Here is a 144,179-nt window from a genome sequence, read left to right as displayed (position 1 = left end):
CAAAACACTTACATTCACACCAACAAAATAATCTTCAGTTTTGAAATTACAGCAGTTCTGATGCCAGTGTAATACTAGTGACTAGTAAAATGCCTTTTCGAGTCCTCCAACAGTTTTGGAGTTAGTTAACTGTATTGTAAACAATAATAAGGAGCAGCTATACAGAAAATAAACAGCGGTTTTGTCCACGATCCTACATATAATATTGTTATGGGAGCCCTACTGATTGTTTTGTCCGGGGCCTACCAAAGTTGTCTACACAGCCCTGCATGTAGACCAAGATATATTACAAGGATCGGACATCCACAGACACCTTCAGATACCAGCTGCCTCTACACCACAGACCGGAAGATGCACAACGAACTTCCAAAGAAAATCCAAAGCAAAAGCGGGAAACGTTTGGAGAGAATGGCTATAGATAATGTAGCTATGGTGGGATGGGTTGTTTAAACGCGAATGTTGAGTTCAACTCCATTTCATCTTCTGCTTCGTGCAGCGTCTGAAATCCGACGTTGTCACAGATGTGTTTACTGGAATCTGGAGGCAAATTCCGTCTGAAGAGATTTAAGTATCGGTGAAATTCAAAACGAACACTCCATCGTTTTTTGACATCAGAGATATAATCTAGATGAATAGGTATTCTTATTGTCTCACCAGGAGCACAATTGAGTGCTCTACAATAGTAATCTATTGTACTCACTGGATGAATTGTACCAATGGAGTTATTCTTGAAGACTGCAAACCTTACAAAGTTTTCATTGTATTATCCTTTTTGATTGTATTGACACTATTAAGATTCTTTAAGTTTCTGCAAATAAAGAATGTTTGGACTTTGACAATACAATATCATGTGCAAAACTGGGTATCTCACCTGTTTCAGAGGGCTGCCAAGCTTGCTTTTGGCTGGAGTTGGTAGAACGGCCAAGGAGCCGTGCCAAGACTCTCCACCCACTCTTTCACGAGATTTTGAAATCTCTATGGACTGCTCGAGGAGTTGTGATTTGCCTGTCTCCTCGACCAATGATTTCAGCTCTGCCAAGTCAACAGCATCAGTCCCCTTGTTTGTTCTGCAAATCAGACTGATATCTTGAATCTGTGACTGGACTTTGACGTAACATTTCAGAGCGACTCCTTGCGCATCCCGTGTACCTGAACAGATCTAAGTGAACATTACTGGGTTTCGTATTAAAATTGGGTTTTTAATGTTTTAATATGATTTACAGTTCCCATATGAGCTGTTTACTTGAAGTAAACTTATTCACGTTGGAGGAGAAAGGTTTTCACCCTCTTAACGACTATTAGGGTCAAATTCATCCTAAGGTATAGATTCTAAACAGCTTAGTTAAAGAGGAATCCGAAGTATAGAGTATATGAATTTAGAGTTTCCCTTCAGCTCACATTTCTCTTTGTGCAGCGTCTGGAATCTGACGCTGTCATAGACTTACTCCTGGCATCTGGACTCAAGTTGGACTGAAGATTTCCAAAACAAGTCGGTGACGAAAAAGCTCAAAACGAATCCTTTACATAGTTTGACTTCAAAATATTGTGTAATCTAGATGACAGTTATCCTCTTTGTCTCATCAGGTGCACAATTGAGCGCACTACGGTGTTTTTGAGACGATCCCAAAGGACGGTGGGGCAACCGAGATTTCTACATGTACGTAGCTATGGTGGGAAAGATTGATTTGATGTTTCTTAGATTATACTACATTCTGCAGTCTAGGAGTATCTGATGTCGAAACTATGCAGAGTTTGTTTTTAGTTTCTTAGTCACCGATTTTTTCGAACTCTCGAAGGAAATGTAAGACAGCGAAAAATTCCAGACGCTGCACGAAGAAGAAGTTGAACTGGAGCTAAACTCAAAATCCACATTTATTTATTAATACATACGGCAATCGCCATTTTACAAAAATGTTTACAACATAGTGTTTGAAATATTGATAATACACTTTTCATGCATAGCCACTTACATGCGATATTAGTACTGCTGGACTATCCATGGCTACAGAACAATTGAATATGGTATACATTTAAAGTTAATAAAGTAGAACATCAAAGACAAGATATAAAAAGAGATAAGAATGGTCAACAAGATGATTACGTAATAATGTACATGCTAAGTATATGCAACTTGTGCATCAAAGACAAATATTGAAAACAAGGTAACAAGATAATAACTACATGCTTCATGCATTCACTCTAGTGCATGGGTCAAGCAATATACAACAAGACAAAAATCAACAAAACAACCACATGCTAATAATTATACTATAAGTGCTATAATTACATGCTATAGGTGTGTGCTGACGGTATAAACTATGAAGATTTAACAATGAAATTACAAAACAATATAGAACAAAAATAAACAATATAACAAAATACTAGCAGGGATGAGCAACCAAAGGTAGACTCTTGCTTTCAATGTTCACCATGCTCAGACACCCAAGAGAAGACCCCCCTCCGAAACACCAGCATGGATACGCCAAAGAATTCCAACTGGTGGGCAGCATTTCCCAAACGCAGCAGACGTGGAATTACACTCTGGTAGGCGTAGACAGTCCGGTGTGAGTGCCTGGAGAAAGGCTGCAGAAGGCGGGTTGCGGCAGGTACATGGAGGTCTATGTGACGCAGGAGCTCAGGGCAATCAACCAAACCATTGACAATCTTGAATAGAAATATAAGGTCAAGAGCTACTCTTCTAGATGAAAGCGAAAGGATCTGGTGCTGGCTTGCAATAACCTGTATATCAACATCAGGATAACGGATGCCACTTCTAACTCCTACCAATCGCAGAAAACGTCTCTGAACTTTATTTAGATTGTCGCAATGTCCAATCTGGTGGGGAGCCCAGACAGTAGAACCATATTCAACAATAGGACGAACAAGAGTCACGTAGAGCGTCTTCAATGTTGCAGGAGATAGGGCGTTTCTTGATGTTCGGGAAATGAACCCCAGAATACGATTGGCTTTAGCACAAGTCTTGGTGATATGTATACCTGGATCCAAGGATGGTGTCATGTACAACTCCAAGTCCTTTATAACTGTCACTCTATCCAGTAACAAGCCATACAAAGAGAAGTCAAAGTGCAGCGAAGCTTTTGATCTTCCAAATGACATTACTTGACATTTATGAGCATTCAGTTGCATAGCATTCCTATCACACCACTGTTCCATCCTAAGCAGATCCTCCTGGAGCTCATGTTGTTGATGGATTGAAGTCACCTCCTTGTAGATTTTAACATCATCGGCAAATAGAAGAAAGTTACCGCTAGTGACTCCCCGATATCGTTTATGAACAGGCCAAATAGAAAAGGACCGAGGAGGGACCCTTGAGGCACACCCGATGTTACGCTCACAACATTCTTGGAGAGTGATGACGCAAATTTGACTTGAAGGGTTCTGCCACTGAGATAGCTTTGCATCCACAAAAGAAGAGGCCCAATAATTCCGTATGCCCTCAATTTAGCTATCAGATGGCTATGGCTGACCCTGTCGAATGCCTTAGCGAAATCCAAATACAAGCAGTCAACTTGGTGGAAACGAGAGAAGGAGGAAACAACATAGTCACTGAAGACACAAAGATTGGTGGTCGTTGATCAAGCCTTCCCACTATAAAGTAAAGTAAAAATGTCTTATTTTACCAGGTGAAGTTAGGGCTAAGAAGCCCTCCCTAACAGTTAACCTGAGGACCAACGGCTTACAGGTGACTTCCGAACCACCACCAATGGCCGGGCAGGCCGACTGCTTGCAAGGACAGGATCACTCAGCGGCCACCCATCCAAGCAGCAGCCACGCTCGACGTTGCTTGACTTGGTTACCTCGCGATAACCGCTGTACCCGCTATACTACGCCATTAGCTAAGTACGTTATCTATAGAGAATGTGTTTTATCGATCAAATAAATTATTCCATATCTGAGTGGATCTAATGTTTTAAAACCAAGGTTTGTTTACCCGTTTTGTACTGCTTTAACTTGGAAATGGCAGCAGATGTGGGAATATGCATCCCAGGATCGATGGACTTGCAAGGACATATCGTTCCTGCAGGTTCAACCTTGGCGCCAAATTCAAATATATAAATACCATATTGATACCGTAGCTATGGTACCCAGCAGGGATCACTTCTGGCTGGTTTATACCTTTCAGTTGAACCTACCACTGGGCACAGAAAAAAACCGATGTGTCACATAATCTGGGTAAACCTTATGGATTTCTAAGAGCGGCACATCAATAACCTCAAATGTCAAGATTCTAGGGTGAAAGGGTAATTGGATAGGTCTAGTATACTGCTGGAGATGACTGTTGGAGTTGGTGGTGTTTGTTCCCTAAGTATCAGAGTTTCTTGCTAGCCTCAGCAAGGGTTTGCCCACTCCCTGCCTGCTTTAACTGGAGAGCGCTGGGAGCTGATCTCACCTTCTTCCGGGAGACATGACTTTGAGATTAGTGTCCTAATATTTCCTCGAGGATCTCAATAGGAGGCGACCCCTATCCCTTAACATTACCCATCCTGAATATCCTGTCACTCCGGAAGCAGTGCTAAGGTCCTTTTAGAACTAAGTGCAATTTATAAGCTTCTTGTTCTTAGAGAACAAAAACACCTTGTTATGGGGAATGCTTGATTCAATGCAAATACTCCTTTTGATATTCCGTAGATCGCAGGATCTGAAATCTGACGCTGTCACAGAATTGACTCCTGGAATCCAGAGTCATGTTCTTCTAAAGAGATTAAACAAACTGACGATGAATAAGCTCAAGACGAATTCTTTGTATAGTTTTGACATCAGTGACACTTACACTAGACAATCAAGTGCAATCTTGATAAATAGGTGTTCTCATTGTCTCATGTGTACAATTGAGTGCATACGATGTTATAGACACGATATGTAAGCACGGTGGAGCAACCAAGTATTCTACACATAGCGTAGCTACGGTAGGAAGGGTTGATTCAATGTGAATAGTGAGTTCAGCCATTTCACCTTCCTCTTACTGCAGCGTCTAAAACATTGAAAAACTAAAAGGTTATTTGATGCGTATTAATTGTACCTTTAACATGAGACAAGGGGGCCACAACGCTAGAGTGAGTGATCATCTTGTGTATTTTTCGCATCGCCTTTTGCCCCAAAACTTTCCATTCAGATTTTGTCATTCTTTGCTCTCTAAAGAAACAGCTGTTAACCAACAACTGTGCTTAACCTCCAACGACCCATTGAAAATTTATTAACAATCTTATTCAAATAGTTTTGGATAAGTTCTGTATAGAACATCCGTAAATAATTAACTAAAATTATCTAGTTAAATATCTCTCATAAATGTCACAAATAGCATTACTGATATTTATGACATGCGTTTTGAGTGCAACCTCGTGCATTTTGATGATGGCGGTTTGCAAAATGCTACAAAATAAACTGACACGATTGTTAACTCACCTGACCATGTTGTGAAAGTAAAAATAAATAAAAGTTCAGTCCACACTAACACTGAAACACGAATACAGCTTGTGTTCTATTTGAAAGTCTTCTTGAAAGCTTCTAGAATCTGCTAGTAAGGTAGTAATACTAACAATAACGTTAGTAGGTAATAATAAACAGTTTCGTCCAGAACAATACACAAAGCCTAAAGGTAATGGTCTCTTATCTATAATCACACTTGTCATTGTGTTATCACATATGTTGTGAACTTCAGGCACTCGTACTGTATCAGTTGCTATGTGGTAACTATTATTACAATGATATTTTTAACTTTTGCTCGCCACAAAAAATACAACAAATACATTTTTAAAACAGTTTATTAAACATTTTTACTACAAAAAGTAAGTATTCGCTTTCCAAGTTGGTACTGACGAAATAGTTGTATATTTTTTCTAAATTATTATAGTACTAATTTATGAACTGAACTTATTTTTATAGTGGAATAGAATTTTGTTATGTTACACATGTTGTATTTAAAATAAACTAAACGATCTACAGATCACCAGTAATCCTGTAGGCAAATCATATTTACGTAGTATTGATTTGTGATTAATCGACCGTCACCTTGTGTTCGATTACTAACAGAATTTCTTAGTAAGGTGACCAATTATATATGTAATAAGTTGGTTTATGGCAACCCCTCAGGAAGAACGAAACAGACGGACGTAAGAGTAAATCTGAATTGTTACTATCAGAGTTATAACAACGAATCTGAAGAGTTGTCATTAAACCTTTGAGATAGCAGGAAAAATCTGAGTTGTCACTATCAGAGTATTGCCAAATAACCTAAAGAGTTCACACAACATATTTGAGTTACAAGGACAAGTCAAAGTTGTCACTATCAGAGTTATAACAACGAATCTGAAGAGTTCATACTAAATCTTTGAGTTAGCAGGACAAGTATGAATCGTCACTATCAGAGCTCGTCACATGGTTCACGGATTGGCGTTCACGAATCTGAATTTTCACACTTAAACTTTGAGTTAGCAGGACAAGTATGATTCTTCACTATCAGAGTTGTGATAACGAATCTGAAGAGTTCACACTAAAACTTTGAGTTAGCAGGACAAGTATGATTCGTCACTATCAGAGTTGTGATAACGAATCTGAAGAGTTCACACTAAAACTTTCTGTTAGCAGGACAAGTATGATTCGTCACTATCAGAGCTGTGACAACGAATCTGAAGAGTTCACACTAAAACTTTGAGTTAGCAGGACAAGTATGATTCGTCACTATCAGAGTTGTGATAACGAATCTGAAGAGTTCACACTAAAACTTTCTGTTAGCAGGACAAGTATGATTCTTCACTATCAGAGCTGTGACAACGAATCTGAAGAGTTTACACTTAAACTTTGAGTTAGCAGGACAAGTATGATTCTTCACTATCAGAGTTGTGATAACGAATCTGAAGAGTTCACACTAAAACTTTGAGTTAGCAGGACAAGTATGATTCGTCACTATCAGAGTTGTGATAACGAATCTGAAGAGTTCACACTAAAACTTTCTGTTAGCAGGACAAGTATGATTCGTCACTATCAGAGCTGTGACAACGAACCTGAAGAGTTCACACTAAAACTTTGAGTTAGCAGGACAAGTATGATTCGTCACTATCAGAGTTATGACAACGAACCTGAAGAGTTCACACTAAAACTTTGAGTTAGCAGGACAAGTATGATTCGTCACTATCAGAGTTGTGATAACGAATCTGAAGAGTTCACACTAAAACTTTCTGTTAGCAGGACAAGTATGATTCGTCACTATCAGAGTTATGACAACGAACCTGAAGAGTTCACACTAAAACTTTGAGTTAGCAGGACAAGTATGATTCGTCACTATCAGAGCTGTGACAACGATTCTGAAGAGTTCACACTAAAACTTTGAGTTAGCAGGACAAGTATGATTCGTCACTATCAGAGTTATGACAACGAACCTGAAGAGTTCACACTAAAACTTTGAGTTAGCAGGACAAGTATGATTCGTCACTATCAGAGTTGTGATAACGAATCTGAAGAGTTCACACTAAAACTTTCTGTTAGCAGGACAAGTATGATTCGTCACTATCAAAGTTATGACAACGAACCTGAAGAGTTCACACTAAAACTTTGAGTTAGCAGGACAAGTATGATTCGTCACTATCAGAGGTGTGATAACGAATCTGAAGAGTTCACACTAAAACTTTGAGTTAGCAGGACAAGTATGATTCGTCACTATCAGAGTTATGACAACGAACCTGAAGATTTCACACTAAAACTTTGAGTTAGCAGGATAAGTATGATTCGTCACTATCAGAGTTGTGACAACGAATCTGAAGAGTTCACACTAAAACTTTGAGTTAGCAGGGCAAATCTGAGTTGTTATTATCAGAATTATTTTAACTAATCTAAAGAGTCGTCACGAAAAGACTGTGTGATAGTAAAACGTAAATCAGTTAATTCAATAAAATTTTTGAATTGTTTCGCCCTTATTGCGGATCGTGACTTTTAGTCAACAGATATCAAACCAAACGGTCTTCTTACACAGGTGGTTTGAATGAGACGGAATTTTAACGTGATTGGCAATATTTAACTTTCAGAAATTTCACTTTTGAAGTCTTTTTAAGGATAGTAAGAGAAATCAAAGGAATGTAAAAAAGCAAATAACTACAACAAAGATAATAGCGTGAAATTATCAAAAAGTTGGCAGCCTGTTACAAAGAATCCATTCTGATCAGTATTTGTTGACAGTTTCTGTGTAAAATCTGTTCACTGAAGGTAGATCTCCATAACAAGGCATATAAACTTTAAGGATTTAACTACATACGTCACCTTTAGAGGAGTTAAGGAACGTCTTCGGATCTTACTCCACAGCCTAAGAAGACATACCGAATCCACCGTAGATTGTAAAGGCTAATGCAATCATGATGAATCCCTCAAGAGGGTTCACTTCTGGCTGGTTTACACCTTCTAGTTGAACCAACTCTTGGTGCAGCCAAAACCGATTTGTCATTTGAATATGGACGGCCTCATGGATGTCCAGGAGCACTAACCGAAATGGTAGTTACTGGAGAAACTGGTACAGAGCTCACTTTACCTTCTTCCGAGGAGAAATGACAGATTAATACCCAAAATCCTTTCTCATGGATCGCTATCCCAAAACTTACCCATCCAGAATACCCTGTCACTCCGGAAGCAGCGCAAACGTCTTTAAAAGCCAAGTGTAATGTCTTAGCTTTTTGTCCTAAGAGAACAAAAACCACCATGGATTTCACTTATAATTTTTCTAAATAAAACGTTTTCAAAAACATTTTTAAGTTGGCACAATTAAATTTCACCCAACATCTTTTCTCATACCTTTGGCTCTTTAAAATTTTCAAAGCTAATCAAGCTAGACAAAGTGAGGTACTAAAGATTAGTAGTAATAGTTAGTTACCCCATCTTGACTGGATGTCCTTCCCACACTATACAAAGATCACAAATCTGAACGTTAGGCAACCTCACGTGATTGTGTATCCTAGATGTGTTGCCGCCGCACCATCTCTAGTGATACCAGTGAGACCACTAAGCGGAGAGCTGTGTTCTTGTCTCTATCGCATATTAGCACACCGCTTATCTCAGATCTGCCCACTTGTGAGGATCACTGTTGTCGGCCATGAGTGATCGATATAGGAGCGTAGCAATTTTCTGACAGGTTGTTGACCTTTTAAGCCACTTTATTGATACTGCACCTATTATATTAACATAGTCTCTTGATCTTTTTACGGCGATTTGATATGTACACAATTGTTATCTTTTATATACATATTTGATATCAATAAAAAACAATATAGACATGTGCTTTTGAATTTTAAATGCACCCGAATATAGATAGGGACCTGATCTACGATAAATAGTTCCAGTGCTAATATTGTTTAACACCAACACATAACTTCGTCAAACGTTTTAAATAGTAGTTGTAACTTCACTTTAGTCTGTCAATAAGTATAAAAAGCGAGGATTATCCATCTGAGGTCATCATAGTTTACGAGCACAGCATAAAAACACAATAAATACATAAAATAATGAAACATACAACATTTTTTACGAATTGTACCAAATTTCTTTAAATCAGTTGAGAAATAAAATAACTACATCAATGTTAGTTGATCAGTGTTTATCTAATATTACTGGAATTCTCAGAACCAGTCAAACACTGACCAACTAAAATTGGTGTAGTTTTTTATTTCTAAACCGATTTAAAAAAATGTTATATCGTTAGTTTTTTAATTAAATTTACAACAAATAGTTGTTCTTGCAATTTTTACGTAGGATTAAAAATGTTTTTAATATTAAAGTCTGAACAGTTTAAAATGCCGCCATTTTAAAATGGAAAGTGACAATATGTATTTAATTTGTTGTGCCTTTTATGAGCTAAACGTATAGGCTATGCCAAATTTCATGTTCTGCAATGAGTTACTAGATATAAATATTTTAATAAAAACACATATGAACAGAAACAAAAACATTAAACTAAGCAAAATAGCACATTTCTTTATTCGAACTGTTTTACTTGTTTTAGTTCCAGAAGTTGTACCAATCACTCACGAAACACTCTGTTTGTAGTTTGTTTCTTATAACTTTAGCTAAGTGTAAAACTTTTTTTTAAATTTTTTATTAACACTGTTTTTGAAGAAAAGTGTCTAACATAAAAGAAAAGTTAAGAAAAAACTTGTTTATTAATAAAGTTTTAAAACAATGGTTCTGTTTACAAAAAAGATAAGACAAAGAAACAATTATTAGCATTAAAGTTGTAATCTATTACAACAAACGTTACGTAAATATCTTTGAGGGTAAGTTATAATATGACATTACAAAGGTTTATAATCTTGATCCATATGATCAAATCCAATGATTAAATTATGTCGTTTGTTTTCATCAAATCTGGTCAGGAAGGTTCAATAAGTGAAACCTTTGAAGTCTAGTCGTTGTCAGGCTATTGCGTAATAAATTCACTGCCATTTGAATAGTATGATTACCCGACATCATAATTTATCGACACATTTCTTACTGTAACTAGTGATTTCTTGTCTTACAGTTTGAATTTTTAAATCACCATGCAAAGTTTTATTTGAAACTAACAGTTACCCGCGGCTTCGCACGCAATTTCGAAGGTTTTTGCACATGTATGAGCACTTCTAGTTGCAATGAATTGTATTGTTATTATATTTTATAGTTGTATTGTACGAGTTGATTGTTGCCACGATCAAAACAAATACGCTAAAAGTGTATATTTATGGCAATTGTAATTTACTCTGGTCTTTGCTTTCTTTGTTTCATTGTTCTTCGTTGATTTGCCTTGTTTTCCGATCAAAAATATATATACACACACAGATCTGAGAAGCCCACTTCGGTTAAAAGGCAACTAAGATGGGTTTTATACAGTCTTCAAATGTATAGTAAAATTTAGATAGTAACTTTGTCTTTTATATCTCATTATTTATATTTGCTAAAAGATTGCATTTCAAAGTACATTAACAATGACATTATTTACGTGTTTTTTTTCTTTATAATACTATTAATATTTTAGAACATTTAGAGCTGGAATTAGTATATTACTTCATCTAGCACAGTTCTAGCCAACTTCTTTAAAGGGAGTCTTCGGAGTCATATTTTGACCATTTTATGTTTTAGGACATTTTATGAGGTAGAGAGTAGAAACTAACGGTTACTCCTTAGAAACTTTACCTTCTATAAATGTAAAAATATTTTAAATAATGGCTCATTAACGGTTTTTTACATTTGATAGGATCTTACAATTAACAACTAGGATCGTTTAGGATATTTCACAACTTTGGAGATAAAGATGGAATGGGAGCGCCAAATATGTCCAGTTAAATTGTACCAAAGTACCGTTGGAATTGTTATAGAAATTTACAACTAGTTGGTATCTTTAAATTTGTTGTATTACAGATGTAATACAGCTGATGCCTATCAAGAGACAAAATGCTTTATAAAACTTCAAATAAGATTTTCGGAATAGATAAACAATGTTAAGTAGCTGTTTGCCACTTTCGTACGCATATATGACAATGAAGATGTGACAAAAGAAGATTTATATTTATTATTAGCATATTATTTTGATAAAACAGACTTGTGGAAATAATTTACTTGATTCATTATAAGTAGATAGGTACTATTGGTTGCATGGCCATTTTTATTAAGAGATAATCGTACATTTTAAGCTTTTATTAGCATTGAGACACTAAAATCTAATTTTTTGAAGATTTTCTAAAATCTCTATTTATAACACAGTTTATAACAAGCTTCGCTCGTGTTATAAGCGATAGGCAAGTAACCTCTTTGTTATAACAAGTTATACCACTCAATTCACTCAAGTCTACAGCTCGTTTCATTCTTGAGATGTCCTTCAGGCAGACAGGCAATCAGACAGAGATAAACTTTTACAGCCTCCAGGTAGACATAGAGACAATCTACAAGCCTATTGAGAGGTACACTTTAACGACAATCGGTCAAATTCCATGGTTATAAATGCGCCTTCATCGAAATAATGCTCGTCTACGTGGATATTAAGTTTCCTACAAAGTTTTAATTCCTCGAGACGTCCTGCAGATAGTTAGGCTATTTAAAGGTTAGGCGATATGCCCGTGTCTAACACAAAGATGCCTATGTAGAAATGATGTTATGTGCAAATATCAAGGCCAAATCTCAATTCGTTTTTAGATATCCAACAGAAAACATACACACAGGCAGACACACAGATATAAGAAGAAATTTTGAAGAACCGTTGGTAATAGCTAAGCAAAATATTAAGATATCAATTTTATTGATTTCCCGAGACGTTATGCAGATATTTAGGCTATGTAATGGTTAGGCGATATACCCGTGTATAACACAAAGATGCCTATGTAGAAATGACGTTATGTGCAAATATCAAGGCCAAATCTCAATTCGTTTTTAGATATCCAACAGAAAACATACACACAGATATACGAAGCATTTTTTAAGAACCGTTGGTGATAGCTAAGCAAAATATTAAGATATCAATTTTATTGATTTCCCGAGACGTTATGCAGATATTTAGGCTATGTAATGGTTAGGCGATATGCCCGTGTATAACACAAAGATGCCTATGTAGAAATGACGTTATGTGCAAATATCAAGGCCAAATCTCAATTCGTTTTTAGATATCCAACAGAAAACATACACACAGATATACGAAGCATTTTTTAAGAACCGTTGGTGATAGCTAAGCAAAATATTAAGATATCAATTTTATTGAATTTCGAGACGTCCTGCAGATAGTTAGGCTATTTAAAGGTTAGGCGATATGCTCGTGTCTAACACAAAGATGCCTATGTAGAAATGACGTTACGTGTTGTATATCAAGACCAAATCCCAATTCGTTTTAGAGATGACCAACGGAAAACACACACACACAGGCAGTCAAATCAGGCAGGAGAAGAACTTTGGAAGAACCGTTTGTGAGCAGAGGCGGATTTGAAGATTTTCCGCCCCTGGCTATCCACAATTTGCCCAATGACCAACAATTTTATATATAATATAGGATTTTTATTTTATTTTTTTTTAGAAACCAACCAAAAATAAAATCATTCATTTAAAAAAGAGTCATGTTAGTGATTTAATTATAGTTTGAAATCTTAGCATTCGGTTAATTGCTTTGGGTACACCAATTTGTTAAATATTAAACACGAGCGTACTCTTTCTACAATTTATACAATGTTTAATTTACGTACGTTATTGTTTAAACATAACGTATCCTAAACTTAATATTTGTTGCGAATGTTCGTAAGCGAATGAGAGGTCTCGCTTGAATAGGATGAGAGGATAGGAGGAACGTAAAGGAATAAGACGATAAAATGTGATTAATTATCGAAAGGACATTGCCCGATTTGATTGAATGATCAGGAAATATTTTAATCGATTTTATGGCTGGCCATCTTATTAAGGCATTGTTCACTCATAACGTAAGGTTTACTGCACTGGGTGGCTTAGCATGCAATTATGGAAGACTGCCAGACATACCAACTTAACGGAATGATGCAATAGAGTCAGATGACGTCACGATTCTTCTGTATCTCAAGCACATAGCTAGATTTAGCACCTAGTAATATTATAGAAAGCATATTTCTTATGTTATTGGTTGAGTGTTAGCGAAGCCAATCACTCGAGGGCTGGAAAATTTCATTTCTGTCTGTCTGTCCGCACGGCACTCGAACAGAACAGGCCTGTAGACTTTCAACTTTTAATAATTCTATATTACTGGCCAACAATATAATATGTTATATATATATATATACATATTATTATACATAATATGTATAATACATATACATTATATATACGTATTTTATATATATATATATATGTGTGTGTGTGTGTGTGTGTGTGTGTGTGTGTTGTTATTATACATACGTATAATAACAATACAATAATAATAATAATAATAATATATATATATATGTATATGTATATATATATATATATATATAAATAATAATAATAATATAATATTTAATTTTTATTTACTTTTTTCAGAGACCAAAACAAAATAAAAATTGAGTCATGTTAGTAATTAAATTATAGTTTGAAAACTTTGCATTCGATTAATTAATTTTAGGAACACACACACACACACACACACACACACACACACACACACACACACACACACACATATATATATATATATAATAACACATATATATATATATATATATATAATTCAAAAGTTTAAAGAGACTATTAACAGCTTCACAATTGCATTAAGATTATATAGTGTCTGGAATACGGCCTTAAACTAAATTCACGTTCTTATCTTTTTTGTTTTCTGTCATGTTTAGTCTCATGTTGTGTGTGTGTTTAAATGTTTTATCAGTTCTGTACATATCGTTATTTAATCTGGATTGTACAGTCATTGATCGTGTGTGCCTATTAATGTTTGGTAAAGCTTTGTAAAATCTACTAACTTTTCACCTGCATTTTTAAAAAGTAACTGCTCACAGTTTGATTTATCACTTTCTACATCTTCGTCTTTTTTAATATCTTCTATCACAGACATTCCTTCCTTAGTTGAAGAAGAAATAAATTTTTTTAGACCCTTTTATTGTCGGGACCAATATTTCTTTCATACAATATATATTTTGGATATGACCTAAATCTGTATTAAATTCATAATCAAAAGCTAAAAGTGCTGTATAAATAGAAAATTTTCAAAATATCTAAACCCCAAAAAAACTTGTTAGCAAATACTGCACTACTTACTAAAATGCTAATTACTTATTACGAAAACGTAAATAGATTGATCTCATGATATATAAAAATGAAATATGAACTTTTAGACACTTTATATAATCGTAATCCCGACTTTCGTGTCTAGTTTCAATATGTTATGTTCCTAATTTGTCTTTTTTTATAATGTCATTACCTCAAAAAAGTGGTAAACATTGTGTAAGGGTCTTTTAATAGAACTTCAATTCTATATCCAGCAACAAGAAGCAAAGACACATATTTTCAGCTATTTTATGTATATTTAATATACATTTTTTGGGATTTTTTCCATTTATGACTCCTGAGCCCGACAACATAATCTGAAATTTGTTATATATTATGTATAATTTTTCTGTCTGCAGTAATTTTTAAAATATCCTGACAACTACAAAGGCAGTATTTGGACATTTTCGTTACTAAGTCTTAACCAATGAAAAGTGACAACATGGTGGCCACTCATATTCGAGCAAAACTTTTATCTCAAATAATTCCCAACATAGACCCAGATTGATTCATTTTTGACGTGACAACGTCTTAAATTAGGTTGCGGCTCGGAGTCACTCATGAAAAAGTGTAACGCCCGGTAACGTTACGATGCCCGTCCAGTGGGTCCGCCGCACGGGATCCGCACGGGATAAAGCAGATAACTGTGGGTCCGCCGCACGGGATAAAGCAGATAACTATGTTTATTCGTGAAAATGTGGAGTGCTTAGATTCGTCATTTACAACAACTACAACAATAAAGGTAAATAATTGTACACTGATATTTCATTATCGTAAACTATGATTGATTGATTAATTGTTAGATTGACACAAAAGTTGAGAAACTGAGTTTATAGGTTATGTCATACTATTGACAAATGTTGATAGTGTTAAGTAAATTATTAGTTTAAATCACTCTGCAATCAATCGTAATTCAGTCGATTGAGAAGAAACAGCGCGTATTGCTAGTCAAACATTTAAAATAACAAATTATAACCTCTAACCTGTCATAACAGTGCGACCAAACAAACGAACTAAACCGACCAATCACCACGCGCGGAGTTAGAATTTAACTGTGTTTAGCAAGAATTTCAAATTCCAATTTTAGTAAATGTTTTATTCAACTTTACCATTTACAATAACAAATTTTAATTAATTTCAAATTATGTACAATGTTTTAGTAAACAAAATATATTTCTATAGTTAAAATTTGTGCAATTCTTATTTTCATTCAATTCCTTGTTTTTACATATAATAATTATATAATTATAAACACATTTTATTCTTTAATCTTTTTCAACATCTGAGGTTTCAAGATGGCTGCCATTCAAAGTTTGGAAGAAGTTTTATCTTCAGTATTTCAAAAGTAAAATCAAAATTGAAAATTTTCATAAAAACAGAAAATCTTCATAAACTTCATAAAAATTGTCAATTTATTCTAACAATATTCCTTCTTATTTTTAGATGATTTTTAATATGGTGACCGATCAAAGCTAAAGAAGTACACAATTAAACGGTTATAAAAATTAATACGTTTCCAAACTAAATCAAGTCTGCATTTTTACAAATTAATTAATTTTGTTATACGAATTTTTCTTAACATTTCACGATTATAGCCTTTTTAAACGTTGCAAGTGTTACGATTACGCTACATTGAGTGTTAGCGTATTGTCCCATCAGTGTTGTACGAGTCAAATAAATAAAGCAATCATGCATCTTCAGTTTACATTTCGAAATGATGGCCACATGTGAATTCTAACTTTCTTCCGACTGTGCTGGCAGGGATATTTAATATTATATTGTTTTTCATCAAACATTTTTGTTTGTTAACAGCTGTATAACAAACATGTTGACAAAGTAAGCATACAAGATATTTACTCACACAACAATGAAATGAAAGCTACACTTTGCCTAAGTTATAAACAAGTTAGATACTCTATCAGTCGGTAAGGCTTTGACTAGTGACAGATATGTGTTCATTGAGTCATTTTCCAAGAAGTGTTCTGTTAGGTTGCGAATGCCCGTACTAGAGCGTGGGACCATAGTGGATAAGCAAGCGACCTTCGACCTTATTGGTAATTCATCCGTTGCTAAAACACACAGATCTGATATTTTTGGATAGAGAGCCTTTGGTGGGCTAGTAATGTTTAAACATGTCTTGTTTTACCAGGTGAAGTTAAGGCTTTGAAGCCCTCCCTAATATTTATCCTGGGGAGCAACGGTTTAAAGATAGTTTCACTACGGTCGGACTGGGTAGGGATGTATATAACTCTCAGTTTGACATATATTTCTAATGACGTACATAATATACATTTTTGTTCGTAAAAGGTTTGACGATTGACAGCACAACAGCAAGATTGTATAAAAACACATTTCGAGGATTGGAATCTATCTTCTTTAGATAAGTATATAATTAATTAGTACATGAAAAAAGCAAAAGGTAGAAAAGACGGATGGATATAAAAAGGATCAAACACACCAAACACACCTGAAAACCGCTTGGAGTACAGATGGGAGAAAAAGAATTCAGACGTTGTCACTGCACAGGATGCAAAGTCATACTCTCCAGTATCTCAATTTCACCTGTAATGGTATAACGTGTAATAGAGCTCTTACCTTCTCGTGCTCATGCATTGTGCTCGGGACTTGCATCCTATGCTGTGATAACGCTTGGATTAGACTCCAATTAGCTTTCGGATATAATTTAACCCTTTTCTTTCCTCTCTTTTCTTCTTTCTGTACTTTATTTTTGTAAATACTAATACTTCCCACCTGACGAAGAGGATGGATTCCAACTGTCGAAACGATGTGTTATTACCTTTTGTAACGTATCATGATGGCAAATTTTCGAAGTCCTGTTATCCCTTCAAACCTTCCGTCAATAACAAACTTTAAAGAAAGAATATTTGGATGTTCCATCGTTGAAACTTGTGTGCTCGAATGAGTTAAGTGAAGTTAATGTCTTTGGAGGCGGTAAATCAGTGATATCCATAAGGTTTAAATTAAGTAAAGGCTTTCTATAATCACTAAAAAACGAAAATATTCGCAACATTCTATTTCTAGAAATTGGGCCACGACGTGTACTTCAAAGACATCGTGTATGAAGTCACGCTCTGTATTTTAACTCTGCAGTAAACCAGATGTGGACCGTGTTGTTAGACATTATACAACCAGCTTATATCTGACTCGACGCTGAACTGTCACAGGATATTTTGTCATTTTGCCAATAAATAATCTAACAATTTCCTTTAGACCAGATTATCCGTGAGCTGCCAATCTACATTCCGTCATAGTAGGAAACGTTTCTTCCTTAGATAACCAAATTAATATAAAATATCACAGTAAATATTTTGATAACTTAATATTGTTGCTGTGGTACAATGACAAAATTTAATTGTTCGAAAAGGAGGAGTATTAACAGTTACGTAGCATAACCCACCAGCTTCTTATAACTCAAATTTCCTCTTACATCTAAATTTCTGAAGACGGTACAACACTTCTAAGGGGGACTTGCATCCTCTGCAGTGACAACGCCTGGGTCAATTTTCTCCTGTGCATACTCCAAGCAGGTTTCGGGTATAATTGACCCCTTTACTTTCTCTCCTTGTTTTAGTTAATTAAATCGTTACCTGACAAAGAGGATAGATTCCAACTCTCGAAACGTTGTGAAATATTTTGTAACATATCACGGTAGCAAAAGTCCGAAATCCTGGTATCCTTCCAAACCGTTCATCGTCAATAACCAGCTTTAAACAAATAACAACTCCAAAGTTCCACCAACCTTTTGCAACTGGCCGTTAGTGTTATTGGCACTCAAAAGGTGTCAGCAAGGAACGGCTGTAGGACGTTGCACGCTATGAAGGTCATCAAGTGTCAAGACAGCCAGTCAGTTAGCCTGGCTCTGTCCCAAAAGTACTCTAGTGTTGACAATAATACCGTCAACTTTTAGCCATGCCTATAAACTTAGTCAGGGGCTCTTCTCAGACTTCCTACACCATCTTTCAACTTTCTACCATGACAGTTTTACAGTTTACTTAAAAAAAAAAAAATGTAATTTCACTGTGTTTATCTGCAGTTAGTTGTGGCTCACTTTTCAAAGAACACATTAGGTACTCAAAACACCGAAATACAAAAACATTAGCCATAGAGAATACTGTCATAAAAACGAACAATTAGACAAGGTAAAGTGCTTGCAAACATTTTATACATTTAAGGATTAGATGTATGTTTGAAATAATCAAGAGTGGAATTATAAACAAAGAGAAAGGATAAACAAGAGATTATATATACTTCTAAATCAATCATCTAATAAAAACTGTAATACTGGTCAGGACACCTGACACACATTCTATCCATAAAAAAGCTATTTCCACCATATATGTGGATTATTTTTGTGACCAGCTGAAATTTAACTGAGGACCACCGATGGTTCTCGTGGACTCACAAAGAACGAGAGGTGAGGATAATTGGTGGTTCCCATTGCCTTACAAAGAACGAGAGGTGAGGACCATTAATCTTCCTCGTGGCCTCAAAAGAACGAGAAGTGAGGATCATTGGTGGCCTCATGGCCTCACAAAGAACGAGATGTGAGGACAATTGGTGGTCCCCATGACCTCACAGAGAACGGGAGGTGAGGACCATTGGTCTTTCTCGTGGCCTCACAAAGAACGTGATGTAATGACAATTAGTGGTTCTCATGGCCTCACAAAGAACGAGATCTGAGGATCATTAGTGGTTCTCATGACCTTACAAAGAACGAGAGGTGAGGACCATTGGTCTTTCCCGTGGCCTAACAATGAACGAGAGGTGAGGACCACTTGTGGCCCTCATGACCTCAAAAAGAACGAGAGGTGAGGACAATTGGTGGTCCTCATGGCCTCACAAAGAAAGATATGTAATGACAATTGGTGGCCCTCATAGCCTCACAAAGAACGGGATGTGAGGATCATTAGTGGTTCTCATGACCTTACAAAGAACGAGAGGTAAGGAGCATTGGTGGCTCTCATGGCCTTACAAAGAACGAGAGGTGAGGACTACTTGTAGCCCTCATGACCTCTAAAAGAACGAGAGGTGAGGACCATTGGTCTTTCTCGTGGCCTAACAAAGAACGAGAGGTGAGGACCATTGGTCTTTCTCGTGGCCTAAAAAAGAACGAGAGGTGAGGACCACTTGTGGCCCTCATGACCTCAAAAAGAACGAGAGGTGAGGACAATTGGTGGTTCTCATGGCCTCACAAACAATGATATGTAATGACAATTGGTGGTCCTCATGGCCTCACAAAGAACGGGAGGTGAGGACCATTGGTGGTTCTCATGGCCTCACAAAGAACGAGAGGTGAGGACCATTGGTCTTTCTCGTGGCCTAACAAAGAACGAGAGGTGAGGACCACTTGTGGCCCTCATGACCTCGAAAAGAACGAGTGGTGAGGACAATTGGTGGTCCTCATGGCCTCACAGAGAACGGGAGGTAAGGACCTTTGGTGCTCCTCATGGCCTCACAAAGAACGAGAGGTGAGGACCACTGGTTGTCGTCATGGCCTTATAAAGAACAAGAGGTGAGGACCATAGGTGGTTCTCATGGAAGGCCTTCCTGATCTGTGATCCATATTTTCTTAATCGGCCTTCAAGACAAACTCTACACTGGCGTCTGAAATATAATTAACTTGAACCAGAAGCACATACACTTAAACCTTTGATATTGTGTGCGAAGCCGGTGGTAACTGCTTGTATTTTATATATATATATCCATTGCCTCACATCGTTCTTGTCAGGCTTCCATGGTAGCCTCAGCAAGGATGAGCTTTTCACAAATCAGCTTTATCTCTTTGAAGTTGTTCGCATTGAAAACTTCGAGCGTTTTGGGGTATTGTGTTCGGGTATTTATCAAAGCCAGTGTTGGATACATCACAATACCTATCCAAGGTCTTCGAGAACCGGCATTGACCTTGGACAGAAGAGAGATAAGTAAAAATGTGGTCCTACCTCTTAACTCCTACATTGCAACATGTAGGATCTGGTTGCCTTGAGTATTCTTTGTTTTGTCTGAATTTCGAAAACAAAAACTTTGTTATTGTCCCTAATTACCGCTTGTGTTTAATAGCCTACTCCATATCACTTAATGAAAGGTTTGGGAGATTTAGTATGAAATAGTTTAAAGCATAGCTATTACAATTTTGTCCCTCTGTGTATATTTTCTTTTCTTTTACTTTTTTTAACTCACTTAAAACGGTATAAGTTGTTTCCTTATAATAAAATTGTATTATTATAAATATATTGTATACAGGGTGTCCCGTATTTCTCTGGCCAAAGGTATATCACATTATTGGTAAGGTCAAGACAAATACACTTCACCATATGAACATAAGTCTCCCAATGCTTAGTTTCTGTATGCGTTTTTCATAAAAAAATCTTGATAACTAGTAAATTGAATCCTACCAAACTCGGGTCAAATTTGTATAGTAACAAGGCCAGTTACTACAAATATATTATACTATCTTTAATAGTTTCAAAATGGTGACCATTAAAGATTGTTTAATTTGAATACCTTAGACACTAGCGAATTTACTAATTAATCACAAGAATAATATTGTTTTGCGAATTTTGTCACAAATACAATGACGCAAAAATTATTGAAATCGAGTAATAAATAACTGTTTTAGAGCAGATTTACTACAAATATGTGGCCCACATTGAGGTTTTCGGCACGTAGCCAACAATACAAACATTGTATAAAATAGCAGCTGCAGAACATCTTATGCCTATTGTCTCTTTTTGTGTTTTATGATGTAAAATTGCTTAAATCAATGTTGTAGGCCTACCCAAGGATAATGGGGAGTCAAATATTTGATGTGTAATGAATTTATTTTAGGATCTGTTGTTTTAGGAATTATTTATTTGCTAAAATCATATGACAATAATTAGATCTATTTACAAAAAAAAAAAAAAAAAAAAAAAAAAAAAAAAAAAAAAAAAAAAAAACAGCTTTTGCCAATCATACAAACATTGTTATCTGAAGATTACTGTAAGATTGGCTAGTTGTTTATTATTCTTAATAAGCGACAGTTAACCTAGTTAAAATCACTTTGTTGTTGTTAAACAGTTGTGGATAAAGGAAGCCGTATTGTTTAACTACAGTTCCATATTCAAATTGTAGTAAGACAAATAATCACGAGAAAAAACAGTTTTAATAATCACTGTATAAAATTGTGTGATGTTTTGATCAAGGCAGGATTTAACTCAATGTTAAAAAAACAAATGTTCAATTCATATGAATATCAAACGCACGTCACGTCATTTATAAAATTAGCGCATAAACAATTGGCCATTTATATGATGCAAGGAATTGTTTACAAGACACAAGAAACATATTGACCTTTTAAGATTGCTTTTTATCCTCAAAGTGTAATAAATTACATCCAGTGGCTGCAGAGAAATTATATTTCCACTTGATGAATAGTCTATTCTTAATTTATGACTTTTATCACGCAATGGAGTTGTAATTCACACTGTGTGCAGTTTGAATTATTATTGAGACTTAATACGAGAGCTTATTGGTTGAGCGTTAGTGAAGCATCCGCACGATATCTCTAGAACGCACTAACCTACAGGTTTGGAATTTGGCATATAGCTTCATTTATATATAAGCAACATCAAGTTAAATTGTGGTGCATGGGAATTGGCTGAGCGTTAGTGAAGCATCCGCACGATATCTCTAGAACGCACTAACCTACAGGTTTGGAATTTGGCATATAGCTTCATTTATATATAAGCAACATCGAGTTAAATTGTGGTGCATGTCACTCCATGGGATTGGCTGAGCGTTAGTGAAGCATCCGCACGATATCTCTAGAACGCACTAACCTACAGGTTTGAAATTTGGCATATAGCTTCATTTATATATAAGCAACATCGAGTTCAATTGTGGTGCATGTCACTCCATGGGAATTGGCTGAGCGTTAGTGAAGCATCCGCACGATATCTCTAGAACGCACTAACCTACAGGTTTGGAATTTGGCATATAGCTTCATTTATATATAAGCAACATCGAGTTCAATTGTGGTGCATGTCACTCCATGGGAATTGGCTGAGCGTTAGTGAAGCATCCGCACGATATCTCTAGAACGCACTAACCTACAGGTTTGAAATTTGGCATATAGCTTCATTTATATATAAGCAACATCGAGTTCAATTGTGGTGCATGTCACTCCATGGGATTGGCTGAGCGTTAGTGAAGCATCCGCACGATATCTCTAGAACGCACTAACCTACAGGTTTGGAATTTGGCATATAGCTTCATTTATATATAAGCAACATCGAGTTCAATTGTGGTGCATGTCACTCCATGGGAATTGGCTGAGCGTTAGTGAAGCATCCGCACGATATCTCTAGAACGCACTAACCTACAGGTTTGAAATTTGGCATATAGCTTCATTTATATATAAGCAACATCGAGTTCAATTGTGGTGCATGGGAATTGGCTGAGCGTTAGCGAAAATTTTTACATTGGATTTATTACTTTAGAGAATTTGGAAACAAACCGAGTACAGTTGTATGACATGGTAACCCGTATAGTCAGTCTATCAGAAGAAAAGATCTGTAGATTGGAAATTTTGTATACAATCTTAACGAATCTTATTACTTGTATTGGTGTACTCCTACTTTTTTTTATCAAATTGTGACTTTATGGTTTTTTTCTATATTTACGTTTGAACACGGGGTATCAAGCATAGACATTGTTACATTTAAAGTTATATATGACTGGTTTCGATTTTTACAAAGAAACACAATTAAACTCAGAAATATCTTTTTTCAAACAAGGTGGAAAATTAAAATTTTAATTTTAATTCGGTAGGAAACGAAAACTCCATATGCCTAGTAAGGGAGGATTTTACAGTTTATAAGAAATTAAATTAGGATAGAAAAAGTTGTTACACGGATGAAATAAGAGTTTTAGATGTCACACGTGCACCTCTGTGGGGCCTCTTTCACGTACTCATGAATGATGTAGTCTGTGAATGAATAATGAATCTTTCATGAGTGAAAATTAATAAGTTCCATGCCCCTTGTATTTGCACGCCGTGGCCTACTGAAGAATGGTAAATTATTTTGAAATACGTATTCAAAGAGTCTAATATGAAATTATAATGAGTCTGACAATTCACCACTCTATGTGTGTTATGGATTTCTTACAGACTATTTCGCATGTAATTATTTTGTATTTTTAATGCGAAAAATTTAACACAAGCTGTACGCAATATAATTATTTTATATTATTTTTTTAAGTAGGTTCATATTCGTTAATGTGGTTGTATCATATCGTGAATTTTTCACGATAATATGATACGTTTCTGTTTGTTTTAATTGATTTTACCATATTTTTTAACAGGTTTATTTTTTATACCAAGTGACTCGCGTCTAAATATGGCCGCTGTTTTTTAAAGTACGATTAACCCTTTCAAGAAATGACTCATCGTATCCCGCGTACTACACAGTGCATCCACACTCATTCTATGTACGCGCTGAAATGAGATGCATTTATCATGTCACACCAAACACGTTCACAATACACGCCTGTCAGTTTGCTATATCATGTCTGAACAAACCGTCGATCGATCGTGCCGTGCGCCTGGTGACAGTGATGGCTTGTAAACAGCGAACAGCTGATCAGCTGGAGCAAGGCGGGCGGATCGAAGGTCAGTATGATAAGGCGCTTGTTCGGCGCATGCGCACTGGCCAGGTATATAAGCTCCTGCACTCGCGCGTCTCCCAGTGCACGTGCGAACATGGTGTGGGGGCGGTGTTTCTGGAGGACACAATAGTGGTCGACATTGTATTCACTGTGTATTTATTACTGTGTAGTTTATAAGCGGTTAGTTTTCATAGGTTAATTTGTTACACACCGTTTACTAAGGCTTCGTATTTTTCACAAGATGAGGTGAGTTCTGTTTTGGTTCTAAGCTTTGTACTCTTTGTGTTTTTTGTTCTGGATCCACCATTGTTACAACTTGTATTCTGCTAGCAACAGTGCAGATTTCGGAATTTAAATATACCACCTACTATACAAGCTGCGTTTTGTTGGTTAAGTTTAACGTATCTTTTTGTTTTATATGAATCAGTTACTTCATAATTACGCCTGATACATATTCAAAATGTATTCATAAGCTTGATCGTTTTAGAAGCAGTGATCGAAACTTCTAGTTTAAAAATCTTTCCACGTGTTAAACAAACTGCTCGTATAAAAATGCTTTTTAATCGACGATTTTTAAATTATCAATTTGCATAAAAATAAAGTAATGTACACAATAAGGCATTCGTTCTTAAATATTCCTGAATAGATAACCATGTAACTCATAATGATCACAGTTAAATAAATCTTTTCAATTTCTGCAACTACTAGAGAACTAATAAATTATCTAGACTTTGGCAGTTTTTAACATTTTGTAATCACTGAACATTTTGAATTTTTACCTCTAAAATTGTACTTTTTATTGCACTTACATTTATACAGTTATAATTTAATTTATCTTGCAATTTGTACAATTTTAATATTGATACCTGTTTATATTGTAACTATTATTATTGGTTTAAATTATATTACATAGTCTATGCAGTGCGTTGGATAACTAGGGAGATTATATAAGTTAAGTTTTAGTAGCCAGAAATGGCAGCCAGAATTACATATGCAGCATTAATATTTTCTCAGGTTTTAAATTTGAAGTTTTTGGACTTTTATGTTAATTCAGGTGCCGATATCACGTTACACAATTTACACAAGTTTTAAAAGTAAATACCCTTCATTAAATTTATAAACAAAAATTGCTATAAAATAATGTTATAGTTTACGTTGTACCTAATAACACTAAAATATCCATCTATTAAAAATAACAGACATTCACAATGTTCATTAACTACAGACTGTACTGGAACTTGAAACAATAAACCATATTTTCTCCCTTACTTCGGATCATTGGAATATTTCTCATACTCGAAGTACAGCTCATTCAGATGTCTTTGGGAATTTGTAAATATGCAGTGTTTTATTGGTAAGCGATACAATATAAGTATAAAGCGTTGAAACAACTTTTAATTTAACAGTAATAACATTTAGAGGATACTAGTAACATCTAAGACATAAAGATAGCCTTGACTACTTTTAAAACGAGACTTTCCCAAAACTCGTCGACCAAAAATAAGTGGAAAACTGTTTGTAATTTAACACTATTCTTACGAATCTACTGTAAATTGTGACACACAATAATATAAAACGGTTTTATCTTTTTGAAGTAATTTGTATTGTGTCCATTTGAGATGGTTATATTAATGGCAAACTTTGATGTGAAATAGATAGTACTGTTTGCATCACATGAATTTACGCTACAAATAAATCAGTACTATTATATGTCAAACAGATATTGTCTGTCTTTGCTGACGGACATTCATATGAATCAGTCATCATTCATTTGAACGTAAATTATATTTCATAATTTCATTGTGAAACTCTAATCCATGTTTTTATAGAATTTTCTTAATTAAGTATATACGAATGCACAATCATTATTTAGCCTCAACTCTAGTTTAATAATTTCTAAATTATTCAGATATATGGGATTCTTTTAAAGGGATATTTATTTACCACGATCAAATTACAATTCTGTATTACCTTAGTTTTAGTTTCAGGCTAACAATAATATAACCTCTTCTTGCTTGCTTAAAAGATACGAATAGTTTGGTGACATTGAATAAAAATAAATAATAGGCAATTTTTAAACTTTATTTCACATTGTAATTTTCAGGGATTTTTAAATTTCGACACCGTTATTTGAATTGGTTTAATGGCTAACATATCAGTAATGGGTTTTTCTTATCTACATTTTAAGGACTTTATGGATGTTGTAAACCTGTCGTGATCGCCATTAAAGTATCTTAAGACACTTATCTAAAGACTGCCACGAATGCAGTAACCCAATTTGCAATCCAGAGCTATTAATACTATCAGATAACCGAGTATTATTGGTTCCGGATTAACCGATTGCGAGGAATTAATTACCTGCACCTGATTATTCGATGATCGCCGGCACTCTAATGATGATCTGTGATCTCAAGGTCAAACGCCGCGCTGATCAAATAGAGATCCGACCTTGGCGACAGTTGTCTACGATAGAACGTTAGTTTTCTCCTCGGGTTTCTCTAGCGAAAACGTAGGCGAATCGCGAAGAACAGAGTTCAAAACGGGTTTGCCGTGCATGCATGACGTAACGCTTCTGTAATATTACGGCAAAAGTGTCAAGAAGGCGGAATTTATTATAAAGGTCTAGCCTCGTTCCGCGGAAACTTGGCAAGGCGTGAAGAAACTGTGCCAAGAAAACGGACACTTGACTTGTACAGAATATTGTATGCTAAAATATCTAAGTATAGAAATGGTAATGAGGTTAAAGCTGTTGACACAAAAGTTAGTATGAAGAATTATCGCCCTGATTGATGTAATATAAAATCGAAGATAAATACGCAGATAAATAAATCCTAAAAATCCTTTAATATTGATTAATAACCATATCTAAGCAAATACATATCAGGACTCCCATCTTATCGTTTCAATTAGTTGAATCCCTTTGTCTATTATCCATCCTGATTTGGGGGGGGGAGTGGAATCTTTTATGTCAGTATATGCATGGATTATTGAGTCAGAATGTTACATAGCTACTATTCTTATAATATGTGACTGAAGTAAGTTAGTGAATGTTGGTGAAGTAACAACTGACACTAAGTAAAGATATTTTACAGTTTGTTAAAAAAACATTACTTTTCGAGGATTGGGAACTAGCCGCTTCTTCAAGTGTCATAGAAATCAAAAAGGCGTACAGTTAAACAAAGACACAAAACTAAAAACTGAACAAGTTATGGCGACGAACTCGCCAAAATATAACTGAAAGAAAATATTGTACAACGAAAAGGTTTTCATAATTTGTTATAGTTCCCTAGTCGAGATATTCGTTTTGGTTTATTTAGTTTTTAATTTGCTGTGCTTGTATAACCGTCTGCCTGAATGTTTCTATGGCACCTGATGAAGATGATAGAACACAATAATCGAAACGTTGTGTTTTATTGTTGTAACAACGATGGTAAATGTCCCAAATCCCGTCACTCTTTCAAATCACACAACGCCATTAACAATGAAAAAAAATAACTTTAATATTTATTAAGTTATTTTAAGGTTCATGTATTTGTACCTCCTGATTCGGAGGAGGTACTTGCCAACTAGGAATATGAAAGATTAAATTGATTACAAGGGTTAGTTAAAAATCAAAGTCTGTACCAAAAGGTAAAACTAGACGTTTTTTGGCAGATATATTGGATTATCTTAGCGGTCGATAACTGGTGTCCTTGCCTACTATATAAGCTTGGTTGAAGACTCACGGCTGGTTTCGCAGTTGTTGATGGAAAGTGTATTGGGGTATGAATATTTCATAAGCCACTCGGTTGGTCGCTTTGAGCAGTGTCTTTCACTCCACTAGCCAGCTGAGAGCTAAGCGTGTGGTTTTTATCAATACAGATTTTATGCTTCGCTTAATAACAACAATACAGCTTCACAAGTTTATCGCCTTCTCGACTTTGGAATCTGATCTGAACACACCCAAAATAACATGGAATAACACATACATTTAACGTGGCTTTTCTTGGAAGGGTTGGATGTTGGGTTCAACTCTAGCTCTTTCCAATTGTGCACCTGATGAGACAATAAGAATTCATCTTCACCTAGATTACACTAAGTTCATGCTGAGCTTCGTCGTTGACATTTTCGGATCTTTTTTGTCAAACATGAGTCCAGATTCCAGGAGTCAAGTCTGTGACAGCGTCAGATTCCAGATGCTGCACTAAGAGGAATGTGAACTGGAATTAAACTCAACATTAATTATTACCCTATGTAGAGATAGTAAAATAATATAATTGATTCAGTAAGTAAGTAATAAGGAAATATTTAAGTACGTATGGCATATCTCGATACATTGATTACTATCGCACTAATGTTGGGTTCAGTGCAGCCTTTATTTTTAATAGTTGGATTTTTGTGTTTTTAGTGGGTTATAAGGGCGAAATATATGGGTAGTTCTACAATTCTATCTTAAACGTGATTTTCCACTGTCTGTTATATTGTCGAAATCGAATTTTTGTTGTGATAAGCATTCAACGTTTTCTAAAAACTCAAAAATATTTGTATATTTATCAACACGAATAGTCAACTTTTGCATTTTTGAAGCAGCTATTTCAACCGTAGTTGTAAATGAGGGCATCTGCGTAGAAATACGTTCACTGGATCACATTTAACAATATAACTAAAGATTTTCCACTTTGTGTAATAATGTGTCACAATTATTTATAAGTTATTTTATTCTATAAATCTATATATATAAAAATGAATGTTTGTATGTTTGTCCTTTATGGAATCGTGAACTATTGGACCGATCATGATGAAAATTTGTACGTATATGTATTTTTCCACGGAGAAGGTTTATAAGCTATGCCCATCCCTTTCCCGATTCAGGATTCCGCCCCACTGGTTACAGAAATACCCATAAGAAATGCATTGCAGCAAACATATGTTAACGTCTTTTCAAATTTTTAATCAGCTGTTCTTTGTAAACATATATTACACTTATAGTTTTAAAGCATAGAGTAAGCTTAAGAGAAACGACAAATTTTGTTTAAACTGTTTTTGCAATCACTGTTAAACATAGACTTTACTATCCAGATAATACAATTCAAATTTGACGTAAAAATTCACCTTTAACTGCAATATTTATTTAATATAAACCATGCTCATGCTTGATCAGAAGAGTAATGCAGATATCATAATTACTATCTTACGTTGGCTACAAATATAAAGAATGTTATAAAATCAACCTTAGTTGTTTTTTTTGACAGAAGTATGGTTCTCAAAACTCCGTGTGTACATATTCTCTCGATCGAGACAACAAAGCAAGCTCAATCGTGGCATCGGAGATATAACTAATTTAATCTAAAATTTATTATAGTAAAAAAAAAATTTACTAAGTAATATAAGGACTTCGGTTCTTAAGATTTGCGTGCGAAGCCGTGGGTAACAGCTAGATAGAGGCAGGAATATGGTACATACCTTCATAATACGCCCAAGAGGCTCACGATGGAACGACTATCAATTATCTCAGCAATGTTTAGAATGTGATAGAAAAAGAATAAGTGAATATAGTGTACTGTTTTCAACGGGAAATTGCGTGCGAAGCCGCGGGCAACTTTTGCAAAAAATTATTGAAATGCGCAGCAAAGCGCGCCGGGCCCGCTAGTTACTTTATAAAATGTTACGTCCCATGATGTGAAGAGCTTGAACGTATAAATTAGTCACTCCTCGATGAAACCTAATGGAGTAAAGGCAATCAATTCTAAGCTAGAAAATATTTTAATCTATTAAATATTATTATGGAGGATTAAATATGTTAAATCCATACTCTCATTTCCCTGAATACCGAAAATGTAGAAGATTTGTGTATTACTCCACGAAAAATTACAGATTTTTAAAGTAGAAAATTTGGGCAATTTTGTAATTAAATCCAAGTAAAAACAGCTGTTCAATTGCTACAGTATGTTATAACACACAATAACATAACATACTAACAGCATGTTCTTTTACAACAAATAAAATATAATTTCGTTAAGAGTTAAATATTAAAAATTATATAATTCTCTTAAATTTTACTTAATAATACAAATTCAATTTTCTTTACTCATATTTGAATAAAACTGTCACTGCCTGAAGTATGTCGCATGAACATACTTTAAAAATTTAACATTTTTATCTTCAGACGTTTTTATTTGCAACTGGTTACAAGAATTGTCAAAAACTTCTCAGTTTCAATGCCCTTAATTTCACTCGTAGTGATAAAAATTTATGTTTTCTATCTTAAAGGGATTTGAATTTATCACATTACCTAATTTCCAAGTCAAAATTTGAGTGCAACATCCTCATTAATGTTATGGTCCAATAATAAGTAGTATCATATGTGGTTCCAAACCATGGACATGTTTGTCTAGTTATATTTTATGTCATTATTCCCATACTATTATTATCACCCATACTAACAAGTTCAATAGAAATACTATTACACTTTTAATTGCACGTTTTCTGTTAAAAGTTTGTTAAGGTTATGTACTCTATAATTATAGCGCGCCAGTCATCTGAGACATTTAACGTATTAAATAAAAGAAAAACTACAAAATTTGAATCACTAGTAGTGGAGAGCTTTGAATGAAGAAGCATTGCATACCTGTATTGCGTTTGCAAATTATATGTCCCTTAAAACACCATAGGAAAGCAAATCAAATTCCTCAACCCGCCTGATAAGACATTAAATCACTATTCTCAATTATAATGCGAGAGTGTGTTAGAAAAATGTGCAAACTACAGTTAAGGTCCAGACTGATAATCATTCACAAATTTACGTGAAATTTCTATCGATACAAACAATTTTATTCGTAAGAATAACCAACACTAATTGAAGAAAACTGCATTTATTATGTATATTTTACCTAACCTCAAACTAAACGTATCATAGCTATAAGTTATTATAAAGTAGATTAAATTGTGCTGCGAATTTTAGAACCACTATTTTCAAACTTAAAAGTCCATAATTTGGTGTTTGATGAAAAATTGCAACTACTAACGGGACTAAGCATTTTTTCTGTTTCCTTTGTTAAATTGTCTTCTATTTAGTCAGCTGGCAACCATACCACCGAAATACTATTCGCACAAAGACTTTGAGGTTATGTCAGATCACTCGCGCTATCTGGAGACAGGTATTGGTAAACAAGTACGTTCTCGCGCGTGAGATACTGTGTGAGTGATAACTTATTGGTCTTTGTTTTGTTGTTTTGTCCACCTCTATGTCGAGGCATTAATCGTTCTGCGGAATTGTTTACGCAACATTGCAATGATAGAGAATAGAGCTATTGTTCTGTATTACGTAATTTAGATTGTGGATTCTGGACAGTCTGAATTAATCAAGCAGGCGGATCTTTGTTGATTCATTGATTGGAACAAATAAAGGGCTTATTAAAGTTTATGGTGTTTTCTAGATTGGATTGTCTGGTCTATTAATCATTTTATCGGACGTGATATCTTAATGTATGTCTATTGGAATGTATTTTACAATTAATTGTTATAATTTTCGTTGAAAATCCTCTCTATTTGTAGTATTAATAGTCGGTATGTTCAACATTAAAAATATTCATAAAATATAATAATGGGGTTTCTATCTATATGAACTGTTATTTTAGTGTTTAAAAACTATGAAAACAGCCGGAGTAACATACATGCGAAATTCATTATTATTTTCTCTCGAATTATAAGTATACACGGTTCATCTTGTTGTGGACTGTTTCTAAAATTTTCATTTCAATAATAATTTTTAAATTTTTGTTAATTTTTAGTAATATTATGGATACAACCCCTATTTTAAAATGCTTTCTTAAGCCCATTGTAGCTCTTTTGGCAACATTTCGCCATCAGTTTGTCAATAATCATCGGGAATTTTCTGATAATATTTTTTCACGCCTTTTAGTGTACTTTTAAAGTATAAAAAGCTAAATACTGGAGAGAAAATTTAGTGGTACATATATTTTCATACTTGTTTTTCATTTAATTCTCTTACAATCATCACTATTCCTTAAATGCCTAATTTGAGCTCAAAAGTGAGATGTAACTCGTTAATTGTTAATAAGTGCGATGGTAGGAAAACACTAAACTATGCCTCATTATAAAGGGACATTATAAAGGGTTAGACAGAAATAGTGTGGACTGAATTATGTTACTTTTATTTAAATCATACATAAAAAGTTTTAGCAGGATACACGTTTTCAGATTCTGTACTAATGTTGATAAAACAGTTTAGGAATTGGTTTTGAAATTCCTCTAGGGGTAGCAGCTTAACCACTTCTTGCATTTTCATAATATATGACAAGGTTTTATTTGCGCTCACAAAAGTTGCAACAAATAAGTGAAGGAGTTGTTGTAGGGTGAATAATTAAGACATACTGTGAAGAAAGTCAGTGAAAATTAGTGCGAGATTGTGGTACTTCCGGTGCGTTCCGGATGTGTTTATCAGAGCGTTGATAATAAACATTACGACTTGTAAATCACTAGAAGCATTTGAAGTTTTAAATTCGTGATTTAACTATGATAGCCTATCATGACACTCTCACTCACTACTATTACTGCGTAGGTGGGCTGTAGTAATATTTATCGGTGCAGTTAATTACTGACCTCAGACGCGCTTTATAGTACAAGTCGGGAATACGTCTCACTACTGTACAGTAAAAGTCAGTCGGGAATTCGTTTCACTACTGTACAGTAAAAGTCAGTCGGGAATTCGTTTCACTACTGTACAGTAAAAGTCAGTCGGGAATTCGTTTGACTACTGTACAGTAAAAGTCAGTCGGGAATACGTTTCACTACTGTACAGTAAAAGTCAGTCGGGAATTCGTTTGACTACTGTACAGTAAAAGTCAGTCGGCAATTCGTTCGACTACTGTACAGTAAAAGTCAGTCGGGAATTCGTTTGACTACTGTACAGTAAAAGTCAGTCGGGAATACGTTTCACTACTGTACAGTAAAAGTCAGTCGGGAATTCGTTTGACTACTGTACAGTAAAAGTCAGTCGGGAATTCGTTTGACTACTGTACAGTAAAAGTCAGTCGGCAATTCGTTTGACTACTGTACAGTAAAAGTCAGTCGGGAATTCGTTTGACTACTGTACAGTAAAAGTCAAATGTAATATTGATATATCCGCCATTGTTGGACCATGTATTGCTATACCATGTGCCTTCACAAATGAAATTAATAAAATACTAAACAAAACAAATCAAGTTTAAGTACATTTTGTTAAATATCATAATGAGAATTGTAAAACGATGGGGAACATGCAGTTTGCAATTCCGGATGCACGTACAACTGCGCTTATTGTTGGGTTCTTACCAGAAAGCGTGTTTTAGCCGAGTTAGTAAAACTGTAGTAACAAAGAAATCTGGTTGCTTTAACAAATACCACCCTCTTGCTACTAATCGTGTGAGAGCAGAAACATTTGCGCCCTGTGACGAATTTCGTTAAGAAATCATCGCGAGGATTTTTGCGTGATTTGATACACAATTTACTAGTGCAGAATTTCTTGGTTTAATCTGAATGCTGAGTTAAGCTTCAGTTCACCTTCCTCTTAGTACAGCGTCTGGACTCTCAACTGGAATTAATAGTGGAAAAGGAAGATGATCTGGAGCAAAACTCAGCATTCACATTGAATCCACCCTTCGCACCATTTCTGGTACATAATACTACAATAATAAAGAATTTGGTTTTTAATTTAGTATAAATTTAACGAGCATTATTTTAAATTAGTAGAACAAATTTCACCTACTTTATTTCAAATTGTAATCAAGTTCAAATTTCAACTTTGTTAAGCTTACTTATCAGTGAATGGCATATTTGACAGCCATTCACGTCTTCATCACATGTACGGCCGAAAACTGACTGATCAACTAAAGAAATAACATCTGATAAAACACGATTATAGTTTCTTATCATTTCTCCCAAACTGGTTCAAATAGGTTCAGTAGTTGTTGGAGAAGCGTGTCCATACCGGTAGAAGGTGGCTGAATGTACAACTGAACGTACAACAATTGAACGTTAAACAACTTAATGTACAACTGAACGTACAACTGAATGTACAACAATTGAATGTTTAACAACTGAATTTACAACTGAACGTACAACTGAATGTACAACAATTGAACGTTTAACAACTGAACGTACAACAACTGAACGTACAACAACTGAACGTACAACAACTGAATGTACAACAATTGAACGTTTAACAACTGAACGTACAACAACTGAACGTACAACAACTGAACGTACAACAACTGAACGTACAACAACTGAACGTACAACAACTGAACGTACAACTGAATGTACAACAATTGAACGTACAAAAACTGAACGTACAACAACTGAATGTATAACAACTGAACATACAACTGAATGTACAACAATTGAACGTTTAACAACTGAATGTACAAAAACTGAACGTACAACAACTGTACGTTTAACACCTGAACGTACAAACACTTAACGTACAACAACTGAACGTACAAAAACTGAATGTACAACAATTGAACGTACAACGACTGTACGTTTAACAAATGAACGTACAACAACTGAACATACAACTGAATGTACAACAATTGAACGTACAACAACTGAACGTTTAACAACTGAAGGTACAAAAACTGAACGTACAACAACTTAACGTACAACTGAACGTACAGCAACTTAACGTACAACTGAACGTACAACAATTGAACGTTTAGATGAAATAAAAACAGATTGAAACATAACTAACTGGAGATATCGTGCGAACAGATAGACAGACAGACAGAAGAGAAATTTTGCTAGTCCCGTGAGTGATAAACTTCTCTAACGCTCAGCCAAGTCTAATCAATGGTAGGAAAAACACCATCAACGAATTAGGATTTTGTCTATGCTTATACAGAACTGAGCTTCATGCTACATTTCATGTCTGCAGCTCACTTCATTCTCGAGCTATGGGCTTTGCTAACGCTCAGACAAATTTCATGGTAATCAATTTTCCATCAACGAACTAAATGTAGCCTACATATAGAAATGTAGTTTGGTGTAACTTGCCAGGAAATAAATTTTGCATGCCCCCTGAATGATAAACTTTGCTAACGCTCAGCTAATTATTCCGTCCCTAATAAAGGGAAACAATAATAACTTTATGTTATTAACTCCACATTACAGGGTTATCTTTATATTTGTATAATGAATGGTCAACTAAAACTCTTTTTTAATTATTTTATTTCCAGACACGTGTTTCGGTATTCAATCATCATCAATGTGTATTTAGAGGTTAATGTACACACTGATGGTGGTTGAATACCGAAACACGTGTCTGGAAATAAAATAATGTAAAAAATGGTTTTAGTTGACCATTCATTATACTCATATTTTTTTTGGTGCTGCTTTAACTTAATTAATTTCCCTAAGTACTTTAATATTCAACATATACCTCGGGTTTTAAAATTTGTGTGAAAACGAACACAAATACAATAATTAATTATCATTATGAAACAAGACGACATGTTTTAGACTATTTGGAAACGAATGAAAAGATTTAATGTAGAAATCCACAATTACAGTAAGATGTTCACGTAAATTAAGGCTGAATTGTGCTACCAACAATATTTGCATCATTCTAAAAAAACAATATTAAAAGTGGCTACCTGATATTTTAAATTTAACTTTATTCAACTTATTGGATATTCATGTAGGATAGTAATTAAATACCCCATTACTTTCCCATTACTTCGTTTGTAATGTCAGTAAGATCCAAGGTAATGAGGGATGTTTATTATATTATTTACACCGAAGTGGAAGAACCTTGTCGCAAATAAACGTGATGTTGTTATCTGCAGCGTGTTTATCTCGAATGACTCATTGTTTACTTCGGTAATGTGCGACGAACATAACTGTTAAGTTGCTTTTCATACCTTTAATAAAACAAATGGCTATAAAACCGTAGCGAAAGTGTCACGGTGATAGCTACACACTGGTTTATAGCCTATTGTTGTGTCGGGTTAATCAGGATTGTGTTGTGGTTCAAACAAAATCGCAGCCTCTGAAGATAAAATCGTGAAACCACTTAATTCTGTACTATCTTCCGTAGTTATGAGGAATCATACTAGGTCAAATATATATCGGAGGGAATTTTCGTCCCGAGGTCTTGGTCATCCTGAATGTGGATTCCTGCCAGCGGAACTGTTCATTGCAGCATTTGGTTCCACTTGATTTTGACGACAGCCCTGAATTCTATTTATAGCAGTTGTATTTATAAAGACAAAAATAGGTAAAAGTCTAAATCCAAAGAGTGTACACCGGGTGGTATTATAAAGAACTTAGATTATTGCAAATAAATGTAGGTTACACATTAAAATATTAAATTATCAAATCGTTAACTGTGATTTTTAATATTAATTTGGTTATATAATCAATGAAAGTTTCTCACTTCGACGGAATGTGGATTGACAGCTCACGGATAATCTGTACTGAAGGAAACTGTTAGCCTATTTATAGGCAAGTTGACAAAATATCCTGTGACAGTTCAGTGTCGAGGCAGATATAAGCTGGTTGTATAATGTCTGACAATTTTTGTCCTCAAGGTCCACATCTGGTTTATTGCAGAGTAAAAATACTGAGTTTTCGTGCACGCGCCGTGACCCATTTTCTAGAATTAGAATTAGAATTTAGGGAATGCTTTCGTTTTTCAGTAATTATACTGCAGAAAGCACTCACACCAGTTAAACTTTTTGGATATGACTGATTACCACCTTCAGACTTGACGTCATTGACTTAACGTATCACGTTGAAACACTCAAGTTTCAACGATGGAACACCCAAGTGTTCTTTGTTTAAAGTTTGTTATGCACAATGGAAGGTTTAAAAGGATAACAGGATTTCGGACATTGCCACCGTGATATGTAACAAAAGGTATAACACAGCGTTTCGAGAATTGGAATCTACCCTCTTTGTCAGGTGCGGGTATTAATATATACAAATATAAAGAACAGAAAGAAGACACGTATACATACATACACTTACAACTCTTTGGGGACGTAGCCCCACCTTTCCACCAACAGTAAGAATAATAAAGCTCTTTCTATGCAATTGGAAAAAAATTGAAGTCAATAAAGAAAATGTCGAATTAATAAATACACAAATTTGTTGATTCAGTAAACTTAATACTAGTCTTAAATAGTCTATTGCAATTTTCAAAAGGTTGCAACTGTAGACTCTCCCTAGAATCTACATTTTGGAAACAGCATTGTATTGTATGTCAAAACGTGCCTTGAATACGGGCCGAGGCATTCATTGTCATTCATACGAGACTAGAGGCAGAGATTACTACCGAACTGGGAGACACAGGACGGTGGTTTATGAACACTTCACAGGCAGGGGTTTATTTTTTAAACAAATTGCCTAATGAATTGAGAAATGTATCAAGGCGTTGAAACTCGTTTGAAACGCTGTTTAGCGTTAAATGAATTTTATAATGTTAACGAGTTTCTAACGTATGACTTAGTAACAACACTGACTCCCAAATTCAGTGACAATGGATAAATGCGGAATGAGTGGTCAAAAAGTATGTATAAATGACTCAATGTGGTTTTTACGTATGTCCACATTTTAGCATGTTTTGTTTCCGCAATAAATAATGGACTATTGACTAGTAGTTTATCCATTGTTATTAAAGCACAATACCTATTTTACAAAAAGTTTTATTAGATTGTAAATATTATTTACAGTTTGTGAATCAAGCATTTAGTTTTCATGAAAAACAGGTAGTTAACCTAAAAATACAACACAGATTCACTCAAGCCGAAACTACGGAGCAGTTCCCTTTTGTTTCGCGCGCATTTATAGGTTATGTACGTTGAGCCAAATCATTTGTTAACATGTAAGTTGTGGCTACGTGCAGACATCCATCTTCGATTCTTTGAACTATGTTTATGCCGATAATACCTGAAAATAGTGGAACTTTGTGGTGTAAACAAAACTTACTACACTACTACTGCAGCTAGGCTATGCGCTGCGGTAAAGACAGAACAGTGTTGCCATATCGTGCTGATAACAACAGGCAAGAGCAGGCTTCGACAAATACCAAACAAACCACAGCAGTATATTTATATTTAGTTCGGTTTATCTACAACTTGATATCATTGGCTCTGTATAAAGTCGGTCAACCTACAATATCTCACGCACCACAACAATGAGATTAACGAAAATACCGTGTCAAGAATGGGATTGATGTTCACAGTATCTTTCGCTTGATGAACAACGAAACAACATTAGTTCCTTTGTATGAAAAACTGAAATTTTAAATTATACAACGAAATAAATAAACGTTTTCCTACATGAAAATGTGTTTTCTTCAGTTAAAAATACGAAGTTATAATCTGCTCGTAATACTGAAATAAATAACGATTTTATCATCTATCTGGTAATTTTGTCACTCATAATAACAATATTGAACTTGGGGTAACACATTTGCGTCCTTATTTTTGACCGTAGAATAATGAGATATACCGTATTTTAAATATTTTATTAATATGCAAAAGCATCGCTTTTTAGTTTTTCTTGTAAAATGTTTACTTTTTTTATTATATCCAAACGATGAAATACAAAATATTTTAATTTTAAGTAACCATTTAAAATGTTGAAGTGAACTAAACTCGGTTGTAGACGTGACTCCCGAAATCTGGAGTCATATTTGTCTAAAAAACAAAATGTCGACGACGAAGAAGCTCAAAATGAACTTCTTACATCGCTTCGACATCAGATACACCTAGATCACAAAATATAGTGTAATCTATGTGAAGAGGTATTCTCATTGATTACACTATACTTGGTGGTCTAGGTTGTCTCTGATGTCGAAGCGATTAACAAGTTAATTTTGAGCTTCTTCTTGATTCCAGACGCTACACTATATAAGAGGAAGGTGAACTGGAGCTTAACTCAACTTTCACATAAAGAATAAGATCTTAAAGGTGTTTGAAGGTTAACGTTGTTCTCATGGAGATAAAATTAAGATGGCCGCCAATTAACTCGGCTCTAAAAAAACACACAGAACAAAACTGCGTAACGGATTTATATATTTGTGTACAATTATGTATATAATAAGTATTCCTTATATGGTTTAAGTTATTGTGCATAGATGATAAAATTCTTGGTGAAAACGATTCTAGTACCATAAACTATTTTGATTTCATTCTAAAACTAGTTCACTGATAGTTACGGACTGAAAATGTGTTTAAGTGTTTGATTTTTATTTTTTAATTTGTTTTTTTTACACTTGTACTAAATAGGTGTACGTTATTTATTATTGTTAGTTCCGTTTTAATAATAAAAGCAACCATTGAAAGTACTACGCAGTATGATGACTTTTGACTAATACTACAACACTGAAATTGTCTTATTGTTGCATAGAGGCTGAAATTATTACACAGGAGTTAAACGAATTATTAAGGATTTAAAATTGTGCCACAAAGATCCCAGCAGCCAGCTGTGACCTGATTGTCAGGCAGGAGTACGCTTCTGCAAATTCTAACTAAAAATAGAAAGAGATTAATTCGAGTAATCCCGCAGAGCAGTGGCAACATTATTGTTGTTATCTTATCGCAAGGTTAATTAATTATTCACTGTCACGTAATCGTGTCGTGGAATATTCCTGGCTGACAGGTGTTCCCTGCGGAATACCGTAATTACCACATAAAACACATAACACACAAAAATTACCTGTTACCACCAGGAAGTTCAAGTTACATTAAATGTGGAGTCGGTTTTCGGATGCAATCGTTCTTTTATTTTTAAAACAAATCCGATCACGCTGCCTTTTAAAATATCATTTTTGAAGGCAAGAAAAATATAATTTGTTCTATTGTTATACGAGGGGTGGTAGGCGTTTTCAGGAAATCTTATTATTATGCCCAATCTTGGAGGTATGACTCTGGTTGGAAATCCAAAATGTGCGTGATAATGAATAAAGTAGGCTAAGGATTGTACATTTTGTTGCCTTTAACAGTGTTTTTTGGCGTCATTTACGGACCCTGTAAGTTTATTTTGTATTATTTTGAAGATATCTTTTTATAGAGCAGATGGGAATTATTTGGTGTATACGCGTGTGTGTACCCCATCACACTCCCAGTTCAGCAAATGGTCCAATACCTGCAGGTCAAACTTGCTTTATTTGTGGTGTTTAAACATGGTTTTTCCTAAGCGTTCCTAATTTTAAATACACTTCTGAAGTAGGCTATGCGTTCTACAGGCGACATATTTTTAAAATGTCACTAAAATATTTAAAATCCAAAGGTTAAAAAATCTCCTAACCTAAAAGTATACATGCAGTTTTTGAGTACGTCCAAAACTCCAAAAAATTCATTTAAATTTTAAAATAAGTCAGTTTTGAGGACAAAATAAAGAGATGTAGGGAAGATTTGATTTTGTAACTCATTATCCGTATGAGGAATAATTGCGTGACACTGACTTTGTCTGATGAAAGAAAGATTTAAGAAGAAATCTTGAATTAGATGGATTTGATAACAGAATTGATTTGACCAGTAGAGTTATTCAATGATAAAGACGTGGAACATAACTTTCGGAAGTTATACTAGTTGTCAGCTTTTGCAGTAAGAATGTTGAAATTCGTGCTGTCTAGCCAAACGATAGTGGTATTCTATTGTCATATCGTCTTTAATGTGTCCCAGCTGTTAATGCCATCAATGTTGTTACAATCAATGAGTTCCATCAACGATGCATCTGGTTCCATCTCACTGGTTACGTCACTTCAAATTAAAGACCGGAAATCGATTGATTGAATTGATCTGAGTATTCAATTTCTTCATTGGCTGAGCTTCAGCGAAACCTGTCACTCGAGAGGCTGGAGAATTTTCAATTCTGTCTGTATTTATGTCCACATTTCGAAAACTATATGCTCTATAGACTTCGAAATTTTTCATGAGACTTCATTACTTTTTATATTGGTCTTTATTGGTTGTAATACTCTTGCGTTGTAATACTCTCAGAAACGCTCCAAACCTTTTGATATATGAACATTGCAATGAAACCAAACTTAATGAACAATGATATGAATGTATGATGCGGTAAGGTATCTCAAGAAATATTTCACCCGCAAACTTTTAATTTTGCATGAAATTTCATTTCTATATTGGTAGGAATGCTTTTTATGATGGTGCATGTCCCAGCCTTGGAATTTGGCTGCGCATAACACATTCCAACATATCTCAAGAATTAAAGAAGCTAAAGATTTAAAATTTTGCAAGCAACTTCAGCGAGGCCCTTTTACTTAATAAAACACTTAATTCATTAACCCCAGTAACTCGTTTTTACCAGTGATAATAAAATGCTTTAAAAGAAAAATACTGATTTTTCGGTTCCAGTTGCGAATTAACGATTAAAACCGATTAAACATGTAAACGCAACAATAGTGCTAATATAGTAAAAACACAAATATCTGCACGGCTTCTGATGTTTAAAACTCTTAAATTTTAAATGTATTTAACAATGAAATTAAATTGAATATAAAATAAAAAGGTTATGATAAAAATATAAGCGTGTTAATTTTGAATTATTGTTTTATATTGTACTTATCTTTTGTTTTTATTTGGTGGTTTTATATAAATCTGTAAAAAAGGTAATAAATAAATAAAAGAGTATGATATTGAGTAAAGGAAGCTGATTTTCATAGTTAAGATAAAGAACGTAGCCAGGAAGAAATTTGGGGGGGGGGGTCCAGACAACTGATATTTTACCGTAGTGGACAGAGAGTATGGCCCCACTTTGTTCCTTAAAAAGTTCTTTGTTGAGAACGATCTTTCAGCAGTACATGTCAGTAATATTGAATTATTTAAATAATAATAATCGTTTACAAAAAAAAATAATTGAGAAAACTTAATATTTGGGGGGAGGGTGAACCTCCCCCAACCCCTTGAACCTCCTCGCTGGCTACGTCCTTTGTATTGATTAATGTTTGTCCAAATCGTGGTTTTGGATAGATTGTGTTTTTAACGCAGAAGGAAGTGTGTAGATTGATAGTTGTTCCAGAATGCTTACTATAAACAAGTTAATCTAACATGTAATTAAAGAATAAAAATTCATTTAATCAAACACCTATTCGCTTTCTGTGTGCTTTATTTACACCGTTTTGTTCGGAATGAAATTCTCTTTATGATTTTGATCTGTTTTTGGTGAACAGAGTTATTGTTGTCCAAAGATGAAAAGGTGTGTTTTTCAGTCAATTTTCTTGCATTTGAACTGTTAAAAAATTTCTTAACTTACAATTCGGGGCCTGTTTTATTTCATTTATCAGGTCAAAAACCTCAAGAAGGAGTGAATTCATCCCTTAATCTACCTTGCAATAATTTCAGGAAGACCTCGTTTTATATGGTGAACTGAAATCCTGGCGAAATATTTCGCTATACGTACCTCGCTAACAAAGCATTTCCGGACCCATGTTTATGGGAACTTTTTCATTATTTCTACATATATAATGAGCTAGCACAGTTTATGCATACCTTCGTGAACTGTATAGCTAATTATTATCGTGGAGTAAATTCAAGGTCGTTTAACTACTTAACATTGTTGATTTCCGGATCCGATTTAGTAATTGCCCCTATTATTTGTGAAATACCTTTACAATGCTGGTCAGCATTTACTAGCTTTCATGTTCTGTAGGTGCCCTCTTTAAATAACTCTATGTGTATATGGGAACCTCTCAGATGGTCAAACAGATTGTGTTCATTTATATCTTGAGAATAGGTTAGAAAAGAGTTGTTAATCTGGCAGTCTTGTGTGTCTTTAACATTGTAACACAAAACACGCATTGTTTGGAAGTAGACTTGCCCATCTAAAGCTATTGTCAGAAGTAAATGGAAAAATAATTCGAGTTGTAAACAAATTACCTATAGTTTTTCATAATAAAAAAGTTTTACTTATCCTATCAAAACATTTCATATATTAAAAGTTTTGCTACCTATTTTTATTACAGTTTGACAATTCCTGATACTTGAGAGATAGGCTTTTAATTCATAGATAGCTTACCATCCATGTAAAATATCAATTTAGACCTACATAGGGTCAAATCGTTACCTCAGTTAGCTATATAACACTTAGGGAATAAAAACCAGAAGCTCCAAAACAGATCATTGTGGGACACCTGATTGAATTAAGAAATAAATTTGGACAAGATTAATGTAAATGGCCACTATTCAATCGTTTTAACCTAGGAGATGTGAGAGAAAAGCTAAAACAAAATCATGAACTCGATAACCTATTGAATTCATTTATTTATGAGCTATTTAGAAATTATAGTGTCAAAAAAAATTCCATACAGTGATTAAACTTGGATTATAGCCCACTTTCCTAATGTTTAAATTTATGTAAATGTTCTTATGTGATATATGATGCTGGATACTTAGAATATAATCAATGGCAGTGACTTAAATGTTGTGCCTTTAAATATAACTGTTGAAATTTAATCTGTCAGCATCAATGTGTAATTGGTTCTAGAAGTAGCTTTTCTTGGATGGATTATCGCCTAGGAAAATATTGCCAACTAAAATATATAATAAAATGCTGATGACATACCTAATCCACAACCTCCCACTAAACTACATCGAGACATCATAATCAGTGGTCACAGCAGGGCTGGCACTAGCTATTTACAATTACATTACAATTTTTTATCACCCCCCCCCCCTCAAATGTTGTAGGATGAAGTTTAATTATTATAGACCTTTAAATAATCACAAGTGAGAGCAAAAGTTATAATCAATATCCAGAACAGGCTAGGTTTCTTGTAACTTCTGTGCTGTGTATGTATGCAACGACAAACATGCTCTCTTTATTTGAATTTCATTGTTAATGATTAAAAAAGATAAGTGGATTATGGACATTCACAATTTGTATGTGATCTAATAACTGAAAAACAATTTATCGAAAACTTGTGTCTCCTCTCTTCTTCAAGTATAAAATCTTATAACATAGGATTAAATGTGCAAAAAGACAAAAAATTTAAAACAAGTTGATTGTACTATTCTAAAAATTATCATATGGACTGGGATGAAGCCAACACGTCACACCAAAAGAACATTTTCTTGAAGTGATTAGAGTGCTCGAAGTGGTGCACTCTACTCTACGATATCACTTCACATATTGCAGTGGTGTAACTAGAGCAGGGGATGGGGGTGATAGAACCACCTCCCCCACCCTCAAAAGGCTGAAACAGTTTTTAAATATGTACGACAGTAATCCAACTATTGTGAAATTAAAAAAAAACTCAATCTACTTGCATATTCAAACCACAAGATTCATTTTAAATTTCATTTTTATAGAAAAGTGTGCCATTTATGACAATAAGACTTAAAATTGTCCTAATATTAAGTAAAATTGACTTTCATTATAGTAAATTTATAAAAAATTTGCTTCCTAAATGAGAGTTGTCGAGTTTGATTCACAATACGTTAAATCTACATATGCAAAGGGTTCGGACCATTTTCTCTTAAAAGTATTTGTCTGTGAAATAAAATGGGTTGTGTAGAAAATCTGTATAAAACATAACAAGTTTTCAGACTGACATTTTATACGATGCTACTCAAGTTAATGGAAAGATCGACTATTTGATGAAAAATGAGTTGATAATTACACTAATTTTAATTAATGTTGCCAATGGATCATATACATGATTGGCAGCTGTTGGCCTTACTTATCACTAGCCATAGGATATCCCAGCACCTATCAATATGATGATGAATCATCCTCTGATAACAGTGAGACTGATTTATCATGTACTTCACCGATAACAGTATAACAGTATACACCTAATGGGTCCTGTATATCTTCATTAGGACCTCTATCAAGTAATGGAAAATGCATTTTAACACATACTTGCAACCAATTACTTTACACCTTGACATAAATAGTGCATTTTACGAGAAGTTCAAGATGGAAAAAGTTCAGCATTTTCCGTAGTCACACATCTCAATGAATGGTTTATTTCTTTTAAATTTTTAACATGTGCGTATAAAAGAACTATTAAGAAAAAGATTTAATGTACATCCAATGTAGGTACTCATATTTCTAATTATATACCAAGAATATATGAAGAAGTTAATTAACAATATTTTATAAGATCAGTAAGTCATTACAAGAAGTTGGATTAATTCTTTTTCAATTCTCTAACAACTTTTGGTTACAACCCTTTAGATATCGTTTCTAAAAACATAAAAAAGAAAAGTCTTTTATCATTTCAACAGACCCAAAAAAGATTGAATATAGGGATTTAAATTGTTATAGTATGTAAATGTTAGATGGTGGGTAGTAATGACATGTTTTATTTTTAATCTTAAGAAAGATTTTGTACATATATGTAATTTTATGAACGTATCTTTCAGTAAAATAATATAGTTTCTTTAAGTCGCTAAATTTTACACTTTAAATGTCTGTTATACCTTGTGAAGTGATAAAAATTTTTATACTTTTTTCTGTCTTCAGAGACTTAACCTAAGAGCTGTGGCTTTAAAATGAAAACAAATAGCCCAACCAAGAATCAGTTGTACCATCTTAACAGATAAAGCCACCTGGTTTGTACATGTTTGTACAGACAAATCATACTGAAAAATGTTTCTTTTAAAAATTGTCTGTACAGTATGTGTTAGTAAATAGTTTGAAAACATTCTTTGTTAGTTAAATGATTACGTAGGCTTAAAGGGAACTTATAAACAAATTATTTTAAGATACAAAATGTTTATACACAGTTTCATCCCAGTGGTGTATATAGGAAACATTTTGAGGGAGCTATTTTTGGGGGGGACTCACTGAGTCATTTTTTCCTCAGATGTCAGCCATTTTTTAGTGTGTTGTACTTGTACTTAAACATTTTGTGAAAATGTGTTTTTACTGTAAATCTATATGCGTAATACGTTATCTTTTAGGAAAATACGGAAATAATTATGTTATAAAACATCATGCATAAATCATAAAAATGACTACACTAAAATTTGTTTTAAGTGGTGGGACTGTCCCTGGTAAAGTGTGATAATATAAATATTAGAATCTGATGTAGCCAATTTATTCTTCCTTTTATCTAGTTTCAGAAAATAGAATAATTGAATTGCATCCAGGTTCTCTTCAGGAAAAATTATGTATATTGTAAAAACAATAAACAGTTCATGAAAGGCTCAATTTGTTACTATGGTTACGATTATTTTCACAAATTTACAACAAATATAATTCTTACACTAAACGTTCCAAAATATACCAAACTTTAAAGAACTATATGCACTAAAAAAAATTAATTAATTAATAACCAATTTTTATATTTCTGAAAAGTGGTAGGGCGTACTTAAATTTCTTACTACAAAATTACGATTTCTTATTGGTGGGTACGATTATTTCAAAAATTAACAAAAAAATATAATTTTTACACTAAATCTTTCCAAAATATACCATAATTTAGCATAGTTTACCCTATCACAAACTATAAACTGACATAATAAACCATAGCCATGATATATCACTAATTTTCAAAATGGCTAGATGAAGACGATCTTTCTGGCAAGTTTCATGACGTCACTGTAACATCACTGTTGCCAAAAAAAACAAAACAAATTTCACTATTGATATCAGCAATTCTTTCTGTTTGAAATAGTATATAAATAGTGGTAGTAGTGTTGATTTATAATGAACAGGCAAAACACATGCTTGTCAGATTGACATTATAATGTCAATTGTCAGTTCTAGGGTTAAAGACGTGTCACATCTCAATTTTTTATGTTGTAAAAAAATTTTAGTTACTCAGTGAGTTTGCTCATTACACTGGACAACTTATATTTTGAAGAGTTGCTTATTAATATATTTTTGTCTGTATTATTGTTAGTAGTAATTAATAATTTATTTGTATTAAACAATTTTTTTTTGTTTTGAAGTCTCTGTACCTGTACGGTAACGTTCTGATTCTTGTTTGTTTAGTTTTAAGTTTGTGACCCTTAAAATTGTCATCTTTATAGCATTTTTGTTCAAAATTACAATAAGAAAGTTATTTGTACAAAATAATCATTAAATAACAATACAAACATATTCAATCATTACAATTATTGTTATTTAACAATTTTGTTTTTTATTAATAATTTCTATTTAAAAATTGCAATGTTAAATTATAAATTACTCATCCAGTTAATAAGTTTCATTAACTCCATTAACTCTTCATAAAATAACTCTTTTTTTGTAACATCCAGGTATTTACTTTGATTTCTATTGTGCAAAAAAATCGTTCTATAGCTAAATATTAGAAAAACCAATTGGGAATACAATATAAATTTTAGAATGTTTAAATTTAATAGTGTAGTGAATACTGTATAAAAATGAGTTAACGTAAATCAAAATTCCTTCAGTTTACAATTTTATAATAAAAGATAGATTGTAAAATAAACAAAAAAATGCTCTTAAAAACCTCTCAAAAATATTAATGCCATATTGTGTTAACCAACAAACAAATAGTCTGAATTTGTTTTGACATAGATAATCCTGTAATAAACATAAGTATCAGTTTATAGATCTGTTTGTATGTTTTCATATAAAAACATATAAACAGATCAGCTGTATTCAATGGAAATGCAGAACTATTTTATTTGTTTTTACATTATATATTTTATTTCATTTTGTACAATTCTTTATAATTTCTTTGTTGTATCTCTACCAAGATTGAAATATGGTTAGTAATATGGTATTCTATTCTGTAGATATTTTCCTTTGTGTATAGAATCAAAGTAGATGTGTATAAAATGCTGTTGGAAACTATACCTTTAAAGTTCAGGTTTCCTTACTGGAATTGGTTGAATCAGTAGATATATTAGAGAAGCAGAGAGAAGAGTGGCAGAGATTGCTTTTGGTATTGTCAGATCTGGAAAAAATAGAACATTAAAATTAGCTCAGCTGTTCAGGTCTGGAGTAGTTCCAGCAGTTCCAGGCACTGAAATATCCTGGCCATCCCTGCTGGAATTGTTGGTCAAATAGTCTCACTGTTTGTGCATAGAACAGATTTTCACTTTAAAATAATTTAGCAATGAAGTAATGAATTATGTTTTGATGGTGAAACTGTAGTTGGTTCTTCAAGTTTATGTTCCAATTTGTTGTTGAAGCAAATAAAAACCCTATTTATCTGCTCTCTACACACAAATTTTTTTAAATTTTATTTATTTATCTCATTTACATAATTATATGCAAATATAGTGATAATAAAATACACGAGAAGGTACCCACATGAGCAAAAGCCTATGTGTGAGAACCGAGTCCATCTTCACTCGAGTTTGCAATCACAAATAGTACTGATATACAATGTAAAGTTTAGAACAAAATTAAAAATTATATGATTGATAGATAACTAAAAATAACTAATAGTAACATACTCTGTTTGGATGCATATTAACTAAATTCAAGCAGTGTAAATAGTAATCATTTAATCAGTTATGATAATGAAACTACATGACAAAGATGAAAAATTTCTATTATATGAAGTTATACGGCTATAAGATGTAAGACAACATACGGGATGAGCTTAAAGAGTGCGCAAGAAACATTATTTTAAGAGGTATAAAAAAAGGAAAAGAATAGAAAAAGAATTATTTAATTCATTAACGAAGTAATTGTTTAAATAATTAATTAATTAGTCCATCTGGATGCTATATAATTGCATTTATTTGAACTAAAACTGACATGCACATTCTGTTGCACAATTGTAGTTTGAGAACTTTGCCCCCTAACTATCCAAGGGACCAAAACCATTTTCTACACTGCTACCCCAGAGATCTTATGGTCCCACAGAATTATCAAAATTGGATTTCTCATTCTATAGCAGTTTGAAATGTACGGCAAATCTCTGAGTCCAACATCTTCGTGCAAATGTTAACTTTAAATATCTTGAATATCCCTTGAGCGAAGGGAATGAAGCTCCTGGGCCTAAACCATTTCCACAAATAGATCTTGGACGTCATAGCGATCTATGAATTTTAACCGAAGTTGGCATCACGTTGGCTGAAGAGGAGTTCTTCTACTCCTGGAAGGAGACAAATTTGGGAAAATAGGATTTAGTACAACCCTTTAGAGATCTGCAGTATTGCCTATGTGAGTTGTTAAACAATTACAACAGTACTATATTCACCAATTTCTTATTAGAATCAAGTTTTAAAATGAGATTGTGAACATATCCATCGCTATAACACGAGTTTATATACTATCTTCATATTAGCTTGAGCTTGCCTCTAGAAAGATCTTTAGCCTCTCTGAAAAATCTATTCACAGTGCGGTCTGATGACCAGTGAGGAGGGAGGAAGGGAGAGGGAGAGGGGTAGAGGGCGAGAGGGAGACTTATTAAAAAAATCATTAAGATTTAAAAGGTGTCAAAAAACTTCAACTCATCTGGGAGAAGGTTGTAAAACTTGGTACCGGCGTATGCTGGTTTCTTTGCGTACAATGCTGTGCAGGCAAATGGAAGATTGTAGTTGTTTGCAAGTCTGGTATTGTGTTGATGAATAGCAGCAAGTCTTTGAAGTCCATTTGTACAAGCAGACGAAATCACTGCCAGGACGTAGTGAGAAACCACTGTTAGAATGTCCATATCTTGAAAAGTTTTCCTGCAACTATCACATATTCCCAATCCAGCCAATGTTTTTATTGCCCTCCTTTTGAGAAGCAAGACCCTTTCTGAGTTGCCACAGGATGAGCCTCCCCCCCCCCATAAGGTGATTCCATAGGTCATACAGCTCTCAAAAAAGGTGTGGTAAGTAACTCTTGCAGTCTCTGCTGCACCCGTAGCAAGTTATCCTCATAGCATACAATGAACTGCTGAGTTTTTTTACAGAGGATGTCAACATGGTTCTTCTAAGAGATGTCAACATCCACAATAACTTCCAGATATTTGGTCAGTGGTTTCAAGATTAGGTATACCAGCTTCTTCTTCTGTGGGGCGGCCTACTGCCATGCACTTAAGCCTCTAGGGTCTTTTGCGCACCCCGGAAGCACACCACGAGGCCTACCAGTGTATGATTTCAGCAGTTCCACAAACCCCCGAAAACAACCTATCAGGTCCTCCTGAGGAAATTCACCACCCTTGTCCAAACTACCGAAGATGGCATACCGCTCCCTTATTGAAGGACAATCAAAGAGCAGGTGTTCGGCAGTTTCATTTTGCTCATCACACATTCTACAGAGCGGATCCTTCTGAAGGATGCTGACTCTGTGAAGATGCTTCCTCAGGTAACCATGTCCCGTGATTAGACCTATAACCCGAGAAGACATTGATCTATTTAGTGAGAGAAGGTCAGACGCCTCTCTGGAGGAAGGTGACTATAGTACCATTCTGCTCATTCTCATGCCCGGATGCAACCTCCACCTTCTCTCATGTTCAGCGCGAATTCATTTCGAGACAGCCCCAAAGGATTCACACCTTGGAATACCGCAGAACGGTTGAGGGCCCGTTATAATATTGACGCTGAGCCCCGGTTGGCCAGGGCATCAGCTCTTTCATTCCCCGGGTTCCTTATGACCAGGAACCAGTATACCAGCTACTTCATTTTTAGTAACCTTTAAGATTTTGATTCTCAGGACTAGCCTATTAGAAATGGCTCCTAAGATCTAACCTAACTAAAAATTTTAAGAAGCTGCAACAGCAACTGATCAGTCACTCTCTGAATTTTGCAGTTCCGACAAGAACGGCACAATGGCGGTGGTGGACTTGGAGGTGCTGAAAGCACTGGTGGAGGAGACGCCAGGTGTCAAGATTGTGACTCCGCAAGTGGGGATGGGGGTGTCGCGTGAGAGAGTGGGTGGCGAGGCGTGGCATGGCTCCATGGCAGTCATCGCCCACCCCTCCGGCAAGCAGAGGCGGGGCAGCTCCTTCAGGCAGGTAAGTTGACCCGAGTTTGGCATTTTTTCTTATATTTTTATTCTAACGAAAGGTTTTCAATGTTAGAAGAAGTTCTATAATAAAATTGTCAGTTCAGTGAGTTGTTATACTTTTTCCATTGACCCTAGAATATCAATATTACTGACAATAATTTATACTGATTGTGACTATGACCAATACCAAAACATTCAACATTACTTTAGACATTTGTTATGAAAAATGTTAAGCGCAAGAATTGGTGATTAGATCGGTTTGGTATAGAATTATTACAGAGATGTGCCAGTGGTGGTGTTCCTCTTAACTTAATGGAAATATGTATTTTGTAAAGTACTACTTTTGAAAAGTACAGTACTTTAAAATACAACAAAAACTTTCCCTACAGGTTTTCGATATTTCTTCTATTTAACTGAGTGGTGAGAAATAGTTTGACTCATTAATTTGTGTTTATAGTGTAAAGTATGAGGTTCAATATCTAAACATATAAATATATCCTAAATATATGTGTTTTTGGGTTGCGACAAAATTCGTACACTGAATTTGGAACGACTGGGTCCTAAATATTAAACGAGGTCGTGAAACGTTGATTGGAAGGTAGGCATACAATATTAACACCAAAAACACCGTGCCGGTTCGTCGAGGGAGCGGGCAGCCAGCTTTGATTTTAGAACTCCGACCACAGAAACTCTAAGACGTCCTCGCCCTACGGAAGCCAGAAGAGAAGAGAGCAAGAAACCTAATTCCAGATATCTAGAAGCCTGAACACATGAACCAAACAAAACAGGCAGAGTTCCACAGAAGCATCTAGAAGTAGAGGTTAAACATCTGGAAAAGCAGACGACTCGACCAGCTGTAGGGAAACTGCTCCCGGCTGCTGCCGGCCCGTCCAACGGCCAACAAAATAAAGTGGCAAATGCCACAGGGTTTTTAACATTTAATCCTTATCACTCTATAACCCCATCTTATCATCATGACTGACATGTAATCCATGGTAAAAATAATGATGAATTGACATAAATTTCTGTCTCTTTGTGTATTAATAATATATTGCAGTGACTGTGATTACTTCAATATTTTTTTCAATATTCCTCAACAATGGCATATTTGAGGCTAGATTTATTTAGTTATTATTTATCATTATTACATCTCAGTAATTATACAGGTATATCCTCAAGTGTGTTCCACTAGGTTTCTAAAATTAGGCACCATTATCAATAAAAGTAATCTCTTTTTTGTAATCAGTGGTTTCTAGGAACCAAGAGAACTAAAAACTCAAGTTAAGCTCCTTTTCCTGTTCCAGTTTCATTAAAAATGTATCGTCTATCGTCTTTCCAGATTTAATTTCTTTAAAACATGTTTAATTTTAAAATATATATTGTATAAAATAATATTTTGTAGAAAGAACTATTTGATCAAAGGTGGGTATAAACCGATGATGTTGTAAATTTGGTGAACTACTTTGTATGGTACTACAACCAATTCTGTAAGAATAACATACCAAATTATAACTTATTTTTTCAGGTTGTGGCAGCACTGTTTGCCAATCTAGGTACCATCAACACTGGAATGATGTTTGGATTCTCAGCTGTTACAATCCCACAGTTGAAGCAACCGGACAGTCTCATACCAATTGATGAAAATGAAGCTTCTTGGATTGGTAAGACTGCTAAATTTAATTAATAACAGAATATTTTCGTACTAGTGGCTATCCTGATTGTAACCCTGTAAGAACAAAGTTAAACCCCATACACTGTCACAGCCTTATTTTCAATTGTAAAATAAATTATGAGATATGACTCAATTTAATGGGATGTCTCGTTATCAATACACATCTGAACGCTTTTGAGTATTTTTGTAGTATTATGGGCTATTTAGAAAACGTTTTAACTTTTTTGAACTTCCATTGTTTTAATATTAAAAAGCATACGTTTTACAACAAAAGTCTAAAAAGCGTTTGGATGTGTAATAATTATATCTTTAAAGAAACATCTCCAATAATAGCCTACTATAATACAAAAATAAGAGCAAAAACCTGCATAAAGTTTAACATTGTTTGTTGTGGATAAAAATTCAAGGTTGTTTCACTAAAGCCGGCTCTTAAGCTTCATCATAAGAAAGCCAAGAATGAAAAAAAAATACTGATGCTCATGACGGGATTACTGAGTTACTTATTATCTTTATTCTATATGTCCTCAAAAGCTTCACCGTTTTGTGTAATAAACCTATCAGGAGAATGGGAAAAGAGTAAATATTAATATATCAATGAGAGAGAACTGATAGAGTTCTTTGCTATCAGTAACATTGGTTTTGCTTACCTTTCTGGATGCTCGCTTTCTGTTAAAGAGCTTTGAACATGAGTATAATGTTTGTATATAGTAAAAGAAGGTTCACTAGAATTATTGTTGGTCAGAAGGTAGCCAATCTGTCTTTATCTTATCTACAAGTGCTTTTAAAAATCTAATCACCCTTAGTAGATGTTACAGTAGATAAGGTAGATTCAGTTTTGCTGTGAGACTATCATTTTCCATCAGGTGGTGTTAGGTATTATCTTTGTTGATGATATACAACAGTAGATTATTAGTAGATAAGGCAGATTGGGTTTTAGACAGACAATAGACAATAGACAAACTTCTTTATTTACATATTCATTAAGAACAGTTATAGAGTCACATAATATTATTACATAAATATGGATGATGAATGTTTATACATTTGTGTTTCAGTTTCAAGGTACATTTTGAAATCTCCATGTTTCATTGCAGGCGTTGAAGAACTCGTCCAGTGAATAAAATGGTTGATTTACTAGGATGTCATGCAGTTTTCCTTGTAGGGCACTCCTCTTCAATCTTCTCATTGTTTCTGGGAGAGCGTTCCACAACTTCCGGCCGATATAAGATGGTTTTTCTCCATAAATTGCTGTGCGATGTGGAGGCAGAACGTAGTTGGCTGCATGGCGAGTGTTGTATGAATGGATATCTTTCCCTGTTTGAAGACCCAGGCTGTGCACATGTAGAATTACTTCTTGGATGTATAGAGCAGTGACGGTCATTATGCCGAGGGTTTGGAAGGCTTGTCTGCAGCTTTGTTGATGTTCAAGGTCAGCGAGGATTCTAATGGCTTTTTTCTGCAGGACAAGCACCTTGTTGAGGTTTCCGACAGAGGATCCGCCCCATACAGCAATCCCATACCTCATATGGGTTTCTACTAATGAATAGTAGGCTGTTTTGGCATTTTCTAGGTTTCCAATCCATTTTATGCGCCGAACAGCATAAATACCTATGCTGATTTTTTTGCAAAGGCCATCCACATGCTCTGTCCAGCCGAGATTTCCATCCAGAATGATTCCAAGGAATTTAACATGGTTTTCAATTTCTACGTCAGGTATTTTTGGAATGTAGTCTTTTCTTTTACTAAAGTTAATCTGTATGGTTTTTGATGGATTTACAGCCAGGTCATTTTTCCTGCAGTATGTCAGTGCTTTGCAGAGGGAGTTGCAGGCGGTTGTATGTACTCCTTCTGCAGTGTCATCCTTTATTAAGAGTGTTGTGTCATCAGCATACATTACACAGTTGGTATTGTGATCTTGGATGTATGCTGGGAAGTCATTGACAAATAAGACAAAGATGACTGGGCCCAGGACTGATCCTTGTGGCACTCCACGTGTGACTGGTTGTGGGTTTGACTGGTAGGTGTTTTTATGGCCAAGTGTAATGTTCTGTATTTCAACTACCTGTGTTCGCCCTGACAGATAGCTCATAAACCAGTTGTTTGCTATGCCAGTAATGCCAAGAGATTTAAGTTTTTCTGATATGAGGTCATGTCCTAAACAGTCAAAAGCTTTGCTATAGTCAAGGAGGAGAGCAGAGATGTACTTTCCTTTGTCTATTTGAGATTATGTTTTGCTGTGAGATTATGAATTGTCCATCTGGTGGTGTCAGGTATTATCTTTGTTGATTATATGCAACAGTATATTGTTAGTAGATGTAACAGTAGATAAGGCAGATTCCGTTTTGCTGTGAGACTATCATTTTCCATCAGGTGGTGTTAGGTATTATCTTTTTTGATTATATACAACAGTATATTGTTAGTAGATGTAACAGTAGATAAGGTAGATTCAGTTTTGCTGTGAGACTATCATTTTCCATCAGGTGGTGTTAGGTATTATCTTTTTTGATGATATGCAAACATGTAATGGATGTCTTCAACATGTTTATTGTAAAAATGAGAAAAATATAATATACTATGTCTATCAAAGCTATTGTAAACCTCAAACTTTGCTCACTCACCACTTTGCTTTGATTCATGAATCTTTTGATGAAGACAGGTTGCACCTTAGATGGTAGACAAATATGAATGTCGGAGTGTCAAAATGTTTCAAACATTGATATTTCTTTCTCTACGAATGATTAGTACCATCAAGAACCAAAACTCAAGAGATTAGTGGCTTTCTAAGTTCTTCACCAAATTTTCATCTAATTTTATTGCTTCTTGTTTGTTTTCATTGTCATTGTTCACAAGCCCTTACTGACATGGTTTTCTTCCACATAGAATACTGCATGGGGTACCTAAAGGGGAGCTCAAGCTCCCAAAATTTTGAAAGCCAAACATAAAAATGTACCAGGTAGTTTATTTTAGGCTAGACCACATTTAGTTCGTAAAGTACAACATTTTTCCATGAGAAGATTCCTGAGCCCCCTTTTTTGGAGAGCATTACTCCTCAGTAAGTCAGCCCCCTATGAAGTAGCCCTTCTAAACATGCCACTGCAATACTGTCATATAACCAATTCTATACAAAATTAACTATTGACCAACATGTGTTGTGAGTATCATGCCTAAGATATTCAAAATGGTTGTTTGAAAGTAGTTTTAGAAGAGTTTGCCATCTTATACCTACATGATGAAGCATTTTGAGAAGTTGCTTGGCTACAGCAAGTTACAATTTTTAGCAGTAGCTGATCCTGAGAAAAGTTTAGGTTTGTACTATCTATCTTGAGGTTTTGGACTTTGAGTTTTCCATTTGTTAAATTTCATTAACCATAGGAATGGGGAAATTAACTGTACTTTACTAAAAGGTTAATTCAACCCTGCAGTGCTTAAAAATTGTCAACCAAAATGGTAAGCAGGAAAAGTGAGTTTTTTATATATATATGTATATATTATAATATTGTAAATTAATGCTAATTTGAACGTATATGATTTATTTTTAGCAAATTCCACTAAAGAAAATTAGTTGCATTTCTAAATTCTCATGGATGAGTAATATCGGACTATGATAAGTTAGTTTTGGAAAGACTATTTTTAAAAGAGGCAGTCTTGAGAAATTTTGAAATTTGGTCAATTTGTTTCTGGTTTCTGTCAAAGAGGACACAATTATAAGAAACCCTCAAATGTTTTATAGCTTAGGCCTAAATAACTTTTTGAACAAAAAACTATACTGAATTTGAAATGATAAAACAGTTCATTCTATAGGCCATTGGGATCAGTTTGAAGCAGAAATTCAAATTCAATTTTGAACAACTGCTTCCATTCCACATTTAACCAGAATTGAAAAGCTCATATGCTTCATCACTACCTACTTTGTGGAAATTTATTTGTTATATCAGAGCTAAAAGAGGAATTATTTAAAAAGAATATAAAGAAATAAGAGTATTTACAGAATAAGTTGTTTCATCAAAGGGTGCATACAAAACCACTTATTGTTTTATAATGTTGGCAGCCAGCTTATCATCGGTGTCTACGCCGTTTGGGTGCCTCCTGAGTGGTTATCTGCTGGACACGTTTGGCCGCAAGCGTACTATCATCATGTGTTTGATGCCGATGATTGTCGGCTGGTACTTGATCTGTGCTGCGACTGGGGTATACATGATCTACGCTGGGCGCCTTCTGGTGGGGCTGGGAGCAGGGATGATGGGTTCTCCCGCCAGAGTCTATACGGGAGAAGTGACCCAACCTCATCTGAGAGGCATGCTGGCTGCCGTGGCTTCAGTGGGAGTGTCTTTAGGTTTGTGCTCCAGTTATCATAAAATCATTTTTAGAACCTTTTCTCCTAGTGGGTTGAAAAAATAAGAATTAACTAAAAATGTAAACTCAATTTAATTGTGTTCCAGCAATAAACAAAGAATAATTTGTTTCCTATTTATAAACTTTATAGGTTACATACGAATAAGTTGCAAATTATTCTTATAGACAACAAATACATTATGGTCTTTGGACCAGTATAAACTGCGTGCATTGTTGAATAGAAATAGTACGAGTATTATCTAGTATATATTATCTAGCACTACAGACAGTTTACTAAATGTGTTTTTAATTTTTGTTGATTATTTTCTACAAAAAAAGTATAATTTGGGTGGTAAACTTGAACTTTGGACAATGGCTTATATAGGAAGAGTCTAGCAGCTTGGACGCCCTCCTCTATACACTGAATATTAAAATTGTAATAAACAAACAAAACTCAAAATTGAATGAAAATGAATGGAAGCCATGCACATTATGAAACATAACTTCTCTTCATCATCTTGTAAAAAGTAATAGAAAACTTTTGCACTAAATACCAGAGGTAAAATTTACTTGGATGCCTCGTTCCCCTCCCCACCCCTCCCACCAAAAGTAACTCGTATTATACCTGTGACTATGTGTAAAAGCACACATACAAACATAACGTTAATCTCTTGGATTACGTTTATAGTTAGTCAATTGGTTATTTATCCATCCTTCAGTATAATACACGTTTTACAATATATTTCCTCATGAAAAGGCTGTAAAGAGTCACTATACATTGGCTAAAGATGATAGTTGGCATTGTCCGATTGAAGACAGGCATGCCAGAACGGTGTTCCGGTACCTCTTTTTAAGAAACGTAAGCACTTTTGATTTGTGCGGAAAACATTTCCCTGCACCTATGATGCAAAACAAACAACACTGTTTTGAGATCTCGTATTTTCAAAATTTCCCAGGGAAGATCTCCGAACCCCTTTCTTCGAGTATGTATTCCACATTTTCACAGGAAAAAACCGATGTGTCACTGAAATCTGGGCAGCCATATGGAAGTCAGGAGTGGCATATCAAGATAATGAAGTAAAAATGGCCACTCAAGAGGTCTAGTTAAGTGTGGAGGATGACTGTTGGAGTGAGTGAGGGTTATGACCCCTTAATTCTAGAGGGTTTTAACGTCTCAACATGAGCGATGAGACTTCCCTTGCATTTCTTCCAAAGTGACATGACTGAGATAGGCCTCTACTGCTCTTTATCCCTCCTCATGAGACCTTGAAAGGAAGTGCTTCACTCCCAGTCTTACCCATCCTGAATATCCTGTCACTCCGAAAGCAGCGCAAATGTCCTTTCAGGAATAAGTGCAATAGGGGTTTCCTCATCTTCTTTTCGTAAAACTTTTAGCTCCAAGAATCTGTTACTCTACAATAAGTGTAAAAGAATAATTACCACAAATCTTCACGTGGGACTGGAAATGTTAAGTAAACAGGACTATTTTACTTTACACTATTTAAATAGTTAATTTCAAAGAACATTTTGTCCTAAATTGTGGCTGTTCTGTGAAAGAAATCATTCACAAAGTGGGATCAAGAATCAAGAATCTTTATTAGCCATTAAATAATTTTTACAAATTACAATAGGCTTTGTCAGAATAAATTTCCAAAATCTATATTATGTACAAGAACAATGTCAATAATTTAAAATTTAAAAATAAAATCTAAAATTATAAAATTGCACAAGACATGAACTCTTCAATTGTATAAAATACATTACATTTAAGCCACTTAGATACAACTTTGTCAAACTCATTATTTGGTAACAATCTAATTGAAACTGGTAACGTATTAAATAATTTCAATTGTTGGTATTGGTAACTTTTCATTGTTTTACTTAATCTAATACTTAGTGCAACTAGGTCTTGTTTGTTTCTTGTTTTATATTTACGTAATAAACTGTTAGTATTAAAATTATTGATATTTCGTTTAACAAAGATTAAATTACTATGAATGTATGTACATGTTGGTAAATGTCATAATTTTAAATGTGCGAAAACTTGCTCTGCAGGATTCTTGATTAGATAATCCAGACAATACCTTTACTGCCTTCTTCTGCCAAGTAAAAGACTTTTTTGCAGCACTAAATTTGCCCCAGAGACATACACCAAAATTGAAGTGGCTGTGAAAGAGACCAAAATAAACCCTCAATAAAACATCAGGGCTCACAAAATCCTTCAGTTCCCTTTATAAGAATAATACTCTTGACAATTTCCTACAAAGGCCATGGACATGTTCATCCCAGCAGAGTGTACTATCTAGAGAAACGCCAAGCAGTTTAATTGATTTTAAAAAGTTGTCATAAATTGTATCTAATTATTTTTTAATGAAAAATTATACTCTCATTCTTAGTATCATTTATAATCAGATTTTTGGCAGAATACCAAGTCATCAAGTCATCAAATGTGTCAGTGAAAAGTCCAGTTGTGTTTCGCTGAGGAACAGTTGTACCTTAGTTAATTAAAGGAACAAAGTCATATGATACAAGCAGAACTACAATTAAGTGTGTTTGAGACAATACTTATTGGTAAGCTTGAACAAATAGTTGGTCATCAGCCTAATCGTAACCCTTATCTTTCCCATTTTCAGAGGACAAAATTCATCCTTCTACCAATTTCCTCCTGGTAGTTCTCTGCAAATGGTAGTATTTTTACGAAAAATCTCGTCTGTTTGTAATGGAATAACTCAGTAAGAGCTGTAGAACTTTAAAATTTGTGTTTGCCTTTGATAAATTATCACTTATTCCTCAAAGTAGGCTATGAAGGAAATTTTAAAATGAAAACATACATTTTTTGTTACAGGAGTGTCTATCCAGTACATAGTCGGCTCTTTCTTTGCTTGGAACTGGCTGGCGTTTGTCAACGGCTGTGTTCCTACTATTGGCTTCATTTCTGCATTCTTCTTGCCCGAGTCACCGACCTATCTACTCAACAGAGGTCGTATCGAGTCAGCACGGTCCGCACTTACCAAGCTTAGAGGTTCGTCTCGAGTCAGTGTTTCATAGATATTATATGGAGGCCATTCTGTCCCTAACTACTACTCGTTATGCGTATAATATAATATAAAATATTCAAAGTCAAAGTCAAAGTGTTTATTTGTCAATTAACAATTAACATTGCATGACAATGGTCAATAATTTACAATAATAATAAAAACAAAAGATAAAATAACTAAACATCTTATTTGTACATTAGATAATCTCTTACAGAGTAAAACTCTCCATCAATCAAAAAACACTTAAGTCTTTTTCTAAATTTGCTAACAACAGTTTCTGCTTTTATTTCCAGTGGGAGACTATTAAATAATTTGATTGCTGAAAAATATAACTGGTTTTCAAAAAATGAGGTACGGTGTTTTGGTACAGGTATACAGATGGAGTTTCTTAAGTTGTAATGAGTAGGAAAATCAGAGGTAAAAATGTGCATATTTTTCTTAAAGAAGGTTAAGGTTTCAAGTATGTATAGGCTTGGGAATGTAAGAATTTTGTTTGAACGGAAAAAAACCCCTGCATGATTGACTTCTTGCCAGCCCTAATACAATCCTTAGAGATTTCTTCTGCAAACGAAAGATGTATAGGGTCTTTGTGTTTTCAGAGCCCCATATTGGAAGTCCATAAGCAAGATGTGGGTAAATGCACCCATAATAGCCAGCCAGAAGAATTTCAGTACTAGAAAAACTGGAGAGTCTACGTAATAAAAATATGCCGCTGCATAATTTCCCACACACCTTGTCCATGTGAAGGTGAAAGTTCAGGCTTGAGTCCAAAATCACACCCAAGAAGTTTGTAAATTGTGACGAGTTAATAACGGAATCGCCTAAAATAATGGATGAACTTCCACTATCACCATTCATGGGTGCTCTAATATTAAAATCCAGGAATGTCGTCTTTGCAGTGTTCACAGTAAGGTGATTTTCTTCCATCCATTGAAGAAGACAGCTGCCTTGTACAAAAATATCATATTCCAGGTTTTCCCTATTTTTATGTGACATATTGAAAGATGTGTCGTCAGCAAATAAGCACAGATTTCCTCCGCCCACACTAGATGAGATGTCATTAACAAATAATAGGAATAAGACTGGGCCAAGGACAGAGCCTTGGGGTACCCCTGACTTCACCGTTTTCACAGAGGATACTCGATGACTCAAGCAACCAGAGTGGTCAACAAAGGGAATTTCAACTACCTGGCTACGCCCCATCAAATATGAAGACACCCAGTCAAATGCGGCACCCCTAATTCCAAGGTTTTGTAGTTTGCATAACAAGAGCCCATGATTGACAACATCGAACGCTTTTCGGAGATCCAAGAAAACACCAAACGAATGCTGACGTTCATCCAAGGCAATAGAAACATGATTGATGAAATCAAAAACGGCATCAAGTGTCGAGAAGCCACGTCTGAAGCCAAATTGCTTTTCAAAAATGACATTATTATGCGATAAAAACGACAATAAACGAACAAGATACAGTTTTTCCAAGACTTTTGAAAACGTTGATAGGATAGATATGGGCCTATAGTTTTCGATGTCATATGGGCTTCCCTTTTTCAGTAGTGGTTTAACTATTGCTTGCTTTAGAATACATGGAAATACACCACTTTCGAAGGTAGCATTCGCAATGTGGGCCAAAGGCCAAGCCAGCTGCTCAGCAACATCCTTCAGAAGGCTAGAAGACATCCCATCAGCTCCTGAGGTGTGGCCGGGCTTTAAGGATTTTACCACTGCGATTACTTCCCGAACATCTGTTGGCCACAGGAAAAGTGAAGGTACAACTGTCCGCATCGCATGACACACTCGTTGTGGGTCGTCAACATTCCAAGAACCGCCTCCAAGACGTTCGCCCATCTGGGTGAAGAAAGAATTAAACTGACATGAGATAACAGTCGGATCGACCACTAAGGAACCACTTTCATTCTTAATGGAGTAACAGGTAAAATCCTTGGACTTTTTGTTGGGCTGAATGTCCTTAATGATGTTCCAAACGGCCCTGTTTTTGTTCTTGGCCTTTGTGATGTGTTTATAAACCAACCCAGCCTTAGCAGAGCGAACTCTAGTCCGAAACTGTTTCTTAAGATCACGGTAAGATTTTCGCAAGGGATGTCCAGAACCAAGGTGTTTCGTCAGAGAATACATAGTGATCACCTTCTCTTGGAGCTGAAGCAAATCTTTATTGAACACCACCTTCGTAAAAGATTTGGTTTTCTGGTATTTTACCTTCTTTATAGGAGCAATTAAATTAAAATAATATGAAAAAGTAGATAGGAAAAGTGAGAACTTGGAGTTCACATCTTGAGCACTAAGAACATTAGCCCACATTTCATTTGCCAACAAGTGTCTTAAAACATGGATGCTGTTATCTGAAATTTGACGTTTGAGTTTGAACTTAGGAGTATTTATCATAGGAGACACATTAACCTTGAGATCACCAACCTGAGCATGGTGGTCCGATACTGCCGTTATGACAACTTGAGTGACCAGCTCACTTGGATTGATGTTCGTAAAGATGTTGTCAATTAGTGACGTAGACCCATTAAACTCCCTGGTATACGATTTTACTGTATCTCTAAGCCCAAAAGAAGTAATGAGATGAGACAGTTGTCTGGCAGTTTCATTATCAGAACACATGTCAATATTAAAATCACCAGCAATAAGGACCCTTACGCCAGATTTCAAAATAGAATTAAGACAATCAGTTAAAGAATTAAAGAACAATTCAATGTTACTGAAATCTGAATGTGGAGGTCTGTAAACAGAGATAACTAAATATTGAGAACCGCTTAAATCCACTGAAACACAGGCCAGCTCACAAGAGCCCTCCTTGCAAAATCTCGAAACGTCAACAGCATGACAATGCCTCAGACCCTCGTGAACCAAGATGCACACGCCACCTCGCCCCTTAACGGACCGACAATAACTGGACACGACCCTAAACCCAGACAAAACAAAAATATTCATCTCTGATTCTCTCAGAAAGTGTTCTGAGAAACATAGGATTTGAGGCGAGAGCAAATCCACCATAACCTCAATCTGGGCCAGTTTAGGCATAATACCCTGGACATTTTGATGTACCAGCCTAAGAGTGTCTAGGTGATCGCCTTCATCACCCCGTACGACCCGTTTCCCGAAGAAGCTATTGAACGCACAGGAGAGGGCTCACGGGAAATCTCTGGTGAAGGATCACGGGGAAACCCAGTAGTGGGCCCACAGGAAGGCACAAAAGGATTAGGAGCGACAGGGACGGGCTGCAGGGCATTGCTAGAGAGGATGGGAGCCACCGAATCGGAAAGTGAGCGTTTAGAAGTAGATTTTAGTAACGTGGAGAGCATAATATGGCCCAATTCAAAGTTGCCACTCCTATTTAGGTGCCTTCCGTCTATAGCAAGGTGGTGCCTACGAATACAATTGTACAGATCAATAAATTCAACATTAAAGTTGTTACACATCAAAAACAACTGCTCGTTAAGATAATCTAGAGCTATGTCATTGATATCCCGACGCCTTAAGATGCTATTTAAAATTATCTTAGCATTAGGAAATTCAGTCTTACAAGTATACAACAGCTCAGCCATCCTGTGCAAAACCTCTTTCTTGCCACAACCACCATCATATCCAGCCCCACCATTATAACCCATAGCCACATCATTTGTGCCGACATGAATATAAATAACCGGTGGCTGGACTTGAACATAATCTTTAAGTTTTCTCTTTATGTTTAAAATTTTTGCACCAGGATTTACATCAACAGTAGCTCCCCTATATACACATTGGTTACTTGAAAATCTTAGTAACGAATCCCCAATAACCAGGCAACTTTTCAAGGTAGACGTATACATATTATTATTATTTACAACATTGGGACTACTCTTATTATGTATAGAATCTCTACTACTATTTAAACTATTTACATTTTTTCTTAGGCTAAGGTGGCTGTCCGTGAGTTCAGGGTCCTTACTTGACTTACAATTACGACACCGTTGTCGTTTGCTACTATTAGATTCCCTAATGACAGACATCCGTTTCACGTCGCTCTCCACATTCCCTGACTTCTTACATCTCTTAGACTTAATACATTGAGTCATGGCATCCTCTTGCTGGCTCGTCCTCCACACTCCAGAGACACTTTTCACTCGCCCAGTGTCATGGACATCCTCCGACTCAAACGACGCTAGTTCTCCGTATTTGTTCTTTGTCTCAACGATGGGGACGGCTGACACCCTGTTAAGTTTATTTTTTGCCTTCCTTGTCCGATTGTGTTTTACAATTGACCATTTATCGCTATCATCAATGGCTTGAGGAATTCCCTTAATGTTAGACTCGATCACAACCGGTTCAGCTGTTTCTCCGATTGACAGATTACTTGTGTTCTCCGTAAACAGCTTGTACCACTCATGGAAACGAATGCCACCGGTCGTAGTTTTTTTGCAGAAACCATCATGAATGAACTTTGTGTTTACTAGTACACTCAAGCCACACTCAAAAGAGTTATTTTGTTGACAGCAGTTCAACTCGCACAAGTTACTCTCACTGAACCCAAGATTGCCTGTTACTAGTTTTGCGGCAGGCATGTTACTGCCGTGGAGTGAGTCCAAGTGATACAGCTTCTGGCCAGTAATGTCGACAAACAACAGGGTCCAATGCGAACCAGTATCCGACCTGAAAACTGGAGGATTGTCACTAATGCATAGAAATGCATAATCCGAGTTAAAGAAATTTAACTCCTTTAGGTGGGCATTCACATCAGCAGAGCTGCCATGCTTTATTAGTTGAGTCAGTGTTGGACCCAAAAAGACAACTTTAGATAAGCTGTCCTTGTTGTTTTGCTCAAAAGACAGAAAGTAGGAATCAAGAATTGAGTCATCAATCCATCTACTATTCAGCCAGGATTTTTGTTCTAACTCAGCAATAGAAGATCTCAGCTCCGTCACAATACCTGTCAGCTCTGAGTTTTGCAGATTGGAAGCAATTAGATCTGATTTTAGCTTATCAAGAACACTATTCCTGTCAGTGACCAAAGATTTCAATGACAAGCAGTCATGTGTCAGATTCTCTAACTTGGTTTTGGCATTAGTTAAGCTGGAAGACAAGGTGCTATTTTCTCTTAAAATACGGTCCTTTTCTTCTCGGATAACGTCTAGCTCATTAAATGATTCATTTAAGTCAGATCGCCTCCGTTGTTTTTCTTTTTCAAGTCTGGACTCAAGAGTTAAAATATTACCTTGAAGTTCCTTAATTACAACTTCAGAATGTGATGTAGTACTCAGTGATTCATCCAATCGCTTAAGTAAGTTGGATATATTTAGCACAAGATCAGATAAAGTAATGTGAGGATGATTCGCTTCTAACTTTTTTAAATTCGTATACAGGCTCGTGACAAGGGACTCGGTATCATCGTTAAGATTGTTTGTATCTGTAAATATTTCTTCTATTACAGGCATTGCGACATTTGACATGCCACGAGTAATCACCATTTTAAAGAATATGGTACAAGAACAAGTGGCAAAAGAAATTTAGTAAGTTATGAAATAATAATACATGCTTAATTGGTAAAATAATAATTTACAAAGATAAAAACAAACATGCAACAATAAAACTTAGAACAAGAAACATAAAAGGCACTCCAATTTTTGTGGACAGACAGTTCAAGTCCAAACTGATGGAACAGCAACAGTCACAGAACTTCTCAGCCGGCGTTTGAAGAACAGCAAACCGCAGTACAGGTGAGCAGCAGTGTAGTGGTGAGGGAATTGAAGGCGCAATCAGCAACACTCGCAGCGGGTAGGTAGGCCAGGACCGCTCGTGACAGTGATTAGTGACAGAGCAGGGATATTTCGGCGGCGGGCAGCGACTGGCTGTGTTGGCAGCGGCGCACGGTGGCTGCGTCGAGACTCGAACTGCTCACGGTCGTGTAGTCCCGCTGCTGCACGTGTCCTTGAGTTTGGTTAGCCACGACAACCACATTCAGCTACTTACAATTGTCCGTCAAACCACAGCATGCAAATGTTCTACCGAAGCACAATTAAGCCTTCCGACATATTAAAAACTATGTAACATGCAAATAATTATGTAATTAGAATAAAAATAACAGAGCTTTAAAACACCCGTCAATCTTCTGCAGACCAGGTCTGCCAACCCTGGCATTATTTTTATTATAATATAATATAATAAAAATATAAGTAGCTGTCATATTTTAAATTCATTCAATTCAAATTCTTCATTGTCACAGTTTACATAACATATATTCTTTTAATCCAGCACAGCTGTAAGAACGGGTAACATTTAAGGATATAAAATAGAACTTAACATTACTATCAGTTATGAAACATCATCAAAGTCAAAAGTTTAATTAATTAAGTATAATGTTATACAATTAAATATGTACAATATTATTATAGTTATAAAAGTAAAAAATAACATTTTTAAATGTATGTGTTATATTAATAATGTTATTAAATTATTGTATCACATAGACACTTCAATAGTCATATTTTTTTCTTTTAACATATCTAAAACTTTTATTTTAAATTCAGTGTATTGTATTGATTTAAATCTAGTAGGAAACTTATTGTATAATTTTCTTTCAAAATATTGTGGTGAATGCTGAAACAAACAAAGTTTACGAAGTGGAAAATGCAACAGATCTCTATTTCTTGTATTGCAATTATGGTTATAGTGATTTACAAAAAAGAGCTCGAAATTATGTCTTACAAACATTAAACATCTCAGCACATAAAGCAATGGACAGGTTAACAGACTTAAGCCTTTAAATATTCCTTTGCATGAAGTTCTTTTTTGAAAAATGTCATAATCCTTAAATATTTCTTTTGGATTTTGAAAATGTCTGCCAGCCTACCAGAACTTCCCCAAACTTCAGTGCCATATTGTATATTTCAAATTCTAACAAGAATAAAAATGTTTTTCCTTCTATTACCTATATTTTTATATACAAAGCAAGAAAGTAAACCAGTGTAGAGTACCTCAAAAATAGTGTTATTCATAGCCCAAAAATTTGTTCTGAGAGCAATGGGTGCCAACTTTAGAGGGAGCTGCCGACCGCTATTCAAAAAATCTAAAGTACTCACACTACCAGGTTTGTATATTTTTGAATTGTTAAACTTCCATAAAAGTCCAAACACCTTTGACCAATACAAAAATCAGCATAATCACTAATACTAGACACAAAAATCTTCTTGCCTTTCCAATTCATAAAACTTCTTTATTTGAAAAAAGTCCACTATATATTGGAATACGCTTATATAATTCTTTACCTTTATCACAAATTGAAAAAGTGAAAATTAGACAGTAATAGATTCGTCATTACACTATCGATCAAGCACTATATATTTAATACTTTCAAAATTTTAAATGTAAAAATATTTTTTTTACCTCTGACAAACTGTAACTGAGAGTGTGAACAGCTGTTTACTTACAGTTCAATTCGGATTGTGTTTCATAAAAACTTTTTAAATAATTGTGTTTTAAAGAAAGGTACTCAAAATAATTGATCCAATACAAATTTGTATTATTGTTTTATGTAGTGTGTATTTGTATATACAAAATTATTCTGTTTCAAATACTTTTAAACCAGGTTATTCATTAAAACATTGTTTTTTACTGTCTTTATTTTAATAATAAAACATTGTTTATTATTAACCATTTCAAACTAACAGTAATAAATTCAAGTGAATTGTTTTTACCAAATATGATTTGTTTGGTTGCTTAGTTACATAATACAGATCAAAATTGGACCAAAAATAAAAATATAAAATTGTGACATTTACTTGGTTTTAAATTTCAGGAAAAATCACTGAGGTTTTTGTCTATTTAATTTCTTGAGAATCATCATTATATAACAAGAATAAAATAAATAGGAACTAAACTGAGGATCATAATATTATTGGAAAAAACAGCTAAAGGATGTTTATAGCTTACTACAAAAACAGCTTTGATGTAAGACCACGTCAACACCAGCGGACAGCTGTTTAGTCTGACGTTTACTGAACAACTACAATAACAAAACCTTTCAGTTTCTAAGATTTACTCAACCCTACTAATGTTACTGGACTTTTATCTGACCATCAAACGTCGTCGTCGTCCCTGTAGTTTTAACCGACTTATTTCTGTCCAACAAACATGCACTTGCGTAATGATAACTTACAATAAACTCTTTCAACATATCGGTGTGATTTAGGCACCATTGGATCAGAAAGATCTGAGGCATTAAAAGCTATGTGCAATTAAACGTTCATGTACAATTTATTTCTAAAACTGTTATTCCAAATCTTTTGTGTATACGCTTATTTTTAATCATTACTCCACATAGCTGTTTTTTGGTTTCTAGCTTTAATACGGTTGCATACATGTACAATAAAGTTTATGTTTGCTGAAAGTGGATGAAATTTTAAATGAAATGGCTACCTCACGTTTTGAATTTCTGTACAATTTTATTTCACATAAAACTGCCATATACTCGTATTATTCTCCAATTCATCCCAAAAATATATGTAACATCATATACATTGTTCTTTATTTGTACTTTTAATATTGTACTAAAATAGGCTGACACTACAGGATACAATCAAGAAAGAAGCCCGCAAGGGGGTTCAAGGGGCCCGGATCCCCCCAAATTTTAAATTTTTTCAATTACTTTGTTAGTAAACGATTATTACTATTTAAATAAGTTAGTTACTGACATGTACTGCTGAAAGATCGTTCTCAACAAAGAAACGGATTAAAAAACTTTTAATAAACAAAATGAGGCTTTGCTCTCTGTCCACTACGGGAAAATTTCAGTTGTCTGGACCCCTCCCAAAATGTTTTCCTCACTACGTTCTTGGATACAATGACTACTACCAGTAGGGTTAACAATGAAACAATGTTTACATGGGTATGAAATTATGTAGACCCTAGCAACACATATTGTAGACGCACAAACAGGAACTACCTCTATCTAAATACAATTAAAATGCACTGAAACAGTAGGATTGTGGTTAAAATAGGAGCTTGCATATTCTGTGGTGTGGTAGGGTTTCCCTAATATGGGTGAAAAGAATTTTTGATTTCCAGTAAGGCCGTAGCTAGGAAAAAATTGCAGGGGCTCAAGTCAAAATTGGGGGGCCTTCACCAGAAACATTCCAATTTTCGAAACTTTCAAATTAAAGAAGCAAAATAGTGAATTAAGGCATAAAGTTTTTACTTCTTGAATAGGTTGTATTGACGATCGATATTCATAATAAATTGTGGAGGCACTGCTTAGCGGGCTGTATAAGATTAATAATTGAAATTGATTAGATTTATTTAGTAATCTAGTTACAAAAACCATGCTTTTATATTGTCCAAAAAATACAATACATAGCAACAAGGTAGTTTGGGGACCAAACAACTGGTATTTTCCCGTAATGGACAGAGAGTAAGGCACTATTTTGTTCCTTAAAAAATTTTGACCCGTTTCTTTGTTGAGAACAATCTTTTAGCAGTACGTGTTGGTAATACTGAATTATTTAAATAATAACAATCGTTTACTTAAAAAAGTATAATTGAAAAAATTTAAAATTTGGGTGGGTCCGAACCCCGCACTGACTACATCCTTGGTACATAGTAACAAATCCACATCGAGTAATGATAATATGTAAAAGAGTTTTTACAAAAGTAAAGTTCTTCTTGACTTCTAAGCCATCGTATCTAGTACTTGCTCTGGAGAAACTGATACTTTCCTGTAATAGACAGAGAGTAAGACAAGTGTCTCTCATTCCCCATTTTGTTCCTTAAAATTTTCTTGACCCTTTTCAATTCTGAGAACCATATTTCAACAGTACGTCAGTAATAAAAAAATTCCTAGATTACTTTTAGCAGATTTTATAAATTAAGGACAAATCAAATTTGAAAAACATGCCACCTTATTGCACATAAATGAAAATAATATTGCATGGTTGTCTGTGTTTAAGACTGGAAATAACGTTTGTTATAAAGCTATCACCATAATGTTTTGTAGTTTTTTTAGTTTTAGCATCGTCGTTTGTCTTGCAAATGATTGACAGAAAATTATTATATTGCAATTATTTATTTTATTTCCCACTAAAAATATTTTCTTCCCAGGACGGACTTGCGATGTGGAAGGAGAGTTGCAGGACCTAATAAACTTTGCTAACAAGACCAACACTGCAACCAACAAGGAGCCAACGAAGGGTGACACCCTGAGGGCCATCCTGCATCCCTCGGCACTCAAGCCCTTCGCCATCCTGGCACTCTACTTCCTCTTCTACCAGTTCTCGGGAGTCAACCCTGTCACTTTCTATGCTGTCGAAATCATACAGGTATGGTAAAAATATTCTTGGTTGTGGACTTTTCTTGAAATGTTCTTCATATTAGTAAATACCAAAACTAAACGTCTCAGTGAAGTTATTACTAGAACTTGTGAACAGAATCTTCTAGTATTGGATTAGTCCTGTCTAGACATGGGAAATACCGTTATTTGTCAATAACCTATTACCAAAATAACGTGGTTAGTTGGTATTACGTTCCAGTAACCTGTTACCGTGGTAACATGTGACCAGCCGACCAACGCTCATTATAGCATCATGCTGTTATTGAACTGACATTATTAAGTTGCAGGAATGAGTCAGACTAAATCTACGTGTGTAATTATAAAAAATTAAACTTACTGAATAAAATGTAATCGTACACTACTTTGACATATACTACTTAAAAACTGGTTATTTAAAATTTTCACTGCCAATACAATTATTGTTTAGTATACAAAACTTAACTAACTCACTACAATGTATTATTTAGATTAGTAGACTACTTTTAAATTGACTACTTATAATTAATGATAAATGAGAACAAACAATTAAATGAGAATAGGTTAGGTTTGTTTTATTTTTTTCCAGAAACAAGTCTACGTTTCTATTTTGATAAATATTTTTCATTTATCATTATCATTATTTTAAATCTGATATTTTATTCCCTTCCTCTCCCCTCACCTCGTACCATCCAGCCCAGCTCACTCCACTACGTTATTAGTTTCTCATTAACCTAGTACCAGAAAGACGTTACGAGAACATCAAATCAATGAGTCCATCTGTTACTGAAATAACAGGGTGTTACTAGTAACACGTTATCGTGGTAATAGGTTACCACTGAATAACGATGTTACTGACACTAATGCGTTATATCGCTCGTCTCTAGTCCTGTCCTGTCAGTGGTAGAGTACTCAGTGGTGTAGCTAAAGGGGACAAGGGGGCCTTTCCTCGAGAGGCCTAACAAATTTTTTAAATATACAAATACCAGTAATCCATCTTGTTTAAAATACAGCAATAAAATGTTTTACTTTTAATTAGGCTTTTTAAATTTAGATTTATTTCATGCCACCTTGTATGGTGTGCTTTTCAATCAGTTTCATCCCCCCAAAAGCTGTCCTAGATACGCCACTGAGTGCTCTAGCATTAAATTGCTGTTTTATTACTACATATGCTTGCACCTCAATTTACTGAATGTCTTGAGCAAAAAGTCTGCGTTAAGTTTTACCAGAAACATGGCTTCTGAGACTCTACCCTACATAAAGCTTTCGGTGGTGAGTCTATTGGTGATTCTGAATCAAAAGAATGAGTTTAGGCAATTCAAATGCTGCACCAAGGTGAAGGTGAAAGAGAGCTAAACTCACTATTCATATTAAATCATTGAGATGAGAAGAGGTAGAGGTGAGGCTATATCATGATTGGCAGAAGCAGAACCAATAAGAATCATTGGTCAATATGGCCAGTTAGCTTCTTTATCACAAGCTGCTAGCTTTTCCATAATCTGATAGTATTTCTTCAGCAGCATTAGGAGTTCTTCCTACACCACCAGATCCTAATACAAGTAGAAATTCACCAGTCTTGACTCTTTTTTAGACAAGATCAACACAACCAATCACTATTTGTAGTAAACCCAGTGGTTAATTTCAGTGGGAACGCAAGGGAACGGCGTTCCCTTACCTCCCAAGAGTGCCGGAACGCAAGGGAACGCTTTTAAAACTACGAGTACAAGTTTTAGTTAAAAAAAATTGTAGGTAGGATCAATATTATGCTATGCTTTGTTTGCGAGTGACTCGTAAGCAGATAGTAAGCGCCCGTACAAGCAGTTGTGAGCTGTGCTGTGATGAGTCTTGCACGGAATCAGGCAGGAGGAAGGTGACGGGCGAGTCATCCTAGTTCGCGCATGCGCGGCTGCGCCTCTCAATAACAAAGCAATACCCACCCCACCCCTTCCTTTCCCCCTCTATTCCTTCACCGCGCCACCGCCCCAGTGATCACAAGTGTGTTGACTAGTTGACTTGACCTTGGTGTGTTTCGCGTTTAAGTTACAAGTTGCATCGCATCCCATCACGCTTAAGTTCGTTTTTGAGGTGCAGGTCGTTGATTGTGTTCGTGTTTATGTTTATTAGTGCTGGTGCAGCTAAATAGTTTCCTAATTGACTATGACTACCAGAAAAATTGTTGATTTCTTTAAACCTAACCCTAAAAAACAAAAAGGTTATGCGAATAATGAGAACTGCAGTTCGGAAGCATTGACTACAACTTCAATTGTTGATCAAGATAAAAAAGAAGACGCAATCGGGATCAATGAGGATAATTGCGATTACCATTCCCCTTCGACTTCCTCGTCGGTCAAAATAGTATCCAGGTTGGTGGGTTTGGGATCTGATGCAGACGAAGCTAAGGTTAGTAATGAAAATAATGATTTTGTTAATAGGGGTGAACAGCCAGTTTGTTGGTCTGAAGAACAAATTGTTGAATTTAAAGCTAAAAATCCATGGTTAATTGTGAACAGAGAACTAGGTTGCAACGTTTGCCGTAGTGTGAGTACTCTAGGTGCAGAGAAAACGAAGGGCCTAAAGATTAGCGAAGAGTGGGTTTTAGGAACTGTTACCGCTTATGGAAACAATAAAAAAGACCAGCAATCCTCTCTTAGGAAAAAGATATTTTTACACCGTGGGTCTCGAGCTCATTCTTTAGCTGAAAAAATACTCATTGAAGCTAAGAAAGATACAATGAAAAAAGCTGTTGCTTCTATGCATAAAGAGCAGCAGATTGTAACTGAGCGCATTTTCCGCACGGCTTATAAGCAAGCTAAACTAAATAGGCCATTTTTTGAGTTTGAAACTGAAATTGATCTTCAAATAATGAATGGCTTAGATATGGGGCGAATCCTACATTCAAATGTTGCTTGCTCCAATATAATTCATCATATTTCTGATGAAATGAAATCAGACTTGATAAATGGCCTAATCAAGTCAGACTCTAAATTTTCCCTGCTTTTGGATGAAGCCACTTCAGTTTCAAACAAAAATGCTTTGGTGGTTTATATCAGAACTGTTCTAAAGGGAATGCAATACCCTATGACAGTGTTCTTAACACTTTTTGAGCTAAATAGCACAACATCAGCTGGTATATTACAAGAACTTTTAAATCAGTTACAAGCATTAGGTCTAAGCTTTGAATTCATGAAAGACCATATGATTGCTCTAACTTGTGATGGTGCTTCAGTGCTACTAGGCAAGAAATCTGGCCTTGCTATACAGCTTACTGAAACGTTCCCCAACTTGTTCATTTGGCATTGTTTGAACCATCGTTTAGAGCTTGCCGTGCACGATTCCATAGAAGAAGTAGCTGGAATCAATCATTTTAAGATATTCATGGATAAAATTAGAAACATGTTTAGTTGTTCACCGAAAAACAGCAGGGAGTTGGCAGAAGTTGCTAAAGGACTAGAGGAGCAAATGTTGAAAATCGGCCGTGTTTTAGATACTCGTTGGGTAGCCTCCAGCTTAATGGCGGTGAAAGCAGTTTGGACAGATTTTAAAGCTTTGTACAATCATTTCATTGAAGCATCTGAAGTCAAACAAAGGGACTCGAAGCAACGTTCAACTTACAAAGGGCTTTGTAGTACATTATCTTCTACAACTTTTGTACACAACCTGGCATTGATGTTCGATGCTCTAGAAGAGTTATCGGATTTGTCCTTACAGCTTCAAAAATCAAGCCTCAACCTTATCCAAGCCCACAGTGATGTAACACTGTTAATCAAAGTGTTTGAAAACCGAGTTGAAAACATGGGTAGACGTTCAGTGGAAGCTAAAATTGCTATTGACGATTTGATGTTTCAAGATGTTAAACTTTGTGTAAGATCCAAGATACCCAGTATTCCAGAAAAACAGTTCTATCGGAGCCTCGCTAACAACTTGACTTCAAGGTTGCTATCATCATCTTCAAATGCGGCTGAACACTACACCAAAATCATGAATGACATCAAAGTGATCCACCCCATGTATTGGCCAAAAGACTTATCCATCACCTACGGAGAATGTGAGATCCAGCGAATCTGCGATAGATTTAAGATTAGCAGCTCTCAGGATATAATTAGAGACTTCAGACACTTCAAGCAGGGACTGAAGCCTATGTTAAGTGGAGAGAAACCTACTATTCTAGAGCAACCGCCGTCGTTTAAGAAACTGATTTCTATCATAAATAGTATTGCAGTGTCTAGTGCTGAATGTGAACGTGGGTTTTCTGCAATGAATCTAATTATGTCTCCTCTTAGATCTTCACTCTACATTAGCACTGTTTGCGATTTATTGCGGATCAGGCTCCTAGGACCTCCTGTGGCTAGATACAATCCCGAGCGACACGTCAAAACCTGGCTGGCGAAGGGACACCATTCTGCACTTGACACCAAGTCAAAACAACGAGGGCAGAAAACTTACCATGAAGACAGCATTGCATTGTGGGAACTTTTTTCCTAAATCTGTTTTTTAAATATCTTTTAGAATTTCAGAACATTAAGTTTTCATTAAAATAACTAGCCTATGCCTAACTTATAGTTGTGTTCTGAACTCAAGTTTCTGAGTTCTTTTTTGTACTTACAGTTAGTTTTGTGTATTGTTGTTTTGTTTATTTTGTAGTTTTCACTTTAAAATATTAACAAACAACTAAAACTAAGTTTACCAACAGTCTTGGCATTGCCTTACAATATTATATTACAAATCCGTACATATTTGTTATAATAACTAATAAGCAAATAAAATAATCAACCTTAACTTTTTAAAACTACACTAAATTTAAAAAAATGAAACCGTGTTACTCCACTCTGTGTGTCATTTATTTTGTGTGTAATTAAACGCTTCCTTTTCCTTTCCAAGAAGTTGGTTTATTTTGAATGTATTAATATTGTTTTGTACCCATAAGGTATGCATTTTTTTTTGTAAAATATGCAAACTTGTAAAAAAGCTGTTATATTAACAAACATCCATTTACATATTAATATGTATTATTATTACTACTGTAATGTGTATAAATAAAACTGTGAATAAGGCTCAATTTGTTTTTATTTTACCATTCATTAAAAAATTAATATTGGCGAGCTTCATTGATTCAAACAAAATGGTCAATGAAATCAAACCAAATATTTCTGGGAAATTTAAAGTAGGTAACAAGGTGTTAATGGAGTAGAGTAGAGTAGAGAGTAAACTCAATAATTTAAATTCATGTTTTTATTTTCTTACATCCTAATCAAGCACCTTAAAGAAAATAAACAGCATTAAAATATCACTTGGTATTTTATAAAAATGAATGTATTATTATGTCTGGGTGGCCTAAAAACAAAGGTTTACAGTTATAATTTTCAAAAGTGGGTGAGGGCCCCCCTCCTTCCTGGGGTATATTCCATACCCACCGGTCTGAGCTTCCCGCTTTAAGAGTTCCCACACCTAAAATTTTAGAAATTAAGCACTGAGTAAACCCACCAAAAAATACTGATCAAATTACAATCTTCACCAGAATATGGACCGGTTGGCACACAGAATTGAAAGACTGGAACATCAACTGAATATTACAAATACAGTGATTTGATAAACTGATCAATCAAATTGTGTGAACTAAAGCACTAAATCTAAAAATTAAAAATTTAAGCATTATAAAACCTCAATCAATCATCTTTATTCATATTTGCACAGTAAAAACAAGAATAGTGTCATATTTTATCTATTTTTATATATTATTATTTTTTCTTAGTAGTACATTATTACTACAAAACAGAATTTTAAACAATTTAAAGACAGAACAATGCAGTTACACACTCATTTGTACTTAATTAAAAATTTGTTATTACCACCAAACTAACATATTTGATTGCTGACATTTTAATTGTTGTGAGCAATAAACTCTTCTATAGAGTAAAAAGCGGCGTGTGCTAAGAATTTTTTCATCTAGTTTAAAAAGGTATTAGGGTTTTTCTCTTTTTTTATGGTTTGGGGTAAATATTAAAAAAAATTTTCCTTTAAAAGTGGGTTTTTTTTCAAAAAAATAATAATTTATGAGGTTCAACCAATCTATGTGAACTAGTGTTATATCTAAGGGATGTATAACCTATTGCAATTCTTTTATTGAGAAATACAAATTTAACTGACTCGTAAATGTACAAACTGTAAACTGTAAATATATTAAGTTCTGAAAATAAATGTTTAACAGAGTCTGTTTGCTTCAAATTAAACATGATTCTCAGTGCCCTTTTTTGTTGCATTAAAAGTTAGTCCATATTTCTTTTTGTTGTTGATCCATAAATGCAAATTCCGTAGGAAATATGTGAATGGATTAAAGCATAATATAAATTTTTAAAGTTTCAATATTACATGAATGGGCTAGTACATGTAAGCGTACAGACTACTAGACGTTTTACGAATTACAAGATTAACATGTTCATCCCAGGCTAAGTTTTCCTAACCTGTATTTATTATTTAGAACTAATGTTGTATTTTACAATATTACCAATAACATTTTCAGAATCATTTATTTATTAATTCAATTATATTTCCTTACAAATTTAAATCATAAAACCTATATTGCGAATAGGATATGAAGATATTTTAATTGCTTCTCATTCAATTAGCATATGATAAACCACTTTTAATTACAGGAATCTGGAGCCGAGATGAACAAATATGCAGCTACAATTATACTAGGATTGGTGCGTCTTGGCTTCACAGTTGTATCGTGCATCATGATGCGGAGGTTCGGACGCCGACCTCTCACCTTCATCTCGAGTGAGTAGACCTTAACTTAACAGGCTTCTGCAACATAATGTGAAGACCAACAGTTCGGTCAGAACCACCACCAATAATAACTGAAGGTGATAAGTTCAAAACTTTTAACTTTTTTTTCTTAGGACAAGAAGCTTATAAATTGTGCTTAGTCCTGTAAGAACCTTAGCGCTGCTTCAGGAGTGACAGGATATTCAGGATGGGTAAGGTTGGGGGTAGGGGCCGCCTCCTGTCGAGATCCATGAGGAAGAATTAGGGCACTAAACTCAAAGTCATATACCCCTGGAATAAGGGGAGGCCAGCTCTGGACCAGCCTCTTCAGTTAAAGCAGGCAGCGGTGGCACACCCTTACTTCTAGGCTAGGAAGAACCTTTGACTCTTAGGAAACCCCACAAACTCCAACAGTCATCTCCCGCAGTAGACTAGACCTGTCGAATTACCCTTGCACCTCAGAATCTCGACATATGCGGTTAGTGATGTGACACTCCTGGATATCCAAAGGGTTGCCCAGATTTAAGTGACACATCGGTTTTTGCTGTGCCCAGTGGTAGGTTCAACTGGAAGGTGTAAACCAGCCAGAAGTGATCCCTGCTGGGTTCACTTGTAACTTAATAGTGTTGTGAATGTTGACCTTTCCTCCACTTCACCTTCCGCTTAGTGCAGTGTCTGAAATCTGTGACTGTCTCAGACTTTTGTGAGTCTGTTGGGTAACCAGGCAGAGCTCTTTGTAGTCTGCATGTCTGTGATGCCGAAACGATGCAGAGTTCATTATGAACACCTTTGTCTTCGACTTTTTTGGATCTTTTCAGCAGGATGGATTCCAAAGGTTAAGTCTGTGACAGTGTCACATCTCCGACACTGCTCTAAGAGGTAGATGAGATGAAGCTAAACTCAACATTCACATTAAATCGAACCCTCCCACCATAGCTACATTAACAGTACATTTAGTTAGTGTTGTTATTTGTATGTGGTTTTGTAACATATTGAATGAAGAAAAAACTAAAATCATGGTTTTCTCACCAACTTTTCGTGATATAGTGGGTTTCAGCGTAAATGGTATCAATCCATCAGAGTCTGCCTCTCTTCTTGGTGCTGTCATTGATTACAAGCTCAACTGGTCTAAACATATAGATACGCTATGCTCAAAGCTGTCTTCAATTACCTTTGCTTTTCCAGTTTTAATGCCTGCAGTTGGTAAAGAAACTATCGTTCAAATTTACCATGCTTATGTATACAGTAGACTGAAATACGCTATTGGATTCTGGGGATCTTCTAGTGAAATTTTAAGGGTATTTAGATTCCAAAAAAGAATTGTTCGCATTATGTCTGCAGCGGGTAATCGTGCTCACTGTAAGCCTTTTTTTCAGCAACTCAATCTCCTCACTCTTCCACGTATCTATATACTTGAAGTTTTGACTTTCTTTAAAAATAACCCAGATCTTTTTGCAGAGAACACTTTTAATCATCAGTACGATACCCGCCACAGGGGTAATATGGTCTACCCGATCCATAGATTGACAATTTTTGAAAGGGGCATGCACTATTCAGCTCTACGGCTCTATAACGCGCTGCCTCGGCACCTGAAAAATATAACCAGCTCACAAAGTTTTCTAAAAAACGTTAAAACTATTTTGCTTGAAAAATGTCCGTATTCTGTTCAAGAATTCCTGTCAGATTGCACAAACATGTGAAATAACCTATGTTGACTATTTGATTGTTGATTTTATTTAATTATTATTATATTTATCTACTATTTTATCTATGACTTATTTCATGTAACTTTATGTTATTAACGAAATAAATTATTTCTGATTCTGATATTCTCTGTAGTTTAGTTGTAACACAACCTTGCCCAACTTTATAGAGTAATTAAATTTTGTAAATTATAAAACTTTTATATAAATCAATAAACAATATATCCAGTTGATATACTTTTTCTAGAAAGTTGGCTAGGTTATAGTTCTTTAGAGTTATAATAACTACTACCAATAACTGAGTATAAAGGTATACTCAGTAATGAACAAAAACAATAATGGTTCAAATGGTAAAATGTAAACCTTTGCACACCAAAAAAGTCTTAAAAACTGTTTTTTAAGCCAATAGTAATGGCTTACAACCTATAATAGTCATTCATGTTTCTTGTTATAAGTCGGAACAAAAGAAAAAGAACTGAGTGTAAGTTAACAATTTTGCATTTACATTTTTTTATGGTAAAATAACCTTTCTTTGTGTCTTCATAAAACAAAACAAAGTACAAACATTCTCCTACAAAACCTCAATATTGATAAATCCTTTTCTACTTTAAAATCTGTTTTTGAGAAAACTTTTGGTGAAAAATGTTCAAAAATAATATAACTTTTATAATACCCAAAAAATTCTTAAATGGCATTCTTTTCCTTTTCTATCAAGTTTACTTGTGGCATTATTTTTGTCTGTCACCAATATTTCATGATTATCTGTATGTTAGTACTCTAAATTCTTCACTGATATCCAGATCCTCCACTAAAACCAATTCTCTACATTACTAATGCGGAATTGACCTTTAATGTATGAAATTATCACTGTTGGTCTATGAAATGATATATTGGATACTGAATAACAATGGTATTTCAATTCTTATAATATAGTTGTGAGTCGTGAATAATGTTACGATTGTTTTGAATGAAGTTCTCTGTGTTCATCAGAAAAATAAAGATCTATTGTCTACAATGCAGAGTTGTTATTCCTGTACAATGAGAGGCAAATGGATTGGTATGAGTTTCTAACACTTCTCACTATTTGAGAGTTCACTATAATAATTTAATTGCTGTAGATCTATGGAATAACTTGGGATTTGCTTCATGGTTTAAGGTGTCAAACTGAGTTTTTTGTTTTAGAGATAGTGTGCATGGAGTTCAAACTCTCATGTTTGTTGTTATTCCTGACTTATACGTGTAACAATGCTCTGGCATAATTTGTTCATTTTAACCTAGATTTTAGTTATGTGTTAGTTAGTTATCTACCTCATGAAGAGATCAGATTGCAGATATAATTAGTTATCTACCTCATGAAGAGATCAGATTGCAGATATAATTAGTTATCTACCTCAGGAAGAGATCAGATTGCAGATCTCGAGATGTAGTGTTACTAATTTTTTTATTTTTTGTCACTGAACAATGGCAAATATCCATAATTTTTCTTCACAATCCTTCCATCGTAAAAAACAAACCTTAAACAAAGAATTTTTCTTGGTTGGAGATGGAACAGGTTCAATGCTGCCTACACTGGAGCAGATATTATCAATAATGACTTCATGTTATTGCTAAACTAGTTGTTCATCAAGCATTTTTCAGCAAGTACAAGGCAATTTTGCCCTTGATGCCAGAAAACATGTAATGCTAACGTAAGCCACTCATGGTTCGTAATATATCATAATTCACTACTCCTTTAGCAGTATTTAAAGCAAGTTAAGTTAAAATAAAGCTGATATTTGAATTTTTTAAAGTTTGCTTGAAATTCATGCAGTGTGCCTTTCCGTACTAGTTCCTACTGAAATTTTTTAGATTTGTTGAAGTTTAAAGATGTAAAACAAACTGAAGAGCCTATGTTCATTGCTCTACACCGGTATAGAGATTAAGCTAGGCCTATCTCAAAAGTACAATATTGAGTTCTGAAACATCTCATATGTGGGATCTCCCTATCTCAAAGTGTAGATTTCTGATGCATTTGGGCTTGACATTGGACTATGCTGTGCCACGATTATTGTTCTATGAAGCAGTTACACTAGACAAGAACGTAGCCAGGAAAAGATTTCAGGAGGGGGGTCCAGACAACTGGTATTTTCCCGCAGTGGACAGAGATTAAGACCCCACTTTGTTCCTTAAAAAGTTCAAAACCCGTTAATTTTTTTTGAGAACGGTATTTCAGCAGTAAATGTCAGTAATACTGAATTATTTAAATAATGATAACCATTTCCTGAATAAGCAATTGATAAAATTTCATGTATCATTCAATCTGTTTCACGTTAGCATCCGGCAGGGATTCCAATTCTGCATTCTCCCAATGATGTCCAATGAACTCGGCTTTAGTATAACTTGCTTTCGCAATTAACACAGTTTTCAGATGAGTTGTAGTACCTTCTTTTGGGGCACTTTAATTAAATTAGGCAATCTGTTGACAAATGCCTCGACACTTTGTGACATGGACCTTTTCAGGTATTCCCTTTTTAATTGTGCAATAGGGATATTTACTACCACAACGTAGTTATCTAGTCCCAACTACAAGCAGTGGTTAAGTGATTCATCTGTCTGTGCAGGCGTAGGCTGTGGAGTGTCCATGTTTGGTTTTGGGTTCTACATGTACATGTCAGACCAGTGGACAGCGCAAGGTGTGGAGAAGATAGCCACCTGGTTCCCAGTGGTCAACCTGTTTGTCTTTATGGCAGCCTCAACTATCGGATACCTGGTTGTGCCCTGGGTCATGATCGGGGAACTTTACCCTTCCAAGGTATGTTCTTTTTATTTTTACTACTACAAAATTGTAACCTTGCTGACATACTTTAAGCTAGTAGAATGTGCAGAGGTTGTTTTGATTTTTTTACATAACTGAACTGTGCTCATGTCAGTTTATGTTGCACTGTTGCCAACTTGAAAGCAAATAAAGTACAACAAACTACACTTTCCTGAATACCTATTTTCAAAAATTCATGGCTATGATATTATTGATACTACAGATTTCCTAACGGAAATTGGATGTAGAGAAGCATCATCATGCAAATTTTAGTCACGGTGAGTGATTCTAATCATTTACATGTACTAGTACCTATTTTTCCACAAATTTTAGTCAAATATGTAATAGCTTATTCTTTCCAGAATATTTAGCCACTTGCAAAATCAATATCTTTCAGTATTTTGACTATCAGTATATTATTTCAATTCACTTAATCAAATAAAAGAACTGAAAAATCTAAAAAACCATTAAGTAAGAAATGTAAAATGTTTTCGACTGTACTGGACAGTCATGTGGGTTTCATTGTTGTGAAAATCTTACAATATATATGATTTGTAAGATTGTTTTATATACAGTTCAACTTACAATTAATAATTGAAAATGATCTAATATTATTTAATATTATAATTGACCGTGTTAACACATAACCGAATTCCATGTTTTACAATATAAATGTGTTCCTGAGTTGTATATTATATTTTTATCTTGATAAATTCTTTATTCCAGGTCCGAGGTATTATGGGCGGACTGACCACTTTTGTTGGACACTTTTGCGTGTTCATCGTTGTGAAAACCTTCCCATTCTTCAAATCAGTAAGCACGTTTGGAACTTTCCTGATGTACGGTACTGTGTCCCTTCTGGGTACTATCTTCTTCTTCCTGTACCTCCCAGAGACGCAGGGTCGCACCCTGCAAGAGATCGAGGACTATTTCTGCGGAAGAACCAAGACTCTGGGACCACAGAAGGACACGGTCAACAACAACACTGTAAAACCTCCCATCGTTAAGGCAAACAAAGACGGGTCCTTGCCTTAAGTCTAAAAACATTTTTGGAATGTTACATTTCATAAATGTAACATTTCAAAGTGCTACCATGATGACAAGTTATTATTAGTGTATTATTTTAGTGTTTGTGTACAATTTGTGATATATGTAAGGCATTCTGTGAATATTTTTTATAATACCATTGACAGTGCACGCATGCAAGTATTTGTTACTGATTTAAATGTAGAGAACATTTTTCAATCCTAAAGGTACTTGTACTTAAACCATAATTAATTGATCAATATAAAATTATTAATTAATATAATTTATTGTCTTGTCTGGATTTTTAAAAAATGTAGAATTGTGTTAAATCTTAAATTTGTGTACAGTATTTTAACAAGAATCGTATTAACTTTATTTATTGAGTTCTCAATATTAAATCTGTCAAGCTAAAAAATTTTTAGATTTTAGAATAATCGTAGTCATGATATGTATGAAGAAAAGAGCATTTATATGCATGAAATAGAAAAGCAATATAAAAATTAGTTTTAACTATATATATTTCCGGAACTGAGTTTTAATGCTTTAATATTTTAAAAATAATATTTTACAATTTGTTTTAGATAGAAAAATATCAATTTTACAGTGTAATATGAGACGAGAGAACTTACAGAATCATGGAGTACTAAACAGATGTGGGCAGTATTACATTAAACAATATTATCAAAGTGTATTTTCAATTTGTACATATTTCCATTTAAATAGTATTAAAAAGACTGATATTGTTATGATACAATAAAGAACTGTGTTTAATTTAGTGTGATAATAGTGTTAGCTTTAATATTTAAATAAAATATTTTTGTCTTGTAAAGGAAGTATTTTTATACATGTATTAATTTGATAGAGAGGAAGTTCTTTTACATTGTCAAAAGCTTAACAATTCCAGTCAGTGTGATCGTAAGCATCCCACTAATCTGGATCTAACTCTTAAGAACAATTTAACCAATTAATGTGCAGATTTAAAAAGTATGTTTTCTTGGAACCAACATTATACTCACGTGTATTTTTTATTTATAATTTTAAGTGTGGTATAATTAGTGAATTACTTAAATCATCACCTAAGAATGTAAAATCTTTGATGGTAACAAATAAATTGTAAAACATGCATTGATGTAATAAAAGATTTCAAGGCAAATTGATGTAAATTGTATTTATTTATCACACACTACAGTATTTATACTCTATTATTTACAATTACTTAGGAAGTTTGTCCAAGTAATCTTTCACATAAGGACTCATACTTGCTCTTCTCCTCTCATCGGCTTCTTTCTCCTTCTGTTTCCTTTCCTGCTCCTCCAGCAGCTGTTTGATGATGAAGTCAGGGTATCTGACGCCGTGCCACACCTGTGGAAGTTCCACTTCCTTCGCCTTGGCAATTTTCTCTGCGGCAAATTTTGCGGGGTCAAAACTCTGCGCCAGTCTAATCTTCTCAAGGAGACCGGCTTGGAACAGTTTCTCCTTCTTCAGTTCTCTTTTCTGTCTGACTTTTGCCCACTCGAACTTCATCTTCTTCCGCAACTTCTTCAACTTGTGTCTCTTCATCTTCTTTCTCCTGATGACGATCAGTCTGGCGGCCTGTTTCTCTTGTACGACAGAAGGGTTAGGCTCCTCCACAGGAGTAACCGGTACCCGGTCCTCGTACATAACATTAGTCCTGATGTGTGGAAGTTGTATGACCCGAGAGAGTGGCTGAGGTGGGGGGACTCTCGCCTTGGACGGCTCTACAACTGGAGGTGTCCGGATGTCATTTATGTTCAAAGCAGCGAGAGATACAGGCAGATTCTGGTAAGTATTTGGAGGCACTAGTCTCAAAGCTGTTTTGGGTGACGTTGGTTTAGACCCAGTGCAACCTTCTTGGACCAGCTGTTTCAGTAAGAATCCTGCAACAAAACAGGACTGTTTAGTGACATGAGCCGGGAATATTCCCAGTGGGGAGGGAATTTATAAATAGGAATATTTTCCAAATGCTTTATAAGTACCAAAAACAAGGGAATTTATGGAATAACTCATTTAAATGAGATTTATTTTGTCTTAAAACAGTTTTGGACCTTTAATTGTTTTAAATGATCAATAACAAAGCCAAATGATAAAAAATATTGTGATATACCATGGCAAAAACTTCATCATGGAAGAAACTGAGAATGAGTTTGGACATGATGATGCGATGGAAGATGAAGATGATGAAAACTAAGTATTAACATATAACAACTAGCCTACACTCATTTACTGTGAACAATTTAATAATAACCAATAAAGTGTTAATGCTCTTTTTTTTGGAAGACCTGATCTGAATAAATAGAGAAGATCTCAAATCTAATTTAAATATAAAAAATGCAAATATTTAAATTTACAGTTTCATTTAATAAGTTAAAATGACCTATTAGTAATTTGGGAGTTTTCACTGTTTTATGACAAATATGCAAGAATTTGTGATAGGTTTAAAAATTTGACCACTCCTTCGATACTAGAAAACATGGTTCGTAGTGATCCACTCAGCAATCGTGTGGTATTCAATAACATTTAAAGATGAAAAGTATCATAATTTTAAAATTTATGTGAAGGAATTAAGTCTTGTATGATTTTTATTTTTGAATATAACTCTAAGAATTTATTTATATGTTCATATTAATATATTAGATCTAAGGGATTAAAAAAAATATTGTGTAGTGCCCACTGACCTACGCTTTTAAGAGGAAATCATAAATTCCCGGCAATGTTCCCTGGGAATTTTTCCCCAAGTATAAATTCCCGGAAATTTTACCTCACTAGAACTGTTACTTTAAGAACAGTTATTGACGTAAAATCATTATGTGTAAAAACTACTGTAACGGTTGCTGGGCTTGTGAGACTTTTTGTACACAATACTTTCTACAAGATTCTATTCACAATTAATATATAACAACACTCCTTCTAGTAACATAATCTGCACTGTACTCTCAACTCCATCTTTTATATTAACTGTTTGTTATATACTACTTCATAGTAACATAATATACACTAAACTCTCAACTACATCTTTTGTATTAACTGTTTGTTATATATTACTTCACAGTAACATAATCTGTACTGTACTCTCAACTCCATCTTTTGTATTAACTGTTTGTTATATACTATTTCATAGTAACATAATATACACTAAACTCTCAACTCCATCTTTTGTATTAACTGTTTGTTATATATTACTTCATAGTAACATAATCTACACTATACTCACAACTCCATCTTTTGTATTAACTGTTTGTTATATATTACTTCATAGTAACATAATCTGCACTGTACTCTCAACTCCATCTTTTGTATTAACTGTTTGTTATATATTACTTCATAGTAACATAATCTGCACTGTACTCTCAACTCCATCTTTTGTATTAACTGTTTGTTATATACTACTTCATAGTAACATAATCTACACTGTACTCTCAACTCTATCTCTTGTATTAACTGTTTGTTATATACAACTTCATAGTAACATAATCTGCACTGTACTCTCAACTCCATCTTTTGTATTAACTGTTTGTTATATATTACTTCATAGTAACATAATCTGTACTATACTCACAACTCCATTTTTTGTATTAACTGTTTGTTATACGAGGGGGTACCCAAAAAAAAAAAACTGGAATTATTTTATAAAAATTATATATTATCAAATTTTTTACAATACGACCTTATCTCCTTCAAAATAATCTCCATTACAACTAATACACTTGTCCCAACGGTATTTCGATTGATCAAAACATTTTTTGTAGTCATCTTTAGAAATGGCTGCAAGCTCGAGCTTTGTTTTTTTCTTAACCTCTTCAACGCTGTCAAATCATTGACCTTTCAAGCCTCTTTTCATGTGTGGAAATAAAAAAAAGTCGCATGGAGCGAGGTCAGGCGAGTAAGGTGCGTGGGGCAGCGGAACCATGCCGTTTTTGGCTAAAAACTGCCTAACTGAGATGGCTGTGTGTGCCGGTGCGTTGTCGTGGTGGAAGAACCAGTCTCCAGTCTGCCACAAATCGGGTCTTTTCTGGCGAACACTGATGCGTAATCTTCTTAAAATCTCCAAATAAAATGTTTGGTTGACAGTCTGACCTGGAGGAACAAACTCAGAATGGACAATGCCTTTAACATCAAAAAAGCAAATCAACATTGTTTTGATGTTTGATTTGACTTGCCGACATTTTTTTGGACGAGGTGAAGATGGCGACTTCCATTGGCTTGACTGTTGTTTCGTTTTTGGGTCATAACCATAGCACCATGACTCATCACCAGTAATTACCTTTTCCAGAAAATCGGGATCATTTTCGAGATGTTCTTTAAGAAGGCGGCAAGTTTCAACTCGATGTGCCTTTTGATGGTCAGTCAGAAGTCGAGGAACAAATTTGGCAGCAACCCTTTTCAGTCCTAAATCTCCTGTTAAAATTCGCTGAACCGAGCACTAAGTTAACCCACTACTCTCTGATAGTTCCTCAACTGTCTGTCGATGGTCGGTGAGCAAAAGTTCACGAATTTTCTCAACATTTTCGTCCGTTCGAGAGGTTGATGGACGTCCAGAATGAGGTTTGTCTTCAATCAACATGTCGCCATTTTTAAATCGAGCGAACCACTCGTAGACCTGAGTTTTCCCCATAGCATCATCTTTGTAAGCTGTATTCAACATTAAAATAGTTTCTGCAGCATTTTTACCAAGTAAAAAACAAAATTTCACAGCTGCACGTTGTTCACTTAAACTTGCCATGACAAAAAACGAAACAAGAACAAAACAGGGTTAGCGAAAACAGTCACTACGAACGAACAGAATGCACTAGGACAACGGAACTGGGGTCACTGAGCTCGCAATGGGTTGCACGACACACGCCTAGCGGCAGGAATGTGTACTACACGCTGCCGGCTGCCAGCAATACAATTCCGGTTACTTTTGGGTACCCCCTCGTATATTACTTCATAGTACCATAATCTGCACTATACTCTCAACTCCATCTTTTGTATTAACTGTTTGTTATATATTACTTCATAGTAACATAATCTGCACTATACTCACAACTCCATCTTTTGTATTAACTGTTTGTTATATATTACTTCAGGGTAACATAATCTGCACTATACTCACAATTCCCACTAATTAATTCCATCTTTTGTCTTAACTGTTTGTTATATATTACTTCATAGTAACATAATCTGCACTATACTCACAACTCCATTTTTTGGTATTAACTGTTTGTTATATATTACTTCATAGTAACATAATCTGCACTATACTCACAACTGCATCTTTTGTATTAACTGTTTGTTATATATTACTTCATAGTAACATAATCTGCACTGTACTCTCAACTCCATCTTTTGTATTAACTGTTTGTTATATATTACTTCATAGTAACATAATCTACACTATACTCACAACTCCATCTTTTGTATTAACTGTTTGTTATATATCAGTTATTGCACTTCAACAATCTGAAATTTATTACTGTGTTTATTAATTTTAAAAAAGGTCAAATAGATTTAACAATTTCCCTCAGCAACTGAAATTTCATAAGTCATTCCACATGAAATGAAGCAATCAAAAACCATTTTAGCCATTCACTATTTGAATATTTACAATTTTTACAAAATAATCCCCAAACCACATTAAAAATTTCAAATTTTAGATTTTTAGAAAAACTCAATAAGATTGAAATTTTGAAAATACTTTAGAACTTTATTAAAGCTTAGACATCATTTAAGTTCTACTGGCATATTTTTCAATCTATAGAGGTCTTTAATTTGACATAAACATGTCTGAACTACAGTCCTAGATTAGTGTAAATATTTTCTACTGGTAACAGATACTGAACACTTCATGATATGCTAAATCAAGAATTTGTAAACATCTTTTATGAATCAATTTCCATTGAAAAGAAGAAACCTTAAATTAAAACCAGCTTTCTAACTTGCCATTGTGTCAAGTAAGCATAAGAAAGATACAATACTTGAATAGACAAAGAAGGAAAACAATCAATTATGATAAGAAACACAGTGAAACATCATTAAATTATCCTCAGATTCCAGGGGCTCTGAGTTATTTATTAAGCTATCCACTATGTAGAACATATTCTTGAATATGTTTTCATGTAGTTTAGTTTATACACTATGTTCATTACGCAAATATACTGCAAATAGCCAAGATTTAAATGTTGTTACAATTCATATTTCTTTTCAACTATTTAAACTAAAACAATGCTATGAGCAATTGTATAAAAAAATAAGAATTATAATGAACTCATATTTTGCCTGAAAAAGACTGTAATTTTTAAAAAGAAATGTCAAATTATACGAAAACTAGCGCAATAGCAGAATAAGATCTAAAGACAGTCTGAAAAAGGCAAAACATTTGGAACTTGTTTGTTATGATAAGTGTGAAAGTTTGGAACATAATTAAAGAATTGCATTGTAACAAAGTAAATTGTTGGAACAGACCAATGTTTACTCTTCGCGTTAAGAATGCAGAAGTCAAAGACCACAAACATTTTCCTTGCTACTGTCTCAAAAGTCTAACATGTGGAGTTCAATCAAAATTGTGGGTACTTTGGTATTATATGAAGGTCACTCTGTCCCTATCTACCATGTGTTATTACTCGGATGAAAGTAGATAAATACATATGTACAAAGAGAAAGAGTTAACATTTATGAGCGCTCACGTGATCTGAGATTGAATTTTGTTACCATCACAAGGGATTTTATCGCCAGAAGTGTGGTGTGGTACCAAGTGCCAAAGAAACCCGCACTGATGGTCAGGGGCATTTCTGATCGGAACTTTCCATGTGATCTGACATTAGGAAATTACGATTGGAAATGACCCTGGCCATCAGGGTACCTTGGTGCCAGTGCTACCCCCCACTTCTATAAAAAAAAAAAAAATAGAATCATCCCTCAAGATTGTCCCAAATTCAAACTCAGATCACGTGAGCGCTCGTGAAGGTTAATTTGTAACTTTGATACTACTAGTAACATATTCATGTTAACTTAATCTAAACCTAATTATATTGTACGTTAACAAGTAGTTGATAACGAAAAAATGGATTATGTATAATACCAAAGTACCAAATTGTCCTTATTAATAACTTTTTCCTCAAATCAAAGTGTTAGCTGAGGATAATAATTGATTGCATTTGCAGTCAAGGGAAGAGCTCTAAGCTGAAGCTGCTTCTCTACACAACTGCCTGGACATAACATTCACAAGATATAAAGCTGAGCGTTGTACAAATGTTGCCTATATCACCAAAGCATTGTATATGACTTGAGGTTAGATGTATACAAATTTCAATGCAGCTGGACATCTTATAAATATGTGGATTTTAAGCAGTTAACATTCTAAGGAACAACTGTTAGTCTGTTAGTGGAGAGTTAACGATGGCCTGGGACATCTAGCCGTAGAGACCAAGAACCTTCTCAGTCCGGAGGCAAAGTATGCTCTAAGAGCCTTGGGTGATCCCATAGGCAGGGTATTCGCAGATGGCAGACAATTTTCTTGGATAGAAATTTCTAAAAGGTGAAATAATCCATAAGTCGGGAGTTTCTAGAGGTATGAAACTTCTCAAAGGCCAAGAACTCTGACAGACCACAGAGAAAATTCATGGGGGCTAAGAAATCTTACAAACCGAAAACTTCTAGATAAACCAGGAGTTCCCGGATACTGTAAAATTCCATATACAAAAGTTATTATTGACAATATTGTAATTCTTGATGAATGTACAATAAAAATATTTTGACTTTGACTTGACATTAGAAGCTGATAGATTCCAAAAAAGTTTGTTGTATTTTACTTAAAAGACTTTTAAATTAAATAACCAACACAAAAAAATTGTCTGTAGTCTAGATCAGCAAAGCCTCTCCTAGATTGAGAGAAACAAAGTGGCCATCAGGTAAATAGCTTTTAAGTGCACAGTTCTTTCAGTTCCAATAATTTTCAGATCCAGAAGTTATATGGACGGAACTGGCTGTAAATGGATTAAATTGTGGGTCTTCAATTAATAGCACTAAGTTCCAAGCAACCATCAATTATCTGCCCAATACGCAGATGCATCCACCGCAGTTAATACTATGAATGTATTATATTATTATTATGTGTTAAACACACAATCACGACGGCTGGGAGTCACTCTAAATCAATCACTCGTATTTAAAAGCCATTTTCAAAAGACAGCAGGAGAGGTTAGTCTTAAGGCATGTTTAGATCACTTAACTGATTTGTCTTGTGGAATAAATATAAAAGTCTTGCATACTGTTCCTTCTCCTGTTTGACTCAATGCTGATAATTTTTAATTGAAGATCAACTAGATGAATTTCTGGGTTTCATTAACAGGCAAGTCACTTTACAGCCAATTCACTAAAAGAACAAGATGAAATGTATATTCTTTGGATAGAAGGACTTTTACTTAACTGCTGTAATTCCACATAGGTGATGACTGATGCAATTCCATAGAGGTCGAAATATCAGACAAAGCTTCTTGTGTGGATACTTTAAGAATAAGCCACATACCTCAACACGTGCCCTCTAAGATCAATTACAAAATGGGTTACTAAACTCTGTTAGCCAAAACAATTCTATATTGGTTTGGGGAGTGGAATTACATTTATGAAATGATATTTATATTAATCTTTTTTTAAACAAGTAACATCATATCTTTAATAGTATTTTACAAGTGTAATTAATGTATTTCACTTATTATAGCTGACACAATACCAACAATCGTTCAGCTGAGAAAGTTATTGGGCATATAATATTGGTTCCAAGGAACAAGAGGGCCGACAACTTTGTGAAGCCAGGAGCTATATCCAGCTTTTTAGGCCTTGGTCTTTTCTGCTGCCTGAATAAGAGCTGAGGCAAAATAGTTCAGGCCAATTTGGTTTGTAAAGGAACACACTGTAGTTTTTCTTTAATTATATGAAAGAATATTCCCTAAGAAAGGGTCAGTTTTGGTACGGAGCAAAATGTAAGAATAGCTAATGTGTAAAACAGACCATAACAGATAACATTCTCTCACATCATATTTTTGTACAAAATAAATCTGTGTACAGACCTTGGATAGTTTGCACAACTGAGGACAACAACAGAGTACAAGGTAACAGAGAGAGGAGGACCCAGCAGGGATCACTTCTGGCTGGTTTATACCTTCCAGTTGAAGCCACCACTGGGCACAGCAAAAACCGATGTGTCACTTAAATCTGGGCAACCCTATGGATGTCCAGAAGTGCCACATCACTAACCGCAAATGTCTAGATTTTGGGGTTCAAGGGCAATTCTACAGCGGGAGATGACTGTTGGAGTTGGTGAGGTTTACTCTCTAACCTCAGAAATTCTTGATAGCCTCAACAAGGGTATGCCACCCCCCTACCTGCTTTGACTGGAGAGGCTGGTTCAGAGCTGGCCTCCCATACTTCCAGGGAGACATGACTTTGAGATTTAGTGGCTGATTCTTTCTCATGGATCTCGATAGGAGGCGGCCCCTACTCCCTAACCTTACCCATCCTGAATATCCTGTCACTCCGGAAGCAGTGCAAAGGTTCTTCTAGGACTAAGTGCAATTAATAGGCTTCTTGTCCTAAGAAGAGTAAAAAACAAAAAAACAAACAGATAGAGGATGTTTACACTCGCATGATGTTGGAGATTATCTGAATAAGAGAGGGATAGATGAGATATGGGAGGACTATGACCATCAAATAATATGGAAGAGTATATCTACAGCTGCTTCCAGCTGTCTGATCGTACAATATAATATAGCCCCAGGTTTGTGGGTGCCTACAAATTTGTTTTGGAAATGAAATTATAGATTAATAGGAAATTGTTCAAAGCAGTTTTTCATAGTTTTGGCTGGTAACTGTTTATTTCAGTCACCTCACAATAGCCTATTTGTTGTTTCTATTTTTAAGGAAATGCTTCAAAATTAAATTTTAAAAAATATAACAAATTTTGGAAAGATTATTAATCTTATAATAGGCATTAATAGTTGAACGGGCGGTCAAGTTCCGTTATTTCACCCCATGTTTTTAAATCGCTACTATATCCACGGAACTGATTGTTTTAACTATTTATGATCATAGATGAGTACGGAGGTACTAAACTAGATAGACACTGTTTGTTTTCCTTGACGACGTCTTATCTTATCAGCATCAGGCATGCCCAGACTGGCGCTGTTATCCCTTGCTCATCGGTTTTCGCTGTCGCTCCAGCTCTCAGTTCTGCATACTTGTCACTGCAATATGGACGTACCTAGCAACATTTTCCAAGTTTACGATCTTGCGAAGTCGAAAAATGATTGCATTTCGTTTTTGCAAAGAGCACTTATATTGCCCACTGAAAAACTATGTCCAGCGGGACACATAATGGTTTTGAGTGTTTCCGACCGTAGCGATCGTTGACATCACCGCCTACTGGCCTCCACAATAAAGGTTAGGCATTAGTTCACCTCAAACAATCAATTCCGTGGCTATAGTAGCGATTTAAAAACATGGGGTGAAATAACGGAACCTGACCGAACGGGCCAACAGTAATGCCTCCGGCTATCAGCACGGACTACGTCCGGTTGTTTACATTGGCTACATTACCTAACAATCCAAAACCACTTTTATATAAATTTCTTCACAAAGTATGTTTTCATTTCCAGAAAGAAATTTAGGCAGTGACGATTGATAATTGCACAGTAACTAATAATATGTTTGAAATTTTAGGTTATATCTCAAATAGTCCATCAATCTAGGGAACTAAGGGGATCGGGGTCACAGGTTGGGGGGATAACAAGCTAAGTAGGGGTAGGCATTAGTAGAGGAGATAACGATATTCACACGAAAGTCATAGTAGGGCTACCAACTGCAAATAATAAATTAAAATTTTGTCTGTTAACTTTTTACCTCTATGCTTAAGTTTAATTATTATTTTTCCTTCCATGCTGCCCACACTGTGGCCAGGGACATTAAACACATTACTTTTAGCCCATTTAACTACTAATGCTTTTTACAAGGATAAAAATCTTTCTGTAATTTAATTGTTAACTGTTGTTTCTAATTTAATTTTAAAGTATTTTCCTTTTGAAAAAAAACAACAAATATTGTGAAGTGGCTTAAGTAAACAATGACAAATACACATAGCCTATATAGGTTTTTATTGATCAATAAATTACGTTTTTCAAATAAAACCAGCTAAACTATTAGGTAATGCAATTTGAAATACCTATAACATAACTCGACTTCATATTTTGGTTTCAGTAGTTTGGATAAATATAAATATTGATTCCATTGTGGTGGTTGCCACTTATCCTACTGCAGGCATTCATTTTTTATAGGCAAGAATAAATTAACTACTTATAGGACCTGATTCTGACTGTGTTAACTTAGATGTTTATGAAACTATGATTTTAAGTTAGGTTTAGTCTAGGTTTTTCTTAGTTACAGAACAATTCTAAACATATAAATAGTTCACTACATAAGATTTGTTTAGAGTGTCTTGACTAAATGTTATACTTACCCCTAAAAGAGACCCGGGCTAGCGATTGATGAAACCTAACAGACATGATGCTTGAAACGTTAAGCAGTAATAATATTTAGCATGTTGACTGCTTAAAAAGAAACAAGAATTCAGTCGAATGCACTAATGTATGATAAATAAAAAACTTATCGTAACATCACTAGACCTAACCCTATTGTACTCAGTAGTGCATTACAGACAGCAGTACAGAAGAAATAACAAATTAACTATCACAGCTGATTTTATTGAAACCTTTTTTTTCCTTTTTTTACTTCTTGGCTTGGTACTTATCAGCGACCACTGAGTGCTTATACCACGATGCGGTTTCTGTATATAGTATTTAATTATTGTTCTTTCCAAATTGAACAGATTGTAAATAAATGAAATGTAGTTAAAAAAATATATTTTGTATTCTAAATTTATTTATACCAGATATCAGTTGGTATCCACATTTTTACTCCTTTAGTGCTGTGCATGTGTTCTATATTTTCAACACATTTTATGTTTACAAGAGAACATCTTACATAATTAACGTAATGTACACTAAATGTATTGCAATAAAAAGGTATTATCTTTTATTATATTTGTTGTTGTATATGTAATAAAATCACAGGCATAATAGTTTAGAACACAACAGTTTCAAGTGAATCTATACAATTGCGTGTTCTTATTTTTTGACGTGACAACGTCTTAAATTAGGTTGCGGCTCGGAGTCACTCATGAAAAAGTGTAACGTCCGGTAACGTTACGATGCCCGTCCAGTGGGTCCGCCGCACGGGATAAAGCAGATAACTATGTTTATTCGTGAAAATGTGGAGTGCTTAGATTCGTCATTTACAACAACTACAACAATAAAGGTAAATAATTGTACACTGATATTTCATTATCGTAAACTATGATTGATTGATTAATTGTTAGATTGACACAAAAGTTGAGAAACTGAGTTTATAGGTTATGTCATACTATTGACAAATGTTGATAGTGTTAAGTAAATTATTAGTTTAAATCACTCTGCAATCAATCGTAATTCAGTCGATTGAGAAGAAACAGCGCGTATTGCTAGTCAAACATTTAAAATAACAAATTATAACCTCTAACCTGTCATAACAGTGCGACCAAACAAACGAACTAAACCGACCAATCACCACGCGCGGAGTTAGAATTTAACTGTGTTTAGCAAGAATTTCAAATTCCAATTTTAGTAAATGTTTTATTCAACTTTACCATTTACAATAACAAATTTTAATTAATTTCAAATTATGTACAATGTTTTAGTAAACAAAATATATTTCTATAGTTAAAATTTGTGCAATTCTTATTTTCATTCAATTCCTTGTTCCTACTGTGCAATTTAATAATATTCATATCAATAAATATTCTACCGAGAAAAAGACGTTGTCACGTAAAATCTTCGCCCGTAAAACCGACTTTACAGGCAACCATAATTTTTTTTTCTTATGTTTATAACTTTCAGCATGACTAGTGTTGCCACAAGGTAATATTGGGGGAAATGTGGTTTTTGCTGTCAAGCCGCTATCCAGGAAGTTCTAAGGAAAAGGAATGGTGACTTCCCAAAAATAATTTGAAAACTAAGTATTGCAAAATGCTTTAAATATATTTCAATATAAAAATAAATTGTGTAATCAAATTATCAACTAATGTTATGCTCAAATTCCCACATTTTCGTGAAGAATCTTATTATTATTTGTTTTTATATTTAAATATTGTAAATCGCACAGAAACTATATAATAACAGTAAAAAGTAAAATTTAGCAAACAATATACCCTTTAAAATTAACGAAATTGATACGTTTAAAAGTTTAAACTTTCCCCAAGAGCTATGTTTGAGCCGGACATTTTATTAGATGGAGGAAATCTTTACATTACTGTACTCTCAAAATTCCACTGTTATTATTTTTTAAACAAAATTTATTTTATTTAAGTTTAATATAGCTTTAAAATTTAAACCATTTATGTGTATTGACAAATCGTATGTTTACTGAGCTATGCTTACCATTGTAAACCAGTATGGTGCAATAAATCAATGGAAATTAAATAATACAACTTCTTTGCCAAAGATAGTCACTTTTGTCGGCGTAAAGTTAACATTAGTTTTACTAAAAATACGCTCTGCACTGATATATGTATCTGCTGTTTGGTGGGCGCTTTGCAGCCGAAACAGCAAGAGAAAGCTGGAATCGTGTCTAGGCTCTGAGACTGCTTACACACCAACCATGCTTTGTACATAACATTACGATTCGTGGATGTTTACTTGCTTCGACGGTGGGAGAGTACGCCTACACCAATTCAGAAAAGTTACTCCGAGGAGCAGCAATTTCAGTTTGCCACACATCGAAGACCGCTCGTAGCAATGGACCTGCGCGCCTTAATGACTAACAATACTGGGATTCTAAAGTCAATTCAAAGTCAAATTATTTATTGCGAAACCATACTAACATGCATAGCAAACGTCTAGAAATTTGATTAAAATAATTTTGTCACTTATACTACAATATCCATTCTTACATACAGTTTTTGCATTCTTTCAATCTCATTCTTATGCTAATACTATCCACTTCCAATGTCGGCGCCAGTCGTGTAAATGATCGGTCTCCCAGTTGTGTGCCATAAATTCGCCGATATTATAAAATGCCTCTGACGCTAAAAAGCTTTTGAGGCGAATTGTGTAACGCTTGGGGCGTTGGGGCACTTTTGATGGAATCAGCCAATCTGTTGATTAAATGAACACCAGCCTGTGAGGGCAAGTGCTCATTAGCAACCGTTCTGTGTGTTTCAGTTCTGTAGCTGTCTCTGCCTCTAGTCTCATACTCGTGTGTCTCGGCACCTTATCAGGGCAAATCTTGACTTACAGAGCATAATTGTTTGCAAAATGTTGAGACTCGGCAGAGTCAACAGTTGCAATTGTTTGAAAGCTTGTTTGCAGGATTCTCTGAAATTTATTTTTGCAATTACTCAAATAGCTTTTTTGCAATTTAAACGCTCTTAAAAATTGATTGTTTGCGCATGTCCCCCACAAAATCAATCCGTAGGAAAGATGTGGATAAATCAGGCCATAATACACCGTCATCAGTACTTGATTAGGGCAGTATTTGGCTAGGGACCTCAAAACATAAATGCCTGAAGACAAAATTTTGCACAAACCGAATCGATGTGTGTATTCCATGTCAACCCTCGATCTAGGTGTATACCAAGGAACTTCGAGGCATAGACTTCTTCTAGCATGGAATCTGCTAGCATGATGGCCGGACCGTTTTCTGATTCTACAGAGCGCAATGAAAAATTTAAAAAGTTTGATTTAGAAGAATTTGTTGTCAGATTGAGTCTATGAAAGTACTGGACACAGTTATTGAGGTCAACAAAAGCTTGTTGTTCCACAGCCGTCTTTGACTTTCCACTGAAGCAGACAGTTGTGTCATCAGCATACTGCACGAGTTTTCCATGCAGAAGTGATGATCCTATGTCATTGACATAGACTAAGAAAAGGATCGGGCTGAGAATGGAGCCCTGAGGGACCCCATAGCTCATTTCGATTGGGTTTGATTTCCAATCTGATAAATGATAAATGAATTTATTCCATCATAATAGTACATTGTACAAAACATAAGACTGACTTGGAATTAACTGAGCACTTCTACAAGTAATGTGGTCAGTGGACAACAATACAAAACATGATTGTTATCTGAGTCCAGAAAGACAGTACAAGTTGTTATCAGCCTGGCTGCTCTCCGTGGCGTCTAAACACTTATCACTTGGATATGGTTTCAACAGAAACTTTTCACTGCACACAACTGCTATGCTTAATATTATTTACAAGAGCAAATGGTTAATACAAAAATTATTATACTTATATATATATATATATATATATATATATATATATATATATATATACTAAAGACTACAGAAGCTATATACATATGAATAGTGAAATAAAACATTACCTACATTATTGGAAATTTATATAAATATAGCCTATACCTAATTATGTAGTATACTATTCGTAAAATGAGTTACAGTTTTCATTTAAAAATAATAAAGTTCTAAGCTTGTTACAAAAATTTCTACTATTTACAGATAATTTGTCTTCGAAAGGCAATTTGTTGAAAAAACTCGGACCCTTATAAAGAAATGATCTTTTAAAAATGGATTTATTAACTTTTGGTGTTCTGAACATACGACGGTCTATGCTTCTGGTGGCATAATTAAGGTCCGTTGTTCCCAAGTTACCACTTTTAATGTAAAATAGTCTCAGAACCTTAAAAATAAATAAATGCTGTAGTGGCAATATCTTTAATTGACAAAAAAATGGGAAAGGAGCTATCCCGTATTCGTTTGTATGTTATAATTCTCATAAAATGATTCTGTATTACTCTTAGCCTCTCTATTAAATATTTAAAAGCCCCTCCCCAGCAAACGATTCCATATTGAAGTCTAGAATTTACCAGAGCAAAATAAAGAGTTTTTAATAAGCTTTCATCACAGAAGTTTCGCAAAAAATAAAATTTTCTAGTAGTCGATTTAAGTTTGTTTTGCAATAGAGTAATATGTTTTTCCCAAGTTAATTTCGAATCAAAAATTACTCCAAGGTATTTAAATTGAGTTTCCTTCTTTATACACTTACAATCACATAGATTATCTATGCTCCCTGTACAGCTTAATTCGTGAAATTTGAAATCATGATTAAAGTTGAACTCATTAAAATCGAAATTTACGTATTTAGTTTTATCAACGTTAACATTCTATTTACTTTACACCATCGTCTTAAAATTAAAAGATCCTCATTAATTTCGTCCTACAAAAATTTTGAATTTTTTTAGAATAAAAGATTGCAATATCGTCAGCAAATGCGCTAGCCCTTCCGTTGAATTTGAGCTCTAATAAATCATTAATAAAAATTAGGAACAAAATGGCAGATATGACACTGCCTTGTGGCACACCTGATTTGACAGGTAGCGGAGCGCTGACTGACTGGCCAACTCGCACCCGCTGCTCCCGCCCGCTGAGGAAGCTACGGAACCAGCTCAAGGCTACACCCCGCACTCCCACCGACTCCAGCTTTAATAGTAAAATATTGTGATCCACTAAATCAAATGCCTTTTTAAAATCTATAAATAGGCCGGTAGATTTTTTACCCTCGTTCAAGCTAGAAAAATTTAAAAATTTAAATCTGAACAACTTGTGATCGTTGGCTTAGAAATGAACTAAGCTACGATAGGGGTACGCGTCTAATGCCATGGGATTCCAATTTGTGAAGCAGTTTGGTATGGTCTACGCAATCGAATGCTTTAGTTTTGACATTTGAGTTTCATTGTTGATGATGTCGCATACTGTTTTAGAAACTATTTTTGAAGAGAGGATTTTTTAGAGACATATGCTTTCACCGCTTGGATCTCTTTTCTGTACGTCTTTTTATAATTTCGGAAATACATTTTAAAATTTTCATTTTCAGTGCTTCTGTTTATTTCAGATAAAAACTTAAGTCTGTCTCTCGAAACCAGAATTCCTTAAGTGATCCAAGTGTTGTTTGCCTTTTTTGGGCAAACTGTAACTTTTTCAGTCGGGCAGTAAATGGTGAGATATAAATTAAGATAATCATTAAACATTTACAAAAATTGCTGCTCTACATTATCTGAAGACTTCATAAAAGTCCAATTTTTTTTAAGAGAAATTTGTTGAGGAGAACGATATTTTCTGGTCTTGTCTCTCTTATCGTGTTTGTAATTTTGGGCTCCCTTTGAAGCTTTTCCCCAATTATTACGGCTTCTTGGCCATAGCGGTCTGATATTGACGCATCCACAGACACAGTGACATTCGGAAGACTCGTGATGTCAATTGCCGTTGCTGTAGTAGGCGTCACTCATGTGGATGATTTAACTAGCAGATTAAGATGGAATGATCTTAATAGATCGGCAAGTCGAACAGTGGAAGGATGGACACTGTTCAATGTGCTAATGTTGAAATCGCCCGTCAAAAGAAATCTTAATTGCGATTGGTCAAATTTGTTAATAAAAGTTCTATGACCCCTGTAAACCATGCCTCAGTTGATAAATGTTGAAACACGCATGTCTAAATACAGCGACACTTCATTGGGGTGATTCAGTATGTTTGTACACCTACGATTCCGATAAATACCTCAGCCAATGGACAAGCCCCAGTTGCTGAAAATCGACCACTGTGGCGTGGCGAAGGTGGTTTTTATAAATAAATAAATAAGGTCTTTATTTAGCAAGCGTCCATCAGTACAAAAACTGTTTTTCATGAAAACTCTTGTCAGACATATAGAATACATGGAGAACAATAACGTAAACCATAAAATAAACGTAAAACACTAAACTATAAAAACTAAACTAACCTGATGCATATGCATGGGTCAGGCAAACACCACCTTCACACTCCCCTTAAATTTCTTACAGCTATAACTTTTTAAAGTGGGTGGCAAATCATTGTATTTCTTTGGTCCAAAGTAACTAAAACCCTTTTTCCCCGTTTCCAGCTTTGTCTTTGGTAGGTGCAATAGGCTGTTCTGACGGGTACTACGCACATTAATTTCTTGCCTGAATACCAGCTTATTCCTGAGGTATTCAGGTTTTCCCGTCTGAAGAATTTTGTGGACCAGATTGACGGTTTGCAAGTCGGAGACATCCATGATAGACAACACCTTAGCATTTAATCTGTACTCGCTGATGTGGTCGAATTTTTTCAGATCGTAAACGAATCTCAGTGCTCTGTTCTGCAGACGAGTAAGTATCATCAAGTTTTCCTGAGTCAGACAACAAGCAAAAGCTGGAAGAGCATAATGTATAGCAGGAAATATTGTTGACCGAACAATTTCCAGCTTGGAAGATTCTGGTAAAAATCACACATTTGTATACTATTGGCTCTGCGGGCAGTCAGGTTTGACGTTAAGGGACATTTTTGTGTTTTTCCACCCTGTTAATAAGTCAAATCCACACTACACAAAACCAAGCTCACATCCTCTATGGCAACGCTCATAATGGCGGTCGTTACAATCGCCACTAAAACAGAAGTTCTACTCTCGAGTTTCTCACTCCTGTGGGGTGAGAAATCCTTTTAAACATTAGTATTGCTAGAAGTGGAGATTTCCCTCCATGGTGGAGCACTTAAGCGCGAGAAACGTGGAGCAATAACAAAAATGAGGAATTAATGATGATATTTTACACACAGAAATGGATATATTGGTTTGGATATATGAGTAGCCCATATGCAAAACACGTTATCTCCAGTTTTTTTAAATTTCGGGAAATCGCAAAAAACTTCTGAAAGAGTTTGTTTCTATGGTAACCACTTGAAGGTTTTACCATAAAATTAAGAAAAATTAGATTTGTTACTGATGGAAAATTATATAATGTAACATTATTAGTTAATAAGATATTTAACAATAAAGTTTGGAAATAACTGGTTTTGAATCTGTAAAGTGTTATTAACAGGTTTTGGAACTGTGTGGTCAGCCATTTTCGTACTTATTACAGTTGCAAAACCTGTTATTTATTGGGTAATAAAATGAAAACAAAGGAAATTGAGTTGAAAAATTGAGTAAAAATCTAAGTACACACACAATAATCTATATTTTTATTATAAAAAGTTAAATGTTAGAGTATTTTTACATATTAAACCAAATTGGAAATAACAGGTTTTGGATCTGTTTTCTGATATGGCCATGTTACTCTGGTAGTTTTTAACGCACTTTGCAATTCAAAACAATGGTAGATGGAATTGACGCATTTTGGAACTGGCATATTTTTGTTATGCAGTGGAAATAACGTGTTTTGGTAATTTGACCAGTTTTCTATATCGTTTTTAAGACGGTAATGGCGGGTTTTGACACTTGAAAACGCCATATTCTGATAGGTCTTGATGAACAGAATTCAGGGATACCGATATCTCAATTTCGAAAAAAATGGAAATAACGTGTTTTGCATATGGGTTACTCATATATTGTTTTAGTTTCATTGTTTTTGGTTCGGTTCCAGTTTGGTTCTTTATAAGCATTATCCGTTCCGTTTGATCGTTCCTGTTCGTTACTCATTCTCATTCCCAATCTCAATTACCAATTTTACTACCATACGGTTCAACCGTGAAGAGCGGGTCCTTAAATTCCATTCTATAAACACAAAGGTAAGGAATCAAAATAAAACAGTCATAAGCTACCCCCAGTGTGTGCCTCAAAGTTCCGTTCTATTGCTAACCTTGCGTTTTCATTTATTTTAGTACGATTCACTGTAATGAAGCTGATAAGTTATCAATCACGTTATCAATTATCTCAGTTCTTCAAAAAACAGCGATAACTCAAGTGTAAATTCGTTTAGTGGTTGTGAATACAATATGGAAGAAAAACGCGTTTCAGGTAAAAAAATTCTCAAAAACCTCGTATATTTGCTGCTGAGAAATTAAAAATAGTTTACACAAAATAACAATAATTTAACCCTGATCGTTGCCATAGTAATACCTAAAAATGGGTACTATTTTCGGTACTAAATCGCCAAATAGATGTGCCTCGCCAAATTAAGTTATGTATTGTAATTTTTGTGCGAACTGTAAATTAAAGCTGTAAATACGGAGAAATTATAACCTCAAAAAATGTGTTTCATGTGATGATTGAAAAATGATTGGAAGCTTCATCTCTCTTTTAGGAATGGTAAAACAAATATTTAAAATAAACCAAGATATACGAAGCACAATTTTAGTACAAACAAATATTTATGCATTGCAGCATTTAGTTGTCTGTTAATGAGTTGTATATGATTTTTTGGAATAATATCACAATAAAGTTTGTAAATAAAAACACATGTACCGTATGTAAAATAATAAATATTGTGAAGTGGCTAAAGTAAACATATTTACCTTTGGCAATTGTTTACTTTAGCCACTTCACAATATTTGTTGCTCTCTGTTATAAATTCACTCAATCGACACGTAACGTCTACAATGCAGACGGAACTGGGTTATGTTGGAAGAAAGTGCCACCAAATCCCTTGTTTCTAAAAAAGAAATGGCAGCGCCTTCTTTTAAAGCCAGCAAGTCTCGCAAGCAAGCTATGTTATGCGGAAACAACATGGGCGCACATAGGCTATCTTTGCTGCTCATTGAGAAATCTATGAATCCACGATGCTTTAAAGTAATAAAAAAACTTCCGGTTATCTATAAAAACCAAAAAAACTCGTGGATGGATTCTAAAATATTTATTGATAACATTGTATGACAGTGTATTCATCCCAGAGGTTAAAAAACAACACATGAAAACTGGGGATATTGGAAATGTGCTATTGGTAATTGATAAAGCTCCGACTCATCCCTCAAACCTTTCAATTGAGAGAGAAGATGGAAAGTTTAAGGTGTTTTTTCCACCGATTGTTACATCAATCCTCATCAATGTACCAGGGAGTGATTGAGGCCTTCAAGTGTTACAGAAAAGCATTGCTTTGTAGTTTGCTAATTGACCATGAAGAAAATAAAACATTCCTTGAAGTCTACAAAGATAATTCATCGGATGCTGTTTACATGGCTGCAGAAGCGTAGGCTAATGTCAAAGAGACTACCCTAAAAAAATCTGAAACAAGCTTTGACTCTGAAACTAGACCTACACCTGAAGAACCAAGAAATAACCCCTTTGTTTCAGAAGTGGTTGAGCTGTTGAAAGGGTCTTCAGTATTTGAAGAATGTGACAAAGAAAACATTAATGAGTGGGTAGAGTGTGATAATCCTGCCTATGAACTGTTGACAGACGACTACATATAAGCGCAGGTACAAGATCCAAGACATTGACGAAGACGATGTTCAAGATGATGACGTCTCGGTTGAAAAAGGTCCGACCAGTGAAGAAGCCTTTCCAGTGCTTTGAAACTGGTATTAAATGGTTGGAACAGCAAGATGAGTGTGATGCTATGCAGTTGTCTTTAAAACGCCTACGAGACCTCAAAAACAGGGTGTCAAAGCTTAAGCTAACAAACATGTTCAACTTTTTCTTTTTGGTCAATTTTGTACTGTTTTATCATATGTATCTAATTTTGGGTTGATGTTGTACTGTTCTAATTTTATCTTATTTTAAGAGAAAATGTTTACTATTTCTATTTCAAATCCTCAAATGCTGCTTCAATTGGTTTTCTTACTGTTCGTAAGATATATACAAACTGAAGATATTATTGATATGATGTGTTTTACTTGATTATGGCGTTCTTGCATAAAATCAATGCAGGCTTAAATTTTGTTAGTTGAAAGAAAGGATTAAAGTTGACAAATGCACGAAAAAGCAACCAAAGTTCTCAACGCATAATACGTTTGTGATCTTTGGAACACATTTTTCCAAATTATTTCAATGTGTTTAGATACGAAGTAGTATCTAATGACATTAATATGTTCTGTGATTGTCTTATTCCCATCATGGTTAATCATAAGGCCAATATAAATAGTTTTGCTAATGCTCAGCCAAATTCCATGGAGAGACAGACACCACCATCGAACTCGATGATGCTTGCATAAAAATGAAACTCAACGCAAAATGTCAAGTCTGTTGATTATCAAGGCATTGTGCAGATAGACAAATGAAAATGTCCCGGCTTCTTGAGTGATATGCTTTGCTAATGCTCAGCCAATAATGTGTTGGTTGGCCTTAGTGTGATATAGTTTCAACTATGAACCCATTTGGCAGAGACCAAATGAAACTCTGCTCTACAGCCATGTCTTTCATTGCTGAACTAATGAGTTTTCCATCAGTACAAATAAAAACTAATGATGAATATGTGGTGAAGTTATTGTTGGTTATGTCAACTCAGTAACCCCAGGGGAACCATGACGCTCGGCTACAATTGTCGCCTGAAGACTCAGACTGTACTTCCGGTCCAGGAAGCAGCCACTGCTCACCCGTTGTAAACACCAAAATCTATTTTCAAATGTCTTCTATTTATAGGATAGTGTACAATGGAATTACCACGAATCCTTATCAGCATTCACTTCCAGTACGTACAGTGCTTTCAAAATCTGAAAATAATAACTAATAACCGATTTTGTTACGACAAAATCAATTCCGCCTTTAATTATTAACTTAGAACTCTCAATTTTTGGAAGCCGTTCTTCAAGAGGCTGTGATTACTTTGGGAATAATGATGAGTGAAAGTGGAGAAAGCTTAAATTTTAAACAGAAAACCGTTTTTTTCTATATATTTTTCGTTATCATAATACACAATAACGCACAAAATATTTTTCTTTTACTCAAATATACGGTTGAATACTACCAAATCAGTACAAAATTATTTCCGAGGTTTTGTAGGCGTTTAAATTAAAGTGGTGGACGTTTGAATTGAGATGCTTAGCGTGTGACAGAGGTCACCGGGACCCGGCTTCATCAGTGTGATCTTCTTTAGAAAAGCAAACTGGAATAGTACTAAATACAATTCATTAATATTTTCCAAGGCAATGCGAATAACTTAATAAATTAATAAAATGATAACAACCAATGTGGATATGTTATCCAAATGAAAATTATTATAAGTTACGTCATGAATTATTTGTATTTTTATAGTTATTAAAAATGTAATGACCAGGACAAAACGTGTTAAAGTGTCTTTTTAAAACTGTTCAAACAAATTTAATATAAATTTTAAAACTGTACAAACTTTACTTCTTAAATAGGAGTAAATGTTTACTTTTAAATTAAAATATGATTTACTAGAGAAAAAATTGTTGAATTTTGTTTAATAAAACAATAACTTGTTCTTATGTAAACTTAAAACAAGTTACTCAACTTAAACTCAAAACAACCATAAAAATATTGAATACTAAAATTTATTAGTTAAAAATATTTACTAACAGAAACCAACATGTCAACTTCTTTTATCGCAATAGGAAAGTAGTATCTTTTAAAGAAAAATCATTCATTGGTTTGCAATAATTTCAAATATTTTAGCAAGTAAGTTGAAAGTTTTTAATACAGTTTTTGAATTAATTTCAAAGTACTTGAATATATAACAGACATTTAAAATAGTGAATACTTCTCTGTTTGAGTGCCCAAATACGAATTACATGTACTCTTCCAATTTCAAAAGTTCTGCCTGTTACGGATTTGTCAAAATTTGGATGACACAAATTAGTTTTATTATCACATGTTTTGTGTTATTGTAATAGTTGTTTGTAAACAATTTGTTTGAAACCTTGATGACATCCAAATTATTTATGAATTGAACGAGTGGCCACTAAATTATTCGTAAAAATTAAAAAGTTAATGAAATAAAATGTTTATGAATTAAAGAAGTGATTTTAACCGAGTCTTTTACAACACTAAATAGTTTGAGAGCATAAACTAACAAATTTGCCTCCAGACTTATACTTCAGATAGTTATAATAAACCCAACGGATGTCGAGAAAAAAACTAGGGATTTGGCATTTCCTGTTCGGCGAGAAAAAATGCAAAGTATGTTTAAAGAAAAAGGCTTTATGTAGCTGCAACACAGGAACGAAAACATTGGAGAAAAATACTCAAAGCGACAGTAACACTAAGGAGCCACGCAATGAAAACAAACCAAATGTAATATTCAATGGAAAGTCCACAGAAATTCTAAAGGGTCAAAACTACAGGAAAAATAGTGTTCCCGTCTTGGAAAAAAATGGTTGGGGTTGTCATCTTTATTTCTCCGTCAACAGCAAACATAAACCAAATCAGCCAAAGTGTAAAACGGTAAAAGATTTAAGAAACCAAAGTATAAAAACCAAGATAACTGAAGGTTCTGCAATTAAACGTCATGAAAATATTATTTTTGACAACGAGGGGCCAAAAATAACAATTGTGTGTGATGAATGCCCCGATATTTCTTCTAGTGACCTTCAAAGAAACCCGCCTGAAATAGTAATAAAGAAAGGCGAGGGTGAAAGTCGAAATGTAAATAGTGACGTATCAATAAATACATTTCCATTTCAGGCATCTTCAAAAGGTGCGAGTACTGGATTTATCAAGCCGAAAATTGAGCAAAACTATAAAGTACTTGTAGAGAATTCTTCCAGAGTCAACAATAAGAAAAGTGATCAAAAATTGGCGTTGGAGACCAATAATGAAGTTCAAAATGACACAAATCAGCCTCTGCTAAGGGAGAACCCTGGAATCCTACACAATCCCAGTGTTGATAAATCAATTGGATCAGAACAGTTGGGGACTGCGAGGCAAAAGAAACGCTCATCCGTTGAAACCCAAGGCTCGGGTAGCTCTGAACTCTCGGGGATAATAAAGACTAATACAATATTGAAAAAGCCTAGAGAAAAGGTCAGCCCAAACATATCTCTTCTGTCAAATATTAGAAGCTTGGGGAACTTAAAGCACATTGAAGAAATGAATTATGGGAAACCAAAAATTAATTTTAAACCTCCTGAAGAAGTACAGCCGAACGGAGAAGAAGATACTATTCTGAAAGATTATGAATTGTACAAGAAGAGTCCGAGGGTTACAAAAAGCGGAACGTTTGTCAGAAACAGTCTGATCACCCTAAGAAGAGAACAGAGACAGTCCATTCTGCAGGGAGGCATTTTCTTAATTATGAATAAGTTAGAGCAAATCGATAAAAAAATTAAAAAGCTCGAAAAGAAAAATACGGATGGCAAGGTAACAATGGGTATAGTGTGTGACAACAGAGAGAGTTCTGTTGCAGTGAAATTCAATAAGGTTAAGAAAGAAGAGGAAGTAAATGAAATAACCACGATGAAATTAAGGCCATCTGTGGATGAATCCAATAAGATAGTCCAAGTAAAAAGCCCGAGTGAGTGTGTTTTCGTCAGTGCACCAGGCGAAGTCAAAGTCGTCCAGAAAAGGTGCTCGAATAGAACCGTAAAAGATGTGACCCATCATAATTCTTTTGAAATAGACGCCCATACTCTTGGAACAAATTTCATGCCGATAAAATGTACGAATCCGAAAATTCTGATCGAATGTCCACAAAAAGTATTTACTTGTACAGGCCCAGAGGAAAATCATCAATGGAGAAGAATCTCTGAAGAATTAAAAATGTCCAAACCAGATGTAACCAAATGACTTTGTATGACTTTTGATGGGACACTCATATTAAACAGACATTTAAAATCACACACATTATCGTATTTTCAACTGTCCTTCCCTTTAAAAACTATAATGAAACTAGAAACAATGTAAGTATGTACATCTTTGATTAGATACGTAATCAATTTTATTCATAATTCATTCTTTTTTTGTAATATACAGTTCCATGCATGGGCATAATTTCAACTTCTTAACTACACCCGAATTCAGTAAAGAAGACAGTTAGGGTCTGGCCAATAGTAGCGCAGTACGTCTGCGATGTTGCCACATGGTGGTTTAATGTTGTTCAAAATGTATTAGGAGGTTTTTTAATTAATTTTGTTAACTGAAGTGAGTGTTACTAAAATACATTATAATTTCCTTAATTCAGTGGCAATAACAGAACTCATGCTCCACCAGTTTATAATTTACCATAATGGTTATACAAATTTAATTTGCGTAATATTTAATAATTTTCTCCTGAAAATAACTTCCACCCATTTTCTAATCAGAAATCTTATCAACATTTGCTAATTTAAAATATAAATTCCCAATATGATACAGCTTTCAAAATATACTGAATCCGAAGATATGTCGACCAGTCAAGTTTCAATTTGTAGTTTTGTTATTATTTATTGAAACAAGATCGATCAAAAAGGCATAAAGAATGGAATGAATTGACTTAGTGTTTAATTGTAATCAAACCAATATTGGTGTAGTTGAAACGGTTCCCCATCATGTTTGTATTGTAAAATATAAAATTGTGAGTTTATATCAAATATGACCATATTATTGGAATTATTATACATCTGTGGTCTAGCAATACGAGATGGAAAATGGTATAGGAAAAATAAATACTCGTTTTATATAAAAATATAGGGTTATCAATTATTGCTTTAATTTTCGGCTTTGATAAATGATTTTTTGTTTACCAAAACATAGGTGTTTTCGGTTCGTATAATATGAGTATATAGAAGAACCTGATTATGAGGTTAAAAACTCACGTTTTAACCTGAGAATGATCCCTGGGAATGAAAGAGCTGATGCCCTGGCCAACTGGGGCCCAGCGTCAATTATGACAGGCCCACAACCATTCTGCGGTATTTCAAGGTGTGAATCCGTCGAGGCTGTCTCGAAGTGGGTTCGCGCTGAACATGAGAGAAGGTGGAGGTTGTATCCGCGTATGAGAATGAGTAGAATGGTTCTACGGTCGCCTTCCTCCAGAGTGGCGTCTGACCTTCTCTCACTAAGTAGATTGATGACTTCTCGGCTTATAAGTTTGACTACGGGACATGGTCACCTGAGGAAGCATCTCCAAATAGTCGGCATCCTTCGGGAGGATCCGTTCTGTAGAATGTATGATGAGCGGGAGGAAACTGCTGAACACATGCTCATTGATTGTCCTGTAATAGCAAGGAAGCGGTATGCCATCTTTGATAGTTTGGACAAGGGTGGTGAATTTCCCAAATTTTTCTACGGCGTCCCTGAGTCAAGCTTGAGGTTAAACATCTAGAGCGTCCCTGAGTCAAGCTCGAGGTTAAACATCTAGAGCGTCCCTGAGTCAAGCTCGAGGTTAAACACCTAGAGCGTCCCTGAGTCAAACTTGAAGGTAAACATCTAGAGCGTCCCAGAGTCAAGCTCGAGGTTAACATCTAGAGCGTCCCTGAGTCAAACTTGAAGTTAAACATCTAGAGCGTCCCTGAGTCAAGCTCGAGGTTAAACATCTAGAGCGTCCCTGAGTCAAGCTCGAGGTTAAACATCTAGAGCGTCCCAGAGTCAAGCTCGAGGTTAACATCTAGAGCGTCCCTGAGTCAAACTTGAAGTTAAACATCTAGAGCGTCCCTGAGTCAAGCTCGAGGTTAAACACCTAGAGCGTCCCTGAGTCAAGCTCGAGGTTAAACATCTAGAGCGTCCCTGAGTCAAGCTCGAGGTTAAACACCTAGAGCGTCCCTGAGTCAAGCTCGAGGTTAAACATCTAGAGCGTCCCAGAGTCAAGCTCGAGGTTAAACATCTAGAGCGTCCCTGAGTCAAGCTCGAGGTTAAACATCTAGAGCGTCCCACAGGCAAGCTCGAGGTTAAACATCTAGAGCGTCCCTGAGTCAAACTTGAAGTTAAACATCTAGAGCGTCCCTGAGTCAAGCTCGAGGTTAAACATCTAGAGCGTCCCTGAGTCAAACTTGAAGTTAAACATCTAGAGCGTCCCTGAGTCAAGCTCGAGGTTAAACATCTAGAGCGTCCCTGAGTCAAGCTCGAGGTTAAACATCTAGAGCGTCCCTGAGTCAAGCTCGAGGTTAAACATCTAGAGCGTCCCTGAGTCAAGCTCGAGGTTAAACATCTAGAGCGTCCCAGAGTCAAGCTCGAGGTTAAACATCTAGAGCGTCCCTGAGTCAAGCTCGAGGTTAAACATCTAGAGCGTCCTTGAATATATCTAGGCGTATCAGGACTTAATTTACACCATATGTATATATTATTTCTTTTCAGACACAAATAAAACACCATATATTTGAATTTTTGTACATCTAAGTATACTTCTTTTGGAATTTTTGAAATTTGTAAAGATATAAAAATATAATATAAACAAGGAAACATTAGTTTTAATGAAATATGAATATAAGCAGTAACGAATGATTTAAAACTGATGTTCCATCAATCAGAAATGTCAAAGAGAGTAAAATATTTTAATATTTAGCTTCACACATTAGGGAGTTGCTGATAACCAAAAATCTTAGAGTTATTTCTTTTGAAATACACTTTAATGAGTGCATGAAGTTTACACAACGTCATTGGTATCTGGAGTTTGGTTTACAAATCTTAAATTAGCGTGGATTTGTATCACCCATAACAGGTACATATATAACATTACTCAATATAAATTTGATCATATTAATGATGTCTTTTGTCAAATAATGAATCTTAGCCTAGAAATGCATATTGGCCTGCAACTCGCGAGATATCTTAGAGTACTGTACAGAGTTTCAAATACAGAGCAACTTTTTGCAGCTGAAATTTAATTTCTGTTTTATCGAGAACTATTTAACGTAATCAAGATGTTTAAAGACTTATCATAGTTGGTTCTTATAAACTAACAAAGAAATAATCCCTGGTAAGAAAAATTTGTAAGCAAATATCGGCAAACTTCCTTACACCGACGGAGTACGTCATAGCCAATTCAGGAAGGAAGGGTTGTGAATGAGTTAGATCAAATAGGCTAAGAATACAGCTTGTTGAGTGCGCGCGCGTGTTCTCGGCGTTATGATCGTTGTACCACGAGGGCGACCGCAGTTGCGGATGTAACTCGCTAAAACAGCGGTTATCGCGGAGCACATGATCCATCACCAGGCACAAGTTACAGAAGCTGTTTTCACGATCAGCTGTAACAGTGACCTCTTTGTTTACATAGTGCAATCAGCTGACAAACAAGTGGGCACGGCAGTGATATCAGGCGCGGCTCTAGACGTCGGGGCGGAGGGGCATCTTAACAAGCAATGTGTTCGCATGTTGGAGGGGAAACGTGAATTAGGGCTTTGGAGGAGTACTTCTCCGAACTAAGCAGGCCCACGGAATTCCTCCAAAAAACTCAGAAGGAGTTTGAAAAGTACAAATTTGGTCATAAATTTTGAGTTAATTCCTACGTTGTAACGCGTTTTTCGTCACTGCAATGGCGCAGTTTTGATTTTAAGCCCCCTCACTTTCAGGAGAATTGTAAAAATAAGGGGACCAATTAAATTCTACAGTAGGAGGCCTTATCGAGATACATCTATAATGATCTTTTTTTGACAATTTTCTCAGACATTGACAATGAACCGGATTTGCGCAGAGAAAAAAGTCAGTGTGGATTCGGTGGTACAAATTACAAATTAGAGTTTGCAGGTAAGTCTAAGAGTTGTCTTATGTAAAACCCATGTTCAGAACCATGGCTAGATAGGACTTCATATCTGAAGAGTCCGTATCGCCTTTCAACCACTTCCTATCACCCTTTAAATGTCCTGCTAATCTAGCGACGTTATGGTTAATTGAACAAAAATTAAAAATGTCGGTTCAATAAAATTCGTAGCAGGGTCGAGGAGTAAGGGAGTTGCGAAACACTCGTATTTTCTACACCCAGAACAGCTTTCTTGGAGGGGGGAAGATATTGCACCCTTGCCCCCCCTCTTTAGAGGCACTACTGAATAAACGATAATAACAGTGTAGTGTCCGGCGTTCGTAGCAGGTCGGGGTCACCCTACACACGCTCACCCTTGACCCCTGCCCTGGTTGTGATAACCGGTCTGCTAGCCGCGACTGAACCTCTCCTTATCACTTAGCATATTTTGAGTCGTGACTCACTTATCTGTGCTCTGCAATCGTGAATGAAACCAAAGACCTATTACGATTTGAGGTCAAGAGGTAATAATGTCTGAGAGATGAGATAGCAAACTTTGTAATTAGTCTTTCTTTCGATGTAATTGCTGGCTTACTTGTTTACTCTTGTTTTGCGTTTTGCAGACAAAGTGGGTCGAATGGTGCAAAGACTGTTACTTTAAAAGTTTCACTTGAGGCAGGTAGAATGTCGGACTGTGGACATATGATGATATAAAAGTAGTCAGCAATACATAATAAGATATATTGAAATTATATGGGAAAATTTGAATATCTAAAACGTTATATTCTGTATTGTATTATTTCTTTAAAATTATATAGGAAAATTTGAATATCTAAAACGTTATATTCTGTACTGTATTATTTCTTTTTTCTTGACTTATATTGGTTTATGAAAATGTAAACTTACGCACCTATTTTATTTAACAAGCATTGTGTTTAGACGGACAACACGTGTGAAAATAAATCAATCTTAAAACTGCTCACCTTTTCCAAGCAAATTATTTATTTCCAGAAGTATGAAGTAACCCACATACACTTGCACTAAATGAAACTCTTTTTGAGCTTTCGAGAAGACGTGGTTGTCAAGATGACGATTAAACTATCAAACTAGTAATGTATTTTTAACATTGTGTTTCAAAATCAAACGAAATTAATCTTACTCAGACATTTATGTAAGTGCGTTCCAAATTAGTATTTATTTTTATAATGTTTGTTTCTGTCGATCCTACAAAAATTTAAACATATTTTCCTCTTCGAAAGTTCAGCTGGGAAAATTCGTTTCTAGAACTTGTTTTACTGATATCTGAAGTTCTCTACGGATACCCATCGCGTCCTGGCCTTAGCTATTAATTTATTTGTCGAAATAGACTATATATGTATGTATATAACGTGGAAAATACATATACATTTTCATAATGACCGGTTAAATAGTTTCCGAGTCTATAAAGAACATAAGCACACATTCATATATATTATATATAGATATATATATATATATGTATGTACATATATATATATATATATAATATATATATATAAGGTTTATATGCTACACCAATTATATTATATGTCCATTGATGTAATTTAGCACTAGGGGCGCGGCGCTGCAAAATATAAAAGTTATCAAGCGCCTGCACATTATAAACTGAAATTTCGAGATAGTTACGTAATCAAATAGCTAAACACTATTTGAAAGCGCAATGTTTTTATGTATTTAGTCTTAAAAAAATTTTCTGGTTGAACTTAAAGTTTGATTGTTAGACCACTTTATAATAAAATACATGGACGTGTACAATGGCTATAAACATACACTTTTGACATATTTTCTTGATCGTGGCAACAAATTAAAAATCGGCGTTTGAAATCTAATTCACTTGAACAAGATGTGTTCATACATGAACAAAGCTTACGAAAAGCGTGCGAACCTGCGGGGAACAGCTAGTGTTTTATAAATAATACTATGTGGTAATCATTAGATAAATATCACATGTTCCAAATTCAACCGACCTAGAATGTGTAAATTTCAATGATTATTTTCTTAATGAGTCCTCAGATTAGAGTAATTGCCATTACATTTCATAAAAGTTTTATTCTAAATGTATTCTTTCAGTAATAAAATTACGATATTAAAACCGATAGTACGTAACTGGAAAAAGAAAATAATAATTTTTTATCCCGTTATAAACCTGCGTGCTGCTGCTACTTGTGGGAAATTTAATAAAAATTTTATAAAAAATTGCAGATTTGCAAAATTTCTACTGAATAAGTGGTGTTTTACAGTATTTTTCGAATGGTTTACCTCCGATTATTAGACAGTTGGAAAGACGTACATAAAAACTGTTGATCCTTCAACAACATTCTCTATTTGCTAATACTGTAGTAGATCGCTACAGCCGAAATGAAAACTTATAACTAGCTGAAATACTTTTGGAAATTCATGATTGACGACAAATAAATGATATAATGAAGGAACATTTATCATCGTTACATATCGCAACAACATGGTTACGTCGCGGTTGCAACGTTTCGAGGACCGGTGGTTGAAATCCACCCTTCCTCAGGTGTAACACATGAACACACGATTCCCCGCGATTGAACACATGCCAATGAACCACTAAAGTCACACATGACGTCAAAAACATGCGGTTTAAGAGTAACCATTACACCTGAACCTGAAGAGGGCGGTGGATACCATTTCTCGAAACGTTGCATGTGTTTATACTGTTGTAACAAACAAAGACAACAGGATATCTCTTGCGGAAGGTGAATATTGCGTGGAACTAATTATTTTTCGGGAGTTTCACATCGTTACCGTTCAGGAATCTTAAAACAAATAATTCGAACATAGCACGACACAGGATAGTAGACCTATGGAATACAATTCGCACATAAATCCAACCAGCTCTGGAAACTGCAGATTATTCGGATAAGTGTTGCCTTCTCAGCCTCAATTGCTTCATTATGTGTAATCCCAGTCCTATACCGAATTTACGGTACTTTTAAAGTTTACCGATAGTGTCATAAGTGTGCCACTTCGAGCAACAAAAGAAGTACACACAAGATTTCGAAAATTTCTCATTTCGGCTGTAGCCGATCCTGTGAATGAAAATTCTGGACTGTTCAGATACATCACGCAAAATCAGTTTTGAAATTTACAGATTATCATTTATACCAAAATGAATCTGATATAAATAAGAAGTTTTTTGCACACTCAAAAATTGATTGTATTGCACAATCGCAGGTATAAACGTTACTTTAAGAAACGCGCTGGAATAAATAATATATGTGTTTATCTATAGATCGTTTAAGCGATGATCTAATAATGACAACATCCTTATCACCTCGACCTTGTCAACACTTGGGTAGTTGACATTGGACCTCTGATAACAGCAAAGGCGTGGAGTTCCAAACAGCTAGGCCGGCTAATCAAACGTTTGTTCTAGAAGGAATCGTTATGTAATTTTATCGACATCGGAAAATTTCAAGATAGCGTGATTTTTGTAATAATATAAAACAGTGTACCTATAGATAAGTCACTAAATTCGTTTAACAATATACGAAATATATATATATAAACCAAATATATATTCGATATATATGTTTGATATATTAGTTTTTAATTCGTTCGACAAATTTAATTTTAAACAAGTCCATGTTGTGTACTCCATTAAATAAATTATATTTCCATCTATGGAAATAAATATTGGTGTCATTTTAAATTCAACTGGTACTCACATTGTGTCGTTTAGTTTTGCTATATGTATGAAAGGATGTGAAATACCACCCTCTCTCCACCCATGAGTGTTTTCCTATGGAGGGAAATATTGCCTTCCTGAAGGGTTACTGGAAGACTATCCCTGTGACTGGATAGCACAGCATTTTTAACTGTTAATTGGAATTTTAACCCAGGGCTATTTAATCGCATTAGTCAATTCTTCAAGGAGGTTGTTTGTTACTTATAAAAATCCACGCCTTAATAGAGATTCGAACCCGGGTCTCTTGAGTGACAAGTTAAGACGCTGACCACTAAGCTACCTGTGACAGCGGAGATAAGGAAGCGTAGAAACTGTATGTGGTCATTTGCTAGATGCTGCGACTCCATGTTTTTCTACTAGGCGATGCAATAGCTTATCCCTCAGTATGTTTACACAAATAGTATAAGCAATCCTTTTCGAATGTAGTTAAATCTAAAATACAAACCTTTAATAGTTTTTATTAATTTGGAATTGAAATTTACCAATGGTCTTTTAAAAGACCATATTCTACAAACAATTACGTTCTTCTAGTTTACTTTAACGTTTTTTTATTTGATTTAAATAACTATATAATAAAATAACGAAGCGTTGTTACTTTATCTGTTCTATCTTTTTGGAGTTACTATTAATACTAGTTTTGATTTCCATCAGCGTCCTGTGATACTTGAATTTATTGAGGTATAATTTCAAATTCAAACCATTAGTTATGTGTCTATTCATGCACGAACAAGTTCATTAACTATTTCTTGATATAACTGCTTTTTTGAAAGAGAAACAAAACAAAGCAATCAGAAAAAACAATTGTTAAAATGAAATATTTTTTCAGTTATCCTTGACTTTATGACAAATTCTGATGCACCAATAGGTTTAATTTGAGACTGTCTACATATTTTGAATAACAAAATAGGTCTTCAGGCAATAGACCTTCATATACCTCGTAGTCAAGCACGGAGCTCCCAACTGTTCACCAGACGTCACCATCATACCAACTACCTTTACCACGGTACGATCCCGAGGCTGATGAGAAGTGAGAACGGGCAACAGTATGTGTTCTGACGTGGACTTCTTTGATCCGTCTTTTCGTCACTTCAGGAGAAACGTACTGGCAGCTATAACTTCACCAACTGGAGCCTGAAAATCGACAGTGTGTTCTAAGTGATGAGTGCCTGGGTGGTGCCTTTAAAGGGCCACATCGTGCTTTATGCACGAATATTGGCTGTGATAGCAACTTAATAAGGGTCCACATAGTGCTGCGATGTTATATATTTGCTATCGTTACTGTTATCTATCTGTTATCTATATTTTATTATTTATGTTATTGTTACAATGTATTATATAGTTTATGTCCATTGTTATTGTCCTAGTTACTTATATTGTTATGTACTGTTATTAATTTATTATTGTATATATTATTGTTGCATGCTGCTTCTAAGTTACTAGTCCTCTTCTGAGCTAATTATTGATATTTTGTAAAATGGTGTATTGCCGTAAATGAAATAAATAAATAAATAACAAATTATTTGTTAAACTAGATTTAAAAATAGTTTTACTTTGAAAATACTACACCGCCACTATTTTAAACGGTATCTCCAGAAAGTAAATATTTTGCATAATTGTGTCACTCGATACAGTGAAGGTTTTTGCCGTGTTTTATGAATTTATCTTACACAGTTTTAATTATTTCCAAAAACACACGTAAAATACATATTACTTCTAAACTAGGCTAAATAGAACCCATGTTATCAAATATTTTTTGATAGTTTTACCTTGTGAAAACGTGGTAAACTTTTATGAAATAGACCCTGTATTATCATTACATATATTTTTCCTCCTAAGTCACGTCTATTTTAAAAATCTTTCTCTTAAGTATAAATAATCTTTCTTTTTATAAAATTATGTAAAAAGTTCATACCTTTATCTTCAACAGCCCTTTCGCTTTGTTACAGAATGCTCAAAACGGCCATTTAAAATGAGTGCAGTGATTAAATAACATTTTAATAATTTTCTATACTTGGAGAAATGTAACTTAAAGGACTGTAACTATGAAATTTAAATTATTTGTATTAATCTTATACACAAGGTGTCCAAGAAGCCCCGGAACGGTTAAATATTTTTTAGAAGATTTAAGATAGAGCTTAAAACCTTGGTATAGACTGTACATAAAACCTAATTAAAAAAAAATCCCGTGACCAGCTACTTCCCCAGGGGACGGACCACAAGTAGCCAGCAGGAGTTAAATTAGATTTGTATGCCCAATAAGTCTGCACCAATTTTTGTAGCTCTATATATTGTTAGAGTAACACACTATACACACTCGTATGTACTAAAGTAAAAGTTTTGAGATTTGCCATTTTTATTATAGAGCCAACTCCAAAGTTGCTTCTCAACAGATGGCTGTACAGATGAGCGCGCGGCCGAGACTGTACTAGCCATCTACGAAACATTGACTTTACCTAGGCGCTGTCATTCTGTGATTGATTGAAAAGAACTGAACTATCGTAACAACTTTTATTTGAGTACAACCACGAGACAAGGAATACGTCAGTAAATATTCCAGTTTTCGCCTCTTGGGTCGCGAGAATACCGAAGGATGGACTTCAAGGGAAAGTTTGATGTTTTTGGAAAAGACGCACCCCTCCCCCGCCCACCCATCAGGTGGCCCGCCGGCCCGCGCACGCAGATCTCTTGGACCGTCTTTTCTTGTAAGAGTAAACGAGTGATCTCAGTTTCGTCTAGACAAGATCTGACGGACTTCGTGCTTATCTGCAGTGATGGGGCGTGCTCGATCACGTGTCCGGTCGGCGAGAGAAGATGACAGTCAGATTCCACATTTGACCACGCCATGTTTGCGAACCTCTTGTTTGCGTTTCCCACAAGTCTTGTCTTCTTGTGTCAAAGAGCGTCGATCTCGCAGAAGACAGAGGAGGTCGAGGAGTGAAGAAGTCTAAACAGGAAAGTTCAATGTTAATGACGCTAAGTGACAAGGAGAAGGACTTTTACGTCACCAGAAAGTTACTAACTATCCTTATAATATTTATCTGGTTGAAAATTGTAGTTGGTGTGGTGTTTTGCGTCCACAGAAGACACACTTTCTGCTGTCTAACGTAGAGATATGGACTGTGATAATGATTGAGTAGTGCTTATAGTATTTGTTTTTGATACATCACTGAAGCAATTAAAGCTGAGTCGATCACGCTTGTTACTGCAAGAAGCGTTTTTACGCTTTTAAGTTCCGTCTCAAAACGCATTTCTTGATTTAAATTACTTAGAGATTTTGTGTTCGACACCCAAATATTACTTTGGTTCCATTTGTGCAATTAACAACGAATTAGTAATTTTGCGCTTTAGTTCGGGTAAATTATATAATTAGGGGCGAACCTTATGATTTATAAAAAAAATGTAGGAAAGCTAAAAGTGTACTTCTTGCCTTCGAAAACGCAGTTAGGTGGACGTGGGTAATGGAATATTTACATGTTCGTGCGTAGATAGAAAACACAATTAATTAATCGTTTAAGATTTGGACCATATCGAAACTAATTCAAGTAACACAAAAAGGAAGAAATCAATCGAAAGCTGCCTTTTTGGTAAGGACTTTTGGATAGCTTGACAGTTTAAAACAAACTGTGGCACTATAATGCCACTTAAACAATAGTAGCTACAAACACATATTTGGCCGAAAGTGGCAAATTTGTGTCTCTTTATCTAGCTCTCTATAATTAAGCTATAATGATAAGATATAACATATCTTTTGTGGCCCTTACCATCGGTTGTTGCGTGTCAACCTAAGAAAAATACAATCGAAAAATAATGTATCGCTTTTGCTCCTCGTGTTAAAAAATTACACACTTGGAATAATCAAAATATTTTCCTATTTTTCTTGTTTTTATTTAAAAAATGTAAAAGAAGTAAAAGCAGAAACAGAAAACAGATTGCACCAACTTAATGGAACTTTGGTAATTAAGTAGCGATACGACAACTATATCGCGGCATGCTCACAGACCATTATTTTATAACACAGCTTGTTCAAAATTAAATAAAAATGAAATATTCCATTAGTATATTTTTGCTCTTTGCAGCTTAATAAATTACAAACTTGGGCACAGTTATACATTTTGGGTATAAAATTTAATTACATATCAAGTCCAGCTCTGGTTTCGAGATATGATTAGGCAATTCTAAACCTCTTGAAAAGGGCCGGTGAAACACATTTGAAACGTCGGCTCATGATTGTGAGTTAGCTAAAACTCAAGAATAATATTCACGTTGAAATATTGTCTCCATGCAGTACGAAATTTTAAAACTATAGGTTTTGCGAAACTTCAAAAGCACTGTGAATTGTCCAGTATGAGACAATCTGGATTAGTATCCATAACCTAGATTTGTTAGATAATGTGTGGATAGAAAAACAAAAACAAAAACCTGAACCACAAGGTAATTGAACAGTCGCACAGCTTTAAATAGTTTCTGATATGAAATTGGATATAACAGTCTAACGTAACCTAAACCCCACTTGCCGCAAGTGCGTCATCACATGGAACAAACTGGACCGGGAACAACAGCTGATAGTTATTGGATCCGCTTCTCTTGTATCACCAAAACGTCATACTTTACCGAGCTGGATTTTGGTCACTTCTTCATGATTAATTATGGTTATCCTTATTGGTCATAAGGCATGAACGTTTTCTATAGAAACCCTGTCCTTGGTGATGTTTTGGGCTAGCCGGGTATGTCTTTTTGGTTCCTAAGTCTGATACTCTTTAATGCGTATGGAATAAGAACCATTTTCTGTTCATGTAACATTTCGTCTTGGAAGGTATCAATCGATTGGAAAACGATAAAAAAATAAACCCCTCAACACAGTGTGAACGTCTAGTTTAATTCCAGTTCACCAAGCGTCTGGAATCTGACGCTCTAACAGTCTTGACTCCTGGAATCTGGAATCATGTACTTCTAAAGAGTTCCAAATACTCTTTTTCATCGTTTCGACCACAGATAAATCTAGAATAAAAAATAAACTGTAATCTAGGTGAAAATGTAGTCTCATTGTCTCATCATGTGCCATTGAGTGCACTGTGATGTTCCAAGCATATGAAGATTCCAAAGCTCGGTGGAGTAACCGAGTTTTCTGCATATAACGTGGATATGGTGGGAAGGGTTCATTCAGTGGGATATGTGACGCTGTAACAGACTTGCTCTTGGAATTTGGTTTCATGTACGTCCAAGGAGATCCAAAGACTTTGCGACGAAGAAGCTCAAAACAAATTCTTTTTGAGCCCTCGAAATTTGGTGAGCACTAAAGGGGACTTGGCACGATCCTTCACATTTCCTGCACATAATAGAACGTGCATTGAATATACCTTAATAACAGTTTCTTATCTCGACTATTGTGTGAATATTAAAGTCGTTTCCTGAAGAAGAGATTAGATTGCAGGTCTTGAAATGTAGTGTTACTGATTTTTTTGTTTCACTGAACGATGGCAAATGTCCGGAAAAATCCTGTTTCCTTCACAATCCTTCCGTCGTCAAAAATAAACTTCAAACAAAGTACAGTGGTTAGTTACTATTACATTATTAAGAGGTAGTAAATCCTTTGTATAAGTAGGGTGTTGAGAGGGGAGTCCGGGTGTGTGAGGAGGGGGAGAATAAAACTCCACGATTTTTAGAAGAAAAGTAACAGTACTAAAAGATTATCAATACTTTAAAATCAGGAATAGCGTAAGCATTGGCTGTACTAGCTGCCATCTTGATTTTAGCTACATAAGAAATATGTTAAGTGTAAACCACTTTTACCAGATTGTTTTTGGTCGTACAATTATGTAAGATGTCTAATTTTTAAAAGATATATAATTAAAACGGATCGGATTTAGAATTTTATTAATATTTTTAAAGCTCACTAAGAAATAAAATCTCAATATTTTTTGTACTTCGTTGTTTTAATATTCAAAAATTATACGGTACACTGTATGAAATAATACAAAGCTTTTTAATGCGTATTAAGGGTATCTTTAAAATGATACCTCTCTCTTAACTCTACGTTTAAAAATAAGGCCGGAACATTGTTTGAGATTTAACGTGTGGGGTAACTAGTACTTATTTGGGGGGGGGGGGGGTATGGAGTAAAACAGAATGAACCTAATTTTTAATTAGTTAATTAGGCCTGAAAGTGAAATATTTGTCTATTGTATTATCAAACAAGTTGGATTTATGTTATAAATATTATTTTTTTAATTCTATAGGGCGTTTGGGGGTTCTAAAAAGCCTTAGTTACGCCCCTGGATTTAACATTATTCTTATGACGAAATCCTCGACCAATACTATATTCAATCAAAACATTCGTTGGACTAGAAACTTGCAGATATAGAAGTACTGAAACGATGTCACAGATCAAGAACATTATCTTGGCAAGAGAAAGCAGCGTGGGGCACGGTCTGCCTGTCTGTCTCTCTACCTAACAATTTGCACTGCTGCAAGTTAGCTGAGTCAGTGAAGATCATACTGGCGTCAAATCAAGGTCGCACACCTGCTGCGCCCAAATGACACACTGCCGTAATCATGATGTAACTGTTTAATCATTTCCAATGAAAATGGAAATTTACTCGACTCCCACTCCGCGACTAATATCGCCTTAATTGTTTCCCAGGAAGAAGTTATGCCACAAGATCGCTATTATACTGTCAGTAACTTGTCAACATCAATGAAATTATTGTTATACTGGATCTTGTCAGGTACACGTATAGGGGACCTCCGAATTTATCTTTTCCGTTAATTCACCACCAGTACTTTTTTCGCTTTCCGGACTTTTTTGTCTCCTGAAAAGAACTAGTAGTGGCTTCCGCGGATTATGCTAACGTATTCCAAGAAAAAAAATCCCTAGAGGTAATGTATAAAATTCCAAAAGGCTGGTCACTAACGCTTATTAGCAATCAACACGCCACACAATAATATTACGGCACTTGTACTTATTGTATTTTCTCGAGAGAGAATTTCCGAAGTAAAAAAAAACGCTCGCAAAACTCTAGAGGCGTCTTGAGGAGTTTGAGGGTTGCTAATGACACACACCCTCAAGTTCGTGCAAACTGCTCCCTAAGCTGTTATCTCGGATTAGTCAAAGTGCAGAAACTTGTCACAGACTGTTAGTCGGAATGTTTGTCTGTGGCAAGGCGACTCGTAAATACAAACGCCCTTTCCAAGTTTGTTGTTAACTTGTTATATTTCAATGCTTTATGAACTTCTTCTGCTTAACTTATTAAACTACTTCAGTTTTGTTATGTAGACTTCAAACCGGAGCGATAACGTATTATATACGTCGAACCTCAATTTTTTCTAATAAAGAAAGTGAACAAACATGTTAGCGAATTTTTGTTTAAATTTTAGAAGAAATGTAATTTAAAATAAGTAATGTTTGAGAGTTTGATTTTTGCCTCGTGACAAATCTTTGATAGACGAATTACTAAATCTTTTGTTTGTAATCACGTAGAGATTTACATTAATCAAATAAACGTGACTAATACACTGACATAATTTACAACATTTAAATAATCTACAATAAATCGAGCGTTTCCAGTTCAGTTCTCGGTGGAGTGCGAGCGTGTAGTGTCACCGTATATTATACACAGACCGCGGGGACTGCAGGCGGGAGGACCGATGTACTAGGTGTCGAAAGAGATTCACTTCTTAACCTGTAAATAAATATACACAAACTTACCATCACAGGACCATCAGAAATGGCAACCTGTGTGGACACTTCACCTCAGTAGTTGCATTTTTTCTCTTTTTGTTTCTAAGTGGAGTGGTTGATTTCCTATTAGTATCATTAAATTTGTAACTAGAATTGGTACAAACCCTTGTAACAACGGTGTAATTGTTATATCGCAGAATTAGCTCTAAAAGGATTTCCCTTATCTGAGACTGAATAGCTAAGAGAGATCTGTGAAAAAAATGATATTTGCTTTTATCGACCAATTTCATTTCTTTGGGTTTTCTTCTACGAGCAGTCCAATAGTCGGTTAGTTGGACATCGTAATTTGGAAGCAGTGTAGTATTTTCACTAATTTTCAAAGTGGAACGACTGACTAACTTCCAACTCGTGTTACTCCTGGATAGCATGCAGCAAGCTCTAGACTAAGGAACATCAGTAATTCGATTTACTTAAAATTATGATGCAACTGAATGGACAGCTCTATTTATAGTGGACATGATAAACCTCTAGAACAGATTCCTTTCATAATGGCTTAATCGAATACATCTAGTTTAACAGAACCATCCTAACCGACACATTTGATGATAGAATTTCGAAGAATTGGGAATGTAATTCTGATCACTCCTCTCTCTGATCTCAGTTAGATATATGCATCACATCTAGACATTTCGAGCGATTTAACAGCACTTATAATCAGTCTTAATGTAGCTTCTATTATGAGTTCTCTGCAGGCCTGTATCACAGTCCTTGGATATTTGACGATAATTTCGAAGACTTTCTTTAATTGTCTAAAGCAGTGTCACTATACCTGTTTCTGTGTTCTTCTTCCTCTAGATGTTGTAAGATTTCTCCCGTACTGTTTAACAAGATTTCTCAATATACGTACTATCGTAGGCTCAAGCCAGACTTCCTTGGAAATTCTGTCTTCATTCTCTTAAAAGTATTCAGTAATAAGAAGGAATGCTTGATATAGTTTTTCATTCAAGTATTATTCACGAAACTGGTACTGCACCATCAAAATTTATTTTGGATAAAATCTTTGACAAACTTCAGCCAAAACTTTGTTTGGTATGTTACATACAACATACATTTTGGTATGTTAATTATCATCTTGTGCTCATCTCATCAATATATTTGATATATTCGCAAAATTTGTCCGCGCTCCTACTTCAAATATCCTGTCGATCTGAACATGTGAAGTAGCATTAATAACATAAATAATATTAGTACTTACATTTTTCGCCGAGTTTATTTTTTATAACTCGAACAACCAAACAGTTATCTATTATTACATGGATAGTTGTACATACGAAACAATAGATTTTATTGGCCAAGATCTTGGATTTGTAGTAGTCCACCAAAATTTTAGAAGCCAACTTTGATCAGTTTTAGCTGATATGTCAATTATTTAAAATCCTCCTAAAGTGCTTGAGTTCACAGAAGTTTCGATTTAAAATGCTGAGGTTTCTTTATATTAAATGCCTGATTATCTTTCGTATTTCTAAACAAATGAACATTACAGAGCTGGGGACGTAGCTCATATTTTTTGTAAACCAATTAGAAGTTTCTTATTTTCTAAACCCCCCCCCCCTTTGGGGCAGTCTAGTAGATTTCTTGAATGATTAATTAGTAAATAAACAAGGTATGAAATCTGTAAGCCTTGCTTGCAATGTATTCTTACTTGTATTTTGATTGTTGATTCTTATTGTATTCATTGTTTTATGATACTTTGTACGTAGGCTACTGAATTAAAAAAAATCTATTTCATAACGTTCTCGACGAAACAAAATCGGCACGAATTGAACCATCACTTATAATTGGCAATGATCTCATAACACAAAGAAATTGTATAACATTTTTAGGTTTAATCATAGATGAACACCTTTCTTGGAATGAACACGTTAGCAATGTATGAAATAAAATTTCATCTGGAATCTACGCCTTAAGGCGTATGTCAAAGTTATGCGAACAAAATGGTTTAAAAAAATGTGTTACGCACTCATTCATTCACATTTAGCATATGGAATAAGTATGTATAGAGCAACATCCAAACAAAACCTTGACAAGATACTAAAAATGCAAAAAAATCAGTTAGAAATATATTAAATCTAAACAGACGAGATTCAGTATAACACCTGTTTAGTAATCTCAAAATTCCAACAATTTATACTCTTCATGTTACGGAGATCATAAAATGTTTAAAGTAATTCAACAATACTTTTAACAGTAAAGCATGACCACAATACACGTAATAAATTCAGCACTGACAAACATAACTTGACATTCTATAAAATGAAAACAGAATATATGTGGGAAAATGTTTTAACTGTTTACTGTATTGAAGAAAGGGTGAGCAAAAATATCCCTCAGCCCAGTCCTCATATCGCTCGTTCGGAAGAAAGGTAGATGTCAGTACCTGACAGTATTGACAGCAGGATACCTCGAAATTTCAAACTGTGAAAGTGCATTATTAGTTTAGACACGAGCGTCGCTGCCATATGGGACGTGGGGGACGCGTCCCCCGCAATATTTTTAAAATATGCCCCCCCCTTAATTTTATAACACTTTGAGTTTGTTTCATTTCCAGTATACCTCCTTTAATCAAGGGGTCAATATGGATTTTTAAAATGTACTGTAAAGAGAGACAAGTCTACAATTTTAAAGCTAATGTTTACGTTGCAATGTGATAGAACAGTATTGTTTGTAAAATAAAACATATTGAACCTGATAATACGTTTTTATTTAATACCTTTATATATATATATATATATAAATATTATTTTATGTATATATATATGATATATATATATATAATTTTATGAAAGAAATGGTTTCAATGAAAAACCTGCATGAAGAAATGTCAAATTTTTGGTTTAAATTAGTGTCCAAACGTCATTTCAAGGGAAGGACCCCCACATGTTCCGGGGGAGTGCCCCCTGCCCACCCCCATTCAAACCCCCAAAATGTTCATGCTGACGACGCGGATGATTTTATATTTTTGATTCCCACAAGACAGATGGGACAATAGCTCTAAATGCTGGCCTGTTGGTATAATTATAACCCTTTCAAACATTTAGAAATCTTACTGGACAAAGTAGGCGTGAATATAAAATCTAGAACAATCTAATTTTAATCGTCCTATATAGTAAAATGATTTTACATTTTTCTCCTTGAAACTCATATAGTTACGCCCTTATTTTCACCGTACCAATATAGGCCATAACTCATTTTAAAGATATAATTATTACGGATAAAGTGTATACATGTATAGTATTTGAAAGAGGAGGTACTTTGAGATATGTTTAGGAATAATCCATAAAAGTAGGTTAAAAACTAAAAGCAGTTTGGATGCGTATTAAGAAATCTTTAGAACGAGATATGTCTTAATTCTACGACTACAATAAGTGTAAAACTGAATGAGATACAATATTATTATGGCGATTTACTCGTCATTTTACATAATCAGCTCCTAAATGTCATATACGGTAAAATCTCTTTTTAAGAGCGTATGAGTCTCAAATTTGGCTTCCCTTTAGGGTTCATTGCGAGAGGCCGGCATTGGTGAAAAGGACAAAGTTGATTTGAGGCATTGTTAGATTGGAAATTTTTGATAATTCTAAAATCATTCAGGGGACCAATAGAGAATCAACATTTCGTAAATAATATGTTTAAAACTTCAACAAATTTTCATGCCCGTCTCGTACATTATTTACTGTTCCAGTCTCAGATCACCTTGTGAGAACCTACACCATTTGAGGCGTGTTTACAGAATATGCGTTACTTCAATTTTTCTAGTTGATTTCAGATCAGTTCATAAAATAAGGTGTTTAGTTTTGATTAGTTCTGCTCTCTAACAGTTATAAGAGGTATGTAGCTAGTAATGAGACGGGCAAAGTCGTGGTTGATCTGGCAACAGTGAATTGGGTGGGATTGGAGGGGTGGTAGAGGAACATGTGATCCACCTTCAGTACAAGTTTGACCTCGCTCATGCCATTTGGTTGTGCGTAGCGATTGTTTTGGTGAAGCAGTTTTTTGTACTGTGTTCTAAATTAGTGACATCAATTTCGACCAACAGTGTGCTATCAGGTTTTGCTTCAGCCTTGGGGACAGCGCAACGGAAACTCTTGCTAAACTTCATCATGCCTACGGAGATAGTGTTTTGTCAAGAGCCTAGATCTTTCGGTTGTTAAAAAGCATTTTCAGAAGGAAGAGAGTCGATTGAAGATGAACTACAGAAGGCTTCAAGAACCTATGAGAATGTCGACAGAATCCTGGATCTTGTGCGTTCAGATCGTCGGTTTACCGTCAGAATGATCGGGGAAGAATTAAATTTAACTTACACCACCGTTCATCAAGTTTTGACCAATGAATTGGGGATGAGCAAAAGTGGTTCCAAACAACCTTTCACAAGACCAGAAGAACATCAGAAAGGAACGGTGTCTTGACCTCTTTTGGATTCGATTGAAAATGACCTCCATGGTCCGTGTCATTACTGGTGACGAGTCTTAGGTGTTTGAGTACGACCCAGAAACCAAGCGCCAGAGCATGGAGTGGCACACTACAGGCTCTCAAAGGCCCAAAAAGCAAAGACGGTGAAGTCGATAATTAAATGCTTGCTGATTTGTTTTTTTTATAGTCACGGAATCGTCCACAAAGAGTTTCTACCTCAATGCCAATTGGCCAATCAACACTTTTACAAGGGGGTTCTTGAAAGACTTGTCATTTGTATAAGACCAAACATCAAGAACAAGTGGGTGTTGCCTTGTGACACAGCAATTTCCATAACAGAGTTTTTCCACACACGCATGTGTAGTACGTAATGTCAAGAATCTTAATTTTTGAACAACTGAATCCTTTTTCCACAGTTACCAGGAGTTAAAAAGAATCGTGCCTACCAATAATGTATAAGCTTATAACAGATGTTACATCCATGCAGAAATTTTTTGACATAGATATTGATCGGTAAAGCTACTTCTCTACAATCGGGATGGAGAGTTCTGTATACAGAGTGACAGCGGGTTTTAGCAGAGGTATGAAGTAGTAGGATCAGGAGAACAGGGCACATATTGAGGAAAAAGGACAACACCATGATGAGGACAATTCTGGAGAACAATATGGAAGTTAGAAGACTCCTTGAACGATGACGGGACTACATGAACAGGAGTCAGAGAAGATTGGGAAGAAAGAAAGAGGATGTAAGACGCAGAGACATCACTGGAGACTGTGTTTCGGTGAGGCACACAAAGTACCAATAACCAGAGCATAAATAAGTAAGAAAAGCTAGTTCCGTTTAGTAACGCGTATAGCGCTAACATACTAAATCTTTTGTTTAAAATTGTAGGCTAATCTATTTTAACATTTTAGTTGCTCTCATTTTTATCATTAACATTTCAAATATTGGGGTGTTATTATTGTCAGAGGTTGCACACTGTTTAATTCTTTTCATAGTGTCTTTCGTTCCCCTACTGGCAGATTTTAGCGTTGGGTGCAACATCTTTTCACAGACTGTTGATTAAATGTATATCTTTGTGTACTTTTTAACGTCCCTAAGATAAATAATTAAAATTGACTGATTTAGATACGTAGTTATTAAACTTGAAATTGAGTATTAGGCCAAAATAAATAACTTCTGACACAAAAGAGTAACGGTTAAACCTTTTCCTACTAAAATAGCAAGGCACGATTGGTTTACTAGCAAAATAAAAAACAGTTGCGGTGATGTTGGATCGCATGACATGATTTGTGTAAGTTAACAGCCTTGAAACAAAACACAATGAATTGAGTTTGTTTTGTACATATACTAAGATTAGATTAACCGGATTTTACTGGTTTTGTCATGTTTGAACTGTGATTCTTCAGCTTTGTAACGTATTGAAACACAACACTCGAGATTACAAGTATTTATTTAACAGAGGGCCGTGATTGTGGGTGGATATGCGTTGCATTGTAGGTTACTGTTGCAATAGCCTACTCAACGTCAGCCTAGTATAGTATTTAACACTAACCTCCGTATAATAAGCAGTACTCGTATTGCGAACAAATTCATTTTTAAATGTGATAATTCACCAGCTGAGACTCTAATCAAGTCACGAATTCAATTTCCAAGGAGGAATGAAAAATTTGGTTCTACCTTAAGAAAGTTAAATATTTAATATTAAATATTTTTCATTGTAAAACCCTGTCTACAAAGATGGCATTTGAAATCACTGCACTAAACTTTATTAAGGTATATAACTATATATATGTGTGTGTGTGTGTATATGTATATATAGTTTTATATATATATATATATATATAATATAGGTTATCTCTCTCTCTCTCTCTCTCTCTCTCTATATATATATATATATATATATATATATATATATATATATATAGAGAGAGAGAGAGAGAGAGAGAGAGAGAGAGAGAGAGAGAGATAACCTATATTAGATTTGAGAAATCTGTATTATGAATCTTCTATGTAGTAAGATAGAAGTCCCTCTCTAAATATTAATATTATTTAGGCGATATATATTTTTGATCTGTATTTAAATTAATTTCTAATAGTACAGGCAATAGGCGTACGGCATTTATTAATATGCTGTGGAATAGTTGTCATTAAATCAAACAAAAAAATTTCAAATGCTATATACTCAGTAATACAAAACATTAGGGTTAGTTGTGTTAGGCAAAAAATCCAGGAATGTGGGACCTCAAAAGTGTTGCTAAATTAAGGGAGCCTCTATTTATTGAACTGCACCGACTGTTCTTGTTTTAAAAGCCCAATCGTGTCCTTGTCTGGCCACCTGTTTGACTTCCTGATATGGAACTCGTCTGTGTGATATTCTTGAAGGATCCAAAAGACTTGAAGTTCCTCTTGGCCCAAGGAAGAACTGTATTAATTTTGGGGTTCAAAGGTCAAAGGGTAGTAAAGCACAGGTCAAAGGGCATGACGCAGAATAAAGGAATTTGCACACAACATTTCTCAGAAAGTTAACAATACTCTAGTTTAATTTGTTGGATATGTTGTTTCATTGAAGGAACTGAATTTACTCCGACCTGGGTTAGTCTTTATAGTAAGGTTAACGCCAAAAAGATTTTTTAAAGAGTTATGTTAAAAGAATCAGGATTATAGAAGACAAAGAGGTTAAAGGAAAAGTACGATAGATCAGGTGTGATGGTTCGGCCATAGCTTAGCATACTCAACAACAATAGTTAGTTCCGTCGTACGTTTTGTGTTTAAAATATTGTAAGTATGATGTGTTAAAATGATTTAACATATTCATTTTATATAAACCTACTTTTTATTGTTCTAGAGTTAGAATTTTTATAGATCACATACTTATTAAATAATTAACATTTTCATTCAAGCAAACAATGTTTTTAATCATGGAAGTTTCACTATAAATAGACTAGTGATTTAGAGTGATTTTATCATACCCCTTGCTTGTTAGAACCATACTTAAGTCAAAAAGGTATCTTGAGACGTTAAGATTATAAGCCCTTGTTGTGAAGAACACGTTAAAACAAAAGAGGAACAAACATATTACTCTTAAAAAAGGACCTATTATTTCAATCAATCAAAATATCAAGCTAACGCATCCTAGTCAGTGTAATCGTCACCTCCTGTACACAGTAAGCACGCGCATCCCAGTCAGTGTAATCGTCACCTCCTGTACACAGTAAGCACGCGTATCCCAGTCAGTGTAATCGTCACCTCCTGTACACAGTAAGCACGCGCATCCCAGTCAGTGTAATCGTCACCTCCTGTACACAGTAAGCACGCGCATCCCAGTCAGTGTAATCGTCACTTCCTGTACACAGTAAGCACGCGCATCCCAGTCAGTGTAATCGTCACTTCCTGTACACAGTAAGCACGCGCATCCCAGTCAGTGTAATCGTCACCTCCTGTACACAGTAAGCACGCACATCCCAGTCAGTGTAATCGTCACTTCCTGTACACAGTAAGCACGCGCATCCCAGTCAGTGTAATCGTCACCTCCTGTACACAGTAAGCACGCGCATCCCAGTCAGTGTAATCGTCACCTCCTGTACACAGTAAGCACGCGCATCCCAGTCAGTGTAATCGTCACTTCCTGTACACAGTAAGCACGCGCATCCCAGTCAGTGTAATCGTCAGCTCCTGTACACAGTAAGCACGCGTATCCCAGTCAGTGTAATCGTCAGCCCCTGTACACAGTAAGCACGCGCATCCCAGTCAGTGTAATCGTCAGCTCCTGTACACAGTAAGCACGCGTATCCCAGTCAGTGTAATCGTCACCTCCTGTACACAGTAAGCACGCGCATCCCAGTCAGTTTGATCGTCAGCTCCTGTACACAGTAAGGACGCCCATCTCAGTCAGTGTCAGTTTGAGGAAGAGTTGGAAAAAATTATTCAACAGCTCCCGGCCAAAAAATCAACCGATCTAAATTTATTGCCCATGTGGATTTTGAAAAAATGTGCCAAGCATATTGTGAGCCCTCTGATTCAATTGATAAACCTGTATTTTCAAACAGGAGTTTTCCCCTCCCTCCTGAAAAATGCTAAAGTACACCCCATTTAAAAAAAGATGACCCATGCTCCCTTAACAACTATCGGCCTGTCTCTATTTTTCCAACTGTAAGCAAGATTTTCGAAAAACTATTTTTGACAAGAATGTTTTGTTTTCTTAGCAAACACAACCAGCTCTCTGAAGACCAATTAGGCTTTAGAACGGGAAAATCGACGGTAGACGTAGTGGTGAGTCTGGTCGAAATGGTTGTAGAGGGGTTAAAGTGTCGGAATCCCACCATAAGTGTGTTTCTCGACTTATCCAAAGCATTCAACTGTGTTGACCATAATACACTTCCTGACAAACTTGAATCTCATGGCATTCGAGGTGTGCCCCTGCTGTGGATTAAATCATTTCTAAGCCATAGAACACAGACTGTCCAAATTACAAATCACCTTTCAAATCCATTGGATTTAAGATATGGAGTTCCCCAAGGCTCCATCCTCAGTCCAATCCTTTTTCTGGTCTATGTTAATGACATCGAGTCATCACTTGTGTACGGGAATCTAGTGCAGTATGCTGATGACACGACTCTCTTTTAACGGAAATCAAAAGAAGTTTTGAAACATAAAGCTTTTGTTGACCTTAACAATTGCGTCCAACACTTTCATAGCCTCAACCTCACAACAAATTCCACAAAATCTTATTTTCTGAATTTCTAAGATCTTTAGCCAAATACTGCCTAAGTCAAGTGCTGATGGCGGCGTATTACAGCCTGATTTACCCACATCTTTCCTACGGAGTGATTTTGTGGGAAGCTTGTTCAAATAATTAAAAATTTTGAGAGTTTTCAGGCATCCCAGTCAGTGTAATCGTCAGCTTCTGTACACAGTAAGGACGCGGATCTCAGTCAGTGTAATCGTCAGCTCCTGTACACAGTAAGGACGCGCATCCCAGTCAGTGTAATCGTCAGCTTCTGTACACAGTAAGCGCGAGCATCCCAGTCAGTGTAATCGTCAGCTCCTGTACACAGTAAGCGCGCGCATCCCAGTCAGTGTAATCGTCAGCCCCTGTACACAGTCAGAATCAGAATCAAAAATAATTTATTTCGTTAATAACTAAAAGTTACACGAAAATAAGTGACATAACATAAGGAGATAAAATAATAATAATAATAATAATTAAATAATTTCACGTTTGTGCAATCTGACAGGTATTCTTGAACAGAATACGGACATTTTTCAAGCAAAATAGTTTTAACGTTTTTTAGAAAACTTTGTGAGCTGGTTATGTTTTTCAGGTGCCGATGCAGAGCGTTATAGAGGCGTAGAGCTGAATAGTGCATGCCCCTTTCAAAAATTGTCAATCTATGGATCGGGTAGACCATATTACCCCTGTGGCGGGTATTGTACTGATGATTAAAAGTGTTCTCTGCAAAAAGATGTGGGTTATTTTTGAAGAAAGTCAAAACTTCAAGTATATAGATACTCGGAAGAGTGAAAGCAGATTCAGTTGCTGAAAAAGGGCTTACAGTGAGCACGATTACCCGCTACAGACATAATGCGAACAATTCTTTTTTGGAATCTAAATACCCTTAAAATTTCACTAGAAGATTTCCAGAATCCAATAGCGTATTTCAGTCTACTGTATACATAAGCATAGTAAATTTGAACGATAGTTTCTTTACCAACTGCAGGCATTAAAACTCGAAAAGCAAAGGTAATTGAAGAAAACTTTGAGCATAGCGTATCTATATGTTTAGACCAGTTGAGCTTGTAATCAATGACAACACCAAGAAGAGAGGCAGACTCTGATGGGTTGATACTATTTACGCTGAAACTCGCTATATCACGTAAAGTTGGTGAGAAAAACCATGATTTTTAGTTTTTTTCTTCATTCAAGAGAAGACCATTTGACTCAAACCACTTATTCAAGCTGACATACGACTGATTCATAATAATTTCGAGGTTGTGAATATCACGACAAGTAGATAGAGCAGTAGTGTCATCCGCATAACAAACAATGTCTGATTTCATATTGGAAGGAAGGTTGTTTATATATATAGAAAATAAAAAAGGACCGAGTACGAAGCCTTGAGGTACTCCTGAGCTGGTCCTCAACCAACCACTTTGAAGTTGTCCTTTATTTGTCACAGAAACTGTCTGCTTTCTCTCCGAGAGATATGAGGGAAGGAGTGAGAGAGCTGCACCGTTCAAGCCATATATTTCAAGTTTAACCAAAAGAACAGAATGGTTGACACAGTCAAAAGCCTTGGACAGATCACAGTATATCGCACCGACACACTGCGACCCCATCCAAGGCCCCCAATACGGCACCAATGACATCATTGACAGCGCTAGAAGTTGAAAACGCTTTTCTGAAACCGAACTGAGATGCAGTCAAGAGAGCATTAGAGTCAAAGTAACATTGAAGTCTTGCCAGAATCGTCATCTCAAACACCTTAGCAAAGGAAGAGAGCAGACTGATTAGCCTTTAATTGGAAATCTCAGTTTTTGGCCTTTCTTATGCATTGGGCGTATGACAGAGAGCTTTAGATTTTCTGGACAGATTCCCTCAGAAAAAGATCGGTTAATTATGTGTACCAGAGGAAAAGCTATAAGATATGCGCACTTCTTTAGAACTTCAGATGTAACCCCATCCCACCCACTCAACTTCGAGTTTCTCAGCTTTGAAATCGAGCTTAGAACCTCAGTCATAGTGGTTGGTTCAAACAAAAAAAGATAAGGTTTATCTTATTGTTGAAGAGCTGGGATGTTTGCAACATACTCGAGAGCCGAATCAAAAGAAGCCAGCTGTGATAGTTGATTACCATCTTAAACAAAATATTCGTTAAACTTTCTTTCTACATAAGTTAGGGTTCTGATAGCTACATTACCATCGGTGAGGATAATAGGGTTGTTTGAAGATTTTGAATTACCAAGCTCATCATTCACAACTTTCCAAGTTGGCCTACTCAGATTACTGCTTTTTTAATGTAATTAATGTTGAAATTCTTTTTCGCCTGAAGTATTACCCTACGAAGAATAGATTTATACCTTCTCATGAAATCTGTGGAAAAAATGCTCTTACTTACAACATAAAGCTCCCGTTTTCGCGCACAAGAGGTTCTTATTCCTGTCGTTATCCAAGGCTTTTTCCCAGGACCTTTAAGTTTTTTTTGAGCGTTCAGGACAAGCATGGTTAAACAAACGAAGGAAGGTATTTAAAAATGACTTAAATACCGTATTACAATCAGGAGCTTCAATGACATCCACCCAATTTTCATGCTGGAGACAAGAATGAAGAGTGTGAATTTTTTCATCATTTATCATTCGAAACTTCATTTCAACAGTCGAGCACTGAGGAGGTGAAAGGGAAGATAACACAGTCAGCTGGGCCAGATGGTCAGAAAGTCCCGTTTCAAAAATATGCGATTGTGACTGAAACTCTTTGAAGAAGGTTATAATGTTATTAATACATGTCCTGTAACCACGACCATCTATTCTGGTAGGACAGTTAATATTTAAATTTCCATTAGCTGAATTAACGACATCCAGAAACAGTTTCCTCTACCTTGAGTCCCTCAGCAAATCAACATTGAAGTCGCCACACACTATGAGACTGTTAAAACCCTGAGCATGACCATCAACAAACGATTCAAACGCATCAATGAAAGAATCAATGCTGGAACTAGGAGATCGGTACACTGCAGCCAGCACAATCCTATCAGGAAAAGCAAGCTTAATTGTGACAGCACAACATTCAAAACTGAAAGCTACACTAAGGTCACAAAGTCGAGATTCCAAGCTATATTGCACACCTTGCTTCACCAGTATACAAGAACCACCTCTAGATGAGTGTTCTCTGCCATTAAACGCTGCAACCTTATATCCTGCAAAAGTATCTAGATAATTTTTACAAGATTTACTCAACCAATGTTCATGGTGGGGGGGGGGGGGGGTGGGGGGGGGGGGGGGTGGGGGGGGGGGGGGGTGGGGGGGGGGGGGGGTGGGGGGGGGGGGGGGTGGGGGGGGGGGGGGGTGAGTGGTCAAACCACGCAGATGTGTTGTGTTTGTTTTACCAACAAATCACTCCAGAGTCGAAAATTAGAAAATGATTGGATGGAATTCTTAGGATATGGATTCATTTTAGGAAGACAATACGCTATAACTCTTCACCTGGGCGACTTCCGGCCAGGACGATAACCGGACCAGACAAGCGGGAGGCGGACAGGTTCTGACAAGAATCGCTCAGCGAACACCCCATCCACGCTCTTCGTTTACTTGACATCACCTACCAACATTCACGACTAAAACCGAAATTGGAAATTTTATCGGTACTATTGTTACTATCCGAAGACTAATATCTACTATTTACTATAGCGCTAAAAAGTAGGTAAATACATACGTACGTATTATAAATAGAAAAAGGTAAAGTGAAAATTTACGAGCGCCCTGGGCTTGAATTTGGGTACCATCTCGAAGGATGCTTTCTTTTTTAGCCTCAGTTCGGGGTAGCGTGCAAGGACCCCATCGTTCAACTTATCCGACGTCAGATCTTCACTGAAAGATCTGATACGTGATCTTAGGTCGGAAAAAGTAGCCTATCGATCGGAAATAACCTTGACCATCACCCCGAACCTTGGCGAAAACGGGGAAACATCCTTCGAGATAGTAGCCAATTGCGCAGTGTTGTGGGTACTGCGGTTATCGCAAGATAACCAGATCAAGCAACGGCGAGCGTGGCTGCTGCTTGGATGTGACCGCTGAGCGATCCTGTCCTTGCAAGCGGCCCGCCTACCCGGCCATTGGTTTTGGTTCGGAAGTCACCTTTAAGCCGTTGGTCCCCAAGTTAAGTGTTAGAGAGGGCTTCTTAGTCTTAACTTCGCCTGGTAAAATAATAAGACATCATTACTTAACTTTTAATTTACTTTTTATTCCAAATTCAATCCCAGACCACGTGAACACTCGTTAACTTGATCTAAACCCACTTTTATCGCTCAATAACAAGTAGTAGATAGGGACCGAGTGGCCTCAGGATAATATTAAGAAAGTACCCGGAATTCCTCAGTTTTCATCTACCAATCTGCAATTCGATGACCAGGAGAACAGAAAAGGACGTGGCCCGTGGCAGTAGCAGATGGGCTTCAAGGACACCGTCACGCTCTGTTTTTGTGTATGCTACCTCTCTACCCAACATGATTAACATTTGCCAAGGCTACTTGGTTTTAATAACGATATGACCTTGAATATCTTACTGCAGAAAAACAACCTTGAGTTTTCACCCATAAAAACAATGCACCTCAAGGCAATTTTACGCCCTTACTAGTCGTAAAAGTTGTGGAAAAAATGTCTCATTTTAAATATAAAATTAGTATGTATACAAACTCTTTTTAATTGTTCAGAAAAAATGTGAAACTTTAACGCAAAAAAACTAAATAGCTTTTGGATGCTAATTATATCTAATGATATATCTCCCATAACGCTACGATTAAACATAAGGGCGCAAATCCGCAAACCATGTGGCATACCATTGTTCTTATGGCGAAAAACTCAATGTCATTTGTCTACAGCCAACTCTTAAACACACATACGAAGTAAAGTATCAAAATTCAGAACAGAAATAAAATTAAAATAATACTTTTAAAACAAATATTATTATTTTTTATTTCCCACAAAATATACTTATGCTTTTTTGCATTCAGATTAATCATAATCGCGGTATTTTAGTCGCAGCACAGATAAAAATGTCATTCCGATTTGTTGTAATTAATTTTATATAGAAACCGATTAAAAACAATATTTAAATGTCCAACTTTAGTGTTTATTCTGTAATTGGTAATTGTTCCATATTGTGTTTTTTCAGGAGCCACGATAGGACCTAATCGTTCACTTAAGCAAACAAACGACGACCTTGACCTCACTAAGTGCTGTGTGACAGAGAAAGAGATATGAAGAGGCAAAGAGGAGGAGGGGGGAAGTGTATTACTTGTTCCTTCTTTCTCTCCCCCTTCGTTCACCCCCCCCCCCCTCTCACACTGCCCCTTGACTCCTGACCCTCACTACTGCAGTAGCTCTCTGTTTCCCTTGATTACTAACAGAATCAAGGCTAAAGAAGGTCAGATATAACCAGCGAATCTGTCTAGGTCGATTTTCGACTTTCGGTAATTTTACTTTACACAAATTACATTCTGATGAACTCATCAACAAGATATCCACAATTTGCGCCAATTCGTGTTTTATATATATATATATATATATATGTGTGTGTGTATGTGTGTGTGTGTGTGTGTGTGTGTGGGCGCGCAGGTGTGTGTAATTAAAATCGTTTTACAGGTATTTGGTCTTCTATTCATATGTTAGTTTGGCTATTTATACACACATGGGACATTATTCGGCCAAATACAAAATAATTTAATCGTAGAAAGTAAGGGTTCTGTGGTGTAGTGGTAGCACACTCACCCAGCAAGGCATCCGGGTTCGAATCCCGTCAGAGCAAGTCCTTTTTGTGATTCAATGTTAATTTAAATTAAATTCGGTTATTGTCATTTATACTAATTTAATTATGTCTTGTCCCCAGCTTTTACATTTTATAGCTAAAATATTTGTCAATAACAGTTTGAAATTCATTGGTCACTGGCCTGTGAGAGGATCTTATCAAAGGAAGGGAGTCGATAAAATAGGTACTGATAAAGAGTGCAAAGGTCACAGACAGGATTTGAACCTGCGCTATCTCTAACTCAGATTCCAAGTCCAATGCCTCAGATCGCTCGTCCAACGGTTTTCCTAAAGCCCCCCACAGACTGACGAGCATGTTCGCGAGCATGCTCGTGACGGTGTTGGCGGCGAACATGCTCGCCCGTGTGTGGGGGTCGACGAGCATTCCAACCGGCGAGCATGTTGGGCTCGGCGCTCGGCTCGTCGGAACAGGCGAGCCGAGCGCCGAGCCCAACATGCTCGGCCGTCTGTGGTGACGACCAACATGTTCGCGAGCATGCTCGCCGGTCACCCTCAGCTGGAAGTCTCGGTGTCATGTGGTCAGTGGGAATTGTTGGTGGGAAACTGTTGTTATTTCGGTTGGCAATACTGATGTTTGTCAGTCGGAGCGTCGGAGGGCGGGAGAAAGAGGTCAGTGTGCTGTAGGCTATTGTTCTTGTTGAGGAAGTGGTGGCGAAGTGTTAGCTTGTGCGGTTATAGTGCAGTATTGGTGATTTTTTATTTGTCTAGTTGACAATATGTCGTTCAGCGATAACAAAACCATTTTGGACTGAATTTATAGAAACTGTATAGGGAACAGCGGTGTTTGTGGGACGTGAAAAGTCCAAATTATTGTAACAAAACATTTACGAAAGGAAAGTTTTGACGTGTTAATAGATAAATGTAAGGAAGTATTTGTGAAAGCTGATGAGAAAGTTCGTCAAAGCGAAAATTGACTCTTTGCGTGCGTCGTTTCGACGAGAACTAAAAAAATTAAATGCCTCGAAAAGCACAGGGAAGGGACTTGACGAAGTGGTATGAACCATCATTGTGGTATTTCGAGTTACTTATGTTTACAACAGATGTGGAAACGGCGAGGAAAAGGTTTATCTTCGCTGCAAAGATAGTTGCCCCGCCCGAAGATTCAGAAGATAACACTGAGGATGACGGACGAAACGTAAGTTGTAGTTTAGTTTAGTTTAAGTTGTAGTGTAGGGCAATTAAATTCATAAAGTAAACATTTGAACTACTTTATTATTTTATTGACAATGTCAGATTTGACTCAAATAATTTTACAAACAAAAACTGAAACATTATACTTACCAAGAAAGTACAACCAACTGTAGTAAAATGTGCATTATATTTATAGTTAAACACATTTTATTAAATTATTTTATATTAAAAAGCAAAGCACATCGTCATTATTTTCCATTTTCAATTATTTACAGTGGACCATTAAAGAGGTAATGCATTGGGTTACCCTTGGCTTACAACATATACATTACGCCCATCTGTTGTTTATTTTAGAATGTATAAACATTAGCGGCGATTTATCATGCGCTCTTGAAACTCTACTTGTCCCTCGTTGTTGTAGAAGTCCCTGTAGTATTTTCGGATTGGTTCAGCCAGTGATGTTTCTTTCCCGGACCGATTGCGTTGCTTTCATGCCTAAAAGTTGGCGAACATTCTTCCTCCATTCGCCTTCAGTGAGAACTGCAGTTTCCGTGTTTTCCCAGTCTACCGAACTAGGCGTCAAATAAGTTGAGCTTTTCCTTCGTAAATAATTGTGGAGTGCGCAGCAAGCTAAAATAATAACTTCAGTGGTTTCCAAGCTCGTCCTGATTGTTGTTTGCAATACTTGGAAACCTATTTGCTAAAATGCCGAAGGCATTTTTCAACAACTCTTCTTCCACGGCAAATACGATAGTTGAAAATCCTTTCATCGTGGGTGATATTCCCTTATTAGGGTATGGCTTCATTAGGTTTTCTTTTAAGGGGAAAGCTTCATCTCCCAAAAAAACAAAAGGTAAACATACATCTCTGTTGTTTGGAAAGGTCGTTTGGTGATGGCAAATTCAACTGGGCCGTTTTCCAACTGTTGCCCAAAATCGGTTTCAAAGAGAACTCCCCCGTCAGACACCCGTCCATTCACTCCACAATTTACGTACATATAATTCATAGTTTGCGTTTACCACAGCCAATAATACAACGCTGAAGAAACCTTTGTAATTGAAGAAATACGAACCACTTCCAGGAGGTTGAAGGATGGCAATATGCTTTTCCATCAAGAGCCCCCACGCAGTTTTTCTACTTGCCAGTATTTTTTAAAATCTGTAGCAATATTCATCCAGTCGCTTTCATTCTCAGGCAACTGAAAAAGAAAAAAAAATATATACTACTATGTTTTGAAGATGTGTCGTTATAAGTGTACTATTTCCATTGTTCTTTCACAGGAGGGCCGAGAACTCGCCCAGTATCCTGGCCAGTCCAGACGGAGGTTCATCCACCCCTGCTACGCCTACTAGTTCGCTCTCACAAACACCTGCTCAGAACATCAGATCACAAACATCAGACTCCGCGAGCAATGTACAACGGCGCCAGCGTAAAAGAAAAAATGTCTCGGAGTATGATCGAAAGAAAGAATCATTTTTGGACGTAGCAACCAACGCTTTGAATCAACATGTTAATGAAAATCAAGCATTTGGGAAAACTGTATCGCCTTCCAGCTGGAAGACATGGATAGACGCCAAAAGATATTTTGCACAAAAAACTTATTTCAGATGCACTTTTTCATGGTAAATTAGGACATTTAAATGAAAATACTCAGTCATTCACTTAAACAACATACAGAACCCTGACAATTACGGACCAAATTGTTCACGTGGATTCGCTAATGTACAACCTACCACTTATCAATTCCAGGAATACAATTACGGGCAACAGAACTACCCTTTTCCCCAGCGATACTTACCACCACAACCACAACAACAACAGGCCGCAAACAATGCAATGTTTGTCAATGAATCTACTGCCGCCAAGGGGTCTACTACCACTGAAGTAGATGAAGAAAATTTAAGACAGTTCTTAAAAATTCAACTAAAGTTCACAACCAATTACTTATTGAACGTTAATTTTAATGTTATAGTTCATATTGAGTAATACTATTTCTTTTTTTTAAGTTGTTTCAATAAATTTGCTTATTAAACTTTGTTTTAAGTCATTTTACTTGCACCCGTTTCACCGTTTTACTCATAACTGATCACTTCGATAGTTATTAGGCCTTGTATTATTAGCTGCATTTCAATTCGTATACGGTATAAGATTTAAAAACAAAATGTTAAACTTACGTGCAGGTATTCCTCACGTAGAGCATTATAAATTGCAGTGCAGGTTTCTGGTATGATTTTTCCCAGCGACTGAGGCGAAATGGCGCAGCTAAACTTTAGGTTTTCATAGGTTCTGCCACTTGCTAAAAACTGAAGTGTCGCTGCAAGGCGCTCTTTACAGCTGATCGGCTCCCTCAAAATACTATTCTGTTTCACAATATCTGGAGAAAATACGTCTAAGAATGTCTTCGAAACAATCTTCAGTCATCCTCAGGTAATTTTTATAATCATTTGGTTCATTTGATGCTAATTCTTGCAACAGTGACATGTGGCTAAACTGGTTCCTATTTTTAAGCCAATTCTTGCACCATATTTTACGTACCTTGCGTTTTTTCTCCTCCAAACAAACGAAACCCCCACAAAGGGCCACCACAGCGTTTTCATCCATTTCGCACCCGCACTGCAAAACTTGACTATCACACCGTAGAGAAGCAACAGTACTGAGCGGCGACGGCGAGCATGTTCGCGAGCATGTCCGGTCGTGTGTGGGCAACGCCGAGCATGTTCGCGAGCATGTACGCCAGCATGCTCGCGAACATGCTCGTCAGTCTGTGGGGGGCTTAACTCGGCTTGACATTAAAATGAGGCCATAAATGTCCCTGAGTATGAGATTTTACCAAAAAATACTCGTTCCACCGGAACTAGGAATTTTATAAACTAATGAGTATGTTTTAGAATGTAACAATAACAACTAGTAGATACAAGTCACACTGGAAAGTCACTTCAGAGGCGTCCTGAAATACTCGATCATGTTTAAAAGGCTTTAAATGAATATTTTTTGCGTGTTTAGACTGCCCTTTGTGTATCCTATGCGACGATCCATTCTCAGTGTTTTAATTTCATTAACAAATCTTGGAGAATATTTATTTATAATAATTTTTATCTATAATATGAATGGGAACAAAGGAGAAAATAATGGAATCACGCAAGAACAAGAATAATTAGAATAGAGCTGGCGCCCTAATGTTGTAACGGCCTTGGAGCTCAATGGGAGCCTGAAGGAGACCCTGCGATAAGACCCTTTGTGGGCTTACCTCAGGAGGTTTACGGCCTTCATATTTCACGCCAGGAGTACCCTAGAAATGATAACAATGAACCACGGTTTAATTATCCAGAGCTCTCAAGCATTATATATTCTGGGGTTCAGGAATGTCAGTACCGTTCTATACCATTTAGCACCTTTGCAAAGCCTGTTGTGCCAGAGTGAAGAGTGACAGTTCAGTGGACACAAATGCCAGCACCTTTATTTAACAGATTGTGCGTGATTGGAACTGAACTCAGAGTGGAGTCTCGTCTTTATGGATTAATTTTAGGCCTATAAAGGTGCATTGGAAGTGTGATCACCTTTAAATTTTTAATTCTACATAAATAAAAGCCAACGAACTTGTCTCTCTTAAAAAGATAGGAAAAGATTTAGGGTTCAAAGGGAAGTGTTTAAGTCTGATTTCATTACTGCATTAGAGGCAATCTTCTGAGGTAAAGTTGGCACGTCTGGCTGTCCGTTTAACAGATGGGAATGTTTTGGGATGGAAGGAATGCGGCTGACTGTCATTCTTAAAATTTTGTTAATAAGTACAACAACAAAAGTTAATGTGGCATGCTTGTCAGTTAAAGAAAAAGACTGGATTTTGGGATTGTAAAGGAAACATCTGGCTGACGCTCCTAGGTGTTGCCAAGTAGTAAACCCTCAGAGGTAAAGGTAGAAGACCTATCAAACCCCCAAAAGGTAAAGGTAGAAAGGCCTATTAGTTAAAGAGGTAGGAATTGATTTGGAGTTGTAAGGGAAATATCTGACTGATATTCCTAAAGTGTTTCTGTGTAGTAGAAACCCCATAGTTAAAAAGATAGGAATGGATTTTGGTGATGTAAAAGAAGCATTTGACTGACACTCCTAAGTGTTGTTACAAACTGTAACGCAAACCAAATGTGATGTCCTGAACAAAGATTTTGTTATTAATTAATAAGTACCATATCTGTAAATATCAATGAATCTTCTTAACAACACATGCTATTTAGTCGACACCATAATGATCAATTAGTTATTCACTTTTCTCTAGTTTACTAAAATC

The 144,179-nt window shown here is 35.4% G+C and overlaps 3 protein-coding genes across 3 annotated transcripts in view; 1 reads left to right on the top strand and 2 right to left on the bottom strand.

Moving 5' to 3' along the window:
* The window catches only part of LOC124363278 (facilitated trehalose transporter Tret1-like), a 16,560-nt gene extending 7,556 nt beyond the window's left edge, over nucleotides 1–9,004 (bottom strand). Inside the window, exons 1-2 of the mRNA XM_046818488.1 lie at nucleotides 8,876–9,004; nucleotides 872–1,067 (exon numbers count right to left, since the gene is read on the bottom strand). Of these exons, the coding sequence (XP_046674444.1) occupies nucleotides 872–1,067; nucleotides 8,876–8,880 (201 nt within the window). The 5' untranslated portion in view covers nucleotides 8,881–9,004. The remainder of the gene's footprint in view (nucleotides 1–871; nucleotides 1,068–8,875) is intronic.
* A 15,466-nt stretch (nucleotides 9,005–24,470) lies between these two features.
* On the top strand, nucleotides 24,471–84,057 carry LOC124363270 (facilitated trehalose transporter Tret1-like). Its single transcript, XM_046818479.1, has 9 exons — nucleotides 24,471–24,645; nucleotides 51,073–51,277; nucleotides 52,796–52,931; nucleotides 56,991–57,275; nucleotides 60,120–60,296; nucleotides 70,408–70,625; nucleotides 77,263–77,389; nucleotides 81,681–81,871; nucleotides 82,601–84,057. The coding sequence occupies exons 1-9, from the start codon at nucleotides 24,641–24,643 to the stop codon at nucleotides 82,907–82,909; spliced, it is 1,653 nt and encodes a 550-aa protein (XP_046674435.1). The 5' UTR covers nucleotides 24,471–24,640; the 3' UTR covers nucleotides 82,910–84,057.
* On the bottom strand, nucleotides 84,054–94,635 carry LOC124363272. Its single transcript, XM_046818481.1, has 2 exons — nucleotides 94,407–94,635; nucleotides 84,054–84,798 (listed from the first exon to the last, which is right to left on the bottom strand). The coding sequence occupies exons 1-2, from the start codon at nucleotides 94,450–94,452 to the stop codon at nucleotides 84,113–84,115; spliced, it is 732 nt and encodes a 243-aa protein (XP_046674437.1). The 5' UTR covers nucleotides 94,453–94,635; the 3' UTR covers nucleotides 84,054–84,112.
* Nucleotides 94,636–144,179: the final 49,544 nt, after the last annotated feature.

This window comes from Homalodisca vitripennis, chromosome 5, assembly GCF_021130785.1.
Source record: "Homalodisca vitripennis isolate AUS2020 chromosome 5, UT_GWSS_2.1, whole genome shotgun sequence".
Lineage (NCBI taxonomy): Eukaryota > Metazoa > Arthropoda > Insecta > Hemiptera > Cicadellidae > Homalodisca > Homalodisca vitripennis.
This window is presented reverse-complemented; position numbering and strand designations above follow the sequence as displayed.

Excerpts from the sequence above, each read along its gene's own strand:
- LOC124363270 (XM_046818479.1), top strand. Across the intron at positions 52,932-56,990 it reads AAATGAAGCTTCTTGGATTG|CCAGCTTATCATCGGTGTCT; the intron begins GTAAGACTGCTA and ends TAATGTTGGCAG. Across the intron at positions 60,297-70,407 it reads CGCACTTACCAAGCTTAGAG|GACGGACTTGCGATGTGGAA; the intron begins GTTCGTCTCGAG and ends TTTTCTTCCCAG.
- LOC124363272 (XM_046818481.1), bottom strand. The coding sequence starts at position 94,452 with ATGTCTGTTAGGTTTCATCAATCGCTAGCCCGGGTCTCTTTTAGGG. Across the intron at positions 84,799-94,406 it reads AGCCCGGGTCTCTTTTAGGG|GATTCTTACTGAAACAGCTG; the intron begins GTAAGTATAACA and ends GTTTTGTTGCAG.